The sequence below is a fragment of the Heterodontus francisci genome, chromosome 37 (genome assembly GCF_036365525.1).
Source record: "Heterodontus francisci isolate sHetFra1 chromosome 37, sHetFra1.hap1, whole genome shotgun sequence".
NCBI lineage: Eukaryota > Metazoa > Chordata > Chondrichthyes > Heterodontiformes > Heterodontidae > Heterodontus > Heterodontus francisci.
In genome coordinates this window covers 31,247,026-31,391,204 of record NC_090407.1, presented here as the reverse complement: position 1 = coordinate 31,391,204, position 144,179 = coordinate 31,247,026, and the positions used below count along the sequence as shown (strand labels likewise).

At 44.7% G+C, this 144,179-nt stretch overlaps 4 protein-coding genes across 13 annotated transcripts; 3 read left to right on the top strand and 1 right to left on the bottom strand.

Moving 5' to 3' along the window:
- The first annotated feature begins 31,706 nt into the window (after positions 1–31,706).
- On the top strand, positions 31,707–46,448 carry LOC137351922 (F-box only protein 2-like). 4 transcript variants are annotated; one of them, XM_068016801.1, is made up of 7 exons: positions 31,707–31,809; positions 34,235–34,426; positions 37,102–37,387; positions 38,834–38,960; positions 42,232–42,327; positions 44,734–44,869; positions 45,142–46,448. In XM_068016801.1, the coding sequence occupies exons 3-7, from the start codon at positions 37,138–37,140 to the stop codon at positions 45,274–45,276; spliced, it is 744 nt and encodes a 247-aa protein (XP_067872902.1). In that variant the 5' UTR covers positions 31,707–31,809; positions 34,235–34,426; positions 37,102–37,137; the 3' UTR covers positions 45,277–46,448. The 4 variants fall into 4 exon arrangements, with proteins under 4 accessions (XP_067872902.1, XP_067872901.1, XP_067872904.1 ...); XM_068016803.1 differs by having other exon boundaries at positions 31,710–31,864; XM_068016800.1 differs by lacking the exon at positions 34,235–34,426.
- A 4,158-nt stretch (positions 46,449–50,606) lies between these two features.
- Positions 50,607–72,869, bottom strand: LOC137352242 (F-box only protein 6-like). Of its 3 annotated transcripts, none has more exons than XM_068017497.1 (6): positions 72,558–72,869; positions 61,135–61,456; positions 56,102–56,228; positions 54,500–54,595; positions 53,931–54,066; positions 50,607–53,253 (listed from the first exon to the last, which is right to left on the bottom strand). In XM_068017497.1, exons 2-6 carry the CDS (start codon positions 61,391–61,393, stop codon positions 53,119–53,121), a joined length of 753 nt encoding a protein of 250 aa, XP_067873598.1. In that variant the 5' UTR covers positions 61,394–61,456; positions 72,558–72,869; the 3' UTR covers positions 50,607–53,118. The 3 variants fall into 3 exon arrangements, with proteins under 3 accessions (XP_067873598.1, XP_067873599.1, XP_067873600.1); XM_068017498.1 differs by lacking the exon at positions 72,558–72,869 and adding an exon at positions 62,987–63,073; XM_068017499.1 differs by lacking the exon at positions 72,558–72,869 and adding an exon at positions 62,331–62,352.
- LOC137352240 (proproteinase E-like) lies at positions 61,333–96,428 on the top strand. Of its 5 annotated transcripts, none has more exons than XM_068017491.1 (8): positions 61,336–61,476; positions 82,550–82,638; positions 85,483–85,580; positions 85,684–85,812; positions 89,382–89,518; positions 91,588–91,730; positions 93,579–93,731; positions 96,342–96,428. In XM_068017491.1, the coding sequence occupies exons 1-8, from the start codon at positions 61,392–61,394 to the stop codon at positions 96,357–96,359; spliced, it is 852 nt and encodes a 283-aa protein (XP_067873592.1). In that variant the 5' UTR covers positions 61,336–61,391; the 3' UTR covers positions 96,360–96,428. The 5 variants fall into 5 exon arrangements, with proteins under 5 accessions (XP_067873591.1, XP_067873592.1, XP_067873596.1 ...); XM_068017494.1 differs by lacking the exon at positions 61,336–61,476 and adding an exon at positions 80,956–81,039; XM_068017490.1 differs by lacking the exon at positions 96,342–96,428 and having other exon boundaries at positions 61,333–61,476; positions 93,579–93,752.
- A 19,003-nt stretch (positions 96,429–115,431) lies between these two features.
- Positions 115,432–137,809, top strand: LOC137352241 (proproteinase E-like). The gene is made up of 8 exons (XM_068017496.1): positions 115,432–115,470; positions 117,175–117,260; positions 118,748–118,845; positions 119,197–119,325; positions 129,031–129,167; positions 134,378–134,520; positions 136,041–136,193; positions 137,762–137,809. Exons 1-8 carry the CDS (start codon positions 115,434–115,436, stop codon positions 137,777–137,779), a joined length of 801 nt encoding a protein of 266 aa, XP_067873597.1. The 5' UTR covers positions 115,432–115,433; the 3' UTR covers positions 137,780–137,809.
- Positions 137,810–144,179: the final 6,370 nt, after the last annotated feature.

Below are 144,179 nucleotides of genomic sequence, written 5' to 3'. Positions count from 1 at the left end.
TGACACAGATTGACCTCAGTGTTGTTACAGTACAACAACCTTTCAGAGATCAATGCCCAATTACTGGCCAATCAGACCATGTAACATGCAATCTATTTATTTAACTCTGACATGAATCCACTGCTTCCACTACCTGATGTTTCACTCCCACAGGATCAATATTTCAGTCATGTGGGGGTAATGCTGAAAAACATTTCACTGCTGTCACATTGATGGTGACTGTTAATTCACAAACAGAGGTGACATGTTGATGCTGTGGGCAGTAAAATATCATCCCAGTCCATCAAATAGCAATTGCTTCAGAATTCATTTCGGATTTGCTTCAGGCCATATCAGATACTCACAAAACATATAGTCTTACAGATTTTTCAGCTCCTGGCTGCTGATAGCTCGTGTATTTATACACTAGTGTTGCCAACACTTGTTGGACATATTCCTGAAGGCTCCATAAAAAAGAAATGGGAACTGGAATAGTCCATGTGGCCCCTCGAGCCTGCTCCACCATTCAATAAGATCATGGCTGATCTTCTACCTCAACTCTTACCCTATCCCCATATCCCTTGCTTCCCTTCATGGCATGACTTCCTGCCTCTAACTGCCCTGCCCAGGAGGAGAGTTGGTAACCCCATTATTGTACACATGCATCATGGTGTCTTTTACCCTTTCTTGCCATCGGCCACAATCCCAACCAATGTGTTGCTGGAGGACTGCTCTCAGGAATGCTGTGCCATAGGACAGTGCAATTTAGTCTTGGCCCTTGGTTCTCCACAAAGGAAGCTCCTAATTTCGTGCATGGTACCAGAAGCAATTGTGTGCCTGGAGGGAAAAACAAAATGCAGGACCAATGTTTCTGTGATTCCGCAGTAGGACAGGGTTACCACCAGCATTAAATTTACACAAATTAAAAAATCTCAGCTAAGGTTCAATAGCCACCTTTCAGCCGAGCCAATTGTACAGGGCAAGCAGGAGGCCTGTGATCAGATAAGCAGGCTGTAGGCATGTGTCTCACCCAATGCGGTGCTATTCTGCAGTCAGGCCACGTTTAAGCATCGGGGCAGGAGTGAGGAGGGGGTGGGGGGGAGGTGGTGTCGGCTTTGTTAACACCCGCATTGAGAGCTTGAATATTATGTCAATGACTTATTAGCTTCATTTCCTGTTTGAGTGCCAGGAATGCACTGAGAACACTGAACTCCCATTTAATCAGCCACTGTGCTGAAGTCCCTTTGAAACCAATCCAGAGATTGCTCCCTTAATGGGGAATACAGGACTGGTCTCACTCATTTTTTTTGCATTGTTTTCTTTGCATTCATTTTCAGTTTTAGTTCTTGCCCAATTTATGTTGCCACAGCCACAATTCTGAACAACTCACCAAAGATTCCTCGACAGCTGCTCCCAAACCCCCGACCTCTACCACCTAGAAGGACAAGGGCAGCAGATGCATGGGAACATCACCACCTGCAAGTTCCCCTCCAAGTCACACACCATCCAAGTCACACTTTCTTACTGTTCCTTCACTGTCACTGAGTCAAATTCCTGGAAATCCCTACCTAACAGCACTGTGGGTATACCTACGTCACACGGACTACAGCAACTTACCACCATCTTCTCAAGGGCAATTAAGGATGGGCAATAAATGCTGGCCTTACTAGTGGCACCTGTATCTTGAGAATGAATTTTTAAAAAAACTTGTTGGACAGACTCTTTATTTCAAAAGCAAAATACTGCAGATGCTGGAAATCTGAAATAATAACAGAACATGCTAGAAATACTCAGCAGGTCTGGCAGCATCTGTGGAGATAGAAACAGAGATAATGTTTCAGGTCCGTGATCTTACATCAGAACTGACATCTCTATTTTCTGAGTTTAGATAAAGAAGTGTATCTGCCGTCGATGTCATTTATACCTGAGGCAAAATTGTTGCACCTGCCCTAATCTAAGCACCCAAGGTGTATGTGTGAGGAGATAGTCCTTTTCAACTTATGTTTCAGTAGGGAGACAATGATGATCCTTCAGCCATAACTTCAGCATGTTCTAAAATAGCTGTTTGTTGTCAAGTTGACCACAGCCTTGAACTCCTCAACTACTGAACCCTTGCAAGCCATAGCAAGGGGATACCTGCCAACTTTCACAACCAATCATGCAGAAACCAACTGGCAGGGCTAACTGCTTCGCCAACAACTGTTGCAAGATGCTTTTCTGCTCAGAGTCTTCCACTTCAATGCTTCTCCTATGTGAGAGTGTACGATGCATGTCTTCTGCCACCTAAGCCAGTGCTCTGTCTAATTAATCCCCGTGGACACCTTCAAGAGAAGAAAGCAAACAATTAAATAGAAGATGGCAGCCTGTTCAGTTCTACAACATCACCTCTAATCAGAGAACCATGACATAAGATGTAGTTTTGACTAACGATGATTAAAGATAACTATCCCTTCGTGCAGTTGCATTTTGTTTTATTCATTACAAAAGTGAATCAGCTGTAAAGCACTTTGGGCCTGAGGCCGTGGAAGGCGCTATATAAATGCAGGTTCTTATATAACTACACAGAGGCCAGGTTGGTCTCAGAACTGCCTTTATTAGGCAGTCTAAGGCACTCAATGCAGAATTGGGAAGACGCAGTATCAAACCCTCAATGATTAGCCAGCAGGCTATGTAAAGGGCTTATTCCGTTTATCTGCAATCAGATTAAGGATATTGAGCTTCAGTAATTTCATCAACAGTCCCCCTGTTGAAACCTGCATCTATTCCCCCCCACAACTCCCCCCCCCCCCCCCCCCCCCCGTCATTCTCATCTACCTCCTCACAAAACAGTCGCAGCTGAGGCTCCATTCTTTAGAGTTTGTGCAGATTTAATATTTATCTGGTTGAGACTTCACTGTTTTGTCATAGCCAAGCAACTCTGTTCTGCTGCTCGTGTGAGAATACTGGTTGGATCAGTTTGTGCAAAGAAGGCCGCTCGTTCTCTTTCAGCTTTTCACACTGCTGTCCACCTGATCAGAGGAAGGATATTATCCGCCCTTGAAAGGTTGCAGAGGCTTTGTCTTTTCCATCAGTACAAGACCATAACTTGGGTGCATCAGCACTTTCCATTTTCTGGGGATAGAAAGACTGAGAGGAGACACAGTGCAGAGCTTCAGTATAATGAAAAGCATGGATGAGATAAGCTGTTTGCTTATCTTGGACAAGGAAGCCTGAACTCAGGGGCACAGTTACAGAATATCAAGGCCCCACACAGGATTACAGATTGGATGAGTTTCCTCTCCCCCAGGGCAGTGGATGTGGAGCAAATTTAAAGAAAAACTATCTTATTCTGCTCAATGATGCCTTTAAGAAGGAACTGCGATCAATCCCAGTCAGGAAAGGAGATTGCAAGTTATATGCACATGATTGAATCTTTCGGATTCACAGGGAGGGTTAAAGTAAGGACAATAGAACTTTTGGGCAGGGGAAGGGGAGTCTTTGATTGAAGTAGGCATGATGGAGACAGGAAGCATGGGCTTAATGGACCAAATGGCTGTTACTTTCTCCCAGTGTTCTTATTTTTTTCCAGGAGATTGTCTCGTGTTGTTTTGGCACCATGCCAGCTGTAGTATAACTGCACATTATTAAGCAGTTAGTTGATGATTGGTAGTAACGGAGAGCTGAGTGTCCCATTGGCTGTCACACAACCAGCATCGTATACCAATAAGCAGAGTTCTGCTTTACATGGTCAGAGTGCAGAGTAGAGTCAACAGCATTAACTCAGACCTACTGATCCTGAGCAAGTGCCTGTCTCAAATTTGCACCTGTCGTGTGGCATTCAGTGTCTGGGATCTGCCTGAATTCGGGATCTGTATCACCACCTTCTGACACTTTGGTACTAATGCAATTCTTAATTGTCCATCACCTTACAATAACTTACATTTATATACTGCCTCTAATGTAGTAAAAGGTCCCAAGATGCTTTACAGGAGCCTTATCAAATCAACATTTGACACCAAGCCACATAAAGAGAGATTAGAACAGGTGACCAAAAGTTTGATCAAAGTTTTAAGGAGCGACTTAAAGGAGGAGAGAGAGCTAGAGAGGCAGAGAGATTTGGGGAGGGAATTCCAAATTGAAGGGCCAAGGCAGTTAAGATACGGCCATCTATGGTGGAATAATTAGAATCAAGGATGTGCAAGAGGCCAGGACTGGAGAATGGGAGAAATCTTGGAGGAATGTAGGACTGAAGGAGGATACTGTACGTTAAAATGCACAGGTTGCCTTTCCTCGGAATCTTGCCCCTTCGGCACCTGATGCTTTTCATTGTCCACTACTCTGGGATTCCTTAGTTTTGCAACAAGTCGCCTAAACTACAAATGGAAATGAAGTGAAAACATTGTTTTACACATTGGATGGATTTCCAGGGAACCAGGCAATTATGGGTGTACGAAAAGTCCCTTGTTAGTTTTAGGCTTGAAGTGGCTACTAAATTGCACCTCTCTATCGATCCTGTCTTCTCTCCTATTCTCTAACTTTATTTAATGGATGTTGACAAAAGATTATGCAAAAGATTTGAGCCCAGTGAACTGTAGGGCTGGTTCCACAAGGAGCAATAAACTGTAATGAGCACAGGCCAGGAACCTGCAGGCTTGAAGACTAATGGATCGGAGGCTGTGGGCCCACCATACCCTGTGTTCCCAAGCAGCACCGTTTTTAACTGACTGTCAAGAATCATCCAATCAGGTAATGAAGAGACTGGTCACTTTCTAATTTTGTGGGAAGATGGTGTGACACCAGGATGGATTTTTCAGACGACCAAGTATGGAAGATCAGGAAGATGGGAGGCAAGAGATTATGTGATGAAACTTCCAGGGAGCCGTTGAACCCTGAGCACAAGGGATCATTCCTTATGTTCTTTACCCCAATCCCCGTTAAGAGCTTGAGCCTGATTCTCCTGAAAATGAAGCAGAAAATTATGGGTTTATGTCCCACTCCATATATTTGAGCATATGGTTGACACTTGAGTGCACTACTGAGGGAGTGCTGCACTGCTGAAGGTGCCACCTTTTGGGTGAGACATTAAACTGAAGCTCAGTCTGCTCTCTCAGCTGGACATAAACGACATCATTTGAAGAAGGGTGGGGGCAGTTCAACATTTATCCCTCAACCAATAACACTAAAACTAATTATATGGTCACCTATTTTGTCACTGTTTGCTGGATCTTTCTGTGTGCAAATTGGTCACCACACCACTAGCAGGGCAACAGTGCCACACAAGTGCCAGGCAATGACTATCGCCAACAAGAGGGATTTTAACCATCTCCACTTGACATTCAACATCATTGCCATCACTGAATCCCCCAGTATCAATACCCTGGAGGTTACCATTGTCCAGAAATGTAACTGGACCAGGCACATAATAACTGTGGCTACAAGAGTAGGTCAGAGGCTGGGAATTCAATGACGATTAACTCACCTCCTTGCTCCCCAAAGCCTGTCCACCATCTACAAGGCACAAGTCAGCAGTGTGATGGAATACTCTCCACTTGCCTGGATGGGTGCAGCTCCAACAACACTCAAGAAGCTCGATACTATCCAGAACAAAGCAGCTCGCTTGATCGGCACCCCATCCACCACCTTAACCATTCACTCTCTCCACCACCAGCGATGCACAGTGGCAGCAGTGTGTACCATCTATAAGATGCATTTCAGCAACTCATCCAGGCTTCTTCAACAGCACCTTCCAAACCCACAAGCTGCACCACCTTGAAGAATAAGGGCAACAGACGCATGGGAACACCACCACCTGCAACTTCCCCTCCAAGTTACACACCATCCTGACTTGGAACTAGATCATCGTTCCTTTGATCCACTGTTGCTGGATCAAAATCCTGGATCTCCCTTCCTAACAGCACTGTGGGTGCACCTACACCACATGGACTGCATTGGTTCAAAAAGGCAGCTCACCACTATCTTCTCAATGGCATTTAAGGATGGGAAGTAAATGCTGGCCTTGCCAACGATGCCCACATCCTACAACCAAATAAAAAAAATTGTGACAAAACTGTCGTGGGTTTCATTGTGTTATCTTAAGCAACACAATGAGGTGTGTGGATTTCAGTTCGTTGAAGATCTCTGGAAGGTTTATGAACAGCTAAACCAGTATATACATTACAGAGTAAACTATTTACAGTACTTTTGTCCAGGGTGTTACAGTTGCAGAGTGACCTTGGCTTCTAGCTACATGCTGACATCCTCTTACTTAACTCATTAGCATACTGAGTTCTTAAAGACACACTTAAGGCAACATCCCCTTTCTTTCCAAAGATAAGTCTCATCTGCTCAAGTAAAAATTGGATAATATCAAAATTAGTTATATAGGGATAGCGATTATAAAATTTACAAGTATTAGGATAGGGATTGTGACATTTACGAGTCCAGAAGCTTAAGAATCCATATATCATTTTGGTGGTTTGACAACTCTTCCAGATCTGGTTATGGTATAACCTTCTGGGGATATGGGTATCACCCTTGGCGGTTTTGCAGACATGTTGTCAAGTGTTGGTTGTTGTCCTGTTGTTCCGTCATACCCTCATCGTCCGAGTGTGTTCTTTCAAGTCCACTGTGCGCAATTGGAGTATTGCACACTTCACTTAATTGACTTTGGTTCCTCCTCAACACTGCTCCGTTAGATGTTGTAATCTCGTAGGACCTAAGCGCACTGTATACTTTGGATACCTCTGCAGGTAGCCATGTTCTCATTGTGGGGTCTATGAGCCTGACCTTTTTGTCCTACATTTAGCTGAGGTAGTTCCACCCCTGTGTGTCGGTCATGCACTATCTTCATTCTCCCTTGTTTGTCGAGCAGTGTCTCCTGCATCTTGGAGCATTTGGACAGATGATGGCTTGGCAGAATTGTTCTCACTTGTCTGCCAAACATGATCTTTGCTGGTGACAGTAAGCCCATATCCATAGGTGTCGCTCTAAGGTATAACATGGCAACACGAAAATCTTGTTTCATTGTCCTACACTTCAGGATAAGTGATTTAACTGTGCGAACCATTCACGGCAAAACCGTTACATCTAGGGTAATGTGGTGAGGATGTCACATGAATTATGCCACATTTGGCACACATATCCCTGAAAGGTCTGCCCATATACTGTAGTCCATTGTCAGAAATAATTTCTTCAGGTGCACTGAATAGATTGAAAACGGCCTTCAATGTGTCTGCAACGACTGCGCTTGAGGTGTTTTTTACCTGTATGACTATGCGGCACAGTGGCGCAGTGGTTAGCACCACAGCCTCAGAGCTCCAGTGACCCGGGCTCAATTCTGGGTACTGCCTGTGTGGAGTTTGCAAGTTCTCCCTGTGTTTGCGTGGGTTTCCTCCGGGTGCTCCGGTTTCCTCCCACAGCCAAAGGCTTGCAGGTTGATAGGTAAATTGGCCATTAGCAATTGTCCCTAGTATAGGTAGGTGGTAGGGAAATATAGGGGGACAGGTGGGGATGTGGTAGGAATATGGAATTAGTGTAGGATTAGTATAAATGGGTGGTTGATGGTCGGCACAGACTCGGTGGGCCAAAGGGCCTGTTTCAGTGCTGTACCTCTAAACTAAACTGAAAAAACTAAACAATTGGAAATTTTCAGAAATAATTGGTGACTAAGATAAAGTCGTCTCCATTCATGGAAAATAGATCACTGGCGATTTTGAACCAATGGACTGATGGAATCTCGCGAGGGTGTCAAGGTTCTTTGTATTGTTGTGGCTGGTGGCTCTGGCATGCCTCGTATATCCTCACTAACCTTTCAATGTCACTGTTGATCCCTGGCCAATAAACAGTGTCTCGTGCCAGTTGTCTCATTCGCTCTATGCCCATATGGCCTTGGTGAAGTTGTGACAAGATGGCCTGTTGGACAGCTTTGGGCACAACCACTTTGTTTTCCTTTGAAGGTGACCCTCTCGAGATACTGGGTTCATCTCTATGAGGCCAAAAGCATCTGTGGGTTTCCGGCACCTCTTTTACTGTATCAGGCCAACCTTCTATGATAGTGCCTTCAGTTGTGGGTCATTGGCTGTTTCTGATCGTAGTTGATCACATTTCTGCTGACCAAAATGCAATAAATCGATTTTGAGCACATCTTCCACCTAGATGTCCATGCTGTATACTTGTAGATCCAGTGGAACTTCTTCATTCTTGTTCAAGTTTGGCAATCTGCTCAAAGTATCCAAGGTGACCATTTTGGTACCTGGTTTGTAGCAGCTTTCTGCTCTATATTTTACTTTGTTCAGGTCTGTGTGTGCCTTCAGCACTGGACTTATTATGACTTTTCTATTTGTGGTTTGAAACTGGTTTTAAAACTTGTTCTATTATATCTGTGCTGTTCCCTCTTTAAGAAATTCTCTTTTATTTAGACTAGCTGCTTTTGAGAGTAACAGCTTGACTGTATTCTCTGTTTATTTTGCTTTCAGCACTTCAGCTTGTATGTTTACACAGCTGTTCATTAGGCAGTTCATGGATTTTTCCCTTTGCTTTTTTTGCAAGAGTTTAAACCAGTCAAGCGTGAAGAACATAAACAATGATTTTTTTCAGCTTTGGCTGTGTGAATGGAGACTGTGTTGTGTTCGGGGGTTTATCGTGCTTTTTTTTAGGCTACGTTTGATGACGACGCAACCACTAAGTGCTGCTGTACTAGCACATGCGCAAATGCAGCCTGTTCCACTGAAACGTCACTGTCTGCGACGTTCGGGCAGCCACCAGGATTAAAGATGGTGCTGCTCAATTTATCACAGAAAAACAACTTCAACCCATGGTAGCACACAATGGACATGTTTGATACACGGAGAACATAAACGGCTGTTTAAAGTCACATCAGAAAGACAGCACCTCCAACAGTGCTGCATACCCTCTGTAATTCTGTGTAATTTCAGTGCCATCCCGCTCTCCGGCCGCTCACTCCCCTCACCCCCATCCCACTCTCCGGCCGCTCCCTCCTCGCTTCCCCCCACTCTGTCCCTCCAGACACTAGCTTTACCCCGCAGGCCGCACTGCTTCCCTCCTCTCAGCCACTCGCTCCTACATCGCCCCATTACCCCTTGCAGCTTGATTTCCTTCTTCGGGCAGAGCGAGTGGCCAAGAGGAGGGAAGCAGCCTGCGGCGTAGAACTAGCGCGGTGGGGGGGGACGCGGGGAGCGAGTGGCCGGAGGGTTGGGGGAAGCGTGGAGCGAGCGGCCGGAAGGTGGGGTGGGGGGGTAAGCAAGGAGCGGGGAGCGAGAAGCCTGGAGTGAGTGGCCGAGGGGCAGGAGCACTTCTGCACATGCACCAGTTAGTCCTGGCAAGGCAAGACATAGGCTGCACACGTGCAGCATCTCAGTGAGCAGGCAACCGTTTGCATATGTGCGCAGCTTGGAGTGCTCTGATGATGTCAGTGGGCCCCTGTGTTGTCAGGAGTCACTTTGGTTTTTTTAGACACCTCCTGTAATTGCTCCGACCTCGAACCGCCTGAGAGAGGAATTGGGTTTTCCACAGTTTGTTCTCTCTCCCACGGAGCCTTTAAAAAAGATCAATTTTTTAAGCACATCAAAGCTTTTTTTTTTAAACTGGGATTCCTCGACCGTTGGCACAATGTCTCACCTGATCACAGGAATTGATTTGTAGCCTGTCATTCAGTGCTCTGTCTCCCACAGCTGGAGGTAAGTTTTCTCTTCTTTCCACTGTTTTGGCCAGTATTTCTTCTGAACTTTCTCTCTCTTCACTGTAGGAAGTGTCACTTTCACAGCCGTTTTACCCATGGTCTTCAAGCTTAGTTCTTGTCTTTTCACCACCACTGCCACCATGTCATGGGTTACGTTGTGTTATCTTAAGCAACACAATGAGGTGCATGGATTCCAGTTCATTGAAGATCTCTAGAAGGTTTATTAACAGCTAAACTAGTATATACAATACAGAGCAAACTATTTACAGAACCTTTATCTAGGGTGTTACAGTTGCAGAGTAACCATGGCTTCTAGTCACATGACTACATCCTGGTACTTCGCTCATTAACATACTGAGACCATAAACTTCAAAAGTTCTTCATTAGCTATGATGCACTTTCAGATGTCCTGAGGACCTAAAAGATGCTATATAAATGCAAGACTTTCTTTCCTTTAAGTGCTACATCTTGATTTACCTTGGCCGTATTGTTTTCAAGCTCAGTTTGGTCCAGCACTATGTACCTTGGCCTTCATCGAGGTGTATAAAGAACAGCAGCAAGTCTGAGGAAGCAAATTAAATCTGTTTAGCCAAGATACAGACAGTGCAATAAAACACTATCTAAATTTTGCCAAATACACACATATAACAGTATAGGACATCACACAACCTGACAGGTCAATATAACAGCCATGGACGCTGCCTTGTCCTGTGGTGGATCAATAAATATTTTAACATATTCTCATTTAAAATTTTGAGCCTCCAATTAAACTATAAAACCAATTCAAAAACAAGACAGTGACTGATATAAGGCTCTACCCAATATGTCAACACTGAGTTATTAAAACAAGGGATGTCATTGGATACTTTCTAAAGAGATACAAACTGGGAGATTAGTTATCTGATAACCCCAGACTGTTCATTAAGTTGTTTTGCAGAAAAAATGAGAAGGTTAGGGTGATAGAGAGAGATTACAACATTTCACAGTTTGGAGCTCTGGGACAGAATGAGTTAGAGTAGAAGATGATGTAAAAGTTTTCATCTCTTCACAGTGAGGATGCAAGGGGGAGGAAGAATGAAGAATTTAGAGCTGAGGAAGAACAAGAGCAGGAAGATCAGAGAAGCAATAACCAATGTATTATCACCAACATGCAGAGAGACAAGAAAAGTTGCAATGGAGGGAGGTCAGAGGCTGAAGGTGAGAGGTCAGAGGCTGAAGGCGAGAGAGAGAGAGACTGCCTATTAGACAAAAAGGTTTTTTTCTATATCTTGTCCAGGGTAAAATGCTAAAAAAAACAATTGAAAAGGAGCTTCAGTAACACTGAATGTAAAAATGGATGTGACAGAACAGGGGCAACATGCCATGATCTACTCCTGTCATTTGTGTCCCTTATTGATGAAACTAAGTTGACGAACCTGTCACCAGCGTGTCAAAGCAGGCTGACAGATACCTTTTGGAGATGATGTATGATCCTGACAGCACACTGAAGGAACACCAGTGATCAACAGGGTGTCAATGACCAAGAACAGAGTGGGCCAGGAGATTGTTGGTCCTGAGAGACATGCTGATGCATCAAGAGCTGACAGCTTTCTGCTTAACAAGGAACAGGACACAACCAAGAAAACAGGTGAGAATTTGGTATTGGTTGGTGGATTCACTGGTACAGGAGGGAGAGGGTAGAAAGCTGCTGCACAGATACTTGAAAAATTCAGCCAGAATTTTACGCCACCCACCCCCCCCCCCCCCACCCCCATGGGAGTGGGCTGTAGCCGGGGGTGGGGGCGGGGGGTATAAAATTGAGTGGGAAGCGAGGGGTGCAATTCCTGTTGCCTTCCTGCCCAGGCTGCAATTTTATGAGTGGCAGGGGAGGTACCAAACGGCTCGCCCATCCCAGGCCAATTTAGGACCTTAAGTAGCTAATTAATTGCTACTTAAGGGCCTTCTCCTGCCACTTCTGGTATATTACCAGCAGCAGACGGGCACTTTGTCAGCTGTGAAGGCCGCCCAATAATACCTGGCAAACTCCTTGCGGGCCAGAGGGGGTTGCCCTCCTGATCGGGCACCCTGTGCCCCATGGAGGGCCCACCCATTAGCTGCTGCCGCCCCATTGGTGCACCTTCCCCCAACCTTCTGATCGACCTCCACCCCCTTGCCGGGGCCCTGGGAATTGTCCCCAACGAGGCCTGAAACCCCGCTTATCATTTTCAGCACCAGCAGCCATGATCCTCCTGGAGCTGGGTGCAGTCCCAACAGGGACCACTGCTCCTGGTGGCACTGCTGGGACTGAGGAACAAAAGAACAAAGAACAAAGATAATTACAGCACAGGAACAGGCCCTTCGGCCCTCCAAGCCTGCGCCGATCCAGATCCTCTCTCTAAACATGTCGCCTATTTTCTAAGGTTCTGTATCTCTTTTCTTCCTGCCCATTCATGTATCTGTCTAGATACATCTTAAAAGACTCCATCGTGCCCGCATCTACCACCTCCGCTGGCAATGCGTTCCAGGTGCCCACCACCCTCTGCGTGAAGAACTTTCCACGCATATCCCCCCTAAACTTTTCCCCTTTCACTTTGAACTCGTGTCCTCTAGTAACTGAAACCCCCACTCTGGGAAAAAGCCTCTTGCTATCCACCCTGTCTATACCTCTCATGATTTTGTACACCTCAATCAGGTCCCCCCTCAACCTCCGTCTTTCTAATGAAAATAATCCTAATCTGCTCAACCTCTCTTCATAGCTAGCGCCCTCCATACCAGGCAACATCCTGGTGAACCTCCTCTGCACCCTCTCCAAAGCATCCACATCCTTTTGATAATGTGGCGACCAGAACTGTACGCAGTATTCCAAATGTGGCCGAACCAAAGTCCTATACAACTGTAACATGACCTGCCAACTCTTGTACTCAATGCCCCGTCCGATGAAGGAAAGCATGCCGTATGCCTTCTTGACCACTCTATTTACCTGCGTTGCCACCTTCAGGGAACAGTGGACCTGAACACCCAAATCTCTCTGGACATCAATTTTCCCCAGGACTTTTCCATTTACTGTATAGTTCACTCTTGAATTGGATCTTCCAAAATGCATCACCTCGCATTTGCCCTGATTGAACTCCATCTGCCATTTCTCTGCCCAACTCTCCAATCTATCTATATTCTGCTGTATTCTCTGACAGTCCCCTTCACTATCTGCTACTCCACCAATCTTAGTGTCGTCTGCAAACTTGCTAATCAGTCCACCTATACTTTCCTCCAAATCATTAATGTATATCACAAACAACAGTGGTCCCAGCACGGATCCCTGTGGAACACCACTGGTCACACGTCTCCATTTTGAGAAACTCCCTTCTACTGCTACTCTCTGTCTCCTGTTGCCCAGCCAGTTCTTTATCCATCTAGCTAGTACACCTTGGACCCCATGCGCCTTCACTTTCTCCATCAGCCTGCCATGGGGAACCTTATCAAACGCCTTACTGAAGTCCATGTATATGACATCGACAGCCCTTCCCTCATCAATCAACTTTGTCACTTCCTCAAAGAATTCTATTAAGTTGGTAAGACATGACCTTCCCTGCACAAAACCATGTTGCCTATCACTGATGAGCCCATTTTCTTCCAAATGGGAATAGATCCTATCCCTCAGTATCTTCTCCAGCAGCTTCCCTACCACTGACGTCAGGCTCACCGGTCTATAATTACCTGGATTATCCCTGCTACCCTTCTTAAACAAGGGGACAACATTAGCAATTCTCCAGTCCTCCGGGACCTCACCCGTGTTTAAGGATGCTGCAAAGATATCTGTTAAGGCCCCAGCTATTTCCTCTCTCGCTTCCCTCAGTAACCTGGGATAGATCCTATCCGGACCTGGGGACTTGTCCACCTTAATGCCCTTTAGAATACCCAACACTTCCTCCCTCCTTATGCCGACTTGACCTAGAGTAATCAAACATCTGTTCCTAACCTCAACATCCGTCATGTCCCTCTCCTCGGTGAATACCGATGCAAAGTACTCGTTTAGAATCTCACCCATTTTCTCTGAGTCCAAGCATAACATTCCTCCTTTGTCCTTTAGTGGGCCAATCCTTTCTCTAGTTACCCTCTTTCTCCTTATACATGAATAAAAGGCTTTGGGATTTTCCTTAACCCTGTTTGCTAAAGATATTTCATGACCCCTTTTAGCCCTCTTAATTCCTCGTTTCAGATTGGTCCTACATTCCCGATATTCTTTCAAAGCTTCGTCTTTCATCAGCCGCCTGGACCTTATGTATGCTTCCTTTTTCCTCTTAGCTAGTCTCACAATTTCACCTGTCATCCATGGTTCCCTAATCTTGCCATTTCTATCCCTCATTTTCACAGGAACATGTCTCTCCTGCACGCTAATCAACCTCTCTTTAAAAGCCTCCCACATATCACATGTGGATTTACCTTCAAACAGCTGCTCCCAATCTACATTTCCCAGCTCCTGCCGAATTTTGGTATAGTTGGCCTTCCCCCAATTTAGCACTCTTCCTTTAGGACCACTCTCGTCTTTGTCCATGAGTATTTTAAAGCTTACGGAATTGTGATCACTATTCCCAAAGTAGTCCCCTACTGAAACTTCAACAACCTGGCCGGGCTCATTCCCCAACACCAGGTCCAGTATGGCCCCTTCCCGAGTTGGACTATTTACATACTGCTCTAGAAAACCCTCCTGGATGCTCCTTACAAATTCTGCTCCATCTGGACCTCTAACACTAAGCGAATCCCAGTCAATGTTGGGAAAATTAAAATCTCCTATCACCACCACCCTGCTGATTCGCCGGCAGCTCCTGGTGGCAGGACTTCTTGCCTCAGAGGGGTGAAACTCCTGCCTGAGGCCAATTAAGGGCCAGACCCACATAAAATCTCTATGTGGTTTCCAGGCCCAGCAGAGGCTTCCTCAACCTGTAAGAGGTTCCGTTCCCGTACCCACTTACTACAGTTCTTGGACTTTAGGAATTATAAGAACAAAATTGCACCCGACACAGGGTTTGGCTTAACCATGAATTGTTGTTTTACTGAATCCAACAATATCCCTAATACAGACACCTCTATGGTTAGTTGAAACAGAAATAAAACAAAACTGTCCTCAGTACAAAACCTCCTGCAGTAACTTAAAATTGACACCCCAATTCCCAGCTGAACCCTTCAGCAATTTAACCACTATCCCCAGTTACCCAAACAAAGTCACTACAACTTGGCTCTTCACTACTAATTTCAGGCAAAAGCACTACACTTTGTCCCAACCCTCAGACCAAGATCACTACGATTTGGCTGAAATACTTACAATCCCCAACATGGCTGGTCGGTCTGGAGTTGATTGTAGGTCCTGAGTCAAGATGACCAATCTTGACCCTTCTTCCTGACGTCAGTACAGTCACTCCGATGTGTCTGTTTTTTATAATAAAATGACTCAGGACTTCTAAGACATATATTCCATTGTTCATGCTGTGCAATGTCCAGCAGGTACACATCCTTTAGTTTATTTTACGCATAGCCCAGCCAAGTATGTTTAATTCATACTGGGTGCAACAATACAGTTCTTCTGTGGCAGAAATAACACAAACAAAATCTTCAAACTCTCATGTTGTTTAAACAAATTCTCCTGCTGTTTTGAGGCAATACAGTAACAGCACCAGGCTCTGAAGTTGTGGGAAGGTGTGAATGTCTCATCCCTCTCCTCGAGATGAATTCATGGCCAGATTCCATACTATTGTCTATGATGGCAGCCTTATTATCTTATCAAAGGCATGTCCCTTGTACCATTGTGCAGGGTAATCAGTCCCTTGATTGCATTAGCCTATGGCAGGTGATGGCTTTTCCTTTGGCACTATTGTTCCATTGAAAGCACTCAGTCAATATTTGAATTCCTTTTGATGAGCCACTGTCTTTTCTGAATGTCCAAATTAACCCTTTTCTGCCCAACCTGTGCTGTTGGCTGCAGCTTGGCTTTTTGTATTGTAATCCAAACATGAAATCAAAGCAAGAAATGCTGGATTCACTCAGCAGGTCTGGCAGCATCTGTGGAAAGAGAAGCACAGTTAACGTTTCGGGTCAGTGACCCTTCTTCGGAAGGGTCACTGACCCGAAACGTTAACTCTGCTTCTCTTTCCACAGATGCTGCCAGACCTGCTGAGTGAATCCAGCATTTCTTGTTTTTGTTTCAGATTTCCAGCATCCGCAGTATTTTGCTTTTATGAAATCAAAGCATGTTTGTGGGTCTGAATTTTATAGTCCATAAATTTTGCCATTTGGAGGGGATTCCGATCCAACAACCCACAACTTTTAAGCTGGTGGGCGGGGCCTCTGCCCTGCCTTAGTTTCCCAATGGACACAAAGTGGAAGCAACAACAGGAACTACTCAAAGTTCAAGGCAGAGCAGCCAGTGTCAGGAAAGAGAAGAGTCATTTCCAATATTTGCAGTTTTTCTTTCATTAGCAAAAATCAAACTATTGTGGACGTATGGGTAGTGTAGTGGCTATGTTACTTAACCAGTAATTTGGACAACAGGAGTTCAAGTTCCACAGTGGCACTTTGAAAATTTTGAATTCAGTTTTTAAAAAAATTTGGAAGTAAAGTTTGTTTCTGTAAAGGAAGCTGTTGAATTTTCGTAAAAATTATTTAGGGAAGGGCTATTTAGGGAAGGAAACCTGCCGTCCTTCGCCACACTGGCCTATATGTAACTCCAGCCCTACACTATTACCTGCCCGCTGAAGTGATCTAGCAAGCTACGGAGTTACAATAGGGCAACTTGGGATGGGCAATAAATATGGGTGAAGTATGGAATCATGGGATAATTAGCAAGCAGATTACTTTAAAAAAATACCAGCACTGCTATCTAGGCCACTGAAGTAGAAAACTGCTAACACTGCAAATAATGTCTAACCTCAACTGTGAGACATGACTGGGGGAAGGGGGCGAGAACAAAGAAGGGAACAGAGCAATCGAACTACAAAATGGTTGCCTTGGAATGGCTAGATGATTAAAACAAAGGACGATGTATGTTCTTGGCCAAGTGAATATGTGGTAAAGAGAATGTCATGTGAAGTTAATGTATAAGTATGTGAACTGAACAAAGCAGTTTTGAATCACCGCTTGGATTTCACTGAGATATTCTCGCCTGTATCCATACTATCACGGAACTGTATTTATTTTCTCCTCACATTAAAACAGTGTGTGCCTTTAAGACACTGTTTAAAAACAGCGTGCCTTAAAAAAAACTGAGAGGCACAGTGTGCCAGCAGCTGCACCTGTCCCTAGGCCACAGTAGGAGAGGTCACATGGTGTACTGTAACAATTTGACTGTGTGTAAAAATCAGTTGACGCCAGTTTTGAGAGACACCAGCGAAGCATGTTTTCTGAAGAAAGGAGCTGTCTACTTCTCTCAGCAGAATTTCTACAAGGAGCTATAGGCTGTGTTAATTGCCTAAGGAGGAAAAAACCCTTTGAAGAGACCATTTGTATTGCTGGAGGTAGCAAAATTCCTTTTCTTTACTTCCAATCTAAGAGCCTTTGCTTCAATATTGACTCTCTCTTAATTGATTGTGTTTTCTGGAATTCGCAGTAAAGTTTTTACCAAAAGACTGCCGATTTTTAAAAATTCAAGTAGACCTATTGCTGTGCTCATTGTTGAAAGAACTGCGTGATGCTTGCTACAGCCGAATTGTTTGAATGCCCCTATTGATTGAAGGACTGTTGCATCAAATCTGCTTGGAGACTTCGAGTGGCATTTGATTATTTTTACACTAGGATACCTCACCCATCAGGAACGTAACCCACAAAGACTTATAACCTAGTTATTTATTTATTCTTAAGAAACAGTTAGTTTTTTAAAGCATCTTTTTTTTTTAAAAACGGTTAACCATTAGTTTTTGAGTGTATGTGTGTGAATGGGGGAGTTAGGTTAAAATAAGAAGTTATAAGGTCTTTAGACATAAGTTTATCTTAATAGTGTTGAAGATTTAGTTTTAATAAATAATTAATTTGGTGTAGTCTAAAGATACCTGGTTTGGTCTGTTTTATTCTGGGGATTACTAGAGTGTTTAATTTGGCTGTTTTCTGGTTGGGTGGGAAAACTTTAATAATATGTTGCAACCAGTGGAGTGATGGGACTGAATTGACAGTGCATTGCTCCCGCCTCGGTCGTAACAATACTTGTATCTCTGAATAAATTTTGCTTCCTTCACCTACAGCCATCTCATGTGAAGAGTTCTCAATAGTACTCCACAATGGAGGGCTTTGTTGGCAATATTCATGATACATGAATAAATAAAAAAAGAGAGGGTGAGTGTGTATCTCTGAGGGCCTCACAACACAGCTTCTGGAGAAGAAGGTCCTTGGCCCATTTAATTTCATCTTTACGGATTACTAACTTACCAATTAAACTGCACCATCTCCCTCAGGGTGGTCCAATAAATGGCCCACAGGCCAGGATCCGGCCTGCCGATGGTTTCCATCCGGCCCGCAGATGCAAACTGTACCCAAAGCTGTTCCTCATCCTCCCCAGGGCTCCATGACTGGAGATAGGAAATTTCCATTTGTCTTCTTCTTGCAGAGTGGCCTTTTTAAAAAATATCATGCTGGCACTTTCACGGCTCAGCTGCTGATGCAGGAATGCGCCTCCCAACTTTGACAGATTCGGGGTTTTCTCACTTTTTTTAAAAGTCCGCTGAAAACCCCGCATCTGTCCGATGTTGGGAAGCGCGTTCCTGCTTCAGCAGCTGAGCCGTGAAACTCAGCGCCATGTTTTTAAACAAACTGACCAACCACAAAGCTGCTGTGCTGAGCTCTCTCGCTCAGTGCAACTGTCAGAGAGAGAGATGGGGGTGGGGAAAACAGAGAGAGAGGGGGAACTGAGAGAGAGGGGGGAACTGAGAGAGAGAGAGGGGAGGAACAGAGAGAGGGGAACAGAGAGAGAGGGGGGAACAGAGAGAGAGAAAGGGGGTGAACAGAGAGAGGGGGGAAAACAGAGAAGGGGGAACAGAGAGAGAGAGAGGGGGGAACAGAGAGAGGGGAACAGAGAGAGAGGGGGGAACAGAGAGAGAGAAAGGGGGTGAACAGAGAGAGGGTGGAAAACAGAGAGGGGGGAACAGAGAGAGACAGAGGGGGGAACAGAGAGAGGGGAACAGAGAGAGAGGGGGGTGGGGAAAACAGAGAGAGGGGGAACTGAGAGAGGGGGGAACTGAGAGAGAGAGGGGGGAACAGAGAGAGGGGAACAGAGAGAGAGAGAGAGGGGGGGACTGAGAGAGAGAGAGAGAGAGAGGCGGAAAAACAGAGAGAGGGGAAAAGAGAGAGAGAGAGAGAGAGGAAATAGAGAAAGAGAGAGAGGTGGTGTCATACAGACCCCAACCTGCCAAGAACGAGGCATATTATTTTTGTCTTATGAACATTGACTTTAAACTGCTGCTGGTTTGAAGACCACCAAACACTCAGCTGGAAGGACATTTGCATACTAAGATTTGCCGCTTGTGGAGACAAAGGATTATTCCTGCTCCAATTAACCAAATGGATTTTGATCACCAGACATTGAAGGTGTAAGGAAGCGCATTCCAGGCCCTGCTAAGATGATACAATCCACAGAGCCAGGATTGGTTAAACCAGCTGGTCACATGACTAACCGGCTGGTCCAGGTTTTTTGAACTACCCACAGGACAGTTTGAATTCAGAAGTTTAGTGTGCAACTGAAGATGGAACAAGGAAGACTCTCTCTCTCTCTCTTTCTCCCAAGCCACCGGACCCACGGAAGACACATAAACCTCAAGAGAGATGAGACTCCTACTTCGGAACAAGTTGAAGCATGAACTGAGCCTCAACAAATTGCAAGATTTACCAGCAACCAAAGACTCCACATTGAACTTAAAGGATTGTAACTACCAGATATTTCTTCAAACTTTTCCCCTTTATTCCTTCTACTATTTCTGTCTCCATCTGCGTGTGTGTTTATCGCGTATGTATGCTAGCGTGGTCGTGTCGCATATTCGTAGTCATTAACTGGATAAGAGTTTAAGATTAATAAACTTCTGCCTTTCTTAATTAATTTTATGGAAACCTGGCTGATTTCTTTGCCTTACAATTGGAGCAGTGAACAAGGATTCACTGAGGGGGAGCTAAAAACACAGTGTTTCTAAAATTAAGCCCTGTTATGGTTAAACCAGGCAAAGGCTGAGAGGGAACCTCCAGACCCCTTCTTATCTGGTCATAAAAGGGGGGAAAACAGAAAGAGAAGGGGAAAACCAAGAGAGAGAGAGAGGGGGGGGAACAGACAGAGGGGAGGAAACAGAGAGAAGGGGGGCAACAGTGAGAGGGGGAAAACAGAGAGGAAGGGGAGGGGGAAAACACAGAGAGAGAGTGGGGGGATCAGAGAGAGAAAGGGGGTGAAACAGAGAGAGAGAGTGGGAGACAGGGGGCAGAACACAGAGAGCGAGGACGACACAGAGAGGGGAGGACACAGGGAGAGAGAGAGACAGAGAGAGAGATCAAGATCATTCTTGACAGATGGATATCTATCCAGAATACTCTGCATCGCTACATCAAATCTACATCGGGCAGAGATTGATTATGTATGTAAGTAAAACAATGCCAGGTACGTCACTAAATCAGTTTTCAATATAGTGACGAGAAAGTAAGTCAATAAATTAGTCATCTCATTTAAAGCTTCTTCATAAAAATGCAAATTTGTTGTTTTTATTAGTAAGATAATTTTTTTATGATTTTATCTTTCGAAATTTGCTCATCGGCCCCCTGGGCTGAGCAAAAATCATAATGCAGCCCTCCACTCAAAAAGGGTGGACAACCCTGATCTACCTGGACAGATGGCACTTCTGGCTGTGTGTTCCACCCTGACCGCACTGGAGTGCCAGTCTAATACTTTCACTTAAGTATTGGTGTTGCAGGAGAAACATCATATCCATTCTGTTAAAACAACTGAGGAGAAAGTTCCCGTTATTGGGACTCATTTATATTCACCTAATGAGTGATAGCAAATGAACTGTTATCAATGTACGGGAGCCAACACCTCACAGCTGAGGTAAATCTCAGTGTTGTTGTGAGTGAAAAGACAATTTGACCTTTTAACAGGGAGGTCACGCTGTTCAAATTCTCTTCACTGATACTTGTTCAACAAGGGGTTGTTGCCAAGGTTTTAATCTCATCTGAAGATTTCTCCAAGGGTTCAAAGTGAAGAATTATTTTTAGTAAAAGCATTTTAAATATTTATGGTGTGAAGAAACTCATCAGTCATTCACTGAACCCTTCAAAGGCCATCCTAGCTTGTTCCCTCAACCTGTCTACTTGACAGAGTGAGATGCTAATGTCGACTACGTTTGAGAACCAACCTGAATCCCAATATGGAAGTGAATCAGTCTGGGATCATTTGGGTTAGAATGTTGTGGGTTTGAGCCACACGTCAGGAAGTTGACCTCAGTTGGAGGGGCAATGCTGAGGGAGAGCTGCACTGTCAGAGGGGCAGTGCTGAGGGAGTGCTGCACGTTTGGAGGGGCAGTACAGAGGGAGCGCTGCACTGTCAGAGGGGCAGTACTGAGGGGATGCTGCATTGTTGGAGGAGCAGTACTGAGTGAGTGCTGCACTGTCGAAGGGGCCCTACTGAGGGCCTGCTCGTCTGTCAAATGGGCAGTACTGAGGGAATGCTGCACTGTCAAAGGGGCAGGACAGTGAGAGCTCTGCGTGTCGGAGGTTCAGTACTGAGGGAGCATAAACAGCTGTGAATAGGAAAAGATACGGAAAAAGAGACAACCAAATGCATGGGGAGCGGGGAAGAGTTTTGCTGGAAAGCAGATCAGAAGTGATGGAATTGCAATAGCAACTGGACTGTGCCATGTAACAGACAAATGGTGGGAAGTGGCTTATTGCAGAATCCCCATCAGATTCAGGCACATGCCCAGCAGTGGTTTGGATGGGAATGTCTCTGGTTAATTGAGATGGTTCCTCACACTGGGCTTCCATTCTCGTGCCATGTCCTTCAGTATCTCTCTTCTGGACAGGATACAGGAAAGAATGTGTCTGGTGGGCCATTCCCTCTCTCACCTCTAACCTGTAACCTCCTTTTCCATTACAATTTTTCTTGACTCTCTCCATTCTGTTAAGACCACCCTTGGCATTGCTCCTCTGAACTTTCTTCTCCTCTTCCTCTGAAGATCCAAACACACAGTCCTGCTGGCTCTTTCTGCCTCACTGAGTTAAATCCAAACTCATCCCTCTGTCCTACTCCATCTCATTCTTCACCAATCTTCAAAAACCCCTCTCCTCCCTCCGTATTGCCTTTTTCCTAAAGTCCACAGACTTTTAAAACCCAAACTGTTTTACCATCTCTGTTCTCAACTCTAATGGTCTCCTACACTACAAAATTTCACCTAGATTTCTCTTGTGTCAGTAATAGTGATACAGTGGTGCAGAACTTATAAAGTTGGAGCTGGGCCATTTAGAGGTGATGTCCCTTCAGAATCTTGTATGTTCCTATGAGATCACCTCTCATTCTTCTAAACTCCAGAGAATATCAGCCCAATTTACTCAGCCTCTCATCATAGGAAAATCCCCTCATCCCAGGGACCGATCTAGTGAACATTCGCTGTACCACCTCCAATATATATATCCTTTCTTAAATGTGGTGACCAAACTGCACACAGTACTCCAGATGTGGTCTCACCAAAACCCTGTACAATTGTAGCAAGACTTTTTTATTCCTGTACTCCAATCCCCTTGCAAGAAAAGCCAACATGCTATTTGCCTTCCTAATTGCTTGCTGTACCTGCATGCTAACTTTTTGCATTCCTTGTAGGAACACACCCAAGTCTCTTTGAACAGCAACACTTACAAGTGTCACACCTATTAAAAATATTCTGCTTTTCTACTCTTACGACCAAAGCAAATAACTTCACACTTCCCTATATTATACTCCATGCTACTAATATCCTTTAGGGAAGGAAATCTACCATCCTTACCTGGTCTGGCCTACACATGACTCCAGATCCACAGCAATGTGGTTGACTCTTAAATGCCCTCTGAGATGGTGTAGCAAGCCACTCAGTTCAAGGGCAATTAGGGGTGGGCAATAAATGCCGGCCTAGCCAGCGACGCCCACATCACATGAACGAATAAAAGAAAATCTGCCATTTTGTTGCCCACTCACTTAACCTGTCGATATTTCTTTGCAACCTATCTGTGTCCTCCCCACAGCTTACCTTTACACCTAGCATTGTATCATCAGCAAACCTAGATACATTACGCTCTGTCTCTTCATCTAAATCATTGATATAGATTGTAAATAGCTGAGGCCATAACACTGATTCTTGCGGCACTCCCCTAGTCACTGCCTGCCAACTTGAAAATGTCCTGTTATGCCCACTCTTTGCTTCATGACTGTTAACCAATCCTCTATTCATGCTAATATATTACCCCCAACTCCATGAGCCCTTATCTTGCCTATTAACCTTTTGTGTGGCACCTATCGAAAGCCTTTTGGAAATCCAGGTATACTACATCTACTGGTTCCCCTTTATCTACCCTATTAGTTACATACTCAAAAGACTCTAATAAATTTGTCAAACAGGAGTTCCCTTTAGTAAAACAATGTTGACTTGTTCTAATCATATTATACTTCCTAATAATAGTTAAGACTTCCTTAATAACAGTTTCCAGCATTTTCCCAATGACTGATATGAGGATAACTGGCCTGTAGTTCCATGCTTCCATGAGTTCCATCTCTCACCTTGCTTGAAAAGCAGTGTAACATTTGCCAACTTCCAATCTGATGGGACCGTTCCTGAATCTAAGGAATTTTGGAAAATCATAGTAATGCATCCACTATCTCTGCAGCTATCTCCTTTAGAACCCTAGGGTGTAGGCCATCAGGTCTCGGGGATTTGTCATATTTTAGATCCTTAAGTTGCTTCAATACTTTTTCTCTGCTGATATTAATTTCCTTAATTTACTCACTCTTTTTAACCCCTAGGTTACCTTCTATTTGTGGTATGAAATGTGTGTCTTCTACTGTGAAGACAAACACAAAATATTTGTTCAATGCTTCTGCCATTTCCTCATTCCCCACGATAATTTCTCCTGTCTCTGCTTCTATGGGACCAATACTTACTTTAGCTACTCTCTTCCTTTTATAAGTACATACTTATAAAAGCTCTTACAATCTGTTTTTATATTTCTGGCTAGTTTACTCTCATTCTATTTTTCCCTTTTTATCACCTATTTGGTGGCCCTTTCCTGGTTTCTAAAAAATTCCCAATCCTCAGACTTGCTACTGTTTTTTGCAACATTGTAAGGCTCTTCTTTTACTCTAATAAATACTATCCTTAACTTCTTGAGTGAGCCACTGATGCGCCTTTATTACTGAGATTTTGTTTATCAATGGAATGCATTTTTGTTGAATATTTTGAATTGTTGTTGGAATTTAGAACAGTAAGAGGCAACTTGATTGAAACATATAAGATCCTGAGGGGTCTTGACGGGGTGGATGTGGAAAGGATCATTCCCCTTGTGGGAGAATCTAGAACTAGGGGTCACTGTTTAAAAATAAGGGGTCGCCCATTTAAGACAAAGATGAGGAGAAACATTTTCTCTCAGAGGGTCATGAGTCTTTGGAATTCTCTTCCACAAAAGGCACTGGAAGCAGAGTCTTTGAATATTTTTAAGGCAGAGATAGATAGATTCTTGATAAGCAATGGGGTGAAAGGTTATTAGGGGTAAGTGGAAATGTGGAATAATCAGTTCAGCCATGAATTTGTTGAATGCTGGAGCAGGCTCGAGGGGCCATGTGGCCTACTCCTTCTCCTAATTTGTATGTTCTTTAAACGTTTCCGACTGATCATTTACCGCCATACCTTTTAGTCTATTTAGCCAATTAACCTTAACCAGTTCTCACCTCATACCTACATAATTGGCTTTGTTTAAGTTTAAGATTTTTGTTTGCGATTGGAGTATGTCACCTTCAAACTAAATATGGAATTCAGTTGTATAATGATCACTATTTCTCAATGGATCTTTTACTCCGACATTACTAATTAACCCTGCTTCATTGCACAATACTGGATCTAAGATAACTTTATCCCTAGTCAGTTCCACAATGTATTGCTCCAAGAAACTGTCACAAAAACATTCTGGAAACTCATCTTCTAGACCACTCCTGCCAATTTCATTGTCCCAGTCTATGTGAAGATTAAAGTCCCCCACAATTATTACACTGCCTTTGTTACAAGCTCCAATAATTTCTTCTTTAATGCTCTGTCCAACAGTATAACTACTGTTAGGGGACCTAAAAACCACTCACACTAGTGTTTTCTGATTCTTGCTATTCCTAATTTCCACCCATACTGATTCTGCTTCATGATCTTCTGAGGCCAGATCCTTTCTCACTAATGTCCTTCTGTCATCCTTTACTAATACAGCTACGCCTCCCCCTTTGCCATTCTGTCTGTCTCTCCAAAATATTGTGTACCCTGGAATATTTATTTCACAACCTTGATCACCCTGGCTCTGTAATGGCGATTAGATCAAAATCATTTACCTCTATTTGTGCCATTAGATTATCTACGTTATTGCAGATTCCTCATGCATTCAGATAAAGAAGCTTTAATTTCATTTTTTTACCTCTATCCCCTGCAATGACCTTATTTGCTGATGTACAAATTTTGCTAAACTCTCTGTCCTTCCTGTTCCATTCTGCTTGTCTTTACCCACAACATTATATTGTTCCGATGCTTCGACCTTTCTCTTTGGATTTCGAAATCCCCCTTAACCCAAACCCTACCCACCCCCTCACTCTGTTAGTTTAAAGTCCTGTCCACAGCCCTATTTATACGATTGGCCAGGACACAGGTCCCAGCCCAGTTTAAGTGGAGCCCATCCCAATGAAATAGCTCACTCTTTCCTGCGTAATGGTGCCAGTGCCCCATGAATCAAAACCCCTTCTTCCCAACACCACTCTTTGAACCACATGTTTAATTCTCTAATCTGTTTGACCCTATGCCAATTGGCGCATGGCCCAGGTGACAATTCAGTGTTGATTACCTTTGATGTTCTGCATTTTAATTTGGACCTTAACTCCTCGAACTCTCTCAGCAGAGTATCATTCCTAGTTCTACCTATGTCGTTGGTTCCCACGTGGACCACGACAACTGGATCCTCCCTCTCCCACTCCAAGTTAAATTTATTTAAAATTATTCACCCCATTTATTTCAATATTATAATTGAGTTCCTGTCGCCCAGCAGCGGGGGGAACGCCATGGAGTCTCCTGGTCCTCCTGGCATCGGCTTCCATGGTGGACCACTACCGGAACCATTTTCCAGCACCATCCCCCAACCCCGGAGCCCGATGTCAGGAGCTTGGTAAAGTTCAGCCCATTGTGTTTTCAAACATCACCAATAGATTGATTGTATGTAATTCCACACACATTCAGGAGAGGGAGCTTATTCCTCTTGGTGATCATGTCCTCAGCAGAGACATGAACACATAATCTAAGCTGACACTTGCAGTGCAGTACTGAGGGGCTGCTGCACTGTCAGAGGTGTTGTGTGATTGCCTTTAAGAGTGATATCCTTTTAAGATCTTGGTGTGCTATTGACCTTAGTACCAGGATGCAGTCATGTGACTACAAGCCAGGGTCACTCTGCAACTGTAACACCCAGAGTAAGGTTCTATGAATAGTTTGTCCTGTACTGTATATAATAGTTTAGCTGTGATAAACCTGTTTGAGATCTTCAACCAACTAGATTCCACACATTTCATTTATGCTGCATCAGACGACATAAAGAACTCATTCCAAGAGGTGCCTTGCTTCAGATGAGACATTAAACTGAGGCCCTGCCTGCCCTCTCAGGTGGATGTAATAGATCCCATGATACTATTTGAAGAAGAGCAGGGAAGTTCTCCTCAGTGTCCTACCCAATATTAATCCCTCAACCAACACCTAAAAGAGATGATCTGGTTATTATCATGTTGCTGTTTGTGGGAGCTTGCTGTGCACAAATTAGCTGCTGTATTTCCTACATTACAACAGTGAGTACACATCAAAAGTATTTTTTTGGCTGTAAAGTGCTTTGGTATGTATTGAGATCATGAAAGGCTCAATATAAATCTAAGTATTTTTTTCATTAACTTGAATAGAATTATGAACATTTCCTGGTGTGCAGCTCCACCTTCTGGGCTGAATGCTTACTGCAGCTCAGAAAGCGAATCCTCAGTCTCGGGTTCTGTTTTGTTTCTGGTATCTGATTGGTCCCCCATGACTCAATGACTGTGTAAATACACAACCTGGTGTAGTACCAAAACACACACTTCTGGAAGGTCAAAGCTCAAAACTGACCTCTGTTGAACTGACTGATCCTGCTGGCCAGGTTGGGGAGGGAAGTTGGGGTAGAGTGTGTGGATGTGTGGAGGCTACTTCAGTAAACCTCAGCATCTGTGGGCTACTAGAGCAGAAGGGCCAACCAGGATTCACATTCCTAATGACGCTCCAGTGATTTGGGCTGGTAAGTTTGCTTGTTGTGAATATCAGGAGCCAATTTGCCGGTGATGCCTCCAGTGGTCAAATAGCTTGCCAACAATATAACATAAAAGCATGAGTTGTTTCCATTTGGTGATATAAAATGACATTAGGTACTGGCAAGTAAAAACAAAATTGATCCACTGCCTCCAGTATTTGCAAGCTTTTTAACTTCAGGCTCATAACCCTTAGGGTGAGACATTAAACTGAGGCACCCACTGACCAGTGCGGCCATGGGAGAATAGCCGTGAGTTCTCCTGGTGTCCCAACTCGCTCACAAAATGGATCATCTGGTCCACAACAGGCCAGGTGGAGATCCTCAACTGTAGCACATTTTATTATGAACAATGAGGGGCAGGAAAAGTCTCTCTGGTCCGTCCAGCCTGTCCCAGACAACTGTGATGCCTTGTGCCTCACAATATATACACTCCCCACCCCAGGGAAGCATCAGGAGCACAAGAGGTGGATCCAAGTTTAGCACCAGCGTGAAGCTGAGAGTGGAGAGTGAATCAGTGTTTAAGGCTCAAAGCTCTACCTCGGGGAAACCTCACTCAGTTTTCTTCCAGTGTTGGACTGAGCCCTGACTCCATATTCAGGCTGTATTTACACAATAACCGTGGCATCAGTGCAGCGTGGTTTTGCTTCATGCCAGCTCTATGATTATAGTTCGAATGCTCTCGTGTAACAGCACTTTCAACTTCACAATATGAGCCAGTGGGCAAATCACAGCCCAACGTGCATCACTGTGAAAATAAAGTCAATGTCAATGCAGTATACGCATGACAATCTATCTGTTTCTTTTCTCTCCTCTTCAACCTCTCCTTCCTTTTCCTCCCTTTACAGCTCCCCGGTAGCCTCAGGCAGAGCTGCCGCTGTAGCCTTCCTTGCTGGAAGACTATGAGCCAAAGCCAATCCCACCAGTCAGAAGATTTCCCTAGAGTATCTGAAATGGGAATTACTCCATTTACAGCCTCCCTGCTTCATGAGCACAAGATTCACACAAAAACAAAATAAAAAGCCTGGGAGAACAACTTATCTGAATACCCAATTAAACAAAGTCAAGAAAACCTTTGCAGGAGGCGGTGGCGTAGTGGTGTTATCACTGGACTAGTAACCCAAAGACCCGGGATCTAGAAACATGGGTTCGAATCCCACCACAGCAGAAGGTGGAATTTGAATTTAATTAATAAATATGGAATTAAAGCTATGAAACCATTGTCGATTGTTGTAAAAACCCATCTGGTTCAAGGAAATCTGCTGTCCTTACCTGGTCTGGCCGACATGTGACTCCAGACACACAGCAATGTGGTTAACTCTTACATGCCCTCTGAAATGGCCTAGCAAGCCACTCAGTTGTACCTAACCGCTACGAAGTCAGTAAAAAGGAATGAAACTGGACAGACCACCTGGCATCGAAGTAGGCACCGGAAACGACAACGGCAAACCCAGTCCCTGTCGACTCTACAAAGTCCTCTTTACTAACATCTGGGGAGACCTGTCCCACAGACTAGTCAAGCAACAGCCTGACATAGTCAGACAGACAGAATCATACCTTACAGACAATGTCCCAGACACTGCAATCACAATCCCTGAGTATATCCTGTCCCACCGGCAGGACAGACCCAGCAGACGTGGTGGCACAGTGGTCTACAGTAGGAGGGAGTTGCCCTGGGAGACCTCAACATCGACTCCGGACCCCATGAAGTCTCATGACATCAGGTCAAACATGGGCAAGGTAACCTCCTACTGGTTACCACCTACTGCCCTCCCTCAGCTGATGAGTCAGTACTCCTCCATGTTGAACACCACTTGGAGGAAGCACTGAGGGTGGCAAGGGCACAAAATGTACTCTGGGTGGGGGACTTCAATGTCCATCAGCAAGAGTGGCTCGGTAGCATCACTACTGACCGAGCTGGCCGAGTCCTAAAGAACATAGCTGCTAGACTGGGTCTGCGGCAGGTGGTGAGAGAACCAATAAGAGGGAAAAACATACTTGACCTTGTTCTCACCAATCTGCCTGTCGCAGATGCTTCTGTCCATGACTGTATTGGTAGGAGTGACCACCGCACAGTCCTTGTGGAGACAAAGTCCCGCCTTCACATTGAGGATACCGTCCATCGTGTTGTGTGGCACTATCACCGTGCTAAATGGGATAGATTTCAAACAGAACTAGCAATGCAGAACTGGGCATCCATGAGGTGCTGTGGGCCATCAGCAGCAGCAGAATTGTACTCAACCACAATCTGTAACCTCATGCCCCGGCATATCCCCCACTCTACCATTACCATCAAACCAGGAGACCAACCCTGGTTCAATGAAGAGTGCAGGAGGGCATGCCAGCAGCAGCACCAGGCATACCTCAAAATGAGGTGTCAACCTGGGGAAGCTACAACACAGGACTATCTGCATGCCAAACTGCGTAAGCAGCATGCGATAGACAGAGCTACACGATCCCATAACCAACAGATCAGATCTAAGCTCTGCAGCCCTGCCACATCCAGCCGTGAATGGTGGTAGACAATTAAATAACTAATTGGAGGAGGTGGCTCCACAAATATCCCCATCCTTTATGATGGGGGAGCCCAGCACATCAGTGCAAAAGATAAGGCTGAAGCATTTGCAACAATCTTCAGCCAGAAGTGCTGAGTTGATGATCCATCTCGGCCTCCTCCTGAAGTCCCCAGCATCACAGATGCCAGACTTCAGCCAATTCGATTCACTCCGCGTGATATCAAGAAACGACTGAAGGCACTGGATACTACAAAGGCTATGGGTCCTGACAATATTCTGGCAATAGTACTGAAGACCTGTGCTCCAGAACTAGCTGCACCCCGAGCCAAGCTGTTCCAGTACTGCTACAACACTGGCATCTACCCTGCAATGTGGAAAATTGCCCACATATGTCCTGTACACAAAAAGCAGGACAAGTCCAACCCGGCCAATTACTGCCCATCAGCCTGCTCTCAATCATCAGTAAAGTGATGGAAGGTGTCATCAACAGTGCCATCAAGCAGCACTTGCTTAGTAGTAACCTGCTCAGTGATACCCAGTTTGGATTCCGCCAGGGCCACTCAGCACCTGACCTCATTACAGCCTTGGTTCAAACATGGACAAAAGAGCTGAACTCAAGCGGTGAGGTGAGAGTGAGTGCCCTTGACATCAAGGCAGCATTTGACCGAGTATGGCATCTAGGAGCCCTAGCAAAACTGGAGTCAATGGGAATCAGGGGGAAAACTCTCTGCTAGTTAGAGTCATACCTAACGCAAAGGAAGTTGTGGTTGTTGGAGGTCAATCATCTGAGCTCCAGGACATCACTGCAGGAGTTCCTCAGGGTAGTGTCCTAGGCCTAACCATCTTCAGCTGCTTCATCAATGACCTTTCTTCAATCATAAGGTCAGAAGTGGGGATGTTCGCAACTCCTCAAATACTGAAGCAGTCTGTGTAGAAACGCTGCAAGACCTGGGCAATACCCAGGGTTGGGCTGATAAGTGGCAAGTAACATTTGCGCCACGCAAGTGCCAGGCAATGATTATCTCCAACAAGAGAGAATCTAACCATCTCCCCTTGACATTCAATGGCATTACCATCGCTGAATCCCCCACTATCAACATCCTAGGGGCTACCATTGACCAGAAACTGAACTGGAGTAGCCATATAAATACTGTGGCTACAAGAGCAGGTCAGAGGCTAGGAAACCTGCAGTGAGTAACTCACCTCCTGACTCCCCAAAGCCTGTCCACTATCTACAAGGCACAAGTCAGGAGTGTGATGGAATACACTCCACTTGCCTGGATGGGTGCAGCTCCAACAACAGTCAAGAAGCTCGACACCACCCAGGACAAAGCAGCCCATTTGATGACAGCCCATCCACAAACATTCACTTCCTCCACTACCGACATACAGTGGCAGCAGTGTGTACCATCTACAAGATGCACTGCAGCAACGCACCAAGGCTCCTTAGACAGCACATTCCAAACCCGCGACCTCTACCACCTTGAAGGACAAGGGCAGCAGATGCATGGGAACACCACCACCTGCAAGTTCCCGTCCAAGTCACACACCATCCTGACTTGGAACTATATCGCCGTTCCTTTACTGTCGCTGGTCAAAATCCTGGAACTCTCTTCCTAACAGCACTGTGGGTCTACCTATCCCACATGGACTGCAACGGTTCAAGAAGGCAGCTCACCACCACCTTCCCAAAGGCAATTAGGGACGGGCAATAAATGCTGGCTTAGCCAGCGACGCCCACATCCCATGAATGAATTTTTAAAAAGGAGATAAACGGAATAATCTGTAAAAGTACGAGTCTTAAAAATGACAAATTAGTGTAAACCTCACTTTCAGTGAGCTAATGTAACGAAATGTGTTAGGCTTGTGCAGTGTTGTTCCCCGATAAAAAAAAATAAGTGCAAGGGATGTGCAACAGGCACTGAAATAGACCGTCACACACCGTGCAGTTTATATGCTGCTGGCCTTTTCTTTCCATATATTACGGTCACTGACTGGGCTGAGCACCAGGTTATTGATGTTGCACAGAGCATGTGCAGCTCAGTGCTGTTGCGTGCGACAGTTGCACTGACTGAGGTTTCAGCTAACTAAGAGACCAGGTCTGAATCTCCACAGGAAGAGGCCGTAAGTAGCAGAATACAAGAGATGGTGTAATCGCAACACAAGAATGTAGTTAAAAGTAAGGGAAATCTGTCTCCTTTAAATTGAGAAGGATAGGTAAAGGCCGAGGCCTGTAGTACAGGACATCACCAAGGTTGGAAAGAATATGAGAGGAGAGGAGTGAAGATGTGATGATCTAGTGATGGTTAGCTTGGGTTTTAGTTACAGAGGTGAGGAAGCAATAGAATTGGCTCAAAAATATGCTTTGTCCAGAGATTTAAGATGAGGTACAATTTATCTTTCTGTTCAGTGCTTGTACATTTTCCAGTTAGTTATAAAAAGCTGAAGGTTTTCTACTGAAAGGTTACAACATGCTTATAGTGCCTCCAGAAATAGAAAATGTAGCAGTGATCTAATGTGAGTCACACCATGGATTTATACCATGAACTGTGTTTAAACACTGCAATGCAGATCAATCTGGAGTCCTGCCAGTGGTGTGGCACCTCAGATGACTTTACAGGCCTGACTTTTTTTCCACCTCTCTTTAAATGTTGTAACTATAATACCCTGAGCATAGCAGTTTTATACTCTTACCGTTGCAAAGTGCAGGGTTGCTTTTCACTCGCCTTAGAAGGAAGGAGGCTCATGTGGAGCATAAACACCAGCACAGACCAGTTGGGCCGAATTGCTTGTTTCCGTGCTGTAAATTCTATGTAATTCTATGACAAGGAAGACCAGTGTTTAGAGAATTATGTGTGACGAAGCTTTGAGTTTTAGGGAGCAGAGTGCGTAATACAGAGTAATATAATGTCAGACTGTAACATTATAGTGTGATATCAGTATAATACAGTAATAAATATAGTGAAATACATGAAAATATAATATAATAATATAAAGTAAGAGCGACAGGAGCAATATCATGGGAACACCATCACCTCCAATAATGGGAACAAACTGTACCTGTGTCCTGATGTATTCTCTGAGGTGTAACAGCAGCAACGACACAGAGACCCAATCTGTCCAGCACCTCTCGCCTTTCATGGTCCTATTACATTATGATATTATGATCCAACATTCTAGTTCATTACAATATGATACTCCAACGTATTATAATAATCTGTATCACAATATGATTTGAGGGTAAGTTTCCTAATCCTAAACTCCCAGCAGGGAACTGCCCTTGAAGGAACCACAGCTCAGTGATCAGATTACAGTAGTGCCAAGCCCATCAGTGAATTATCCGTTCCTTTTTTTAAATTATTTTGCTCTGGGGATGTGGGCATTGCTGGCAAGTCCTCCAGTCACCCATCATCCTGACTTGGACATATGTTGTCATTCCTTCATGCTCACCGTTCTCCATTGTCGCAGGGTAGATATTCTGGAATTTTTCGACCTAACATCACGGACTGCAGCAGTTCAAGGAGAGGGCTCACCATCACCTTCTCAGGGCTCCTAGCAACGGGCAATAAATGCCAACCTCACTAGTGACACCCACATCCCCAGAACAACATAATCTAAAAAGCAAAACGGATAAATTCATTGATCGGCCTGACAGTGCTGTAATCCCATTACTGAGCTTTAATCCCTTTGAGGGCAGCTCCCCTCTGGGAGTTTAGGAACAGGAAACATAACGTCTAATTATATTGTGATACAGATTATTATAATACGTTGCAGCATCATTGCACCGAACTAGGTTATTGGGCATAATATCATAATGTAATGGACGATGAAACTTGAGAGGTGCTGGGGTGATCAGGTCTCTGTGTCATTGCTGCTTTACAACTCAGGGGAACATCTCAGAAGACATTACAGTTTGCTCCCATTAAAATAGGCTGTTTCTCCAGGGATCTTTTTCTTCTCTCTTTCTTGGTAATAGCTGGCATGTATGCTTTTCTGGGCACTGGTTGCTCTCCAGTGCCTCACCCAGGTAGTCATTCTTCATGTGCAAGATTAGGCAGTGAGTGTCAGTGGAGAATCCAGTATGTGAGGCATCAGCACCAAGTCCTCACCTGATGTCCAGACATATCTTTCCGACAGCTGTCACTGGACAGTGTTCAGGACCAAGAACTCTGGCTGATCATCTCTTCACACTCTGAGCTAGGGGCACCAATTGTAACACCCCTACCAGAACAGCACAATAAATCTCTTTTTAAAAAGTACATGGGATCTACACACGCAAGCTTAGGGGAAAAAAACACAGGCAAATAAATGAGTGCCCTTGATTAGTCCATCTATTTGCTCCAGAATCTTTCACGTCTCTCCTCCCCTGTGGTCTAACTGAAGGTTGATAGTTGACTATTTACTAGGCCTCTCGCTGTGATACTCTTGACCAGTCACTGGGAGTAGGCTTCCCACTCATCTGGTTTAGAGCAGGCCGTCCTGTTTTTAAGCACCAGATTTTAAAATCAGTCATTTCTTTTCCATTTGCCTCTCTTTCTCATGTTTCTAGGTAAATTGAACCCTAATAAATTGACATAATCACAAACTGGAAGCCAACTCTGAAATTCAGAAGAAGGAAGATGAAAAACAATTTGTATTGAACTATCTCACATTGAGGGTGCTGGGTATATAAAACAGACTGACCAGGAGGCTGATTCAGGAGGGAAGCAGATAGATATATGGCAGAGAAAGGGATTGAGAGGTATGAGATCGACTAGTCCTTGTTATATTCAACCTTTGGAATTGGTGGATGCACCTGATCTTTTATGGTCCTGTACACCCCAATGTAACAATGATATTGAGATGTTAATTATTAAGGTTATAAGATGTTTGAAAATTCAAGTCTGACAAGTCAAAAATGGTTGAAATGTTATCCTTTTATTGTGTTTGACTGAGTCCAAACACAAGCAATTTCTTTAACCAGTAAACACACCGAGAAATTAAAGCAATTACCCCGTTTTTCCCTGGTTAAAGACGTAACCTTTGTCGATGCTGCCTCGCTCTACAAATTGGGTAGAAAAGCTCAAGATCTTTACAGGTCACTCGTCGCACAGACTGTCCGAGATGATTCATTAGATCCTGATAACAAGTATTGTGACCAAGACGCAAGAAATGACATAGTTTCCACGAAACACCAACTGTCACCTTGTTACCATCCTAGCCTATTGACCCACTTTCTATCCCAAAACTAACTTGGCTGTCTCGTTTCACAATGTGGCGGCAAAAATAAGTCAATGGGCATGAAACCCACATCCTGTATCTCTGCCGAAGCTGAGCAGTATAGTCTGCTAAACCATACCCTGACATATTAAACCCCAAAGCATCTGGGAATGAACAACTGGAACCATGGGCCAGAATTTTACATCGGGCCGAAGGCCCCGCCCATCAGCAGAAAAAGTCAGTGGTGAGCCCACCTCTGCTGGGAGTGGTGGCCACTGCTGGGACTGCACCTAGCCAGGTCCAGCACATGGACAATGTCCCGGAATACAGGCAAGTGTGTGGGGCCTTGCTGGGGACAATTGGCTGGGATGGTTAGGTGGGGGGGTGTCAATCGAAAGGGGGGGGAGGTGCTCCAGTGCGGACGGCTTGTGCCACGGAGGGGGTCCCTCTATCAGGAGGGTCCCCAACAGCCCGCAAGGAGGCTGCCAGGTTTTACTGGGCAGCCTTCTGAGCTACTGAACCACCCGTCCTCCACTGGTAATATACCAGTGCCAGCAGGAGGAGTCCCTTAAGTGGCAATTAATTGGCCATTTAAGGGCTTTAATTTGCCTGGGGTGAACAGGCTGCTTGTTACCTCTGCTGCCGCAAAATTGCATCGGTGGGGAGGTGGTAGAAGGCGACGAGAACGGCACCCACGCCTCCCACTCAATTTTACGCACCCTATCCCGCCAACCCCCGCCCCACCACCTCCAGCCCACTCCCACGGGTGGAGTAAAATTCCAGCCCATTTCATTATTTCTAGCTACAGTACAAATTCACAGGCCATTTGTAAGTCAAAAGAAAGGAAAACCTTTAATCATATGAGATTAAACCAGCTCCAATCCCTATGCATACATGCAGACAACTGGAGTATCTTCAAAGATGTTCAATTAATTTTCACAATCTACAAAGCAAACATCAGAATTCATGTCATGATCTTATCTCCCACCTACTTCTGCCAAACTCTCACTCTGAGGTATATCGTGTGGATCAACTTCCTCTTCAACTTTCCCCATCTCTCTCCCTCTCAGGTGGAACCTTGGGTTAGATTTTCAACTTGCACCTGGATGTCAAACCGCCATTGTAGAATGGACACCTGTTATAACATTCCAGGGAATACAATCCTAGTTTATGCAATGTCGCCTCATAATTTACACCTCGGAGTCCAGGTATCATTCTGGTAGATCTACACTGCGCTCCCTCCAAGGCCAATATATCCTCCGTAAGGCGTGGTGCCCAGAATTGCTCACAGTACTCCAGGTGTGGTCTAACCAGGGCTTGTATAACTGAAGCATGACTTCTACCCCCTTGTGTTCTAGTCCTCCTAGATAGACCAGCATTCCATTAGCCTTTTTGATTAGTTTCTGTAGATTTTAACAATCTATATACTAGGACCCCCAAATCTCTTTGGATCGCCATTGTTTCTAGCATTTCACAGGTTAAAATATCTGCTGTTCTGCCCTTTTTTGATCCTAAGTGAGTGACCACACACTTGCCTATATTGAAATCCATTTGCCACAGTTTTGCTCATTTACTTAATCCATTAATACCTCTTTTGTAATATTATGCTTCCAGTTCTATGCCTGGGCAGCAAGTTGAAAGAAGCTTACCCCCTTCTTATGTCCCAATATTTCTTTCAGGCTCCAACTGAAGTTTTCAAACCCTAAATTTTACAGGCCGGGTTTCTTCTCCAGAAACAATAAGGCTGAGGGGTAACCTGATAGAGATCTTTAAGATCATGCAACGGTTTGACAGGGTAGACACAGAGAAAATGTTCCTACCTGTGGGCAGGACCAAAACTGGGGGTCATAAATATATGATATTCAGTAACAAATCCAACAGGGAATTCAGGAGAAACTTCATTACCCAAAGAATGTGGAATTCACTACCACATGGAGTGGTTGAGGTGAAACTACATAAAATCATCAGGGAGCAAGGAATAGAAGGATATGCTGATAGGGGTTAAATGAAGAAGGATGGGAGGAGGCTCATGTGGACCAGGATTGTCCTGTTGAGCCAAGTATCCCATATCTGTGCGTTACATTCTATGTAATTCTATGTTCTGCTTCTACTGTTTTAAACTAACTTGTTAAGCCAAATAGTTCTGCTGATGTCATATGCCATGATGTCCACCTTTTGTCAAAATCTAAACTAATCTCTCTGAAATATTCTTTACAGCTGAAGCAGACGCTTGACCAGAAGCCATTGAATAATATGGCCGCCATAGAGTCTTTACCTGAGCAGGTTTTGCTCAAAATCCTTTCCTACATCCCTCAAAAAGAGTTGGTTTTCATCTGTAGACTCGTCTGTCAACAGTGGAAGGAGCTTGTGGATGGACTAAACCTACAATTTCAAGATGACGATTTGCCAAAACAAAAGCAGGATATAAAGACAGAAGACTGGGATGCATTTTATTTTTGTACACCTGTGAAAAAAAATCTAATCAAGAACCCATGTGGAGAAGGTTTGTCCCAGAAACTTGTGGTCATGTATGTTCGACAGAATCATGCTTGTTTTCTCTTTGCATGTGCATTGAATGGTCCCGGTAACTCCCTAGCTGGAGTGGCTTTGAAATATAAAGGGATCCACAGGAATATTAGGAACAATAATGGGCCATTCAGCCCCTCGAGCTCAATTAGATCCTGGCTGATCTGTACCTCAACTCCATTTACCCACCTTAGCTAAAGATCCTTTGATATCCTTACTCAACAAAAATCTATCGATCTCTTTATTGAAAGCTCCAATTGTCCAGGCAACCACAAGCCATTTGAGAATTGCAGATTTACATGACCCTTTGATTTCTCTCTTAAATGCCCTAGCTCTAATTTTAAGATTGTTCCTCCCATTCTTGATTCCCTTGCTAGAGGAAGTAGGTTCTCTGCATCGACTCTCTGGAATTCTTTGATCATCTTAAACACCTCGATCAGATCAACACCCAAAATTGATCGCTTATTTCTACTAAGCTATTCAATCCCATTCAGCATGGTAAAAGGGTTGTTACAGTTGGCCGTCGTAGCACCCACCCGTAGTGCAGGGAGGCAAAAGAAAGAAATTTAAAAACTTGCATTGATATAGCACCTTTCAGGACCTCAGGATGTCCCAAAGCACTTTACATGCAATTGAGTACTTTTGAAGTGTAGTTGCTATTGTAATCTAGGAAGCGTGGCAGCCAAATCGTGCACAGCAAGCTTCCATAGACATCAATGAGATACATGACCAGATAATCAGTTTTAGTGATGTTGGTTGAGGGATAAATATTGACCAGGGTGAGTTTTGCTGCTCTTCTAAACAATGCCATAGGATCTTTTACATCCACCTGAGAGGGCAGACGGGGTCTCAGTTTAACATCTCATCCAAAAGACCGTTCCTCCAGCAGTGCAGCACTCACTCAGTACTGCAGTGGAGTGTCAGCACAGATCATGTGCTCAAAATCTCTGGAGTGGACCTTGAACTCACAACCTTCTGACTGAGAGGTGAGAATGCTAACCACGGAGTCATGGCTGACAAAAATAAGAAAGATTAGGTAGGATTCCTGTCCCTGTTCGCTATTCAACATCCTGTGCTGAAACAGCTTATGTGTGGATGTTGGTTGAGGGCAAAGTGGAGCTTGGCTTTGCCACACCCATCAGCCTATCAGACCCTGGGTTTCACTGTCCTTTACTGACAGAATGGTCATTGGGTAAGGTGCCAAAGGCCTGGAAACCACATCCAGCACAAGTCACCAACCTCAGGAGAGATGGTGAATTCGAAAGATTGGATGGGAAAGAAAAACAAACAAAAAGATAATTGCATCTCCTTAAAAGGAAATAGATAAGTGTATAGGGAACACATAACATTCTCGAAATTTAAAAATGTATAAATTATCCAAGTGATGTATGGAGTAACAATTTGTCTTTTCCAATTTTCACAGAAGAATTCAACTTCTGGGTACTTACAGATAATGATGGAGATGGATGGAAAGTTGAAGATCTTCCAGGAGACAGTGGGAAGCCCTTTCCTAATCAAAACATCCAAAAATATTTTGTTACATCTTTCGAGTAAGAATTCCAAGAATATCCTACAGAGGTCGATGAGTTACTGTGTCAGCAAAGCTCCTCTTTTTTCATTTGTCCAGCTCTGTGGGTCCACCTTCACCTGGTTCCACTCTTACCTGTCCAAACATAGCCAGCACATTTTCAGCAATGGTCCAATCACCCAGTGGTGGAGCCCATGGGGAGGTGTTGGGGAGTGAGGGTGGTCATGACCTCCCAAATTATTTTGAGGTTGGCCCATGTGGCTTTGGAGGACCAACCCTGTTTCACTTCTAGAAACCTCTGTTACCTGCCTTCAGGTTGCAGGTTTGGAGTAGGTAACTCAGCCCTCGCCAGTTCCCCCTCTGCCAGCTGGCCAACTCTTGAGTTGGATCCCCTTCACAACCCAGTCATTCCAACCTAGCTCAGTCACTGCAATTGCCCAACACCCCCACCCCGTCCCTCCTCCCCCGCACCGCACACACACAGTCATGTCTAGAGTTCCCCAAAGATCCTTAGCCCACTCCTCTTCCTTATCTGTCTGCTGCCCATCAGTAACATTATCTGCTGGCATGGGATCAGCCTCCCTCACCCCCACCACCACCCCTTGTGCTGTCTGACAGACAGTTTAATGTTAAATCATGCATTAATCATTACATCCTCCAGCTGAACATTGAGAAGACAGCACCAGAAACCCTGCTGCCTTGCTATTGACTCCATCACCCTCCCCCTCCCCCTGCCAGTCGTTCAGCTGAAACCTTGGCAACCTGCTTAACCAGACCTGAGCTTCAAATTTCACATCCTATACCATGCCTCTGCAACAATGCTCAGCTCCACCCTTACCTCAGCCACAACTGCCACCATTATCCATGCTTTTGCTACGTCTAGACTTGTTTTCTCATGTGTTACAAAGTCTGACCTGCTATGCTTTCTGGAGTTCAGTGGCATCAGTCACTCCCATCAGTGATCTGAGTGTCTTACCTTGGCTCACAATGCCTTATATCAACTAGCATAGAGGCTGTAATAGTAATATCCCATTGGCATCTGGGCCATGTCATGCGTGTCATTCATTCGTCAATCTCTCCAAAGCTGGATTTGAGTGAACACTTGTTGAGATGAGGCCTGATACAAACCAATAAGCTGTAAGTGAACGTACAGGACAGTAGCCATAATTAGACCCAGTCATTTTCTTTTAATGATTCATTCTCCAGATGTGGGCATCACTGATAAGGTTGGCATTTATTGCCCATTCCTAGATGTCCTGAGAAGCTGCTAATGGACCTTCTTCTTGTACTTCTATATATTCTTGTTGTTCTTTGCAATGGTGTGATTCAACTGAGTACTTTGCTGGGCCATTCATAGGGCAGTTCAGAGGATAACCGGTTCCTTCTCGAAAGGGCATTCATGAACCAGTTGAGTTTTTATGACAATCCAATGACCACAGCTTCATAGTCATTTGTTTTCCTGCCCTATTTCAGGATTTATTTTACCTGATTTCAAATTCTAAAATTGCCACAGTGCAAATCGAGTTGATGTTTTCTGGATTACTGGTCCAGTAATATAACCACTACATGATCATACTTACAGTGTGGCCCAGGAAGACAGAAGCTTGGACACCCCTTTGGAGAGCATGGCTAAGCTTTATCCTCTCTGCAACCTGCAACGTGCCTGAACACCAACAACAGAGGAGTACCTCATCGTGGAGCATTTTGCATTGTTCATGTTGACTGAAATTACCAATTAATACTGAATTAGAGGTAGCTGTAGGTCTTCACCCTTACCTGGAATGAACTGTTTTGAAATTTTGCACATTCAATGCGCATGGGATACTTATCCTCTGTGACTGGTGGGCCGTTCAGGGAATAGCAACTCACCACACCTCATTCAACAGCATCATCCAAATCTGTGACCTCTACCACCTAGCAGACACATGGGAACACCACCACCTGCAAGTTCCTCCACACACCCATCCTAACTTGAAACTATATCACCATTCCCTCATCGTCACTGGGGCAAAATCCTGGAACTCCTTCCCTAACAGCACTGTGGGCCTGCCTATACCACATGTACTGCAATGGCGACTCACCACCACATTCTCGAGGGCAATTAGGGAGGGTTAATAAATGCTGGCCTTGTCAACAACGCTCACGTCCCAAGAACGAGTGAAAAAGAGTGCCTGGTTGGCACAGCCAACAACATTATGGTTTCGATTATAATTTTTCTTTTTATTCAAATAAGACTTTATGTTTAAAGTATTCTATTGGTCATGCCTCCTCACAAGAGGGGTGCTCAGAGAATTGTTTTCCTGTCGATGACACTGGGGCAATCCAGTATCACCCTTATTGGTCCCTCAGAAATAAGCATAGGACTTCAGAGGGTGGAGAGGAGATTTACTAGAGTGATACCAGGGATAATGGACTTCACTTACATGGGGAGATTGGAGAAACTGGGCTTGTTCTCCTTAGAGCAGACAAGGTTAAGGTGAGATTTAATTATGTGCAATATTATGGAGAGTTCTGATAAAGTAGATAGGGAGAAACTTTCCACTGACAGGAAAGTCAGTACCAAGAGGAAACAGATTTAAGGTAATTGGCAAAAGAACCACAAGGGGAGATGAGAGATTTTCTCATGATGCGAGTTGTTGTGATCTGGAATGCACTGGCTGAAAGGGTTGGGAAGCACAATCAATCGTAACGTTCAAAAGGGAATTGGATATATAGCAAAGATTTAGTCCTGTATGTCTGCTTTTCTTTCATTCTTATCACTATTAATTTAGATGCAGAGGGAAAAAGTTGTTCCACGAGATTCTAGGAAATGTTCCTTGAGAAAAGTTGTAACTTCTAGTTTTCTCAAGGACCGTTTGTGAAGCAGTTTTGCCAAAAGCACATAATGGTTGTTACCAGTTTAATTATCAAGTACTTTGGATGTATGCATGAAAAGTGAAAAGATGGAGAAAGAGTGGGATTGCATAGCTCTTTCAAAGAGCCAGCACAGGCACAATGGGCTGAATGGTCTCCTTCTGTGCTGTAGGATTTCATTATCCTTGGACTCTTATAGCCAACAGATAGGTGAGACATTTACTCAGGTGCCAGAGGTGAGGATGATGTCAAACTCGGCTAGTCCCCAGCTGTTCAGTCTCTGTTTTGTGGTTGATGAGCCTGAGACAATGTAGCAGAAGTGCATGAAGCAGTTGTTCAAACTCAGGCCTAAGCAGCTGCCCTACTAACAGCAATATACAGCATCTTTATTAACAGCTATTAAGAGCTGTCTTCAGTTGTTGCATTTTTCTCTTTATTAGATGGTGCCAAAAATCTCAACTAATTAACCTGGTCTCCGAAGGATTTGAAGCAGAGACACTGGACAACGTTCAGCCTCCTATTACTGTGAAGGACTGGTAAGCAAGCTGGAAAACACAATGTCATTCAGTCAGTTACAATGGATAATACTGCCCACATCTGAGTGGAACTTCAATGGGATGCACCTGTCTCCTTATGTACATTGCAAAATTGTACCTTAGCTTAGTGGGCAAATGCTTCATACGCAATCACGCTAATCTGTGCAGACCAAGAACGTTCCAAGTTTGGTTGTTGGGCTGCTCTGAGTTAACAGGTTTAAGACTGGATAGCTACAATTAACATGGATGAGATCAAGAGAGGATAAACAATCGACCAGGATTTCCTGAAACACTGTGTCTGCAGACACGATGTCAGGACAGGATTGGGTTCGGCTGCCATGCCTTCTATAGCTGACTAACTAGTGACACTCGCTGTCCAACCTGGTAACACTCAGCCATGTTGACAAGGACCCCTGGGTGTTGTGGGCACCTCTTGACCTGGACCCCAGTCTGACTGAGTGCCTTTAAACAAGGGAAGAAGGGAGACTTGGAAGAGAAGCAAAATTGCGTCTCCGTGTCCAATCATTTTTGTATTGTCAGTTCTGCTTAGTGTTAAATTTACAATTCATGCTCTGCCAAACACTAACATTAACCATACATTGATGACATTGTACAAATAGGGTATGGTTGCTTATCAACTCTTTACTCATCCTTATACTTATTACACAATCTGAATCCCAATTGTTCTCATTAAATGGATTAGAGTTCACTGTAGTTTAAGTACAGATCGGGGGTGGGGGGGAGGGGTGCGGAGTGGTACTGACTGGATTGCTCCATGGAGAGCCAGCATGGATTCGATGGGCCGAATGGCCTCCTTCTATGCCGTAAATGACTCTATGACTCTAGATCAGGGAACCGATCAGTCTTGCCTATGACAGCTTTTCAAAAGGTGTAGGAGGTGAGGGGAGAAGAAGGTGGGGGAGGGAGAGAGGAGGGAAGTAAAGAGGAACAGTGAGAAGAGAGGGTAAGGAGAGGAAGGGGTGAAAGGAGGGGAGGGGAGGGGAGGAGAGAGGATTAGGCGGGGAGAGGAAGGTGGGTAAGAGGTGAGGAGAGGAGGTGGAGGTGATGAGAGGATGGGAGGGAAGTGGAGGGGAAGGGGGAGAGGAGAGGAGGGGATCAGGAGGGGAGGTGAGAGGAGGGGCAGAGAGGGGAGGGATGAGAGGATGGGAGGGAAGCAGAGGGGAAGGGGGAGAGGAGAGGAGGGGAGCAGGAGGGGAGGTGAGAGGAGGGGCAGAGAGGGGAGGGATGGGAGGGAAGCAGAGGGGAAGGGGAGGGGAGAGGTGGGGTGAGAGAAGGGGAGAGGTAGGGGTGAGGAGGGAAGTGAGAGGAGGGTAGGGGAGAGGAGGGTGAGGTGTGGAGGTGGAGAGGAGGTGAGATGAGGGGTGGGGACAGGAGGGGTGAAAGGAGGGTAGGGGTGAGGAAGGTGGGGAGAGGAGAATGGGAGCAGAGGGTGAGGAGAGGAAGGTGGAGAAGAAGGAAGGGGAAAAGAGGATGCTGGAGAGGAAGGTGGAGGAGAGGAGATTGAGGAGAGGAGGTAAGAGAAGAGGACGGTGGAGAAGAGGGGAGGGAAAGGACAGAGGATGGAAAGGGATGAGGGGAGAGGTGGGCAGAGGTGAGGAGGGGAGATGGGTTGAGGGGAGAGGGGGGGAGAGGCAGGCACATTGTGAGAGCAGTGTGTGCTCCTCACATTTCAGGCATCACGCTTCAAAGTATGAAAAGTGCAGGAGTAAAAGGATAGGATAAAAGCCCCCCAGCTACTTCTGACTGCTTTTCCTCACCTTGATAACCTGCCTCCTCAAGGGCAGTAGTTGAACATTTACAGGCAACTGTCAATCTGTAGCAACGGCAAGCCTCAGGATGTATTTATTCAAACCACTTCCCCACCCTTTAAACGGCAGCCTTAAAGGGACAGATGAGAATAAAGATCATTAAAGGGGCAGGCGAGAATAAAGATAGCTCCACCTTAGCAGCATAACTCACCACTGTGCTGCAGATTCTAGCCATTCCAAGAGCAATAGAAATTAATTAGAATGCACAGCACAGAAACAGGCCATTCGGCCCAACCTTGCTTCATAGCATCCTATCAACATATCCTTCTATTCCTTTCTCCCTCATGGGTTTATCAAGCTTTCCATAAAGGCATCTACACCAGTCGCCTCAACTACTCCATGTGTAGCAAGTTCACATTCTCAACACTGTCTTAGTAAAGAAGCTTCTCCTGAGTTCCATATTTGATTTATTATCCCCTAGGTCTGAACTCCCCCATGGCTAATGTTGCTCATAACTCTTGAATTACAATGTCTAAGTTGATGAATACACCACATTATGTCTCAGTATAGCTACTGAGTTGCTTCCTGAAAGATATCTGTGATTTGCCCATGAGGTATGGTTCTTCTTCATCCCTAGGTATGCAGGGAGGCACGACTCTGGTTTTGACTATGAACTACACGTCGAACTTCTGTCTGAAGACATGAGCATGATCGAGGAGTACAAGTCTGACACAATTCATGTCCCACAGTGGAGTGACGCAGAATGGAAGGAGGTACATTAGGCAAGAATGAAAAATGAGTAAATCCCTCACTTACTTGTGAGGAATGTTGTGGTTAAAGGGGAAGGGAATTCAAAGGGGGAATACTTGTAAAAACTGCTTTTATACCTAGGATTTGCTGGAGGCTGACAGCATGAATTACAATGCCTCACTTCGGCCTGATAGTATCTTGCTATGTTAAAGGTGCTATATAAATACAAGTTGTTGTTGAATGCGACCACTCCCAATTAACCATTCAGTAATGATTGGCTTTGCTTGATTTGCAGATATCAAACACTTTCACAAACTATGGGCCTGGTGTTCGATATGTAAAGTTTACACATGGAGGAAAGGACTCACAGTTTTGGGGAGGATGGTATGGTGCCAGGATCACCAACAGCACTGTCACCGTGGAGCAATAACCTTGCCCCAAACTGATCAGCCGATGCTTTTTGCAACCGACTTTGCACTATTTTTACTTAGCGTGGCATGAGTTCTATTTTCCAGCAGGTCCCAGTATATTGGACAAAGGCATTCTATTCATACCGATTGTGCCAAAGGAAATAGATACTTAGCACAGTGCACGCAGTAGCCTGGCAGAGGTAACAGCAAACAGAGGATTTAAGCTGAGGAATACCAAACAATATACTCTCCCCACCACTCCCCACCCAACCCTCTTCCTCCCTCCCCCTCCTTCCCTCACTCTCCTGGCAATGAATTCATATTGTCCTGCATTAAATGCCAACTAGAAAAAATAGCTGGGGCAGCTAATGTGGTTGATTTTATTCCAGCTGACCACAACCCCCATGAATGCATGCACTGCACAACACTGCATTTGTGTTATTTGGTCTGCTCGGTTGGGATGAATCTGTGAGACACAATTAACAAATAACTCCGCAGCCAGAAGTTCTAACTGTGAATAATTCCTATATTTCCCCTGTGCTGTCACTTATATCTGTGCTAGTTTTAATTGAGCAGGACAACCTCATGTAGTCTGCCAATCAGAGTTCGCCAGAGACGCAACGACCTGCAATCCGAGGAAGTAGTACAATGCTTTAGTTGGATTTGAACAATTGTTATTTGGCCATACGCATCCTTTGTCTATACCAATGATCCTGTTAAATACAATTGGCAAAGAGTTATGATGTGTATAACATTTACTGCCTTAATGGCCAAGGCTCCTTTTCCTAGTTCTTTAGCTCTTCACAAAATCTGCAAAATTCATTCTCCAAAATAACACATTCCTTCCAATCTCAGAATCTATCTGAACCATAATCGCTGAACACATAATATTTTGCTGCATCAGGGAGAGCTACAAGAAACATTGAGTTTCCCGAGAAACATTGAAAGGTTAGCTTGGACGTAGAATTTTCTGAAATCCTTTTTCATGTGAAGCAGGGGCTTCTAGTGGCTGAAGAAAGTAACTGCAAGCTTTGGCAATGAACAGCAATAATGCATTTTGGGGAAAAGAGGTACTGACATGAAACCAGTGTTTCTAGGTCGAGGGGAAAATGTCATTCATGGTAAATAGGAGCTACAGCATTGAAATGTATGCACACATATGTAATGTGAATAAAATCAATGTCTAATTGATCGTCTGTCTATATGGTGATCTGTTTCTGTCAAATTCAGTCTTGTTTTGTGTAAAAGTAAAATGGAAGATTCTGCATTGACTCTTGTGATTCTGGCCACTTAGCTGCAACTATAATAGTTCAAAATTAGAAACTGTTGGGGATTAACACAGAGGGACAGTGACAATCTTGCTTTTCGTAAGCAGCATCTTTGTGACCTCACTCAGCCTTTGATTGATGGCCTCAATCTTGAGGGGGCTATCGTGTGATACCAGTTAGCACACTGCTGCCCTTGCCCTATGCCTAGCTAATGCTTTGCCCTGGCACAGCCTTCATTTCCTTCCCTGTCAGTAACTGGGTCCAGAGATGTCTGCACATCACATCAGGGACCACATCATTGTATATAGAACACCATGTGCATGCATGTCCTGATATTTGCATACCTCTCCAGGCCTCATTTTTAGTATGAAAACATGGGAAACTTCAAGGATTTTTTTTCCTTAAGTTCAGGAAAAATACTTTTTATTGATTCCCCATCCAAAAACACCTGGAAATCTATTGGTACCAATAAACAAAAAAAAATTAACCTGCCTTATTTATAATGTAATGGGGTTTTCAACAGCAACTGAGAAAGCAGCTACTGAAAACTGCTCTTCACCCTCCTCCTCCCTCCATCTTACCCTCCGATAGTCATTTTTCAACCAGGCAATAAAATGACCACGCTAACTGCAAGCAACCTGGGAGACCCAGCTCAAGGGTGACTATGGATTAATGCTCAGAGGAAGCATTCATTAATCAGAAGAGGTCACATTTCTGTTCAAAACGTCTAATGTAACGCCTTCATTGTCTTCAGCACGTTACCATCCTCCGCACATGTTTTGAGTCCCTGTTCATGCTGTCCACACAGGGAGCCACTGAAGTCAGATGTTTTCCAGGCCCTGCGAAACTGCACAAATGGGGCCTGAAAGACGTGATCAACATACACAAAGCAGATGGTTGGTAACTATGTGGCTCTGGCACTGTCGCTGTACTCCAGCTGATTGTGACCATTTCAAGCCATGTCTTGAAGGCTATAAACTAAAAGAAGTCATTCTAAACCTGGCCATGCCAAAGGAACTTTGGGAACAGGGGCAGGCCATTCAGCCCCTTGGGCCTGCTCCTACCATTGAATTAGATCATGGCTGATCTGCACCTCAACTCCATTTCCCACCTTTACTCCAAATTCTTTGATACCCTTAACCCAAAAATCTCCAATTGCCGCAGCGTCAACAGCCTTTGGGAAGACAGAACCAAATTTCCGCTGAACATCAAAACACTCTTTCCAGGACTGTCACAGGCCTCATCTCTTCCAGAGATTGTCCCTCCATGCTCTCCAATGTCATTGTTGCCTAACCCCGAACAGCCTGCTTCAGCCTCCTTCCCAAAATCCACAAACAGGACTCTCCTGATAGATCCATTGTTTCAGCCTATTCCTGCCCTACTGAACTGGTTTCTTCCCATCTCAACTCTATTTTTTCTCCCCCTCGTCCAGTCTCAACAATCTCCAACTGTAACCTCTGCTCCATTTTTTTTCCTTTTCTTTGCGTGTTTCGGCCTTACTCTTGTTTTTTGCTTACGGACGAGAGCTGTTCATCATTCTGCCATTCACACCTGCTCCGGACACATATTTTGTTTCTTTATTTCTTTACTTGTCCCATTACCACTCCCTTTGACCCTGCACCACCAACTCTTTTGTCAGTTAATCGCTCGAGTCTTCCACCCTATCACAGGCCTTCCCTTTCTTTCTTTTTTCAGACACCTCCCGCCCCGCCCCACTTTTACTAGCTCAAAACCTATTACATTTTTAACTTTTCCCACTTCTGATAAAAAGGCATTGACCTGAAACGTGAACTCTTTTTCTCTCCACAGGTGCTGCCTGACCTAAGTATTTCCAGCACTTTCTGTTTTTATTCCAAATTCCCACCACCCTTTGTGCAAAAAAGTTCTTCTCGATTTCCGCCCGAAACAACCTGGCTCTAATTTTAAGATTATGCCCCTTGTTTTTGATACCCTCGCTAGAGGAAATAGTTTTGCTGTATCGATCAAATCCTTTTGACAGTTTAAGCACCTGGATCAGATCATCACTCAATCTCCTAAACTCAAGGCAATACAAACCAAGCTTATGCAGCCTGTCCTCATAATTTAACCCTCTAAGACCCAGTGTCATTCTGGTGAATCTGCACTGCACCCCCTCCAAGGCTAATGCTTCCTGGGGTGTGGTGCCCAAAACTAAACGCAGTTCTCCTGATGGAGTCTGATCAAGGCTCAGGTGAAGTCACATATGGAAATAATGTGTACAATTCTGAAATCCCCATTCACTCATAAGATTCCATACATTTCACTCCATGTCCTAACATTAAAGAGGCTTGAAAGGAGAAACTGCTATTCACCCCACCAATTCTGCTTCCAGTGCAATCCATCATGTGCTCAACGCCACTCATTTAATCTCTGAGGGACATTCTGCATAAATAATTCCTGATTCCCAAAGCTAATCAAGCAAATATCCAAAGTATCACCCTGAAGTCCTACCCTCTCTGGGTGTCCCAGCAGTGTCCATTGTGCTCCATGAAGTATTGATCATCTCAGTCTCTAACACCCCCCCCCCCCCCCCCCACCCCCACAATCCCAACCAGATACTTAACCAGCACATTATTAAAGCCTCTCAACAATGAACTTGCTTTGTTAAACCTAATCAGTCAACAGCATCCCGTAAGTGAGCAGATCTGGAATGGTTGAGCCAACACAGTCACACTGCTTTAACAGCACATATCAGCATTTCCTCACCCACAGTCTGTCGAGTTTCCCTGATGGATCCCTAATTAATGTTAATTTTTACCTTCCCCAGGCTCTGCCTTCATTTCCACTGTTAATGTTTAATTCAGACTCAAATACACAGCACGAGCGTTTCTGAGAACAGCTTATGCAAGACCAACTGTCTTCATGTTGAGATGAGCGTCATATGGTTATTGTGTTTAATTAGTATTGGGAATGGAATACTTTCCATTTTAGATAGCCAGTATCCATATCAAACACTTTCAGATCAACTATAATACGATCAAATGCAGAGTAAATCTCCCCCTCTACCCTATCAATATGCCTGAGACTCCGCCTCAGGACAGTAGATATTTCGCAGCAGTCAGACACTTCCATCTTCCACCAGCTATTCCACGACTCTCTGAATGAGATTCCCAGTGTAATGGATGTCAGCCTTGGTTCGCTGGTAGCACTGTTGTGACTCCTTCAGAAGATTGTGGGTTCAAGACCCTCTCCAGGACTTAACCACATAATCTAGGCTGACACTTCAGTGCAATAGAGAGAGTGCTGCACTGTCGGAGGTGCTGTCTTTCAGATGAGACTTTAACCTGAAAAATGATCCCAAGTCACTATTTGGAGAGAGAGTCCTGCACACAGCCCCAGTTATAGGTGGGTGTTGTTTTTCTGCGCAGCTGAAGTGGACTTGGGAAGAGCTTTGTCTCACTTTTTGCCTCCAATGTGACAATTGGAAACCTGCATGGCCAACTAATGTTGGCTTGCAATGACATAGATACTGAATAGCCTCAGGGACATCTCGATCACAGCTGATTCCCAGACGAAACTTTTAGGAAGCTCTGAAGCTGCTCCATGTTCAGATTGCCCTGGAGGAAAGCAAGGTTTGCCAACAGGTCATAGGAACACATAATATCTGCTTATTGTGAGACTGGTGGCTAAGGCCTGGGGCCTGATGCAGGCTCCAATCAACATCATCCAGATTTCTCCTCATTGAACAAGTGAAGGTAAGTACAATCAGAAAAATAATCTCATCCTCAATTTGCTTTTTTTTTTGTTCCCCCGTGTCCTTTTCATCCAAAAGCAGCAGCAAGCGCTAATCCAGCCAAGCAGGCAGGAAGCGCGTCAGGCTGGATCCCACAGAAGGGCAAGTTCGGCCTGCAAGTTAGGGGGGCAGTTGGTGGTGCTTGGGCCTGTACAGTTCAGAACCTGGGTGGTAGTCCCAGACCAGGCCCTCCTCAAGAAGGTCAAGCTGCAGGATTCCAATGTGCTGCAGCGTCTCCAAACACTCCCTTTTTGAAAGCCTTTGCCAATTTGCTATAAAAACAAACCAGGAGAAATCTTCTCAAACTCACATACATTGTCATTGCATTCAGTAACCATTAGCAATCCTTTATTTGTGCAGATATATAAACTATATTCTTCTTTTACACCCAAAGTATGTACAATTATAGATCAGAACAGTAGTGTCCTCCTAGGGAGTATAGCATGCGGGGTAAGAGTTATTCAAACAGTGGGAAGATAAAGGTTTTAACATTTGCTACGTCTGATTGACCGAGAAGCAGGTTAATAATTTGCCGTGAAACAGAGACATTTTTGCAGGTCTGCCACATTGGATAAGTGTTTAGTCTGACCAGCTATTAAGAACACTTCCGCCTGAATTATTTTGAGTATTGCACAGTCTCTGCACTAGCAGTTTGCAGAAGGCAACTGCACAAAATAATTAGGGATAAAATAGAGACAAATGCAGATGGCGCCCATTTACAGTGCATTCAGAAGAGAAAGGACAAGCTGCGATGATACTTTGATCAATACATGCAGGTTAATAGTCATCAGCATTACCCACTGCATCTCCTCACAATAAGCACCTCTAGACAGTGAGGCCCCATCAGTGCAAAAGCTTTCACATTGGTCTTTGAAGCGGTTTATGGGGATTTTATGCTCATTATGAAAACAGGACAAATTTTACAAATTTGCGTCACTGTCCAGGAAGATCCTAAGGGACTCTGAGAATTCGCGCTCCCCAACCCAGAACATGGTGAAAATGCACTGCATGTAACGAGAAGGACATGTTAACATTTTGGTCATGGCTGAACAGTAAACATGTCTTGTCCCTAAGATACAGACCAACCTGTTGCCTGTTTCTAGCAAACTGGCTTTTATCTCAGCCAACCAGCACTGTTGTGATTTGTTCCTCCATCTAGGCCAATCCGAGCAAAGTAAGCTCAGAAATTAACGTCCTGCATGATGGTAGTAAGCATCTACTGATCTTTTACCAAATAACATTGCTCAGTTGGTTGATCTAGAATGTATCACGAACACACAAAGTTCAGCTCAAGCAGACTTATCTAGAACATTGTAAGTAAACATGGTGTAATTGCTGTCAGTGATATTTCTGATAAGTGTTACAGAAATTTATATACCATTCCCAGCTCTCCATTTTAAAGTAAACAGGTTAAAACAGCACCAAACAAGTGCACTAACACAATATATTAAAAATAGCCCTGAGAAATATCATCCCAAAAATGTCTCAAAATGAAAACAGTTAAAAAGGGGAACTGTTTACATGAAAAAAGTGTTTTTCGAAAAAAACCTTCCTTTTTATTTGGTTGTGGGGAAGAGGACAGGAAATCCATGTGCCACTTCTTTCAAAATGGCGTCACACACAAATGGCAAGTTAATGCATTTCAATGGTATTTGCATGTGTGTTGTACTGAAACTAAAGAGAGTTTGTCATGTTTGCATGAAATATTTGCCTCTTTAAACCCATTTGAGCCAAGCAGGTGAAAAGAGACACATCTCAAGGAAGTGATAAGGAACTGACACATCTAATTGAAGCTCTTTAATCAGGTATGTACTGGATTCCACACACTGGGTCCTCCATTGTGTAGTTCTGTTTGTATCTCAAGTAAAAGAATTCAGACATATTTGGAATGAAATTGTGCAGTGATATTAATTATGTGATTTCTCCATCCAGCATTTAAAATGGATTAAAATGTTGTTAAAATAATGGACAGAGATGTCAAAAAAGGTGCTGACACATTCATTTCTAATATTTAACATAATATCAATCGCATAGATTCATCAACAATCTGGCTTTAATTACAATGAACCAACTAAATGGAAATGGATTACTTCTTCAAAATACTCACTCTGTCAGTGAAAAATAGCGAATTATAAAAATAGTGATTACTGTTCTGAGAAATCGTTTCCTGCTCCAATGCAGACACCCAACCTCAAGTGTCTTGCCCTCCAGGCCCCTTTAACGAGGTTGACTGACATGACGGAGCTGTCAAGAGCCGTATAGACTCTCTTCATTTAAGGTGACTTCACACTAAAGTGGGAAACTACCCAGTGCAACTCACTCACAGGACAACACATTACTGCAACTTGGGGAGCATTTTGAATAATGTTCTCCTAACTGCACTTTTGACAATTTACCTCCTTCATATGTTCTTGGGGTCAGGTAGAGGAGAAAATAAATATCGTAAAAGCGACAACTCCCCCAGATGTTATTCACGGACAGTGAAAGAATAAAGTGACTTCAATGGTATTCTCATATCCAAGGTGCAAACATAAATCAGATTTAACCAAACCACTTAATAAATCTCTTTGATAACGCCAAAAATGTCAGAAAACATTCAGCAGGTCTGGCAGCTTCTGTGGAGAGAGAAACAGGGTTAATCTTTCAGGAGATTTCTGATGAAAAGGTCATCTTTTCCTGAAATAGTAACTTTGTTTCTCTCTCCACAGATGCTGCCCGACCTGCTGAGGTGTTTTTCGGCATTTCCTGTTTTTATTTCAGATTTCCAGCATCTGTGGCAACTTGCTTTTGTTTGACAAAATATTTGGTCTTAGTCGTTTGGTCGGACTCTGGCCCCAGCACGATTATGGCTCTATGGAAACGCTGCTATTGGTGACTCGCACTCCATACCATCCTGCCCAGAATTGTGTATCTCTCCCCTCATGTGAAAATCGAACATATCGAACACCAGGCCCATATTCTTTGAAAACGTGAGTCATCTGTAACATTAAAAATACTACCAGTTATCACACCATGTGAAAGAACAATTCTACGTGTATTCTGCACTATAGCTTTCCCGGGGTATGTAAGAATAAAGAGAACAACGCAGGGCTAAAGCATGCAGTGCAAGTAGGTCCCAGGTCCCATTTTCAGCCTGTACTAAGTGAGCTGATCACCACCAGAGTAGCAGTGGAGGCAATAAACTTAGTCCTAGTACTTCGTATCCATGAGAGAAAAACAGTCAGGACTGTCTCAAAGTACATCCGTGTGTGCATACACAATGGAGAAGGAAAGGAACCAATTCATAATGCCTTCTACAGTCAAATATCTGGTCTATGCTGACAGTAGAAAGTAATATCTGAAAAGATAGTCGCACCGGGAAGAGGAAGGGAGAGAGGGCAGGGATGAGGGAAGGGAAGATGGAGAGGGGAAGGGGGCAGATGAGGCGGAGTGAGAGAGGGAGCAGGGGAAATAGAGGAAGAGGAGAATGGAAGACAAGGAGATTGATCATAGAAGTGATCTTGGACACCACCCGCTAGCTGAACGCAGGGCAGAAACAACACTGTCAGTGACATGGTACTCAAAGGCTTCTGGTTTCCCAACGAGATACAGAGGTTGTGGTGCTAGAAAATTCTAGATCCAGAAAATGGAGTGAAACACGAATAAAATGAGATACCTCGTTCCATTTTGCATCACTCCACTGCGGGATTATGACCTGCTCCGACTCGTACCTCTGGATAGGGGTTTCATCTTTGGACAGCAGCTCTACCACCAAGTTGTACATACACCCGCAGTCGCGTCTCGCTGCGTACCTGCCACAGTGCAATACTGTATATCAGGACAAGGCACCAACTGAGCAGCTCGGACATAACCTAATCCAGAACCATTCTTTAAACTTACACAGAATTTTCAGCACAGTAACAGGCCATTCAGCCCATCAATACCAATGTTTATGTTCCACATGAGCCGCCTCCCACTCTACATGATTTAATTGTCTCTGAACATCCTTCATTCCTTCTGTGCATTCACTATTCTATGTATTAACTATTGACACACTTTCCCCAATTATTGTTCAGGCTGTAACTTACTCCCTTTTTATCCATTATTGCATATTTACAAACCAAGAATAGTATTCTCAACCCATCATGAGTTTGCTTTTAATATTTCTGCTTAGATTTGACATTTGATTTCTACCTAATGATCTCAGTCACTTTCGCACTTTGCTGAAATCCAAATATTACTTACCAATCACTCACTACAATTTTAGGCTGCCATACATCCAGCAGATTTTCCCAGAGTCCATTTGCCACCAGATCAATAGTCTGAGATTTCCGGCATAATCTGTCAGAGAGAAACAAAAGAGCACGGGGAGACTGCGTTTAAACCTAGGAAAGAAAGAACTTACATTTATATAGCACCTTTTGTGACCCCAGGACGTCCCAAAGCTCTTTACAACTAATGAAATACTTTTGAAATGCAGTGACTGCTGTCATGTAGGAAGTGCAGCTACCAATTTGCATAAAGCCAGCTCCCGCAAACAGCAATGTGATAATAATCAGATAAATATTGGCCAGGACACCAGAGAGAGCTCCCCTGCTCTTCTTCCAAGTAGCACCATGGGATCTTTTACGTCCAGCTGAGAGGGCAGATGAGGCCTCATCGCATCCAAAAGACGGCACTACCGGCATTGGGGCACTCCCTCGGTACTACACTGGAGTTTGAGCCTAGATATTGTGCTCAAATTCCCGCAGTGGGATTCAAACACATAATCTTCCGACTCAGAGGTGAGTCAGCAAAACAAGTCAAAGGGCAAGCTCCCCTGCAACTCAGTTGGGAAATGTACCCCCCAGAGTGGAGCTAAACTGCACAGAAGAGAGAGGTACCAGTATGGCCCTCAGTCCATGCTGAGTTAGCTGATGGGCCTAACCCCAACTCAGATCAGCCTAGGCTGTGAGGCTCTGCACCATACTGACTGGTGTAGTTACCCATTGAGATATCCGTACTTACTTTTGTTTACACAACCCACTAACTTTCTCATAACTGCTTCCAAGTCAGTGCCTGGGTCAACCCTGCCCTCCTTGGGCAAGTTCAAAACTAACTCCATAGCTATGCAGCATGGCAGTAAGTAGAGTACATTCAACACTTTGTTTAACCCGACAACATTTTGTTTTCAATTTAAAAAGCAAAGTGAAGGGCAAAGGCTCAAATTGCAGGGTGACACAGTGAAGCAGAAAACAAAGGAAAGGGAAATCAAGAAGTAGCAGTCAAGTGTCAACAAGCTCCAGTTTTAAACAATGAGATTGTGTGAGGGGGAAAGTTAAGGGAAGCAATGACTGGAGGAAATGTGTTAGAATGGGAGATGGTGCACTGAGTAAAATAATAGGAGACTAGAGAACATGTAGGTCAGGTTATTAATAGCTATGGAGGAACAAGAGAGGAGAGTTGATGGAGTCTTGGCCATAGTAGTACTGATAGGAAGTGGGTGGGTGGAGAAAAGAGAGAAAGCTTGTGATGGAAAGATCAAGGTTCAGAGGGTAGTCCTAGGAGAGGGATGACATATAAGATGGCAATTTTTTTATTCTATGTAGGAATGCAAGAACAGTGCGATATGGATCTAACCAGCTGTGGGAGTAATATTTAGGACTCAAACTGACTTCAGTTTCATACAGAGTTGAGAACTGTCAAGGGATGAAGAAATGTTTCACATGAGCTTCCAGAAGACAGCATGAGTAGATGTGGGAACTGCACTTCCATTTGACATAAGGGGAGATCATGAGGTTAAGACAGTCAATAGGAAGGATTTGAAGTGAGCTCTCCTTGATGGTCACTGTGCTATGGAGTTCTTACCCATAAGATGTCACAAAATAGTTTTTTACACTTTTGTTCGACAACATTTGTCCATGGGCCCCTGGTAAGGTTTCTATTTTCCATTCGTCTCCACCATTAACCTCAATTGTCCAAAACCGAAAATCTTCTAAAACGAGATAGATAAAGTACTTGCAATTATGTTGGATCATATCACATCTCTCAGCAGTACAGTGACAGCCAAAGCAAATCTACAACAGATTCAGAATTTTACACTAAAGCAAAAGGATGAAAGATTTTCCATATCAGCATCTAAAATATTTGATAGTCATTTTGCAATTGGGGTTCCTGGATTTCATGATTGGTCCTTGTGCAAGAAATGTTTGCAGAGTACATGCTCTGATGTTTGGCAGAGGGATATCTAGTTAAAAAAAATTAAGCTATGTGATACAAGTTTGGGCACTTTTGCAGGTAATAGGAAACACTGCAGCCAATTTGAGCACAGCAAGGTCCCAAAAACAGCAATGTGATCATGACTAGATAATCCATTTTTAGATGTTGCTTCAGGGAATACATCCAGTACTGGATGAGTAGAAATTTCCTCCAATTAAATTTTGGGAAAACCAAAGCCACTGTCATCAGTCATCATGACAAACTCCGTTCCCTAGCCACAAAAGTTTCTCTCTCTCCCTGACAACCGTCTGAGATGAATCAGACTGTTCACAACTTCCATGTCATATCTGACCCTGAGATGAGCTACCGACCACATATCCATGCCATCGTCAGGACTTCCACCTCCATAACAAAGCCCAACTCCGACTCTGCCTCAGCTCATCTCCTGCTGAAACCCTCATTCATGCCTTTGTTACCTCCAATGCACTCCTAGCCCACCTCCTATTTTCTGCCCTCTGTAGACTTCAGGCCATCCAGAACTCTGCTGCCCATGTCCTAGCTCACACAAAGGCCTGCTCACCCATCACCCCAGTGCTCCCTGACCTTCAATGGCTCCTTGATTTTAAAATTCTCATCCTTGTTTTCAATTCCCCCCCATGGTCTTGCTTATCTCTATCCCAACAACCCTGCAAGGTAACTGCTCTATTTCTCACCTCTTGAGCATTCCTGATTTTAATCATTGCATATTTGCAGCCATGCCTTCAGTTGCCAAGGCCCTAAAAGCTCTGGAATTCCCTGCCCACATCTCTCTTTCCTCCTTTAAGATGCTCCTTAAAACCTACTTCTTTGACCAAGCTTTTGATCAACTGCCCTAATATCTCTAAGGGTGTCAAATTTTGCTTTGTAACACTCCTGTGAAGTGCCTTGGGATGTCTTATTACATTAAAAGTGGCAAATAAACACAATTTGTTGTTACTCTATCTATCTTGGCAGGACACCAGGGAGATCATCCCAGCCCTTCTATGCATTTTTCTTCTTCCGCTGATCTTTTATGTTCACCTGGCATGGCAGACTGAGTCTTAGTTTCATGTCTCATGCGAAAGATGGCATGACTGACAGTGCAGCACTCCCTCAGTGACTCACTCATTACACTGGAGTGCGACTAGATTTTGAACCAACAACCATCTGACTCAGAGGCAATTCCTAATTTATAAATATGGCATTTTTTGCTTCCCAAACCTGCCATTCTTGTCGTCTCTGACATTGCAAAATCAGTACAAATTTAGGCCAAGGCTGCCAACATCCATTTCACACAGGAACATTACTGCTGGAACAGAAATTTGCATTGCATCACTCTGGACCAGATGAGGGCCCACATTCAAGAGATGAATGGACAATGTGCAACTACGCAATTTTAATACTGTTGTTTCCAGTCACTTTAACAGCAAATGGATGAAGCATGAGAATGAAAGGCTGGCACAGAGGAAGTAAGAGTATCAGGCACTGCAATGGATAGAGCAAGAATCCACAAGTGTTACACTAAACTGCAGACACTTGTTAATGCAAAAAGGTGCCGAGCCTGAATTTATATTCACTAGGTGGCAGCACAAGGGTCTTTCTTTATTATAAATTCAAATAAATATATACAAACATTTAAATGGTCTGATAAATATATAATTTGATTTCCCCCCCGCAACCCCCCCCCCCCCCATCCAGTAATGGCAATGCAAAGGCCAATGTTCTCTTCCAATGGTGCTCCAATCTGTCAGATAAAATGCTATGAACATTAGGCATTGTAGAGAGTGCCTCTACCCTATCATTTGTGTGCAGGAAAACCACTAGATTAATTCACAGTTTGAAGCACCTTGGTTACTAAGATAAGCTCAGGCAGCTGGGACTTGATGTTTTAGAGACGTGTAGATTTAAGAGTGATTTGATTGAGATTTAGGAGGTGATGAAGGGAATAGTTTGCGGTTGTGTCGACTGTTTGTTTCAACTGAATAGGTTATGGAGACCCAGCGGTGACAATTTTAAGTTGTGTAAGGCCAGATCAAGTTTAGATGTCAGAAGGTGAATGGTGGGCCTCTTGGATAGGCTACCGTGTCATTCAATGGAAGGTAATTCACTGAATTCCTTCAAGCGAGAGCTGGACCTGTTTCTGTCTGGGGCAAAAGATCACCTCATGCAGGAGGTTGGTGCTGTAAGGTGTTAATCCGGGCCACAGTGATCACCTTTGGGGGCGCGGGGGCAGTAAGAGGGAAATTTTTCCCTTCCCCTAAATGTCCTGAGGTTTTATCTGTTTTTTCGCCTCTCCCAGGTGATCATTTGGCTAATGGATGGGCTGGGAAGCATTTATATTGTGATGCACAAGGCATCACAGTTCTGTGGATCAGGCTGGATGGACCCCTCAAAATCATTTTTTTTTTTTTTTAATTTCCCCTCCTCTCCCTAAAGTGCTGGCTTCCACTCTCTGGATTTTGAGTCACTGGCAAGTCTTCAATGATCTCTTCAACGTCCTTCATAATATGTGAGACTAGACTTTGAGTGACGGGAGGGTATTTTTTGAATTGAAGAGCCTGGGTGAAGGGCCAAGGCCCACAGTGCACGGGGTTAAAAAGAGTAGAATAGGAGATCAGATAAATGTACTCACGGTTGCATGAACCAAGCCTAGGTTTTTAAAGCCTGCAGCTTGATTGAGGAAGGGAATACTGAAGGAGGCAGTGTGTGAGAATGGCCCCTGGGAGAATGCGGAGGAAGGCCGTAAACAGCTGAAGAACTCGGCAAGGCCAAGGGTGTGGAGTCAGACTAACCAGACAGGAGGGAACACCAGTGACAGTTGGCTGCAACTGGGGACCCTTGGGGACAGTCCCACCTTTCTTAAAAGGAAAGGCAAATCATTAAAAAACTGAAGCAAAAACCCATTTGAGGTGTTGGTGGGGGACTGAACAGAGGCTGGAGATGGGGCTCGGGGAGGCCACCATGAGGCAGAAGCACTACTCCCTTGTGGCACCAGCAGCATCCACCTCCCTTTAACAGTTAACTTCCCAATCGCATCGTGGGTGCCCAATTTAAATGTTAATAAGTATCCCGTCTCTGCATGTTGGGACACTAAGACACCCAGGTATTCACTGCCTTCCAAACCCATGACCTCTACCAACTAGAAGGACAAGGGCAGCAAATGCATGGGAAAACCACCACCTGCAAGTTCCCCTCCAAGCCACACACCATTCTGACATGGAACTATATCACTGTTCCTTCACCGTTGCTGGGCCAAAATCCTGGAACTCCCTTCCTAACAGCACTGTGGGTGTACCTACCCCACATGGACTGCAGCAGCTCAAGAAGGCAGCTCATCATAATTAGGGATGGACCATAAATGCTGGCCTAGCCAGCGACACCCACATCCTCCGAATGAATAATTTTAAAAAATGGTAGGGGCCACATTCTGTACATTTCACTTTAACTGCCAACTCTCTCCCACCCATCAGGAGGCAGTTAATCTTGAGGCCAGTGAGTTCTAACAGGAGATGGTATGATGCATCTTAAACTCAGTGAGGTTGAGGGGAGGAGGATATTTGGAGGAGCAAGAGAAGAGATTCAGAGCAGCAACGACCACAGTAGTATGACTCATCAACAGAACCATCTGAATGAATACCACCATTCCAAGGCAGCCTAATTCAAAAATAATTTTAAAGCACTTTGTGCCACTGCATAGAAATCCAGACAAGAGCGCACTAGCCCCATTTGGTGGATCCCTTTTTCTCTCTTGCCCCTTTACAGACACAAACCCATAAATGGTTACCACTCAACATAGGCATCGATCCCTTTGTAAACAATGTGCAGGATTGTCCCTGCGGGCTTCTGAATCCCACTGTCAGACTGAAATGGGGCTCAGAAGCCCTAACTGTGTAAGAAACAGACACTCATTGTGATTTTCCCCGGAGCGGTCAATTAATTTTTTTTTATTCATTCATGGGATGTGGGCGTCGCTGGCCAGGCCAGCATTTATTGCCCATTCTTAATTGCCCTAACTGAGTGGCTTGCTAGGCCATTTCAGAGGGAATGTAAGAGTCAGCCACATTGCTGTGGGTCTGGAGTCACATGTAGGCCAGACCAGGTAAGGACAGCAGATTTCTTTCCCTAAAGGACATTAGTGAACCAGAGGAGTTGTTACAACACCCGACAATGGTTTCATGGCCATCATTAGACTAGCTTTTTAATTCCAGATTTATTAATTGAATTCAAATTCCACCTTCTGCTGTGGTGGGATTCGAACCCATGTCCCCAGAGCAATACCCTGGGTCTCTGGGTTACTAGTCCAGCGACAATACCACTACGCCACCGCCTCCCCCTTTAATTAATGGTCAGAGGGCAGACTTACCGTCCAATTAAGGCAGGCAGGTGGGCCCTAGAAGCTGGAGAGCCAATCAGAGGCCTTCCAGCTTGAGAGCAGCAGCAAGGGAGAGAGCGCTTCAAAATGGAGGGTTTTTTAATTTGATTTGTAGCCAGGCCCCACTGTGGGGTGTGGGGAGCCCCTCTGTGGGGTGTGGGGAGCCCCTCTGTGGGGTGTGGGGAGCCCCTCTGCTTAAAACTCAAGCCCATTAGAGAGATGGCTTCAGAAAGAATCAATGCAGCCGGTGTGCAACATAAACACCTAGGAGAAACGTAAACTGAGCGCTCACCTTCTGCACAAGGGTTTTTAAGCAAATTCTTCTTCAATGGTGAATAGAAATAAAATTTTTTCCAGTCGTCTGGGAACATCTCCCAGTGCATTTTGAAATATCCTTCACGAATGCACTTCCTCTTCCAAACATGTATCCCATCCACCAGCTCCTTCCACATCTGGCAGACCAACCGGCATGTTAAAACCAACTCTTTAGCGGGAATATAGGATAAGATCTCCACCAGGACATCCTCGTGCAAGTGTCCGATAGTGGCCATGCTCAGAAAGGGAGATATTTTCCACAACCCCCACGCTGGCTCAAGACCAAATGTCTTTTCGGGCTGTAAACCAAACATCAGAGGTTAGTAAATTATTAAAAATATATTATAAAATTAGAAAGATTAATTTTGGCACAAATATTTTGTTCTTTTCTTTCACCAGATTGTGGGTTCAAGCCCCATTCCAAAGACTTGAGCCACACCAGAGCACATGGTTTAGGGGGTAACATATTAGCATGGAAAGAGGACTGGTTAGCTAGCAGGAAACAGAGAGCAGGGATAATTGGGTCTTTTTCAGGTTGGCAAGCTGTAACTAGTGGATTGCCACAGGGATCAGTGCTGGGGCCTCAACTATTTACAATTGATATCAATGACTTGAATGAAGGGACAGAAAGTATGGTAGCTAAATCTGCTGATGACACCAAGATCGGAAGGAAAGTAAGTTGTCAAGAGAAGGTAAAGAGTCTACAAAGGGATATAGATAGGTTCAGTGAGTGGGCAAAATTTGGCAAATGGAGTATAATGTGGGAAAATGTGAACGTGTCCACTTTGGCAGGAATAGGAAAGCAGTATAATATTTAAATGGAGAGAGACTGCCAGATAGATAGTGGTGTGTCATGCAACATTATGACCTTCACAGACCTGTGCAAAGTGGCTCAACATGGCGATCCAAAAATGAAGTAAGGTTGAGGCTATATGAAGACACCATACTAGTGCCAAGAGGACAAGTTACTCTGAGAGCCCAATGCAATGGCAAGAACGAAGATCTGGAGTTCTAGATCATAGACGGCAAGCAAAAGCCACTCATCTCAGCTGAAGCAAGTCTAAAGCTTAGACTGGTAACCCTCAACATGCAAAAAGAGATTTGCAACCTGTCGCAGTGCGCTAAATCATTGACTGTGGAACAGATCCTAGAGGAGTACAATGATGTATTTACAGGTTTAGCTTATCTTCCTGGAGAATATCATCTTGAAGTAGATGAGAGGGTAAGACCAATTCAGCATCTGCCGAGGAAAGGTCCTGCGGCCCTCAAGACCAGCCTGAAAGACAAGATGGAAGAGCTGGAAAAGAAGCAAGTAATCAAGAAAGTAACAACCCCTATGGAATGGATTAGCAGCCTGGTAGCAGTGAAACAACCTGGAAAGCTGAGGCTACGCATCGACCCAAAGGATCTAAATAAAACTCTGAAGAGATCACACTACTCCATGCCAACCATCGAAAGAATTTTGCTACAACTTGCAAAGGCAAAAATCTTCACTACCCTAGATGCGAACGATGGTTACTGCAAATGAAGCTGGATGAAAGCAGCAATTTTCTAACCACATTCTGGCCGCCGTTCGGGAGATACAGATGGTTGCGCATGCCGTTTGGCATTTCCATGGTTCCAGAGGGGCATCAACGCAGACAGCATGAGATAGTTAGTGATCTTCCCGGAGTGGAAGCTATAGAAGATAGAGGATCTGCTAGTTTATGGATGTGGAGACTCAATGGAAGAAGCCATTGCTGACCATGATCAATATCTAGTGCGACTGCTGGACGGAGCTCGCCAGATGAACCTGAAGCTGAACAAGAAAACATTGCAATTAAAGATACCTGAATTCAAGTACATAGGTCATGTACTGACAGCAAAAGGTCTTCACCAAGATCCTGAAAAGGTGACAGCAGTAGCAGCGATACGGCGACCAACAGATGAAAAAGCAGTGCAACGGTTTGTTGGATTCGTCAACTATTTAGCAAAATTCTTGCCCAATCTGCTGTCAGAGTGTGAACCATTACGCCAACTCACTGCCAAGGACATGCAGTGGTATTGGGATATGGAACAAGAAGCAGCGTTCACTAAAATCAAGGCAGTTAGTGACTGCAACGCCAGTGCTGAAATACCATGACGTAAAAGATGAAGTTACCCAGCAAGACAGGACTCGGAACAACCCTAATGCAGCAAGAACAACTGTTTGCATTTGCATCTAGGGCTCAGATCAAGAAAGAGTGCCTGGCCATTGTCTTTGCTTGTGAACATTTTCATCAATATCTACTTGCAAGAGACAAATTGACAGCTAAGTCCAACCACAAGCCACTTCAAAGCATTTTCCTCAAGCCGCTACTATCTGCTCCAAAGCATCTGCAAAGGAAGTTACTCCGGTTACAGAGATATCATCTGGATGTGACATACAAGCAAGGGAAACGGATGTACATTACGGACATGCTAGCGAGAGCAGCACTCCCTATGAAGAAAGTAGAGGATGCTACGACAGAGTGTGAAATCTTCCAGATCCAACGTGAAGCTGCAGCTCGACATGCTCTGGAAGTCATCAACCCAGCAGAGACAATGAATCTGACAGACAAGCACCTTGCCCAAATCAAGCAAACTACCCAACAAGATCAAACTCTACAAGTGTTGCAAGAAGTAGTGACGAAAGGATGGCCTGACAGCATCAAGGACACTCCTGTGGTCACAAGAACATATTGGGCTTACAGAGATAAATTGACAGCCCAAGATGGCATCTTATGCAAAGAAAATTGAGTGATTATCGCTAAAGAGTTGAGAGGAGAGATGCTAAAGTGCATCCATGTAAGCCACCAAGGAATTGAATCGAGTCTAAGGAAGGCAAGAGAAGTGCTCTACTGGCCAAACATGAGCAATGAAATCAAGGACCACTTCAGCCAGTGCAGTGCGTGTAACGAGTACCAAGCTAAGCAAGTTAAAGAGCCGCTGATGACACACGATATCCCAGACAGACATTAGATGAAGCTGGGAGAAGACCTCTTCACTCTCACAGGAACTGATTATCACCGTAGACTACTATTTTGACTACTGGGAGGTGAACCAGCTGACCTCAATGACTACCGGTGAGATTGTAGAACGCCTGAAAGCACACCAGTTGTTACGGCATTCCAGACATTGTGATGACTGACAATGGCCCTCAGTTCACGAGTGAAGAATTCAGCCGCTTCATAAAGGACTGGGAAATTCAACACCATACATCATCTCCACACTATCCCCAGTCTAATGGAAAGGCTGAGGCAGCAGTGAAAATCGCCAAAGGAATCATAAAGAAATTGAACAAATCTGGCACAAAGCAATCCCCAAATGGAGAAACACACCTACCGAAGACATGGAAAGTAGTCTGGTACAAATACTAATGTCACGCCGCACCCAAACTACTCTTCTAATAGCAAAAAAGCTACTGAAGCCAGAAGTAGTAACAGGCATGAGTGACAAAATCGAGGTGAAACAGCAGAAAGTGAAATTTCACTTTGACAAAACTGCCAACCATTGCCAGAATTGAGCATTGGAGAGCCAGTCAGGGTACAAACTTTCAACACTCTCAACAAGAATCAGACCAGGTGGCAACTTGGGACCTGTGTAGAGCAGTTGTCACCTTGATCGTATGCGGTGGAAGTGAACGACCAGATGTACCGTAACAACCGCAGATCAGGAAGATGAGAACTCACGAACTGCATAGGCCACAGAACAACCATCAGCCCCAGAAGTCCACAGCACCCCAACAAAGCAAATGGAACAACAGTTACCGCAGCAACAAGTGACAACGGAACGACACTCGCCTGAAAAGGAAAATCAACCAGATGAACAACCACTGACAACACGCACGCGCACCATTAAGATACTGGCACGATTTAATGACTGTGTGCGCAATGCATGTGCAGAGATTGATAAGAATGACAAACTACTAATGCATGAGAACAGTTGTGTGCATAGTGGGTACCTTGGGCAACTCACAGTGTAAATGATGATGCATGCATGCAAATTTTTTTTTGTATGAAAAGGGGGATGTTTGGGATAGAAATGCAATACTGTACTAATGTGCCTCCTGGCTTGCCGTAGTCATGTGACCTCTACCATGAGGCACTCTGACTGGGGGCAGCCATCAAAGTCAGTTTCATTAAAGACAGAGTCCATACCAGACTGGTGTCCTGTGAGCTCGTAATTATCTTATCGAAACATACAAGATCCTGAGGGGACTTAATAGAATGGATACTGGGAGGATGTTTTCTCTTGTGTGAGAGACTAGAACTAGTAGACACAGTTTAAGAATAAGAGGTCTCCCTTTTAAGACAGAGACGAGGAAAAAATTTTTCTCCGAGGGTTGTTAGTCTGTGGAATTCTCTTCCACAGTGGAGGCGGGGCATTGAATTAATTCAAGGCGGAGTTAGATTTTTGATAGAGAAGGGAGTCAAGGGAAATGGGGGGCAGACAGGAAAGTGGAGTTGAGATCACAACCAGAGCAGCCATGATCTTATCGAATGTTGAAGCAGGCTTGAGGGGCCGAATGGCCAACTCTTGCTCCCGAGTACTATATTCCTATTCGAGGCTGACACTCCACCACAGTACCGAGGGAGTACTGCACTATCGGAGGTACTGTCCTTCGTATGGAATGTTAAACTGAGGACCGAACTGCCCTCTCAGGTGGACGTAAAAGATCCCATTCCACTATTTCAAAGTGGATCAGGAGAGTTAGCCAAGGTGTCCTGGCCAATATTTATCCTTCAGTCAACACCTAAAAACAGATTATCTGGTCATTATCACATTGCTGTTGGTGGGAGCTTGCTGTGCACAAAATCAGCTACTGTGCTTCTACATTATAACACTGATTATAATTCAAAAGTACTTCATAGGGTCTGAAGCTCGTCAGGCTGTCCTGAGATCATGAAAGGCACTTATTAAATGCAACATCTTGTATTCATAGAACACCTTTAATAAAGTAAAACATCTGAAGGAGGTTCAGAAGTACATTATCAAACAGGTTTTAAAACCAAGCCGCATAAGGAGCTATTAGGTGACCAAAAGCTTGGTCAGAGATAGGTTTAAAGTTCATCTTAAAGGAGGAGAAGGAGGTAGAGAGGCGGAAAGGCCGAGGGAGGGAATTCCAGAAGTTAGGGCCCAGTCAGCTGAGGGCTGCCAATGGTGCAGCGTTTAAAAGCAGGTATGCTAAAGACACCAGAATTGAAGAAGCAGAGATCTTGGAGGATTGTGGGGCTGGAGGAGATTACAGATATGAGAGGCGAGGCTATAGAGGGATTTGTCAACAAGGAGGTGAATTTTAAAACTGAGGTATGCGGGGGCCAGGAGCCAATGTAGGTCAGTGAGCACAGGGGTGATCGGTGAATGGGACTTGGTGCGAGTTAGGATGCAGGCAGCAAGGTTTTGAATGAATTCAAGTTTATAGAAAGTGGAAGATGGAAGGCTGGTCAGGAGAGCACTAGACTTATCATTCTAGAGGTAACAAAGGCATGGATGTGAGTTTCATCACCACACCAGATGAGCTGAAGCAGGGCAGAGCTGGAGTGATGTTACGGAGGTGGAAATAAGCAGCCTTGGCGATAGCACGGATATATAGCCGAAAGCTCGACTCAGGGTCAAATGTGACACTGTAGTTGTGAACAGTCTGGTTCAGCCTCAGCCAGGGACAGGAATGAAGTTGATCACTACAGAATGGCATCTGGCAGGGTCTGAAAGCCATGACTTCAGTCTTTCCAATATTGAGTTGGAGGAAACTTCTTCCCATTTTGGATGTCTGACAAGCAGCATGACAAATCAGAGCCAGTGGAGGGGTCAAGAGAGGTGGTGGTGAGGTGAAGCTGAGTGTCATCAGCATACACGTGGAACCTGACATCTTTTTGGATGATGGCAGGTAAATGAGAAACAGCAGGGGGCCAAGGACAGATCCTCGGGGGACTTATGAGGTAATGGTGCAGAAAAAGGGCGGCACAGTGGCGCAGTGGTTAGCACCGCAGCCTCCCAGCTCCAGGGACCCGGATTCAATTCTGGGTACTGCCTGTGCGGAGTTTGCAAGTTCTCCCTGTGACTGCGTGGGTTTCCGCCGGGTGCTCCGGTTTCCTCCCACAGCCAAAGACTTGCGGGTTGATAGGTAAATTGGCCATTGTAAATTGCCCCTAGTGTAGGTAGGGAATATGGGATTACTGCAGGGTTAGTATAAATGGGTGGTTGTTGGTCGGCACAGACTCGGTGGGCCGAAGGGCCTGTTTCAGTGCTGTATCTCTAAATAAAATAAATAAAGCCATTGTAGGTGATTCTCTGCTACAACTGGATAGATGAGAATGGAATCAGGCAAGTGCAGTCCCACCCAGATGTCTTTCTTTTCTTGGTTAACTCCTCTCCCGAAGGAATCCTGCTCCACAAGTGCCGCTGGAGTCGAGTACCTCGCCCAAAATGGCCTTTCATCATGCATGAACCTAAACTACTGGCTGGACATTCAACCATGACAGCCATCACAGACAAAACCCAATCCTCTTCTCAATGAGGTCACCATCAAGAGCGGGAAAAACTGGACTTTTTTTTCCTCCCTCTTAAATCCATGGGACCACTGAAGCACCCTATAGCTCCCAGCCACCTGGCTGGTATCATTTTGCATCATGTTGCCTAGATTTAGAAAGCAGAAACTATCAGTGATTCACATAATCGAGAGAATACGGAGTACGACCCCGTGATCCATCCAACAATGAAATGGCACATGGCTAACAAGTAGGCCCTGAGAGTTTAAAGGGGTAGTGTCTGCATGAAAAATGTTTGACCGACTTCTTTTTTGCGTGGGTAGAGGAGATAAAAGAGACAAAGTCCACTTCTGTCACACGTAAATGATGCACTTATGCATTTCATTTATGATATTCCATTGTTTGCCTCAAATGTTTCTTCTCACAAATACAGTGGCCCTTTAAGATGAATGGCTGATCTTCCGCCTGCCCTTCTCAAGATGCTGGGGTGCATTTCCAGGAGCCTCCCCCTACCACTCCTTTGCCATTCTATGTGTGTCACCTTAGACTGCGAGGGCGGAAATTCATCTCGGGCAGTGACGGCCTGTATTTTTCACCAAACCATCAGACAAACTTACAGGCTTCAAAACTTCAACTAAATCTCGGGATTATTGCCTAATTCTCCCCCGTGGGTTTCAGATGTAGCTCAACCAAGCAACTAAACACCATGCAACAAATATTTTGGAGCAGTGGAGTTCTCCCCGGTGTCCAGGCTATAAAGTGCTTTGGGACATCTTGGCATTGTCAAAGCCTTTCTTTCTAAATTAAGTTTAAGACTATAGATCAACACACACACAATACTGGATCCAGCAAGATAATCTGCAGATAACAGTACAATCAGGTGCTCCACTCCTAACAGCTCTGGGTCAAACTCAAACTCTCTGGGAGCTGAGGCTCAGAAACTGCTGCTGGCAAACTAAATAGAAATTCAAACACACAAAGCAATGATATCAATGGTGCTGATACATGATAAACAATTGTTTTGCTGACTCTTACACCACCACAAACGCCCAAAACTTCAATAGTTCATTTATATTAACCCTGCATTTGGAAACAATGCTATCTGCAGAGGGGAAGGCCTCCCTCTCTCTCTCCTTCCCTCCTCCTGGCCTTGGGAGGGGGAAGGGCTCTCTCTCTCCTGATCCTCAGAGCTCTATGTTGGTCTTGGTCCCCCACCCTGGGACCTTTCTCTTTCTTGGCCCTGAGAGGGGGAAGGAATCTCTCTCTCCACCCTCCCACCCCAACCCACTCTTCACCCTGGGGCAGAGGGACTCTCTCTTGACCCTGGGGTGGGGAAGGGTCTCTCACCCCACACCCTGAGCTCTCTCTCTCTCTCGCTCCTGGGGGTCTCTGTGCTGCTGCTGTCCCTCTCCTTCCCCTGGGCTCCAGGCAGAGACAAGATTTGCGCTGCTGGGAGCCCGGGGCTGGAGCTGGGAGTGGGTGTCCCACTGCTCCCTTGGCCCCAGGATGGGGAAGGAGTCTCTCTCCCCGGGATGGGGAAGGGCTCTCCCCGCCTCTATCTCTCTCTCCCCCTCCCCGGGATGGGGTAGGAGTCTCTCTCTCTCCCGGGATGGGGAAGGAGTCTCTCTCTCTCCCGGGATGGGGAAGGAGTCTCTCTCTCTCCCTCCCGGGATGGGGAAGGAGTCTCTCTCTCTCTCCTGGGATGGGGAAGGAGTCTCTCTCTCTCTCCTGGGATGGGGAAGGAGTCTCTCTCTCTCTCACCCGGGATGGGGAAGGAGTCTCTCGCTCCCTCTCTCCCCGGGATGGGGAAGGAGTCTCTCGCTCCCTCTCTCTCTCCCCGGGATGGGGAAGGAGTCAGTCTCTCTCTGTCTCTCTGTCTCTCTGTCTCTCTGTCTCTCTGTCTCTCTGTCTCTCTCTCACACTCTCTCTCTCACACTCTCTCTCTCACACTCTCTCTCTCACACTCTCTCTCTCACACTCTCTCTCTCACCCGGGATGGGGAAGGAGTCTCTCTCTCTCTCTCACCCGGGATGGGGAAGGAGTCTCTCTCTCTCTCTCTCACCCGGGATGGGGAAGGAGTCTCTCTCTCTCTCTCTCACCCGGGATGGGGAAGGAGTCTCTCTCTCTCTCTCTCACCCGGGATGGGGAAGGAGTCTCTCTCTCTCTCTCTCTCTCTCACCCGGGATGGGGAAGGAGTCTCTCTCTCTCTCTCTCTCACCCGGGATGGGGAAGGAGTCTCTCTCTCTCTCTCACCCGGGATGGGGAAGGAGTCTCTCTCTCTCTCACACCCGGGATGGGGAAGGAGTCTCTCTCTCTCTCACACCCGGGATGGGGAAGGAGTCTCTCTCTCTCTCACACCCGGGATGGGGAAGGAGTCTCTCTCTCACCCGGGATGGGGAAGGAGTCTCTCTCTCTCTCTCTCTCTCACCCGGGATGGGGAAGGAGTCTCTCTCTCTCTCACCCGGGATGGGGAAGGAGAGTCTGTCTCTCTCTCACCCGGGATGGGGAAGGAGAGTCTGTCTCTCTCTGTCTCTCTCTCTCTCTCACCCGGGATGGGGAAGGAGTCTCTCTCTCTCTCTCTCTCTCTCTCTCTCTCTCTCTCTCCCGGGATGGGGAAGGAGTCTCTCTCTCTCTCTCTCTCTCACCCGGGATGGGGAAGGAGTCTCTCTCTCTCTCTCTCTCTCACCCGGGATGGGGAAGGAGTCTCTCTCTCTCTCTCTCTCTCTCTCTCTCTCACCCGGGATGGGGAAGGAGTCTCTCTCTCTCTCTCTCTCTCTCTCTCACCCGGGATGGGGAAGGAGTCTCTCTCTCTCTCTCTCTCTCTCTCTCTCACCCGGGATGGGGAAGGAGTCTCTCTCTCTCTCTCTCTCTCTCACCCGGGATGGGGAAGGAGTCTCTCTCTCTCTCTCTCTCACCCGGGATGGGGAAGGAGTCTCTCTCTCTCTCTCTCACCCGGGATGGGGAAGGAGTCTCTCTCTCTCTCTCTCTCTCTCTCTCTCACCCGGGATGGGGAAGGAGTCTCTCTCTCTCTCTCTCTCTCTCTCACCCGGGATGGGGAAGGAGTCTCTCTCTCTCTCTCTCACCCGGGATGGGGAAGGAGTCTCTCTCTCTCACCCGGGATGGGGATGGGGAAGGAGTCTCTCTCTCTCTCTCTCTCTCTCTCTCTCACCCGGGATGGGGAAGGAGTCTCTCTCTCTCTCTCTCTCACCCGGGATGGGGAAGGAGTCTCTCTCTCTCTCTCTCTCTCTCTCACCCGGGATGGGGAAGGAGTCTCTCTCTCTCTCTCTCTCTCTCACCCGGGATGGGGAAGGAGTCTCTCTCTCTCTCTCTCACCCGGGATGGGGAAGGAGTCTCTCTCTCTCTCTCTCTCTCTCACCCGGGATGGGGAAGGAGTCTCTCTCTCTCTCTCTCTCTCTCACCCGGGATGGGGAAGGAGTCTCTCTCTCTCTCTCTCTCTCTCTCTCACCCGGGATGGGGAAGGAGTCTCTCTCTCTCTCTCTCTCTCTCTCTCACCCGGGATGGGGAAGGAGTCTCTCTCTCTCTCTCTCTCTCTCTCTCTCTCTCACCCGGGATGGGGAAGGAGTCTCTCTCTCTCTCTCTCTCTCTCTCTCTCACCCGGGATGGGGAAGGAGTCTCTCTCTCTCTCTCTCTCTCTCTCTCTCTCACCCGGGATGGGGAAGGAGTCTCTCTCTCTCTCTCTCTCTCACCCGGGATGGGGAAGGAGTCTCTCTCTCTCTCTCTCACCCGGGATGGGGAAGGAGTCTCTCTCTCTCTCTCTCTCTCTCTCTCACCCGGGATGGGGAAGGAGTCTCTCTCTCTCTCTCTCTCTCTCTCTCACCCGGGATGGGGAAGGAGTCTCTCTCTCTCTCTCTCTCTCTCTCTCTCTCACCCGGGATGGGGAAGGAGTCTCTCTCTCTCTCTCTCTCTCTCTCTCTCTCACCCGGGATGGGGAAGGAGTCTCTCTCTCTCTCTCTCTCTCTCTCTCTCTCACCCGGGATGGGGAAGGAGTCTCTCTCTCTCTCTCTCTCTCTCTCTCTCTCACCCGGGATGGGGAAGGAGTCTCTCTCTCTCTCTCTCTCTCTCTCTCTCTCTCTCACCCGGGATGGGGAAGGAGTCTCTCTCTCTCTCTCTCTCTCTCTCTCACCCGGGATGGGGAAGGAGTCTCTCTCTCTCTCACCCGGGATGGGGAAGGAGTCTCTCTCTCTCTCTCTCACCCGGGATGGGGAAGGAGTCTCTCGCTCTCTCTCTCACCCGGGATGGGGAAGGAGTCTCTCGCTCTCTCTCTCACCCGGGATGGGGAAGGAGTCTCTCGCTCTCTCTCTCACCCGGGATGGGGAAGGAGTCTCTCGCTCTCTCTCTCACCCGGGATGGGGAAGGAGTCTCTCGCTCTCTCTCTCACCCGGGATGGGGAAGGAGTCTCTCGCTCTCTCTCTCACCCGGGATGGGGAAGGAGTCTCTCGCTCTCTCTCTCACCCGGGATGGGGAAGGAGTCTCTCGCTCTCTCTCACCCGGGATGGGGAAGGAGTCTCTCGCTCTCTCTCACCCGGGATGGGGAAGGAGTCTCTCGCTCTCTCTCACCAGGGATGGGGAAGGAGTCTGTCTCTCGCTCTCTCACCCGGGATAGGGAAGGAGTCTCTCTCTCTCCCCCCGGGATGGGGAAGGAGTCTCTCTCTCTCTCACCCGGGATGGGGAAGGAGTCTCTCGCTCTCTCTCACCAGGGATGGGGAAGGAGTCTCTCGCTCTCTCTCACCCGGGATGGGGAAGGAGTCTCTCGCTCTCTCTCACCCGGGATGGGGAAGGAGTCTCTCGCTCTCTCTCACCAGGGATGGGGAAGGAGTCTCTCGCTCTCTCTCACCAGGGATGGGGAAGGAGTCTCTCGCTCTCTCTCTGCTCCATTCAGTAAGGTTCTTACCCAGTGTTGCCGGCTGCACTCGCTCAGTTTCACTGCTGAATCAACTAAGCGTCAATTTCCTCTTGACCTCTCGGTGTTTTACTAATTGCAGATCACTTCTGGGTTTCACCATCTCCTTTCACTGTCGGTCTTTCGTCTTCCTGCATGCACAGCAAAAGCTTCTCTCCAGAATGCAATCATTGCAACAAGTATATAATTGTGAGGGAAGTAGTTTGCAAACCCAATGAAACGAATATTTTTTTAAAACTGTACATGGCGGAGTTCTGAGATCAGAAACAGGAAATGCGACAAATCCACAGCCTCTAGCGAGAACATGTCTGTATTTTGGGATTCAGGGTTTAACATTCGACTCAAGACTGCCCATGATGTTAATATAGCACATTATTTATAGAGATGTGGGGCCAGAATATTGTTGCCTTTTCTTTAGTGTATACTGTTTATGCCTAGTTAATAGGCATTAGACTGGCTTTATCCAGCCCATGCAAATAGGAAGAGGTTCCCTGTTCATTATCTGAACTCTACGTGGTTGTCAGCTTTCTACCATTAATGGTAATTTGAATTGCAGCCAAATCTATCCTGAGGTTTCACTCCAATCCAAAAGTCACCTGTCTGCTTTCCCAGCACAATGAGGATTAATAAACATAATATGTCCTGGGGGACGGAGGGGGATAAGAAATAGTTTATTCGAAATTAGAAAGAAATTTCTACACCACCCTTTGTATTATAATTTTCTTCCTTTTCCTCTTTTGGTCATGTAATTTATTATCTTCCACTCGAGAATGCAGGAAGCCTTGTGTGCCAATCAGCCACTAGAATGTGCCAGAGCCCATCCAAATGTGACTCTTTCCCCCTTAGTTTTTCCCCCAGTAGCAAAAGCTTCAGGCTTGAAATCCCATATCCCCCCTCTACACAATTCAAGTCAAAATGGTGTTTCGTAAGGACACCTGTTCCATGGTGTGTCTGCATGTCGAGCTGAGTCTGCCTACTGTTACCATACTCTGACTTAAAAACTACACGTGGAAAAGATTGAAGGCTTAACAATAAATTTTCTTCTGAATTTAAAACTTTTCTCCCTTCCCTTCTTCAGGAATGTTTGTCTCTCCATCCCCCCCCAAAACAAACACACGAGCAGTTGTTGACCCAATTCCAGTGGATGAAATATTGTTCCAAATATTATAAAATCATGATCTCAGGTAATTTCCAATCACCTTGATACCTACAGAGTTTCCAGGTGGTCTTTCTCTGACAAGAATGGGTCGGTTGTAAGATCATTGGCTATCTTGACAAATATATGTCAAGGAATCCTTAATCTGCTCACTTAATTTCTCAATAAGGAACCATCTGGAATTAACCACCCAGTTTAGGTCCAGGAGTGAACAGTGTCCATGTTTAGCTCACTGAACTGACCTACATCGCCCAATTTGAATGGTATTTGAGTTCACTTTCCCACCCTCAGTTAAGATACTTACAAATTACTTAGAGAATGATTTGTTTTCAAACCATCAGAGAAGTCAGGCAACAAGTCATGAGCTGAGAATGATTTGTAAACTACAAACCACAATTATTACTACTTAACTATAAACATTGCGTATACAATTAATATAGATGGGGGTTACCTAGCAATTAAGTAATAGAGTTACTTAATACAACATCTGGTTCCACATGTATGATGATTATACCCAGCTCTATCTCACCACCACCTCTCTCGATTCCTCCACTGCTCAGTCCTGAATGAGCCAAAACTTTCTCCAGTTAAACATCAGGGAGACTGAAGTCATTGTCTTCAGCCCCCACTGCAAACTCCTTTCCCGAGACACTGATTCCAGCCCAGTCCCTGGCCAATGTCTCATCTGAATCAGACTGTTCGCAACAATGGCCTATGTGACCCTGAGCTGAGGGTCTGACCTGATATTCTCTCCATTACCAAGACTACTTATCTCCACCTCTATAATGTCACCCATCTCCACCCCTCCCTCAGTCTATCTGCTGCTGAAACACACATCCATGCACCCTCCAGACTTGACCATTCCACTGCGTTCCTGGCTCATTCAAAACTCTGTTGCATGTATCCTAATTCACACCAAATTCTATTTATCCATTATCCCTATGCTCGTTAACCAGCATTAGCTCCCAGTCCCTGAATGCCTCTGTTTTAAAATTCTCTTTCTCAGTTCAAGTCCATCAAGGCTGACACTCTAGTACAGTACTGAGGGAGTACTACACTGTCATAGATGCTGTCTTTCAGATGAGACATTAAACTGAGGTCCCATCTACTTGCTTGGGTGGATGTAAAAGATACCATGGCACTGTTTTGAAGAAAAGCAGGGGAGTTCTCCCCTGTGTCCTGGCCAATATTCATCCCTCAATCAACATCACAAGAACAGATTATCTGATCATTATCGCATTGCTGTTTGTGGGTGTTTGCTGAACACATACTGGCTGCTGCTGTTCTTGCATGTCAAAGTGACTACACTTCAAAAAGTACTTTGTGGCTGTAAAGTGTTTTGAGACTTGCAGCGGCCCTGAAAGGCACTATAAAAATGCAAGTTGTTATTGCTCTTGTTGCGTAACAGAGGTTGGAAAGGAAACTCAACAGTGTCACCGTAATTCAGAATTAACGGGATAGCTGATTATTAAATTGTAACTGAGATCCTTAGATATCTGACAAGTTAATAGCATTGGTTAGCTAGTCTATTAAAAAGTGTAGAGTCTATAAGCAGGTGCTGAACAATGTTTCCAGAGCTTATACAACTCTGTGCTTACGAGTGGAGTGGTTGATTTGATCTTCTTCCCTTGGGGTGTTGGTATTTGCTTCTGGGGTGTTGAGTTGATGAGCCCTTTGGCGGCTGGGTTATCTGTTCCCTCGAATCCTCCTTTACACAAGTGACTATCTGAACTAGGTGGCTTATCTCTCAGCCATCTTAATCCCAGACAACTTGTACAATGAAGCGGCATGCTTATCTCTGTTTGTAAAATATTCCCATTGTCTTCACTAACCTTCTGTGGTAGTCCCTCCCTGGCAAACGTAGAACAATGCCTTTAGAAGTACCAAGTATATTTAAGTCAGAGAGTAAAAAAGGTTACAGAAATCAATTGCTCGGCTATACCAGTCACAACCAAAGAGAATTTAACAAAGAGGGGAAGGATTTGGACCTCACACCACCCATTTATCAGGTGTGAAATGTTCCAAATTTGCATAGTTAATACATCCAATGTCATTTTGACTCGGGAATTCCTGGAAGCTGCCTTAAACCGGTGCTAGATCCCTCATTTGCTAATGGAGAGCCCAAAGGCCTGCATAAGGACCCCTCTTGGAAACTGGTCAGCATTGAGGCCTCTTCACCAGAAAGATGCCTGGGAATGCCCATTAGGTATCTGCAGCTTGCCAGTTGATGGCACTGAGGTTCAAGGCCTAATGTTAGGCATGCCTACCGTCAAGTTGTACTCGGGCCTGTGGGACTGGGTCGGCCCGGACCTGCTGGAAGTATACGAGAGTATGCTCCTGGCCGGCAGCATGGCAGAATCCATGAGGAAAGGCATCATCACCCTCATTTACAAGCAGAAGGGGGAGAGGGCAGAAATCAGAAATTGGCGGCCCATCTCACTGCTTAATGTTGACTACAAGATTCTGTCCAAAGTCATAGCCAGTTGAGTCAAATCTGCTCTGGAGTTGGTGATTCACCCCGATCAGACCTGTACTGTACCCGGCAGGAAGATCTCTGATAGTCTCGCGCTACTCAGGGATACGATCGCCTACGTACGGGACAGGAGGGTGGACACCTGCCTCATCAGCCTGGACCAGGAGAAGGCTTTTGACAGGATATCGCACACCTACATGATGGACGTGCTTTCCAAAATGGGGTTTGGGGAGGGAATCTGCAATTGGATCCAACTGCTCTACACAAACATCAGTAGCGCAGTCTCAATCAACGGGTGGGAACCGGAAAGTTTCCCGATCAAATCTGGAGTCAGACAGGGCTGTCCTCTCTCCCCTGTCTTGTTTGTTTGCTGTATTGAACCCTTTGCTGAGTCTATTAGGAAGGATGCGAGCATAAGAGGGGTGACAATCCCAGGCAGCGGAGGCACTCAGGTTAAAACCTCCCTGTACATGGATGACGTCGCCGTCTTCTGCTCGGATCCGCTGTCCATGCGCAGACTGATGAGCATCTGCGACTAGTTCGAACTGGCCTCGGGAGCCAAAGTTAACCACGGCAAGAGCGAGGCCATGTTCTTTGGGAACTGGGCTGACCGATCCTTTGTCCCCTTCACCGTCAGGTCAGATTACCTGAAGGTGCTGGGGATATGGTTCGGAAGGGCCGGGGCGTGCACCAAAACATGGGAGGAGCAAGTAGCCAAGGTACGACAAAAGTTGGGCATGTGGGAGCAGCGATCTCACTCCATTATGGGTAAGAACCTGGTCATCAGGTGCGAGGCGCTCACGTTGTTGCTGTACGTGGCGCAGGTCTGGCCTATACCCCACTCCTGCGCAGTGGCAGTCACCCGAGCCATTTTCCGCTTCATCTGGGGATCTAAAATGGACTGGGTCCGGAGGGACACGATGTTCAAATCTCTGGACAAGGGCGGGAAAAATGTACCCAACGTGGCCCTCATCCTGATGACCACCTTCGTGTGCTGCTGCATCAAGCTGTGTGTAGACCTCCATTACGCAAACTCCAAGTGTCACTACATGCTGAGGTTCTATCTGTCCCCGGTGTTGCGAAGGATGGGCTTGGCCACATTGCCGCGGAACGCTCCATGCAGTTGGGCCGTGCCATACCATCTATCCTTCGTGGAGCAGTTTCTGCGGGAAAACACCTTTGACCACCGGTCCATCAGGCAGTGGTCTGCACGGAATGTCCTCAAGGCCCTACGGGAAAAGGAGACGGTGGATGCTGTCGGATGGTTCCCTGAGCAGACTGTCAAAGTCATTTGGCAGAATGCCTCATCACCAAAACTTTCAAACAAGCACCAAGACGTAGCTTGGCTGGTGGTGAGAAGGGCCCTTCCCGTCAGATCCTTCATGCACACTCGAAGTCTCGCCCCCTCCGCACAGTACCCCTGCGTTGGCTGTGGTGGGGAAGAGACGGTTGCCCACCCCCTCCTGGAATGTGTCTTTGCAAAGCAGGTGTGGAAAGAGATGCAGTGGTTTTTGTCGAGGTTCATCCCAAGCAGCTCTGTAACACAGGAGTCTGTGCTCTAAGGGCTGTTCCCAGGGACGCACACCGAGACAAACATCAACTGCTGCTGGAGGACTATCAATTCGGTGAAAGACGCCCTTTGGTCTGCCCGAAACTTGCTGGTCTTCCAGCGCAAAGAGTTGTCCACCACCGAATGTTGCAGATTGGCACATTCCAAGGTCCAGGACTACGTGCTGAGGGACGCACTAAAGCTTGGGGCAGCCGCAGCAAAGGCTCAATGGGGAAAGACCACAGTATAAGGACCCCCACCAAGCTGGACTGAGGGGCTGGATCCATGGGTAACCCCTCGAACTGTATCGTTGATATTTTCATTTGCTGTAAATGTAAAACTGTAATTAGCATGACAATAGTGAAATGGAAGGTTGTGAAGAAACTCATGATAGTATTGAAGGAAACTGATCTCCCTTGCAATGTTTGTATTTTTTGGTGCTGTTTGAAACTGTTTGGCAATGTAATTTTTGCAGATTTTTATGAATAAAGTATATTTTGGAAATAAAAAAAAATTCAGAGGCGGATTTGTTCACTGAGTCTCCTGCATCCGCCTCTTTGGGTCTGAATGAATATTTTCCCCATTGCATATTTAAGGTCTTCATTGATATCCCATGTGCATTTTGTACCTAAGGGTTGTAAGTATCAATTGTGTCATTCAGCCGATCAACTTTGCTCAGACTGAATTTCAAAGAAAGTGCCAGTTCTTCAAAGGAATTATTAGTAAAAGTAGAACAGGATGTTTTGTTTGTTGGGTAGTTTGGCCATTTTGCTGTGAGATGTGAAGAAATACCCCACAATTTAACTCTTACACAATCCCCTAAAGACCATATCCTGTTTATGCTGAGACAAAATTGCACACTTCTTTCTGAGAAGCACTTCATACCATGAGATATGCAAGAAGTATTACAAAGAGATTTGTTGCTCTAGTTCATTTAGTTAACCCTTTACAAACTATCTCCAGATACTCTGGTACTATAATATGTTGTTTACAATATGGACAGGGTGCTACCCAGGTAGGTAAATCTGTCCATGACCAGAAACCTGTAATCACTTATAGTAATTATTAGTAGAATGTAGAGCTTGCCTAGGGCTGGTTGGACAAGTACCATAATTTCTTTTAAGGCTGATGGCAAGATTGCAATCTGTTGCAAGGCGGTTCATGATTGTTTGCATATCATCCTTGGGAGTGGGCTACAAGCAAAAAGGAATTCACCTACAATTTCATCCAGCACCTTTGTTTTACCTTGTAATCTTCTAAGGTTGAAGAACTGTCCATCAATCCTGAATATGATCTTGACTCCTATTTCAAAATTATTGCGAACCAAGAGAAGCACAGCAACAAACAAAATGCTGAACAGCCATGGTGCAATGATGCATCCTTGTTTAACACCTGGGTAGAATCCTGTCTAAAGAATCAATATTGATACAGAAACATCCTGCAGAATCTCCAAAGCCAGCTTAGCTATTGGCAAACTCCATGAGCAATTCTGGGACAAGAGAGGCATCAGTCTGCAGACCAAGCTCACCATGTACTGATAACACTGCCTTATGCCTGTGAGACTTGCACAAATTTGTGCCACATTAAGAAGCTGAATCACTTTTGGCCTAAGCTGCCTAAGATGAATATTAAAGATCAGATGCAAGACAAGATCCCTGGCACCAAAGTTCTTAAAAAACACTGACAGAGCATGGATTCTCTATGAAGGCATGCCTACGGTGGTCAGGTCATTTGGTGTGAATGAACAATACCACAATCCTGAAGATCTTTTCTGGACCATTGACAACTGGGAAGTGATTTTGTGGTGGAGCACAAACCAGAGAAAAAGACTGCTTAAAAGCGACTCTGATACAGTGCAAAATAGATGTCTATAGGTAGGAACCACCTGCTCAGGAAAAGAAGGTGAGAAACTGTTCATGAAAGCATGCCCTGCTATGAGGTGAGTTGCATTGCTGATTCTGAATGGAAATGCCAGCTGAGGAAGTCTCGCCTGGAAAATCAAGATCTCTAAACTGGTGTATCCGGGATCCAGTGTTCAATCTGTGGACACTGATTCCCAACAAAAGTAGCTCTCATGAGTCACCAAAGAACTTAGTGCAGAAAATGGGACGATATTCTGGCTGTCTTCCTCGATATCAAAGGACACACAATGAGTCTGTTTAATCCAACATGTATATTGCTTGTCTGTGTAAGTGATTCTATATGTAATCATTTGGGCTTGCTTTAACCAGTAAAACACTTCTTCAAGCCTCTGTGTGAGGCAGTGTCCCTCAAATCTACAGAGACTCTTGAATTGAACAGATGTTCCTATGTAAACATAGGTACATATATAGGAACAAAACCAGCTGCCTCTTGAGGTTTTGCACCTGTATTCTAACTCAATATCAAGATTGTCATCATGGTTGAGAACTTATTAAATGACTGCATGACATAACTTTCTTGCACAAGCATTTTAAACTATATAGCTCAATGTTTTGTAGAAATGTGTACTCTGGTGTGTGGTGTTCATCAACCATATAGAGGGCAGTGCTGGGTTCAGTCCCCTTTCTTTGCAGAGTTTTCTGATTTGGGGGAGGACAGCAGTGCCTCTGAACCTCAAAGTGATTGCTCTTCGTGCATGAATCAGGCTATTTGGTCACGAGGGTTCAGAATGCATCACAGACGACCTTGTTCAGGAGTTCAGGAGCAAGACCCCCGGCTGATTTTTCACCCTTCCTATTGCAATGTCTTCAATTGACTTTGGGAAGGATGTAAAACAGGATGCTGATTCGCTATCCTTCATGTTACACCATTCCCCGAAGTCAAAATCTACCCCAGTGAGTATAATTACACCTTCCAAAGTGCAGTCACCAGGTTAAGTTCAGCTAACTGAGCACTAACCAGGGATCAAACCTGAAACCTTCTGGTCAGTTTGGCTCAGCCCCAACCTAAGCAATGAATTAATCAGTGGAAACATTTGGGGAGCTTTCTCTTAGCCATTAATTCCCCCTGACAGGGAGTGACCATGTGTGTGAATGCTCTTGTGACAGGTGGCGGCTGCACTTGCACACCATGGAAAGTTTTTTCGGCCATATAAACAGCGCAACCTTGACACAAAGATATTTAATTGTTTACTTTCCTACTTGGAGTGGGGATTTTAGCAGATAGCGACATTATTAAAATAGCTGCAGCATCCAAAAACTAGCAGCTGGCAAGGCATATAAAGGTCCAAATCCATTGGCGGCTGTCTCAGCTACACAGCAACACAGAGAGATGATGTACCAACTGCTCCTCATTGCACTACTTGCAGCCAGTGGTAAGTTACTAGAAAATGCCCTCCATTCAAGCAATATATCGAACTCCAGAAATGTGTATAAATAGAGGCATCAAGTACAAACACAGAGAAGATCTGCTCAACTTTTATAAAATCACTCATTAGGCCTCAGGTGGAATATTGTGCCCAATTATGGGCATCACACTTTGGGGAGGATGCCAAGGTTTTGGAAAAGGTGCAGAGGAGATTTACCAGAATGGTACCAGAAATGAGGGACTTGAGTTATATGGGGTGACTAGAAAAGCTAGGATTGTTCTCCTTAGGGCAGAGAAGGTTAATGAGAGATTTAACAGAGGTGTTCAACATCAGGAAGGCTTTTGATAGAGTAGATCAAAAATTGATAGAGGAGCCCCTACTCCTTCCATCCCTAGCCAAAAGTTGCTGTGGTTGTTTACAGCAGCCCCTTACCATTGCCTTGACTGAGATCAGCTCGAACAGCACAGACTGGAAATTGAATTTTAAGCCTTCGGGTCTGCACAGTTCATTGTGATTACCCGCTGAGTGATTGAGAAACTTTGCCATTTTGACTACTTATGTATTGTAGCAGTGTTCATGGTTGAAGATATATCTATTGAAAAACACAAAGGTCTATATTCACTGGTGAACAAATTGGTAAGTATAAAAGGGAGTTCACTGCTTTATACTCAAATCTATTTTATTGCTAAAAATAGGGATTGCAGAGAAACCTGGCCCTCAAGGATTTGTGAGGCAGATTTTCAACACATCAGGCTACAGTCGTATCTAACTTTCATTCACATGACAAGAAAAACAAAGGACCAGTCAGTGATTTAATCTTTCCATACAGTTTTTAAGATATATTTTTTCACACCTTTCCCCTTCATGCAGACGTTGGGAGGAATTTGTGCGATGGTGTATAACAATGATAGCAAATTGGCAGCCCACTTTATACCTCTCCTGATTGTCACCTACAGAGAAGTCAATCAAAATAAAAGTGAGGAAAGATATAAAACTGCCTGCCGACTCATTATCACCATTTTATACTATCGCACAAAGTCTAAATTACCCCCTGTTAATTGCTGGAAAGGTATGGTTCCACCAGTCCAAGCAACCCACTGGTATCTCACCCAAGTGACACATTCTTTTGAGAGAAAGCACTACATGGACAGTCAGAGACTGTGAGACACATTATCCTTTCCCAACACTGACATCCCTCACTGTGATAAGCACAAAAAAATGATATAATTTTTTAAACGATATTAAAATTGGAGAAAGGAATAGAAGGATAGGTTGACAGGGTGCGATGAAGTAAGGTGGGAGGAGGCTTGTTTGGAGCATAAACACCAGCATGGAAATGTTGGGCCGAATGGCCTGTTTCTGTGCTGTAAATGCTATGTAATGTAATGTGTAATGTAGTATCACTGTACTTGGAAGCAGATATTTGGAATACCTAATCTACATATGCAATTTAAAAACTATCTGCACGCTACATTGACTAGAATGAACAGTTAGCCTCTGGTTCCTGTAATTTCAGCTTATGGCTGTGGGCAGACCAGCTACCCTCCATATTCCTCAAAGGTGGTGAATGGAGTTGATGCGAGGCCTTACAGCTGGCCGTGGCAGGTAGGTCAACACAGAACTTTATCAAGTAAAGCCCAAATGCGGCGGATGCTAGAAATCGAAAACAAAAAACAGAAAATACTGAAGATGCACAGAAGGGCGGCACAGTGGCGCAGTGGTTAGCACCGCAGCCTCACAGCTCCAGCGACCCGGGTTCAATTCCGGGTACTGCCTGTGTGGAGTTTGCAAGTTCTCCCTGTGTCTGCATGGGTTTTCTCCGGGTGCTCCGGTTTCCTCCCACAAGCCAAAAGACTTGCAGGTTGGTAGGTAAATTGGCCATTATAAATTGCCCCTAGTATAGGTAGGTGGTAGGGAAATATAGGGACAGGTGGGAATGTGGTAGGAATATGGGATTAGTGTAGGATTAGTATAAATGGGTGGTTGATGGTCGGCACAGACTCGGTGGGCCGAAGGGCCTGTTTCAGTGCTGTATCTCTAAACTAAACTAAGGTCAGTCACTGTTTATGGAAAGGACAGAATTGTCTCCATAGATGCCAACTGTCCCGCTGTGGGTTTCCAGTGCTTTCTGTTTGTGTTACAAAATCTTTCAGTGTTTTCCTTTCATTGAGAAACCTAGAAGCGCACAGGCAGCCTAAGGGACACTGTTTAAAATAATGGGTCACCCATTTAGGACGGAGATGAGGAAAAATTCTTTCTCTCAGAGGGTTGAGAGTCTTTGGAACACTCTTCCACAGAGAGTGGTGGAGACAGGGTCATTGAATATTTTTAAGCCAGAGGTGGATAAATTCTTGACTAACAAGGGAGTCAAAGGGTATCGGGGGGGGGGGGGGGGGGGGTAGGCAGGAAAATGGAGTTGAGGCCACAATCAGATCAGCCATGATCTTATTAAATGGCGGAGCAGGCACGAAGCGGCTGAATGGCCTACTCCTGCTCCTAATTCGTATGTTTGTTTGAAGGTTGAACAGAGTAGGGGAGAAGGTGAGATGAATTTATCAGTAATGGTTAGATGACTGTCAAGTTTGAGTTTTAAAAGTCTGTAGGTAGTTAAAGGAAGGGGAAACTGAGAGAGACAATGAGTTCCACAAATGGGAGGTTCTGGGAAAGATTCAGTTAAGGAAGGAAATGTGTCACTAGTTTTAATTTCAACAGTGTGCATGAAGGGAGGAGGAAAAGTACAATACTGTATTTGGAGCTTAGGAAAGGCAGAAAGAACAAGCAGTTATAAAGTACATCCTCAAGATGTCTCAAAGTGCTTCACAACGAATAAATTACTTTTGTTATATGGGAAAATGCAAAAACCAATTTGCACACAGCAAGGTCACACAAATCAGTTGATTAGTTAATCGTGTTGGTGCCTGAGGAAGTTATAAGTCAGAGCATCAGGACAGCACCTTACTCTTCACGCTTACTGCCATGGGATGTTTTACAGCTAATGGAACAGGCAGACATTACCTCACATTCACCCAAAGAGCAGCATCCATGTGTGTGTCAACCAAGATTATATATTCAGGTCCTGGAATGGGGCTTGAACCCGGCACCTCTGCCTCAGAAGCAAGACTGCTACTAATTGGGCCGGCTGAAGACGCTGGGAGAAACAAGAGGAGAAAGTGCAAAGAAGCAATTACTAGAGAGGGGCAAATAACAACACCAACTTGCATTTATATAGCTCCTTTAATATAGTGAAATATCCCAAGATGATTCAAAGGAGAGTTATCAAACAAAATTTGATACCAAGCTGCTTAAGGAAATATTAGTGCGGGCGACCAAAAGCTTGGTCAAAGAGGTAGATTTTAATGAGCAGCTTAAGGAGGAAAGAGAGGTAGAATTGCTGTGAGGCTTAGACAGGGTATTCCAGAGCTTAGGGCCCTGGCAGCTGAAAGCACAACCATTAATGGTGGAGCAATTAAAATCAGGGATGCTCAAGAGGCCAGAATTGGAGGAGCGCAGAGGAAGTTACAGACATAGGGAGGGGCGAGGCTATGGAGTGATTTGAAAACAAATGAGAATTTTTAAATGGAGGCACACAGGAAACGGGAGCCAATGTAGGTCTGCGAGCACAAGAGTGATGGATGAACAGCGCTTGGTGCAAGTTAAGGTTTGGGCAACAGAGTTTTACATGAGCTCAGGATTATGGAGGGTGGAAAATGGGAGGCCATTCAGGAGAGCTTTGGACTAGTCACGTCCAGAGGTAACAAAGGCATGGAGGAGGGTTTTAGCAGCACATGAGCTGAGGCGGGGTGGAGTCAGGTGATGTTAAGGAGGTGGAAGTAAGTGGACTTGCTTAAGGCGCGGATATGTGGTCGGAAGCTCATCTGGGGATCTAATATGATACCAAGGTTATGAACTGTCTGGTTCAGACAGTTGACCGGGAGAAGGATGGAGTTGGTGACTAGGGAACAGAGTTTATGATGGGGACTGAAGCCAATGGCTTCAGCCTTCCCAATATTTAGTTGGAGGAAATTTCTGCTCATCCATTACTGGATGTCAGACAAGCAGTGCAAAAATTAAGAGGGGTCGTAAAAGGTAGTGCTGAGATTGAGCTGGGTGTCATCTGCACACATGTGGAATCTGATGTGTTTTTGGATGATGTCGTGAAGGGGCTGCATTAAGATGAGAAATAGAAGGTGGGCAAGAATAGATCCTTGAGGGACACCAGAGATAACGGTGTGGGAGCAGGAAGAGAAGCCATTGCAGGTGATTCTGCAGCTACGACTGAGATAGAGAAGAATGGAAGAAAAATAAGAAAGATTGTGACAAAGAGAGGTTAGAAGCTAGAGGTGAAGGAAGCATCACTGATACGAATCACCCATTAGGTAAGAAAAGAATGCATATGGCAATATTTTCCAGAGAAATAAAACCCTATTTTATAATTTTGTTTATTGTTAGATATCTTTGAAAGTTGGATATGGCAGTTCATTTTCTCACACTTGTGGTGGAACTCTAATTTCCACAGATTGGGTTATGACTGCAGGCCATTGTATCTCGTGAGTACGACTGCACTATCAAAGCATTTTCTTCCTTCCTCTTCCATGATTCGGTATGTCGAGGCAAATGTGATTTAAATTTGATTCTGTTCTTTGTTCATAGTGCAGGACGGTCTTACCAGGTGGTATTGGGAGAGTACGACAGGCATGTTGTTGAGGGTGGAGAGCAGGTTATAAGTGCTGCCAAAATTATCGTTCACCCAAGATGGAGTATTTCCTGTATTTCATGTGGGTAAGTCCTAACATCAATGCAAGTGTCGACTCGTTATCATTGCAACATTTTAATATATTCTTGGTTGTTTCAATACTTCAAGCACCATGCAGTCTACACAGTTTATTGGAGGCATGTTATAAGAATTGTAAATTGTTACTTAAAACAGAATTAATACTGCCACTTCAGCAAGGAACGATGATAGATTATTTGTCTTTGTCTTTCAACACACCATTAACATATTGTTTGCCTTTGCTCCGTGACCTTTTGGTCAGCTATGTGGCCTGGTCCAATCTGCACCTTCTCCTTTGTTATTTCTTGCCCCACCCCCACCTCACTTGTTTATAATCTGTGACTTTTCTAATATTTGTCAGTACTGAAGAAGGGTCACTGACCTGAAACGTTAACTCTGCTTCTCTTTCCACAGATGCTGCCAGACCTGCTGAGTGACTCCAGCATTTCTTGTTTTTGTTTCAGATTTCCAGCATCCGCAGTATTTTGCTTTTATGATGATAGATTATTTATCGGCTTTAAAGCTGTATTCCTTTTTATATTCCATAACCAGCAATTTACAATTCACAGGACAGCAGTCAAAACCTGAATGAGAAAGCAAGTCTTTGCGCCTAAGAGCTGTAGTCTGCTGTAAAAATGCCAATGTGTTGCTGCTGGCCACAGTTAGTGCTATCAACATAAAAACAGAAAATGCTGGAAATACTCAGCAGGCCAGTGGCATCTGTCGAAAGAGAAATTGAGTTAACATTTCAGGTCCATGACCTTTCATCAGAACTGGAAAAAGTCAGAGCTGCAGAAATATCGACATCCTGATCTTCTTTACGCCAGTGACACCAGAAACACATCTTGTAGTTTCTAAGAGTTGCCACCCATTCTCCTGTTCCACCTCTGCCTGATGGAGAATGATATCAGGTGTTAAATGCAATTGGGGACCACAGTGCTTGGGGGGCCCATTTACTGAAGCCAGTGTGGAAACACAAGTTGCTTTTAAAATGGAGGCTTGGATCTTGGGAGACAAGAGTCCTTGAAAACTGCTACGATTGGCATTGAGATAAGAAAGTTGGATTAAATGGATGAATAGCCAGCCCACTAATGTCCATCTACTAGTATCCAAATTAAAGTGACACTAATACAAAACAGAACTCTGAAAGATAAATTAATAATCCTCGATCAGGACTGGCTGGTTGGGTTGGTAAAGCCCCTTTGAAGGATTAGGCAAGAAAAAGAAGCAATTCAGACAATATCTGTGGGGAGAGAAACTGTTAATGTTTCAGGTCGATGACCTGTCATCAGAACTAGAAAATGTAAGAGGTAAAGTTTTAAGCAAATACAGAGGCAGGAAAAGGGAGGAGGGAGGAAAGAACAAAAGATGCAGGAAGGTGACAGGGTGGAGGACAGTTTTGTCATTTAATCTCTCCTATCATCCACCCTATCACCTTCTACCTTTTGTTCTTTCCTGCCTCTGTACTTGCATAAAACCTGTTCCATCTCTAACTTTTTCCAGTTTTGATGAAAGGTCATTGGCCTGAAATGTTGACTCTGTTTCTCTCCCCCAGATGCTGCCAGACCAGCTGAGTATGTCCAGCATTTTCTGTTTTCCTTTCCAGATGCTGCAGTATTTTGCTTTTGTACAAAGAAGCAATTTATTGGTTTAACATCCACTCACTATTAAATGAATTAGCTCCCACTTTATGAATATAAAGTATCTGTAAAAAGGATCTGCACCTCTTGTTCTCCACTACGGTCCTTTGTTTTAATCAGTTCCAACAAGATGTGTTGAACAGTAGTCAACGAGCCACATACCATCTCCAAGCTCTGGCAATCAGCCATTGTAGCTGGGGTTGTGAATTCTGCTTGGATGTAATCCAGGAAGTTACATCATATGACCTTCCACCTCCAACCTCCCCGCCCCAAGCAGTTGGTCACCTGACATGTCTATCCTCATGATGCCCCCTTCTCTCACTAATTGGAAAGAAAACAGACTCTTCACTACCTGACTGGATACTCTTAACTGTCAGGCAACCAGCCTTTTCTCACATCTCCAATATTTTTGTAACTAATAAACAAAAGTAATCCAACAGAATGAAACAAACACACTTTTTTCTAATGCCCCTATGATTTTTCATCCGATTTTCTTCAGAGTCTAATTCCTGAAGACTCCAGGACAATCCTGGACAGTTGACAACTCAATTCTAATTATGCTTATATTTCATACTGACTGGTTTGTTCTGTTTTAACAAGCAAATGAATAGGAACATGGACTTAAACTTTAAGTGTGGGTCAAGGCTCCAAGGTGCAACATTGGTTCTTGAGGTTCCTCAGGAACTTCCAGTGAAATTTGAGCTTTGATCTCACCCTCTATCCCGGGCCTTTTTGCCACTGGAAACAGTTTCTTTTTATTTACTCTATCAAAAACCTTCATGATTTTGAAAATCTGCATCAAATCTCCTCTAAACCCCCTCTGCTCTAAGAAGAACAATCCCAGCTTCTCCAGTCTCTCCACATAATTCAATCCCTGATCCCCCAGTACCATTCTAGCTTATCTAATCATTGGATAAACGTGCTGATCCATCAGGAAGTCGTGTCGATTGCTTTCTTCTGTTTGCATAATTGCTCCTCTACTGGTTGAATCCAGTTTCTGTGCAGTGTATATTTTCCAATTGGAACATACAAACGTTCATCACATGCACTAAAGGGGCAATTTTAACCTAACCCGTCATCGAGCACCTGAAGGGATCAGGTTATACATTGGTTTTACACCCAACCAATTTGATTGTCTAATGAAGTCAGTGGGCAGTGATATTGAGCCGGGAGTAAAACTGCCGTTCCACCCGATCCTGTGGGCCTCCCGTTTAGTGGGCTAGATTAAAACTACCCCCTAAATCGCTGCGCATTTTTGTTTCAACATAGGCAGTAAACTGTTAAAAATAAACAAGTTAGCAGCTGAATTCAAAAAGGGAACACAATGAATGCGAGAGATAGAACCATAGAAAAGTTACGGCACAGAAAGAGGCCATTCAGCCCATCATGTATGTGCCAACCGAAAAAAACTAGATACCCAATCTCATTCCACCTTCCAGCTCCTGGTCCGTAGCCTTGCAGGTTACAGCACTTCAGGTGCAGGTCCAGGTACTTTTTAAATGAGTTGAGGGTTTCTGCCTCCACCACAGACACAGGCAGTGAATTCCAGACACCCAGCACCCTCTGGGTGAAAATGTTGTTCCTCACGTCCCCTCTAATCCTTCTACCAATCACCTTAAATCTGTGCCCCCTGGTAATTGACCTCTCCGGCTAAGGGAAACTGGTCCTTCCTGTCTATCTAGGCCCCTCATAATTTTGCACACCTCAATTAAATCATCCCTCAGCCTCCTGTGCTCGAAGGAAGACAACCCTAGCCTATCCAATCTTTCCTCATAGCTGAAATTTTCAAGCCCTGGCAAAGACAGGTATAGAAACAGAGTGAAAAATGTACTCATTTAAATCAACAGTATTGTTTAAAATTCCAAGTAAAAGGGAAAACATGCTTTAAAGATGATTCAGTGATAAAACATTAAGCAGGAATTTCTACTGTCTTACAGGAATGATATTGCTTTGATTAAGCTTGCAAAGCCTGCACAATTGAATGATAAAGTTGCAATCGCCTGTATTCCTCCCGCGGGGTATCTTCTTCCCAATGACTTTTACTGCTACATTACTGGATGGGGACGGCTCTACAGTAAGTCAGCACAAACGTTAAAAGCATTTTTCCTCTCCACCAGTTGTTGATTGAGTGTGGAATTTCCAGCTTTTATAATAGAACAGGGTCAGAATAGGGCCGGGGAAGGGAGTGAGATCAGAGCTCAAGTTTCACTGGAAGTTCATGAGAAACCTTAACAGCCAATGTCGCCCACATGATGGGCTGGATTTTGTTCTCATCCCGATGGCAGGTTTCGCGGCACGGAGAGGGGGCCGGAGAATCGGGGCAGAATCACCTGCCACAGAACCCTACGCCAGGAATCCCGGTTCCGATTCTCCCGGGGCAGTTAAGCTGACGACAGCCTTCCCACCCAGAGCCAAATAAAGGCCTTTTCCCGCCGCTGCTGAGATCTTACCAGCGATGTGGGGGCCTCCGCCACACAGGGAGGACGCCGTAGAAAACGAGGCGCCCTCCCTGCAGGCTTGGGGGGGTGGTTCTTCCTTTGTGACCAATTTGTGGCCCACGGAGGACCCCCACGGGAACAACTGTACACCCCAGAAACCTCCTCCCCCGGACTGAACTCCCACCCCAACCCCCACTTGCCGGGGCCTTCCGGACTGGCCCCGGTGACTCCACCTCACTTACCGGGGTTCCACCGCTGGGCCTGGGTCTGAGGCCTCTGCAATGCCAGCAGTGGCCACCGCTCTCAGTGGCGCTGCCGATACTGCTGAGCTGCCGGCCCTTTGATTGGTCGGCAGCTCTTGAGGGCAGGATTCCCATCCCTATTAAGCGTTTAAAGGGATGGGGATCCCGCCTCCTTAAACTTTGACCCCAAAAGACCAGAGGATTGCTCTGGGGTCAGAAAACATGCAGAGGTGGGGTTCCCCCCAACTTTTCGGCCCAGCACTGGGAACCCCGCCTCCTGCATTAAGTCCAGCCCGATAAGTGGGGTCAAAATAGACTTCTGTTTTGGTGTCTGGTTCCTGTTTTAGCAATTTCTAGAGTAGCCACTGGAAAAAAATTGAACAGTTAGAAATACAACAACAACAAACTGCATTTATATGGCGCCTTTGATATAGAAAGATGTTTCATGGTACTTCACAGAGGAGCAATCAAAAAGAAAATGGATGCCAAGCCAAAGAAGGAGACATTAAAAACAGTGACTAAAGACTTGGTCAAAGAGTTGGGTTTTAACCAGGGTCTTAAAGGAGGAGAAGCCGAGGGGTTTGGGAAGGCATTTCCTGATGGTGGTGCCCAGGCAGCTAATCATGGGGCAAAGGGAGGAGGGGCATTGACCAACAGGCCAGAGTCTTTGGAGGGGGTTGGCAGCGCAGGGAGTCGTAGTGTGGTGGAAGTTACAGGGGCAGAGGGAGTGAAGCCATGAAAGGATTTAAACAAGAGGATAGAATCTGGGAGTCAGTATAGGTCACTGAGCACAAGGGTGATGGGTGAGCGGAGATAGGTATGGGCAGCCAGGTTATGAATGAGTTGAAGCTTACAGAGAAGGTGGAAGACTAGCCAGAGGAGCATCGGAATAGTCAGATCTGGAGGTGACAAATGCATGGATGAGGGTAGATAGACAGACAAAAGCAAAATACTGCAGATGCTGGAAATCTGAGACAAATACAGAAAATGCTGGAAATATTCAACAGGTCGGGCAGCATCTGTGGAGAGAAAAACAGAGTTAACATTTCAGGTCTGTGTGACCTTTCATCAGAAATGTTAACTGTTTCTCTCCACAGATGCTGCCTTACCTGCTGAGTATTTTGGGCATTTTTTGTAGATAGACAGACAGCCAGTTTCTAGGTTCTGCCAATGGTGTCCAGTGTCCAGCTGTCAAGCCATGTGTAGACGAGAGTGTCCATTCATTCTCCAGTAGTCTCCTTGTCCCTAAGAGAAAACACCTAACTCAGTTAATGTGGCTACGGTGAGCCCTATCCACAAAGGGAATGGTGGAAATCAACCCATTGCCACACAAAGGAATCAGACCAGCTTAGTACAGGGGCTTACTTATAATTCAGCCTTTACAGGCACATAAATATATTCTTCTTTTTGAATGTATTTGACCTCACAAATTGACCGAAAACCTTTTGTCTGGACTTTTACAGCTAATGGGCCACTTCCAGGAAAGTTACAGCAAGCTCATATACCAGTCATTGACTATGAGCACTGCAGCCAAAGTGACTGGTGGGGCAGCGTTGTGAAAACTACCATGATTTGTGCCGGAGGTGCTGAAAAGGCCGGATGTAATGTACGTAATAATTCTAGGCATTTATATGTGCCCATTGAGGTGAGAAATGAGATAGAGTCCTACCATTTAGTTGATTGTGGTCACCAGGCACCAATCCATAACTTAATACCATGTGATGGGAAAGTGCAAATAGGCCAGCTCTAATGGCCCAGTGAGTAAAGGCATTGGCTCAGAAAATCATGTTTCCCCATCCCAGCAATTACTTCTAGTGCTGACCCCGCCAAAGTTTGCAGGATCACTTGGAGGGTACTTCGCTTGCATGAAATCCATGTGGGCAGGTCTTGAGTGCCTATCAGCCTTGTGCTGCTGGAAACTCTAGTTCTGGCTGCCATGAGGGAAGGGCCAGGTCCAACCCCTCTCAAGAGCTCAAACAATTGCCCCCTTGTTCCCCTGTGTAAAAGGGCCAATTTAAAAAATATATATATTCACCATTTTCAGTAGCTGAGACCCAGACTGGCCCACTTATGCCCTTCTGGAGGTTGGTACACTTCATCTCTCTGTGAATTTTGGCTTTCAATCTCACACTAAGTCTCGATGGACTTGGGAAATGGGAATTCCCAGCAATAGGCAGATCCCGTCCCCAAGGCTGACCAGAATTTCCCAACCCAGCATATTCAGCTCCCAGCACTTCTCCAAGTGGTTCCATCGGACTCCCACCAAAGTTATGTGTTGGAATCAAGTGGAACTGATAAGGAATTTCAACTCCATTATGTAGTGTGGTTTGGACCCATCCAAACCAAGAAAGTTCCAACTTCAATCCATGTTCTTGGCTCCATTAGCTGATCAAGACTAGAGAGAAGTTCAATGAACCACTTCTGATGTCTATGCAGTGAGTTTGCTATGAGTTGACATCAGGTGAACCATAATGTCTTCTCACATTTGGGGCCTTTCTTTACAGAACATATTTTTAGCTTCTTTGTTTCTCATGGGTGAACCCTAGCTCCTTTTGACCCATAGGAAGTGTTTCCATGTGCCCAGACATCTAGGTAAATTATTGGCACCTTGGGAAACAAACAGAGAAGTCTCTTCAGTATATTTCAGCTGCTGATTTTATCACTTGATCTCATGTGATCCTCCTGGTATTCAGAAAGCAATAGAATAACATTGCGGTAGACTTGGATTCAGGCTTTAAATGGCAAGTAAATCTATTAAAAATAAAAGAAGTGAGCAGTAGTAGTGTACACATTTTTACAGTTGTTATAAAACTTATAAAACTCCTGTGTAGTACAAAACGGTAAATAATTTGCAACTGCTGCACTCAACAAGAAGTAATGGTTCCTCTTTCTGGCCCAACTATTTGAAGGATTCAAACAGACTCCCCAATTTCAACAATATATATTGATAAATAACTTTAAAAAGGAGCACGGGACCAAGCAAATTGAAATAACTCTGTAAACAATTTTTAAAGCTACAAAGCAAACACACAAATTCGACAAGATGTTTGTATTTGAATTGAATATGTTGTTCCCTTTATCAAACACCAAAGACAATCCAACTAAAATCCCCAATAGTTGCATCAAATTAAATTGGGACAAGACTTCTGTGAATGAAGCTGAGTTTTGATGATTTATGTACTATTGCACAACTAAAATGATGAAAACCATGTTAAATCTTAAACAGAAAATGTTTTTTTTTTCATCACCATCTTTGGTGAAATAATAGCCTGCCAACATTCACTGTCTATGCTCACAGCATGGAGAATGCTCAATTCGGGAAGGTATTTTGGAGATCTTCCAGCCCCTGTCGAGCTGTGCTCCAATGTGAATTGCCACCTTCTGCAGAAGAGGAAATTTGAAAAAAAAGAAATTCTGTTAAACTTTTGCAAACAATTTTACTCACTTTTTTCAGGGAGATTCTGGTGGACCTTTGAACTGCAGGGATTCTAATGGGCTGTGGTATGTACATGGTGTGACCAGCTTTGTGTCATCTTTGGGATGCAGCACCATAAAGAAACCCACTGTCTGGACTCGCGTATCTGCATTCAATGACTGGATTGCACAGGTAAGTATCCTTTCCAATTAGGCAGGAACATACATACTTCTCTCTTGTTATTGCAGAACAGAAAATCATAGAATAAAAGAAATGTCAGCATAGTAAGAGACTACTCAATCTATTGTGCCAGTGTTTGCTCCCCACCGGACCCATCTACTCTCATCTCATTTCCTTTAATATTTTTCATGTGCAGTTATTTATCTAACTCCCTCTTCAATAGCCACTTGCAATACATTTCATGTCCTCAAAATTCCCCCGATGAATAAAGTTATTTCAAACCTTCCTTTTATGTTTCTAATATTAATCCTATATTTATGCTGATTATTACCAATTATCACCAGTTGAAATAATCTTTCATTACTTATCACCTCAAACCCTTTCATGTTTCTAAATGCTTCTATTAGATCACCCTAATATTCTCTGCTCGAGAGAATACAGCTCTAGTTTTTCAAGACTCTCATTATAACATTAACCCCTGATCCCTGGTATCATCTCAAGTGTCTCTTCCTTGGGTCTACAATCCTTTCTATAATTGGGTGCCCAAAGCTGCAGACAACATTACAATTACGGCTTAACCATAGATCATGTAAACATTTTTGTCATCTGTTACTTTTGAGCAGATTGTTCTATACATTCAACACAGAAACCCATTTTGCCCCCTTTATGTTTTGAAGTATGAGAGGAGAGATCAAGGTAAGTAGGGTCCCTTTGGAGTTTACACATCTATCTGGGTTTCTGCCGATCTTCCACTGTGGCTGATTAATTAGATTAACTGATTAGTTAATTAGAGTCTCCTCTGCCTAGTGAAACACAAGACAACCCATTTCTTCCATTGCTGTTGTCCAGAGCAAGATATTTGACTCCTTCGGACAAGGGAGCAGATGCATGGGAACACCACCACCTGCAAGTTCTCCTCCAAGCCACTCACCATTCTGACTTGGAACGATATCGCCGTTCCTTCACTGTCGCTGGGTCAAATTCCTGGAGCTCCCTTCTTAATAGCACTATTGGTGTACCTACACCCCAAGCAGTTCAAGAAGGCAGCTCACCACCACCTTCTCAAGAGCAATTAGGGATGGGCAATATATGCTGGCTTAGCCAGCGATGCCCACATCCCCCAAACGAATAAAAAAAAATGGACATAGGATCAAATGGTAGATGAGGGATCCTACAAGATATCTATGTTTATTAGGGTAATTTTGCAAAGTTTTCTATCAGCATTTGACGCAGGACAGGTCGAGACAGGGTTAAAGGACCGTGGCCCCAAGTCTCCGACTCACCGTTATTGAGTCTGTGCCATCAATGAAGCCTCACTATGAGTAATTGTTGATACAATCTTGGAATCATTACCCCAATGTCCTACTGCAAACAATTTAGGTTTAGATAAGCAATTGGAAAGTCTGGATTTAATTTTTTTCATACCTGCAAAAGCCCAAGGGAGGAAGAGGCCCTCATTTATGGTACTGTTACACTGTTAGTACTGCTACCGGGCAATGAAGAATTATATTGCCACACCTACTAAGCTTAAGTCAAGGAAAGCGAGGATCTGATCTTGTACATTGAAATGAATGCCCAGAGAGAGCACAGCCCTCCATTCTCCAACTCTGGGTGTTTAAAGTTCAAAGAGAGTTGACTATTCCAGCAGTTTTCCATCAGTTATACAGTGAGCAGCAGTGTGAGATCAGCAGTTCCAGGTAATCGCATAAACTTTAAAAAAATACAATTTGAACATGACTTTGAATGTTAACATTGTTCATCTTGTAAGAGTGTTGCATGAAATCCACTTCACTTTAGCAAAAGACAGCCTGAATTTTCCACCTTTGATGCAATTTACTAAAAGGTCTATTGATGGCTATTAGACAGTCCAACATTGAATTGTGCTGTGTGCATCCAGTTTGCTAAGCTCAGCTGGTTAGAATAGTGCCAGGGCAGATTTGATTTTTTTGTAGGGTGGAGACATGTGATAGGAGCCAAGAAGGGCTTGTAAGTGAAACATAAAGGGACGGGACCAATTAAATGGAAGTGTCTTAATAGGGTGACAAAAATTCAGAAAGCCTTTGGAGAGCTGCAAAAGGCATCTCAACCCATTCGCCAAGGTTGAAGGGATAGGGGACTAAGAGGAGACGGGCAAAAATGACAAGATGATGGGCAAGCATTCGATGGCTGCTGAAGCTGGGTTGGTGCTGCAGGAGATGGTCACAAGGATGGTGGCACCCTCCCTCCCTCGACCCTGTGCCAGTCCATGGCACCATTCTCATTGCAGCATCCCTATGAGGAAATGATGCACTCATGCTGCACCAGGAATGCCAAAAGCCAGGAGCTGGAATTTCAGACATGAAATAGTGTAGTGGCAGGGGAAAGTGCATGGAGTATTTTGTGGTTTTTGAGGTCTAGAGGTAGAAAGATTTAAATGGGTATTGATTTTGTGGCAGTGAGGATGCAGGGAGAACCACAGTAATAATTGGAATTACTAACAAAATACAGAATTATAAATAACATAAATATTATAAAACAGTTACACATGATGAGGAAGTCTCATCTTCAAGACCCTGTCACACATACATATGCATTCATTTGAGAGGCGAATGTCCTAACTACTCTTTAACTCCTTTCTTCCAGACCATGGCCTACAACTAATGGAGGGAAAGATTGACATTCATCAAATTGTTGCCCCATGTTGAGCAATAAACTAATCATGAAGTGAAACATGTCTGTCATTTTTCTGAGTCACTGCTGTAAATTCTGATGAATTTTCAGTCTCTATTAGATTGGAAATGTTGCTCTGTTCTAAACTCTGCTTAAAGGCTGCTTTTCTCATTGAGAAATGTCACTGGAGGGCTCAAAGCCCACAACTGATACCCTGATACCATCAAGGCTGAAGAAAGCAGGAACGAGAGGGGGGGGGGGGGGGAAGCAAGAAGGTAAATAATAATGAAAAGAGCTCTTGAATTTCAACAGCACTATCACACTTCTCAGAACTGACTCATGGTGCTTCACTTACAAGGAGCTGTTCTGAACTACAATGATTGTAATGTGGGCATGGGCACCATTTTGTGCACAAGAGCTTGCAAACAGCAATAAGATAGTTGCTCAGGCGGTGATGGTTAGGTAACTTCAAGTTTATATTTTAAAAGTCCGTAACTCGAGAAAATTGATGGAGGTATATGTGGAGGGTTTGAGAAAGGATAAACCACATGCAAGGGGGCATCAACAGGTAATTGTCGGGAAATCAACCTCTAAAACTTGGTTGTATCTCTGCAAAGCAAACTGAAAATATTGCCAAAGTTTCAAAATATATATATTTAAGGAACAGTAACAAGCGAAAGTTTAAAATGAATACACTGGCCTAACTTACCCATTTAAAGAAACCTATTTTAACCCTGGACACACTGCAACCTTATTCACCAGTAGTATAACAAACAGGTGAAAACTTCATACTGGGCATGGATGCAAGGAAAATTATTAATTCCCTACCATCATTATCCCTCATTTCCATAAGAAACTTATTGACAAATAACTAATGATGATACAAAGTTCACCAACCAGTATCCTTTGCTTAATTTGCATCTTTATATATATTATAAAAGTTTTGAGTGGATTTTATTCTTGAGGTGAAGGCTGACAACGTTGGGTAAAAGAAACTTTCTTTCCACTTTTGTCAGCATCAAATACTCCCTCCGCTCTGCTCCAACTTATGGCTTGACCCCCAACTCTGGAACACAGGAATTGCTAGACGAGGAAAGTCCAAGGTCCATCTGGTTTTCCTTTTACCATCCTGGTAGCCACATGATAACACAATAATGGAGTTGTTGACTAATCATAGCAATCAATTAGTCTATAACAGGCACAGACAAGAGGCAGGGGCCTGAATTTCAGGCTTCAGGGCTACAGGCAACGGAAAGATTCCAAGTTTTTCAGAACGTCTCCCCTTCAGATCCATTGCAAATTATCCAATCATTTTATGGTGAGAGTCCGTCATGGAATTAAAATGTGGGACTTCCATGAAACTTGCACCTAAATTGTATACAGGCTCCCAGTGCTCCAATTGCTGCCTGTCTGTATTGGGGAATGCTGGATACTGTTGAGGCAGAGTTGGCCTGAGGCCTCCATGGCCAATAATACAGTGGGCAGAGGTCCAACATCACATTATAGGCTCCTGTGAGATTGTAGCTTCTGATTGGCCTATTTAGATTACATAATGAGGAGTAGATAAAACTCATGCTTTCCATCCAGAATCACAGAATTGTTACAGCACAGAAGGAGGCCATTTGGCCCATCATGCCTGTGCTGGATCTCCAAGAAACCAGTTTACCTAGTGCCACACCCCAGCCTTCTCCCCTTATCATTGCACATTCTTACTTTTCAGATAACAATCCAATTCCCTCTTGAATGCCTCGATTGAACCTGTCTCCACCACATTCTCAGGCAGTGCATTCCAGATCCTAACCACTTGCTGCGCGAAAATGTTTTCGTCGTGTCGCCATTACATCCTTTGCCAATTACCTTAATTCTGTGCCCTCTTATTCGTGATCTTTCTACCAATGGGAACAGTTTTTCCCTATCTACCCTGTCCAGACCCCTCATGATTTTGAATACCTTTATCAAATTTCCTCTCAACCTTCTCTTCTCCAAAGAAAACAGCCCCAACTTATCCAATCTATTCATGTAACTGAAGTTCCTCATCCCCGGAACCATTCTCGTGAACCTTTTCTGCATTCTCTCCAATGCCTTCATATCTTTCCTAATATGTAGTGCCCAATACTCCAGTTGAGGCCAAACCAGTGTTCTATACAAGTTTAACACAACTTCCTTGTTTTTGTACACTATGCCCTTGTTAATGAAGCATAGAATGCTGTATGCCCTATTAACTGCTCCATCAACCTGTCCTGCCACCTTCAATGATTTATGCATATACATCCTTGAAAAACAGGCAGCCAACCTGACTCGCTGAGCAATGGCACCCAAAACCCTGATTCCTGTTAGTCCTATACTCCCAAAACCCTGACTCCTACTGGTCCTACACTCCTGACACCTGACTCTTGCAGATTTCCTACCACCTGATCCCATTAATTTCCAACACCTCAAGCTTTCTACTGGTCCTATATTCCAAAAGCCCTGACTCCTACTGGTGGCCTATACCCAAAGCCTCAACTCCCATTGGTTCTTGCACCTGAAAACCTGACTCTCGGTAGTCTCCCCCATCCACAGTCCTGACTCCCACAGGTCCTTCGCACCCAGAGCTGTGACTCCTGCTGGTCTCCTGCATGTGAAGCCCTAACACCTGCTGTTTTTAACACCCAAAGCCCTGATTCCTACTGGTGTCCTGGACTCAAACATATGACTCCCACTGGCCTCCCAGACATGAAGCTCTGACTCCTGTTGATCTCCCAGGCCTAAAGCCCTGACTATTGGTTGCCCAAACCTGCAACCCCTACTCCTGCTGATCTCCTGGAATGAAATCTGTGACTCTCATTGTGTTCCACACCTGAAACCCTGAGTTCCAATGGTATCCTTCACTGGAAACTCTGATTCTCACTGATCTCCCAAGCCCTGTCACCTCCTAGTCTTCCACACTGAACTAAGCTGAATATTAGAGCTGCATGGACTTCCAGATAACAATTATATTCTTCGGCTGGATCCAAAACCCAGAGCCACTGAACAATTAGTTCAATCATTGTATTGCATTTTAACTGGTCTGTCCAAAACTAGGTCACGGCTCCCACAAAAATTCTTGTGGAAAGTCAAGAGTGCAGATAATGGGGGTGCAGATAATCACAGTAAATCTGACATTTCTCCCATGGGAAGGAAGGGATTGGTGCAGAATTTGGGGCAGAATTTTGGGCAGAACCCAAATCTGCTGGGTTTTCATCCTGCTCCAGATGTCCCATTCAAGGGGAAGGGTGGGTGTGTCTTTTACCCACCATTTCCCCTGTCCCAGCAGCAGATAGGGGTTTTACCTGGGGAGTTCCATCAAGCTGAGTGCTGAGAGCAGACACTGAACCTTCGAAAGGCCCCAGAGAGAATTCAATGGGTAGAGATAACGATCCCAGAATGCTGGCCTTTCCTTACCTGTGGGAAATGTTAGCCCAGTAGAATCTGTAAATCTTCAGCCTGATTAGGGCCTCAGGTGGCACCCTCACCCCCGTCATGCACCCCAGCCCCAAGCCCCCCACCCCCACCCTCGGCCAAATCAGAGTGCCTTCGATTTTCTGCTGGTAAAGCAGGGCAAGGACCTTTGATGTGCCTCTCCTGCTGCAGGCTGAATACCCTGAATATTAAGAATGACGCAGCCCCTGGTTAGGGTGAGGCTTATTTATATAATTCTGTGGAGTGCAAAGTCTGGATAATGTGCTGAGCAGAAGCCATCTGAGGGTCCAACCGTACCACCTTATTTTGTATTATCGGCAAGTTAATGATATTACTGCAGACACCCTGTCCCACAACAATCACAATCATTATGAACAGCAAATTCCCCCACAGCAGATCTCTACAACAGCAAACAGACGATTTCCACATACAGCCAGTTCTCAATCTTTTAAGACAATTTGTTATCTATTCCAGGACCTTTAACCTTCGCTAACAGTCACAGGATGAACTTTGCCTAAATCCAAGTACACTGTTGTATTAGTATTGGTGTCCATTAAGTTCCTCAACTTAGACCTGAAAATGTTTATGACTGGCAGCTGCATGCTATATATTACATACAGTTGTGACCAGGTGAGAAAGGGGTCTAAGGTTCCCTCTCAGCCTTCACCTGGTCTTACCGTAACAGGGTTTAATTTTGAACACACCGTGTTTTTAGCTCCCTCTTAGTGAATCCTTGTTCACCACTTTCCAATTATAAGGCAAAGAAACCAGCACAAACAGGTTTTCTTAGGTTTAAAGAAGAAAGGTTGAAATTTTTTAAACTTAAACTTAAACTCTAATTCGGTTAATGCCTACAGATATACGATGCACCCCACGCTAGCATCCATATGCGATACACACATGCAGACAGAAACAGAACAAAGCAGAAGAAATAAAGTGGAAAAGTTTGAGTCAATTTCTGAAGAGGGCTTTTGTTACAGATCTTCGAGCTCACTGTAGAGTCCTTGATTATATATAGATCTTGCTTTTTGTTGGGGCCCAGTATTCTTCTTAAACCTTGTTCGCTGTAGGAGACTTTTCTCTCTTGGGGTTCATGTGTCTTCAGTGGATTTGGAATTCCGTGTGAAAGAGATGGGAGCAGACAGGAGAGGCTGTGGCGAGCCAACCAGGAGAGGTCTTTTCAATCCAGGAGCAAACAGACACTCTCAGTTCAAACTGTTCGTACCATTCAGGAAAAACCAGGTTGCCAAGCAGACTAGACACATGACCAGCTGGTCTGACAATGTCTCTTTGTGTATTCTCTGGTCTTAGCTGACCCTAGAATGTTTCTTCTTACACACAATACCTGGTGCTCAAAGTCCATTGTGGGTTAAACTGGATCAGGGAAGTGACCCCTTTGTCTCCACAAGCGCTGTCTGTTAATATGCAAATGTCTTTCCAGCCAAGGGCCTGGTGATTTTTTGAACAAGTCCTTTCTTCACTTCAGCAACAGTTTTCAAATCAATGTTCATATGACAAAATTAATATGCCTCATTCTTGGCAGGTGGGGGTCTAGCATGACAATACGGACATACGAATTAGGAGTAGGAGTAGGTCAATCGGCTCCTCGAGCCTGCTCCGCCCTGGCTATTTAAATGAGCCGCCGCACTTGAGATAGCGACAGTTCTTTCGCCTGTGGCCCGTGCGGGCGGGCCGTCATGTTTTTCACCCGCCACTGAAATGGGCAGCGGGCACATAAAATTCAGCCCATTAACTTTGATTGCTTCTCAAAGAATTCCAATAGGTTTGTAACATATGACATTTGACATCTAAAACCATGCTGAGGACTCCCGACATTCTCTATGATCTTTAAATGCTTATTTATGTAATCCTGTAGAATGCCCGAAAGCATTTTCCCTCTATTAGCAAATCTCCTCTGCTGTTGCTCAGAATGAGTTGGAGGATATGCTGTTTGATAACAGATTTTATCAACAATGTACAATTAAGAGGCCACCTCTGGGAGTGCTGTCCAATTAAGGATGACGGGCAGGCCAGGCTCCCAGCTGGCCCAATGGGAGGCCTCGCAGCATTGTCTTGTCAGCAGCCCCATCGGGAGGGGTGGGTGCTGCTGCGACAGATAGGGGAACATGAGGGCACCTCAAGATGGAAGTGCTCTTGAGCACGTGTGAAGACGTGTGAAAGTTTTAAAATTATTTGTGGTCACAGCAGCCATGCCACCATTGTGAAGAGAACCCCCTCCACAGATTGGCCCATGGCCGCAGCTGTAACCCTGTGACATAAGCGGCTCTAAGGAGGGAAATAAATAAAGAACGCCTCACTGGCACCCCACTGGCCTGCCACCAGGGGGCCTGCCAGGTTTCGCCTACAATGTGTAGCCTGTCCACCGCTGGTAAGATCCCAGCAGCATCCCCAAACTAGCCCCAAGTGTCCAGTTAATTGTCACTAATTGGATACCTGCTGCTGCCGTGTGGGTAGCCGCTTCGGTGGCCCACCCGCCTGTGGCAAGGTCACCCAGAGGTGAGAACGCGTCAGGTGGCTGACCCAACACACTAACAGCAAATTCCACCCGCATCCCCACCCATGCCTGCTTCCAAAGCCACCTCTGTGAGGCTCTGTAAGATGCCACCCAGTGCTTTTTATACAATCGGCACATGGCTTTCAGCTTAACTTGTACGGAGTATCGTGTCTATCAATCATATAATAACAATTAAGAGCATGTCATATTTGTTGGATTTTCTGTTGGAATGGTTGGAATGGAAATATGAATTTGGATATGGGACAGTCCAAGAAAATGCAGGTTGAGAAATCATTGGGAAAGGAAGGTGAAGGAAAGTCAGGGATTTGCGAATATACCAAATTGACATGCAGGAAAAGTCCAGCTGGTCTATCAAGCCTGCCCCACACAATGATGGCCAGACTACACTTCCCGCCTCACTCCACAAAGATTCAGAAGATTTGATAAATGTAAGCAATGCACACATCGCACTATATCGGATTAAAAACCTGGAACTCTCTAACACCAGGTGTTGGTGCCACCTTCTTGAACTGCTGTAGTCCATGTGGTGTAGGTACATCCAAAGTGCTGTTAGGGAGTTCCAGATTTTTGATCCAGTGGCAGTGAAGAAGTGGTGATATAGTTCCAAGTCCAGATGGTGTGTGGCTTGGAGGGGGACCTGGTGGTGTTCCCATGGACTGTAACCCTTGTCCTTCTAGGTGGTTGAGGTCACGGGTTTGGAAGGCGCTGTAGAGTGAGACTTGGCAAGTTGCTGTGGTGCATCTTATAGATGGTACACACTGCTACCACCGTGCGCTGGTGGTGGAGGGAGTGAATGTTTAAGGTGGTGGACGGGATGCCAACGGCTGCTTTGTCCTGGCTGGTGTCGAGCTTCTTGACTGTTGTTGGAACTGCACCCATCCAGGCAAGGAAGACACCACAGAGCAGGAATAGCTGCCAAAAGAAGGAGATGGAAGAGGGCTTCCTTGCTGCTTCCCCTTGTTCTCCAGACCCTGAAGGAAAGCATAAGAGACCACCCATGACTGCAGCCAAACTATTTCTGGAATAAACAATAAAATCTGCCTCAGCACCAAGTGAACTTTCCAGAGCAATAGACCAAGAAACATCCAGATATTAACCACAAGCCTTTTTTTATATTCTTTCATGACATGTGGGCACCGCAGGCAAGGCCAGCATTTGTTGCCCATCCTAATTGCCATTGAGAAAGTGGTGGTGAGCCACCTTCTTGAACCGTTGCAGTCCATGTGGTACAGTGCTGTTAGGAGCCTGAAATTATAAACCAGCTACCAACCTGTAAGGACTGCATAATCCCTTTAAATAGCACTAGTGCCGGCTCCTTTCTGCCAGTTAGAGCGATGTTGTGCTGTGTGAGTTCAGCACATGGCTAATGAAGCACTGGTGCAATCGAGTATGTGAAGAAGTGCAAAACCCTAAATTTAATTAATTATTCCCCAACTGAATGATCCTGACAGATGCTCTTAATGCCAATGCTACCACCCTCACTAATATGGGCAGCACAGTGGCGCAGTGGTTAGCACCGCAGCCTCACAGCTCCAGCGACACGGGTTCAGTTCTGGGTACTGCCTGTTTGCAAGTTTGCAAGTTCTCCCTGTGTCTGTGTGGGTTTTTGCCGGGTGCTCTGGTTTCCTCCCACAGCCAAAGACTTGCAGGTTGATAGGTAAATTGGCCATTGTAAATTGCCCCTAGTATAGGTAGGAGAATGGTGGGGATGTGGTAGAGAATATGGGGTTAATGTAGGATTAGTATAAATGGGTGGTTGTTGGTCGGCACAGACTCGGTCGGCCGAAGGGCCTGTTTCAGTGCTGTATCTCCAAATAAATAAATATGGCAGATATTCACTTTTGGCCAGAAATGTGCATGCGTTTCCTGCCTGCCGATAAACGATGCTGTGCAGCTCAACATCTAGACCCTAATGTTTTCATGTCAGGACTTTAGGTGATGACATATTGGCCCCCATAATAACTTGGAGATGTATTTGGAGTTGTGGTGGGGGGAAGCCCAGAAGAACTTTCAGCACATCTGCCCGTGCCATTTTGACCACAGCCATCTAATGATAATATTATCCCGGGTTTGCTATCAAATGCGTGGCAGTGGAGATGGTGCAGACCGACATGATGTAATCTCAACTCGAATATTTAAAGGGCCAATCCAAAGATGGAATTTAAAGGAGTTGGGAGGTTTTGCACAGAGGGATGGACTTAAGCCACTCAAAGGCCATTCCCTGTTTTAACACTGACCTTTTTGATGTACTGTTGGGGGGCAGTGAGAATCCGGAGAGAGTTCTTCCCCATCAACAGGAGGAAGAAACCTGCTGCTGACAAAATGAAGGCATGGCTGGATGTGGTCCAGGAGGTCAGCAGGAGGATTGTGGTACCACTCCTATGGATTCAGTGCAGGAAGTGCTTCAATGACCTAAGCAGGTCAGGAAAGATATGTGTTGCATATTCACCTATATCCTGCCTTGTCAAGCCTACTCCATCACATCAATCCTCACATCTCTTAGCTTGCAAGCAAACCCACCCTTCTCTTTCTATGGACTGCCTCATATCCCCATCTATCTATCCACCATTGCCACTCACACTGATCTTTATGCAAGTTGATGCCTCTTATTCCTCACCAAATGCATCAGTCGAACACATGTCATTACTGTCACTCTTAGTTTGTTCTTTCTGCCATTGCAGGAAGCAGAGCACAATGCGCTAGTGAGAGGGAGAAACCAGAGGTGGTCTGCCACAGATTTTGCAGTTAACAATGGCAGAGGAGGAAGCCCTGGAGATCAGTGATCTTTCAGCATCCCTGACAGAGATGGGAAGATAGGGAGCTCCCAGTTACCTGGTGACAGCTTTAAATATCAGTGACATACATGTCATTCAATACTCAGTCATATTGGCTTGATTTCAGCAGTGAGTGATCATCTTCATTATGCTAAGTTGCAACTTTCTTATCTTGCCAATGTTCACGAGGGAGAAGGATGATGTAGGTGTAGAGATCAGGGAGGGGGGTTGTGATATACTTGAACATATTAGCATTGAAAGGGAGGAAGTATTAGCTGTTTTAGCGGGCTTAAAAGTGGATAAATCCCCAGGCCCAGATGAGATGTATCCCAGGCTGTTATGTGAGGCAAGGGAGGAGATAGCAGGGGCTCTGACACAAATTTTCAAATCCTCTCTGGCCACAGGAGAGGTACCAGAGGATTGGAGGACAGCAAATGTGGTACCATTATTTAAGAAGGGTAGCAGGGATAAACCAGGTAATTACAGGCTGGTGAGTCTAACATCAGTGGTTGGGAAACTATTGGAAAAAATTCTGGGACAGGATTAATCTCCACTTGGAGAGGTAGGGATTAATCAGGGATAGTCAGCTTGGCTTTGTCAGGGGGAGATCATGTCTAACTAACTTGATTGAATTTTTCGAGGCAGTGACTAGAAGTGTAGATGAGGGTAAAGCAGCTGATGTCGTCCACTTAGACTTCAGTAAGGCTTTTAATAAGGTCCCGCATGGGAGATTGGTTAAGAAGGTAAGAGCCCAAGAGATCCAGGGCAATTTGGCAAATTGGATCCAAAATTGGCTTAGTGGCAGGAGGCAGAGGGTGATGGTCGAGGGTTGTTTTTGCGAGTGGAAGCCTGTGACCAGTGGTGTACCACAGGGATCGGTGCTGGGACCCTTGCTGTTTGTAGTGTACATTAATGATTTTGACGTGAATATAGGAGGTATGATCAGTAAGTTCGCAGATGACACGAAAATTGGTGGTGTCGTAAATAGTTAGGAGGAAAGCCTTAGGTTACAGAATGATATAGATGGGCTGTTGAGATGGGCGGAGTAGTGGCAAATGGAATTTAATCCTGAGAAGTGTGAGGTGATGCATTTTGGGAGGACTAACAAGGCAAGGGAATATACAATGGATGGTAGGACCCTCGGAAGTACAGAAGGTGTACTTAGTGTACTTGTCCATAGATCACTGAAGGCAGCAACACAGGTAGATAAGGTGGTTAGGAAGGCATATGGGATACTTGCCTTTATTAGCCGAGGCATAGAATATAAGAGCAGGGAGGTTATGATGGAGCTGTATAAAATGCTAGTTAGTCCACAGCTGGAATACTGTGTATAGTTCTGGGCACCACACTAGCGGAAGGATGTGATTGCACCGGAGAGGGTGCAGAGGAGATTCACCAGGATGTTGCCTGGGCTGCGAGTATTTCAGCTATGAAGAGAGACTGAAAAGGCTAGGGTCGTTTTCCTTAGAACAGAGGAGGATGAGGGGGGGACATGATTGAGGTATACAAAATTATGAGGGGCATTGATAGTTTAGATAGGAAGAAACTTTTTCCCTTAGTAGAGGGGTCAACAACCAGGGGGCATAGATTTAAGGTAAGGGGCAGGAGGTTTAGAGAGGATAGGAGGAAAATGATTTTCACTCAGAGGGTGGTTGGAATCTGGAACGCACTGCCTGAAGAGGTGGTAGAGGCAGGAACCCTCACAACATTTAAGAAGTATTTAGATGAGCACTTGAAACGCCACAGCATACAAGGCTATGGGTCAAGTACTGGAAAATGGGATTAGAGTAGTTAGGTGCTTGATGGCCAGGACAGACATGATGGGCCGAAGGGCCTGTTTCTGTGCTGTATAACTTTATGACTCTATGACTCTCTATGACAGGGTGCTAATTCACATATTTTCTCTCCACCAGGGCCTTCACATGTACAGCAGCAGTTGGTGGAACTCCCATTCGAGGGGTGCACCATCACAGGACTCATGCTTACCATGCACCAGCAGATATTCCCATTTCAGTGGGTCCAGTTCGACAGATATTGGGGTTTTCACCTAGTAACTCACGGTTCACATTAATGGCAGAGACAGCTGTGGAGAGTCCCCCTGGGAGGGCACAGCCCCCTCCAAGCTCTGCTCATCCGGGCACAGACGCTGTACCCCATTAATGAAAAGGATAATTATTGAGGGGCAGCAGAGAATCTGCTACGAACTGGCAGGCAGGCCTTCCATTCACACTGTCCATGAATACAGGGAGAATGGAAGAGTCCCACATTTCGCAGGGCATTATGAGGATGTCTTCTTCCACGGATAGTTTGTCCAACTCAGTGGAACATCAATCATGCCGATCAAGTGAATCTATGCAAGCCATGACCCCAATCATGTAGACTTCAGATGTCATCATGTCTGGCAAAGTAAATAGGATGACAGACACCTTACCCATGTCAGTGGGTTAATGAACTACACGAAAGTGCTCTCAACAGAGTGGTAGCAGTGATGTGCGGCTAGGTCATGGGAGGAATGATGGTGAAAGGGGACAGGGAAGTGGAAACTCCACTCAAAGCGCTCCCACTTCTGACCTGTTGATGGTCCACCACCCCCAGTCAATAGCCAGCATGGTGTCTCGTATCCCAATGCATGAGTCGGCGCCTGCACAAGTGCAGGCGGAGGAGTCTTGAGGTCTTCGGGGGCTCCAAAACCCAGAGGCCGTTAGCCAAGAGCATCTCAGCTGACTTGAGCAGCACTGTTCAAGACATAGGGAGTGATAGGAAAAGGAAGAGTAAAGTAAAGTTTTGGAATTCACCAAGTGTATTTCACACTGGGTGTATGAGGAAATGTTATGTTGTGAAGTTTCCATTGTTTAGCACACTACATTCCTGTGTTGCCCATTCTTTGTTGCTGGGCGACAACTCGCCAGGTCAGTTGCTTGTTGATGAATGGGAAGACATGAATTGATGGGGACCAACAGGGGGATGTGCAATGGTTGGTTGGGTGATTATAAATCTGCTTTGTGCTAGTGGAATTGGGTCGGAGGTGGTGAGGGAGTGGTGCGGGGTGGTAGTGAGGGGGCGAGTGCTCATCGGATGTGATTGTTACATCAGTACCGTGGTAATAATGAACTGAACTTTACATCTATAAGGTAATCCCTGGCTTTCCAAGCAGCAAAGTGATTGGCTGTTGCTGCATTAGAATCACCATTTTCTTCCTTCGCTTCCTCCTCCTTCTCCTCTCCCTCGAATTCATCCTCAGACGATGTACGCTCAACGCCCTGTTGCTCTCGCAGCTCCAATCCTCGCTTTTGTACAATGTTGTGCTGAGCGCAGCGCACCATGATCATTCTAGAGACCCCTGGCTGGTACTTACTGAAGGGTACCCCCAGATCTGTCCAGGCACCTGAACTGCATCTTGAGCATGCCGATGGTTTGCTCAATGACACATCTGGATATCATATGGTTTTTGTTGTGTCGCTTGTGGGCTTGATTGGTTGGGTTTCTCATGGGTGTCATCGGCCAAGTTTGAAGTGGGTATCCCTTGTCTCCTAGCAGCCACGCTTTCTGTCTGCTTCCAGGTCGAAAGAGGTCAGGGAGCTCGGACTGCCGCAGGATGAAAGCATCCTGAGAACCTGCTGCATAACTGCATTCACCTTTTCTGATGGTTGCACACCAGTTGATGGATGGAATCAATTGCAGTTTACCAATACTCATGCGTGTGCACAGATTCCCATGTCTGCGCAGTCGATGATGCTCTGCACCTGTGGGAAGCCAGCCAGAGATGCAAACGCTAACAACCGCTCATTCTGACTGGTGTCAGCACAGGTAAAATTCACATTAAACAACCCATCAATGACCTGTTTTATGCATTTACGTGCAGCTGGCTGAGAGATCCTAGATATGTCTCTGGCAGATCCCTGGAAGGATCCAGAGGAAATAGTGTTGTTCACTTTAACAACCACTGGTAATGTGTTGCTGCCAGCTCCAGCAGGAACAGGTTTTCTTCACGGAGGCAGCAGGTGTCTGCCACCACCTGATACAACGATCTCAGCCTCTGGATGCACAGCTCTTCTGAGAAGTCAAGGGAGTTGAGCATCTGCCTGTGCAACCTATTACGTGCATACTGCCTCCTGCGACTTTGACCCCTCTGCTGCTTCCCTCTCTACCGCTACTGTCCTCTCTGCTCACCACCTCTCCACAGCAGGCTGTTGTTGCTACTGATGTTCACTTTGCTCCTCATCCCAAGGTCCAATTTATTGCAGTCATGGTACCATCCATCCCGATCTTGAGTATCAATATCTCCAAAATGCAGAAATTAGCCTCTCACCTCAAGTACTCTCAACAAATCTTTTCCCAGTGGGACATAAGAAAGCAGCTGTAAGCACTGAGTGGTTATTGCTGTTGTATGCCTGACTTCTAATGACATGAATTGACATTCTCGTCTTGCCTTGGTTTCAATGGTGAATTTCAGGAAGGCCGAGAAAACCATACATGTGCCATTAATTATAAATTCCAATTGAAGTATCACTGCAGTTCAGGGATTTATATATCCAAATCACTAATTTACTTCTCCAAATGGGGTTATGCACATGAAGCTGAAGATGCCCAAGTTAAAGCTGGTGCATTGGAGCTCATCTCCAGACACACTGACATTTTGACCAACAGTAAACCCCCATCATACCTAAAGCTATGCACTCCTCAATGTTAAAATTCCCCCATTATTTTCCTTCTGGTTTTAAACTTCAAACTTGTGAATTGCAAGTTTAGCATAAGACGGTTTTGAGAAAAGTCATTTGGCCTACTAAGCTCATTTGATCCACAGTCCATGCATGGCTAACCCAATCATGGAATCCTTCATAATAAAAACAAGAAATGCTGGAAATACTCAGCAGGTCTGGCAGCATCTGTGGAGAAAGAAGCAGAGTTAATGTTTCAGGTCAGTGACCCTTCTTCAGAACTGGCAAATATTAGAAATGTGAAAGGTTATAAGCAAGTAAAGCGGGGGTGGGGCAAGAGATAACAAAGGAGAAGGTGTAGATAGGATAAGGTCACAGAATAGCTGACCAGAAGGTCATGGAGTAAAGGCAAACAATATGTTAATGGTGTGTTGAAAGACAAAGCATTAGTACAGATAGGGTGTTAACGGACTGAAAATTGAACAGCCACAAGTACAAACATGAAAAAAAAACAGTGGGTAAGCAAACTGAACAAACTGAGATGAAATAAAATAAAATAAAAAATACATATATATAAAAAGGAAAAAAAAAATAACTAAAAATAAAAGTAAAATGGGTGGCCCGTCATGCTCTGAAATTATTGAACTCAATGTTCAGTCCGGCAGGCTGTAGCGTGCCTAATCGGTAAATGAGATGCTGTTCCTCAAGCTTGCGTTGATGTTCAATGGAACACTGCAGCAATCCCAGGACAGAGATGACAGCATGAGAGCAGGGGGGAGTGTTGAAATGGCAAGCAACCGGAAGCTCGGGGTTATGCTTTCGGACTGAGCGGAGGTGTTCCGCAAAGTGGTCACCCAGTCCGCGTTTGGTCTCCCCAATGTAGAGGAGACTACATTCTGAGCAGCGAATACAGTATACCACATTGAAAGAGGTACAAATAAATCGCTGCTTCACCTGAAAGGAGTGTTTGGGGCCTTAGATCATGAGGAGAGAGGAGGTAAATGGGCAGGTATCACACCTCCTGCGATTGCAGGGGAAGGTGCCATGGGAAGGGGACGAGGTGGTGGGGTAATGGAGGAGTGGACCAGGGTGCCGTGGAGGGAACGATCCCTTCAGAATGCTGACAGGAGAAGGGAGTGGAAGATGCGTTTGGTAGTGGCATCACGCTGGAGGTGGCGGAAATGGCGGAGGATGATCCTTTGGATATGGAGGCTGATGGGGTGGAAAGTGAGGACAAAGGGAACCCTGTCGCAGTTCTGGGATGGAGGGGAAGGGGTGAGGGTAGAGGTGCGGGAAATGGGCTGGACACGGTTGAGAGCCCTGTCAACCACAGTGGGGGGGAATCCTCGGTTGAGGAAAAAGGAAGACTTATCAGAAGCGCTGTCATGGAAGGTAGCATCATCAGAGCAGATGCGTCGGAGACAGAGAAACGGGGAGAATGGAATGGAGTCCTTACAGGAGGCAGGGTGTGAAGAAGTGTAGTCGAGGTGCCTGTGGGAGTCGGTGGGCTTATAATGGATATTAGTAGACAGACTATCCCCAGAGCTGGAGACAGAGAAGTCAAGGAAGGGAAGGAAAGTGTCGGAGATGGACCATATAAAGGTGAGAGAAGGGTGGAAATTAAAAGCAAAGTTGATAAAGTTTTCCAGTTCGGGGCGGGAAACAGCACCGATATAGTCATCAATTTAATGGAAAAAGCGTTAGCGGAGGGGGCCTGAGTAGGACGGGAACAAGGAATGTTCAACATATCCCACTAAAAGACAGGCATAACTAGGGCCCGTGCAGGTACCCATAGCAACACCTTTTACTTGAAGGAAGTGAGTGGAGTTGAAGGAGAAGTTGTTCAATGTGAGAACAAGTTCAGCCAGGCGGAGGAGGGTAGTGGTGGATGGGGACTGGTTGGACCTCTGCTCAAGGAAGAAGCGGAGAGCCCTCAAACCGACCTGGTGGGGGATGGAGGTGTAGAGCGATTGGACGTCCATAGTGAAGAGGCGGCGGTTGGGACCAGGAAACTGGAAATTGTCAAAATGACGTAGGGCGTCAGAAGAGTCACGGATGTAGGTGGGAAGAGACTGGACCAGCGGAAAAAAGACAGAGTCAAGATAGGAAGAAATAAGTTCAGTGGAGCAGGAGCAGGCTGACACAATGGATCTGCCGGGACAGTCCCGTTTGTGGATTTTGGGAAGGAGGTAGAAGCGGGCTGTCTGGGGTTGTGGGACTATGAGGTTGGAAGCTGTAGAGGGAAGATCTCCAGAGGAGATGAGGTCAGTAACAGTCCTGTGGACAGTAGTTTGATGTTCGGTGGTGGGGTCATGGTCCAGGGGAAGGTAGGAAGAAGTGTCTGAGAGTTGGCGCTGAGCCTCTGCAAGGTAGAGGTCGGTACGCCATACAACAACAGCACCACCCTTGTCTACAGGTTTGATGACCATGTCGGGGTTAGACCTGAGAGAACGGAGTGCCTCAAGTTCAGAGGGGGACAGGTTTGAGTGAGTGAGGGGGGAAGAGAAATTGAGATGACTAATGTCTCGCTAACAGTTTTCAATGAAAAGATCAAGAGCGGGTAAGAGGCCTGAGGGAGGGGTCCAGGTAGAGGGAGAATGCTGGAGGCGGGTGAATGGGTCTGCTGATCGGGAGGAGGACTCATGGTCAAAGAAGTGAGCCCAGAGGCGGAGGTGACAGAAGAAGAGCTCAACGTCATGCCGAGCGCAAAATTCATTGAGGTGGGGGCGTAAGGGGATAAAACTGAGACCTTTGCTGAGTACAGAATGTCAGAGAGGGGGAGCTCAGAGGATATAGTGAATACACGGTAAGGGGTCAGATCAGAAGGGGTGGGGTCAAAGGGAAGTGAAGGGGATGAAGGATCTGGAGGGGCATTAGTCCCCATCAGCTGCTGGAGCTTGTGTTCCTTAACACCTGAAAGGAAGAAAAAAAGTTTTTTGTGAATGCGTCGGATGAGACGAAAGATGAAATGAAACTGCGGAGTAGAACAGCTTTGCGATAAGGTGAGGCGGTGCTGCTGGAGAGAGAGGTCCAGTGTGTGCATATGGCGGCGCATAGCACTGAGTGTGGATCTCAGGATGCGGCGAGAGTAGCAGTCCGAGGAACGTTGTATTTCTCGGAGATACCTGTGATCCTGGGTGGATTCAAAATATGATGGGTGAAACTGCAGTTGGAATCCACGTGGAATAAGTCGGAGCCGGAGACAGTCCCTGAGGAAGTAGACGTGGCTGTGAAAACGAGTTTTGTTAGACACTTTGTCAAACACCAGGAGGGAAATAGAAAGCAATGAAGGTGAACAAGGTAAAAGAGACAAACGAAAATCCCGTCAGAGCGAAGAGCAGAACTTCTTCAAGGTAGGCATTCCTGGAAGAGAAGTGGCAGTGAATTAAACACTAAAATAAAAGCAAAATACTGCGGATGCTGGAAATCTGAAATAAAAACAAGAAATGCTGGAAATACTCAGCAGGTCTGGCAGCATCTGTGGAGAGAGAAACAGAGTTAACGTTTCGGGTCAGTGACCCTTCTTCAGAACTGGCATGGAATCCTTCAATCCATCGTCATGATCTTTTCTGAACTCCCATGTGAATTAAACAGATTAATTTACATATCTATGATTGTCAATACTCTTCTGACAGGTGTCAATCCCATTTATTTTATTCAGATAAATGGAAGTAGCTGGCACTGGTATTACTTGTTTTGGCTAAATTACTCTGACACATATGTCTCCTGTTACTTTCCATCCCACATTTTTCTCTTTCTCTGAGAACATTGAAGCCTTTCTGCACTTTTATTTGATTTCTTTGTATACTTTAGATAAGAGTCATTTTTATCCCAGTTGAGCATGACATAGCCTTGGCGAGAAGTAGAAGATTGGAGGGAACTTTCTAACAGATCACTTGCTTTTAACCTTAGAATACTTCATTCTAGAACATTTTAGCTCAGTTTGTAGCATTCATGCCTCTGAGATAGAAGGTTGTGGATTCAAATTCCACTCTAGGACTTGAGTACATAATCTAAACTAATAGTGAGGGAGCGCTGCACTGTCAGAGATGTCATCTCTTTGATTGAACATTAAATTGAGTCCTATCTACCTGCACTCGTGGAAGCAAATGTCATGATTCTCAGAAGAACAAGGAATTCTCTGCAGCCAAAAAGTTAGCCGACACTCTGTCTTGCTTCACAGTGGCGCAGTGGTTAGCACCGCAGCCTCACAGCTCCAGCGACCCGGGTTCAATTCTGGGTACTGCCTGTGTGGAGTTTGCAAGTTCTCCCTGTGTCTGCGTGGGTTTCCTCCGGGTGCTCCGGTTTCCTCCCACATGCCAAAGACTTGCAGGTTGATAGGTTAATTGGCCATTATAAATTGCCCTTAGTATAGGTAAGTGGTAGGCAAATATAGGGACAGGTGGAGATGTGGTAGAGATATGGGATTAGTGTAGGATTAGTATAAATGGGTGGTTGATGGTCGGCACAGACTCGGTGGGCCGAAGGGCCTGTTTCAGTGCTGTATCTCTAAACTAAACTAAACTAATCTAGAGAATGGCACTTAGGCCACGTACCAAAGAACAACCAGTGCCTTTGCAACTGCCTCCCTGCAAAGGGTCAATTGTCTTCGAGAAAAAAAGTTGAGAAAACAAAAGGAGAGAGGACTGGATAGAAATATAAAGAATAAATAGTATAAATTTCAACTTAGCCACGAAGTAAAAATGTCACAGAAAGTACTGGAAATACTCAGCAGGTCTGGCAGCATCTGTGGAGAGAGAAAAGGAGTTTAACATTTCAGGACAAAGTGCTTTCACCAGACTGAGAAAAGTTAGCAATGTAATAAGTTTTACGCAAGTGAAATGGGGGAAAGTGGAAAAAGAACAAAAGGGAAGGCCTGTGATAGGGTGGAAGACAGCAGAGATTAAATAACAAAAGTGTTTTGGTGCAGGACCAAAGGGAGTGGTAATGGGACAAGTAAAGAAACAAAGAAATAAAAACAAGAAATGCTGGAACCACTCAGCAGGTCTGGCAGCATCTGTGAAAAGAGAAGCAGAGTTAACGTTTCGGGTCAGTGACCCTTCTTCGGAACTGACCCGAAACATTAACTCTGCTTCTCTTTTCACAGATGCTGCCAGACCTGCTGAGTGGTTCCAGCATTTCTTGTTTTTATTTCAGATTTCCAGCATCCGCAGTATTTTGCTTTTATTAAAGAAACAAAGAAATGTGTCTAGAGCAGGTGTGAATGGCAGACTGATGAACAGCTGCCATCCGAAAGCAAAAAAAAAGATTAAGAGCGAAACATGCAATGAAAAAAGTCACAGCTGTCTTAACCCTACCATGTTTTAAACTAATCTAATACATTCATAAGATAATTTTTAAAATAATGATTGGCTATTTTGAACAGAATATGGCAGGTATTAATTTTCACTGCCAATATCAGACTCAGTGCTTAGTAGCTCAGTGAAAGAGTCAAAGTACCTTGTCCACAAGTTTTATACAGTAAACAAAAATGGTGTAACCTTGACACGTATCTGCAGGGACAGTATCAATGTTTAGTAAGAGTGTTTTAAAAGTATTTTTTAATATTCTGGAAAGGTAATGATTGACCTTCTGCTCTCTGAGTTGATATAAAATACCCGCTGTTCATTTATTTCATCGGTACCTAAGGAGAATAATGGAAGCCCTTCTCATCCTTCTGCTTGTGGCCAGTGGTAAGTCATCTGATGTTTGAGATGTTGTTGGGCCTAATCGAGCATAAATATTCTAATACTGTAGTTTAAAGAGAAATGCAGAAATTCTCCTCAGTCTCAATCCTCATCAGAGCCTGAAGCACAAAACTGACCATAATTTAGCTCCAGTTAGTATTCTCGCTCAAAGAGGCCATAGAATAACTCCTTTGGGATTGGGAAATGTCACACTGGTTGTGGGTGCTCATTTAAAGTTGTGTTTCTTTACTACACACATCATTGCAGCAGAGCAGAAGAAGATTTATTCTGCATTTTGTGCACCTGTCCTGGGAATGTTTAGTGGTGGCACTGGGTGCTCAAACATGGGAAAGTATGAAATATCACTCACATTGATGACTAGGCGAATAAATAAAAAATTTCAGAAATACATTAAGTGCTTGCTTTAGGGTTTTTTTGTTTTTATTTTAAACTACATTCTCTATGCCCTCTTATGTATCGTCTTGTGGTTTAACTTAAGCTGAGAAGGTAGAAAACCAGCCCCTTGCCAATCCAATGCCAATGCTGATTGTGGCACAGATGCCAACGTGTAGCTAATGTTTATATTTGCCATTTCCCGTAAATAGCACCCCCATGTTGGCAGCAGACATGCAAAACAGCAATAATGTTGGGCTCCTGTTGGCGCTAGAGGCATCCAACAAATTGCCCAAGCTGAAACATTTCCACCTGTCACCTGCAGACTGCACAACCCTGGCATAAGTTGCTGCAAAAAGAGGGTGCAAAGTGAAATCAGAAAGACAAACAGAAGGGTTCAGTATGATGTAAGGGGAAACATAATTTGATCTTATACTTGAATTAGAGTATACATGGAATACATTTTATATACTGCTAGCAAATGTTAAAGAGATCACAAGCTAAATACATTCAACAAAGGCTACTTGTCCGGTCTTAGCTCATTTGTTCAGAAGCTGAAACTGAAAGCTCCTCACTTATAGAGCACAATACAAAACTGGCTCTAGGAATGAGACAAGGGTTTTCGCCTCCACTGTTCTACTGAAAAGTCTGTTTCCAGTGCTGGATACACTTTGTGTAAAGAAATTGTACCCAACATCACCCTTAAATTTCCCTGTTAACAAAATTGAACCTGTACCCATTACCCTATTGCCATGCTCTACTATGAAGTAGTGCCCCAATTTTACCTCCTCTAAACTGTTTAATGGTGGTGATCTGCCCAAGGGCAGGTCCTCTGCTCATTTCTCCATACCGCACAGTCCTGCACTTTCCTCTTCAGTTGCTTGTGAGAGCCTCCCATTTTTAAACTTCCATGAGAAAGGAGCAATATAAACAAGGGAAAAACTAAATGAAGTGGTTTCCCATTGCCTTCCTTGTGTGTGCTTTAAAGGAAACACAAGTTATCTTCCTGAAGGATCCTCTGCCTGAGAGCAGCCATTGTCCCTCGAGGTTCTAGCTCTTCCACCATCCCCACCGAAAATTTGCTGGTTCTGCCATTGGCCATGGCTCAGAACGCTGGACATGGGCCCCTTACCTGGGTTTGGGCTGACTTGCAAAAGGGCAGGATCGACCAGCCCCTGAGGTCTCAAATGACCAGCTACCCTAAAACTGTTTAATATATCTTATACAATTCTTTGATTTCCAATCATCACCCTTCAGGATAAATATGCTCCATTTTACAGATACTGGTGTGAAAGGGATCAACATTTGTCTTTTCAGCCAATGCCTGTGGAAGTCCCAGCTACCCAGCCTATACAAGAGTCGTCAATGGAATCGACGCAAGACCATACAGCTGGCCCTGGCAGGTGAGTTACAGATGGAATGCCATCGCAGACAGAAGAGAATTTCTCTTAGCTTTCCCATGCCTTACTGGTAAAGATATTGCTCAGTGTGGTACTGTGCCACATAGGTCACAAGGTCTCAAATTTGATGCCCAATCTCTAATAGGTTAGCTGATCTCAGCTGGAGCAGCAACAGCAGTGCTACAATTGATATTATTAACCCTAAAGTCAGGGAGGAAATAAGAATCACCTTGGGTTGCCACTGTTATAGGAGCATAGGACTTAGGAGCAGCAGGAGGCCATTCGGCCCCTCAAGCCTGCTCTGCCATTAGATAAGATCATGGCTGATCTGGTTGTGGTCTCAACTCCACTTTCCTGTCTGTCCCCCATTACCCTTGACTCCCATCTCTCTCAAAAATCTATCGAACTCAACCTTGAATAAATTCAATGACCCAGCCTCCACTGCTTTCTGGGGATGAGAATTTCACAGATAACGACCCTCTGAGAGAAAACATTTTTCCTTATCTTCATCTTAAAAGGGAGATCTCTGATCCATAAACTGTGTCCCCTAGTTCTAGTCTCTCCCACAGGAAACATCCTCCCAGTAGTCACCCTATCAAGTTCCAGCACTGTTGATTGTTATCCATCGATCACTCCTGGAAAGTGCATTTGTTTGTTTTGGGTTAGTCAAGGTTCAAAATAAAGAATTTAAAGACTTGTATTTACAAAAGGCCTTTCACAACTTCAGGAGGGCCAAAAAGTGCCTTACAACACTGTTTAAGTTTGATTTTGGAATTCAAGATGGCTCCTGGATTGGCAGCTCCCTTTGCTGTGTCCTGTCTTCATTTACATGCTAGTTTTGCCTGCTGCTCTGGATCCAAGCCCATCGCTCCTGTTCTCCTCATGTGGCTCAGTGTCAAATTCTGCTTGACAAAGCTCTCGTGAGGCCCCTTGGGACATTTTACTATGCTAAAGGAGCTACACAAATGCAGTTGTTGTTGTTGTTGTTGATGCCCTCCACAATCAAATAGGCCTCCATCACTCACTACCTAAGCTCACCACAGAGAACGATCTTTTAGGCAAAGTAGAAAAGTGCTGCCAAAACCCACCGACCCCAGCAAGAAACAGCATCTTCAGGAAAGGGGAATGGAGAAAAGGAGATAAAATTGGATGGAAATACAAATCAAAACGCTATTTAGGTTGGAGATCACTTTTGGGACACTTACTCAGTTGAGCATCAGACCCTGGCTCAGGAGCCCCATAGTTTGAATCCTTATGGGTTTCACTCCACCTTTAATTCTTCTGTGTACCATAATAGGATATGGGGAGGAAATAGGAGACAGCAAGGACTGAACAGAACCTGCTCCACTGTTTGAGAACGTGACCCCAGATGAACCTAGCTGTTTGACAATGGAAATGGAGCCCCAGTAGACGGCTGTGTATAATTGTAAATGACTCTGTGAGTATGCTGTCTCTCTCCCCAGAATAATCTTCTCTGTTCTTGTCGGTAGATCTCCTTGGAAGTAGATCGAGGATCATATTATTCCCACACCTGTGGAGGAAGCCTGCTTGACAGTGAATGGGTAGTGACGGCGGGCCACTGCATCCAGTGAGTGCCTTTTCTGAGATATAAACTTTTGCAAAATATTGTTTCCAATATAGGCCACTGAAGGCTTACTGCTTTTGGGGGACTTTCTTCTGTCCACTATTTTACCTCAGACCTTCACCCAGGAGAATGCCTCCCTTAAAACTGCAACCATTATCAATAACATTAAGTTCTAACCTTACGAGGGTATTTTTGTCTTTCACACTCCTGGTGTATTGGAAATTTGGCCATGAGATTCCCACTACACCATATTTCCAAAGCTGTGCATCAAGAGATCTAAAGACGAAAATGTGCCCAAAGAGACTTACACCAAGCTTCTCTACACGATGTTAATATTGCATATTATCGTCAAAGGTCAGGCGGGTCCTACCGTGTGGTGCTCGGGGAGTATGACACGACTGTGGATGAAGGTTCGGAAGAAACTATTGCTGCTTCTAAGATCTTCGTTCACCCTCAGTGGAATCCTAGTTGTCTTTCCTGCGGGTAAGGTGCTCTACTTGTTCTTTCAGCCTGTCCGCACTTAACTGTCTAACAGACTTGCAGTTTTAACAATGATGAGGTGAATCCATGACTCGCTTACAAGGAGTGCGTGTTGGGAAATTGTAGGCGAACAATATTTGCTTTCCATCCATTAATTCTGCCCATTGGGTATGGTAACTTCCTGAGATGCATTCCCCAACAGTCACTGGATTATGGAGTCACCCCTTATTTCTCTAATATTTATTTATTCTAATGACACAGCACAATATTCTCCGGCAATGAGAGTACTGTGCTTTTGAGCCTCACCTGACTCACTGGGTGGGGCTAATGAGCTGTAAAGACCAAGAAGTTCCCAGATTCAGTTCCTGGACTGAGCTGTAATTGCCCCACTGATTAAAACTGTAAAAGGGACACTGCAAATTGACTCACATGCCTAGGTTACAGAGGGAGGAAACTGGCCAGATTCCCTCTCCTCGTGGCACCCCTGCTGGGAAAAGGCTTGCTACAATCAGACTTGGTTGTGATGGCCCCTCCAACATTGATTAGAGAAAACAGTTGCATTGAAGAATTGCTTGGAGAGCTGCACATGGGAGTGTGCCTCAGCACAAAACACTGCCTTCAAGAGAAGAGGGACAAGGAGCCCTCATTAATGAGTTCAAACTCATATTTTAGAAAAGGACGCTATTTTCCGAGTCTGCACCCCCACCAACAGTCCCCCCCGCCCTCAAGTTAGTGAGTCCCCACCAAGAGTGAGAACTTGGAAAATTACCTCCATAATATCCACTGGACGTTATTGAGTCACAATGGGGCCATTCCATGGGGCATTTAAATTACTGTCCGTACCCTTTACTGTGAGTTTTAGTCCCATCCTAACCAGACATCTGTACACAAGAACTTGCATTTATATAGTGCTTTTAACATAGTAAAACATCCCCAAGGCGCTTCAAACAAAATTTGACACTGAACCACACAAGGAGATGTTAGGACAGGTGACAAAAAATTCGGTCAAAGAGGTGGATTTTAAGGAATGTCTGAAAGGAGGAAAGAGAGGTAGAGAGGCTGACAGTTTTGGGGAGAGAATGCCAAAGCTTAGTGCCGTGATAGCTGTAGGCATGGCTGCCAATGGTGGAGCAATTAAAATTGGGGATGTGCAAAAGGCCAGAATTAGAAGAGTACAGAGATTCCGGAATGTTATAGAGCTGAAGGAGGTTACACAGACAGGGAGAGAGACAAATAATAGACAGCATTAACTGCTGTTGCTGGGAGTTAGTTCTGCACATTCACTATGCCCTGAGGTGTAATTTCACTTGAAGTTTGTTCATTTTATACTCACTCCATTTGGTTCCACAGTCACAGTCTAACTTAAGTAGCCTTTTTACAACTGCATCACTCATGTTTCCTGCACCATGTTGTCCATTTCTCTGTTGCAATGAAAGTAAGGACAGTTCTATGAACTTTTATAACTTAGAGCCCCACCTCAGTGCAGGACTCATCCTTGGTGCATGCCCCTGAACTCTCAATCCATCAATTTCTTTTGGAAAATAGAATGCCCAAAATTTCTCCCAGTATGAGAGCTTTGGATGGAAAATTACAGGTTAAGGTTTTCAATTTCCCACTATGTGTAGTTGAAAAATCTCCCCTAATATTCCAAGTATGATTTCCCCAGTTATAAAAAGTCTGATTAACTTGTTTTGACTTAAAGTTATACTTTTATACTTTATTTTTGACATCAAACTAGAGATATTTTTCATATGTGTCACAGACTCCCAGCAATAGCAGTTTTTTTTTAGAATATTACAGCGCAGTACAGGCCCTTCGGCCCTCGATGTTGCGCCGATCATCTGACCTACACTATTCCATTTACATCCATATGTCTATCCAATGACCACTTAAATGCCCTTAAAGTTGGCGAGTCTACTACTGTTGCAGGCAGGGCGTTCCACGCCCCTATTACTCTCTGCGTAAAGAAACTACCTCTGACATCTGTCCTATATCTTCCACCCCTCAACTTAAAGCTATGTCCCCTCGTGTTTGCCATCCTCATCCGAGGAAAAAGACTCTCACTATCCACCCTATCTAACCCTCTGATTATCTTGTATGTCTCTATTAAGTCACCTCTCCTCCTCCTTCTCTCTAACGAAAACAACCCCAAGTCCCTCAGCCTTTCCTCGTAAGACCTTCCTTCCATACCAGGCAACATCCTAGTAAATCTCCTCTGCACCCTTTCCAAAGCTTCCACATCCTTCCTATAATGCGGTGACCAGAACTGCACGCAATACTCAAGGTGCGGCCTCACCAGAGTTTTGTACAGCTGCATCATGAACTCGTGGCTCCGAAACTCGATCCCCCTACTAATAAAGGCTAACACACCATATGCCTTCTTAACAGCCCTATTAACCTGGGTAGCAACTTTCAGGGATTTATGTACCTGGATACCAAGATCTCTCTGCTCATCTACACTACCAAGAATCTTCCCATTAGCCCAGTACTCTGCATTGCTGTTACTCCTTCCAAAGTGAATCACCTCACACTTCTCCGCATTAAACTCCATTTGCCATCTCTCAGCCCAGCTCTGCAGCCTATCTATGTCCCTCTGTACCCTACAACACCCTTCGACACTATCCACAACTCCACCAACCTTCGTGTCATCCGCAAATTTACTAACCCACCCTTCTACACCCTCATCCAGGTCATTGATAAAAATGACAAACAGCAGTGGCCCCAAAACAGAACCTTGCGGTACACCACTAGTAACTAAACTCCAGGATGAACATTTGCCATCAACCACCACCCTCTGTCTTCTTTCAGCTAGCCAATTTCTGATCCAAAGCTCTAAATCACCTTCAACCCCATACTTCCGTATTTTCTGCAATAGCCTACCGTGGGGAACCTTATCAAACGCCTTACTGAAATCCATATACACCACATCCACGGCTTTACCCTCATCCACCTGTTTGGTCACCTTCTCGAAAAACTCAATAAGGTTTGTGAGGCACGACCTACCTTTCACAAAACCGTGCTGACTATCGCAAATGAACTTATTCTTTTCAAGATGATTATAAATCCTGTCTCTTATAACCTTTTCCAACATTTTACCCACAACCGAAGTAAGGCTCACAGGTCTATAATTACCAGGGCTGTCTCTACTCCCCTTCTTGAACAAGGGGACAACATTTGCTATCCTCCAGTCCTCCGGCACTACTCCTGTCGACAATGACGACATAAAGATCAACAACAACAGCTCTGCAATCTCCTCCCTGGCTTCCCAGAGAATCCTAGGATAAATCCCATCTGGCCCAGGGGACTTATCTATTTTCACTCTTTCCAAAATTGCTAACACCTCCTCCTTGTGAATCTCAATCCCATCTAGCCTAGTAGGCTGTATCTCAGTAATCTCCTCGGCAACATTTTCTTTTTCTACTGTAAATACTGACGAAAAATATTCATTTAACGCTTCCCCTATCTCCTCTGATTCCGCACACAACTTCCCACTACTATCCTTGATTGGCCCTGTTCTAACTCTTATCATTCGTTTATTCCTGATATACCTATAGAAAGCCTTAGGGTTTTCTTTGATCCTATCCGCCAATGACTTCTCGTGTCCTCTCCTTGCTCTTCTTAGCCCTCCCTTTAGATCCTTCCTGGCTAGCTTGTAACTCTCAAGCGCCCTAACTGAGCCTTCACGTCTCATCCTAACATAAGCCGCCCTCTTCCTCTTGACAAGCGCTTCAACTTCTTGAGTAAACCACGGCTCCCTCGCTCGACAACTTCCTCCCTGCCTGACAGGTACATACTTATCAAGGACACGCATTAGCTGCTCCTTGAATAAGCTCCACATTTCGTTTGTGCCCATCCCCTGCAGTTTCCTTCCCCATCCTACATATCCTAAATCTTGCCTAATCGCGTCATAATTTCCTTTCCCCCAGCTATAATTCTTGCCCTGCGGTATATACCTGTCCCTGCCCATCGCTAAGGTAAACCTAACCGAATTGTGATCACTATCGCCAAAGTGCTCACCTACATCTAAATCGAACACCTGGCCGGGTTCATTACCCAGTACCAAATCCAATGTGGCATCGCCCCTGGTTGGCCTGTCCACATACTGTGTCAGAAAACCCTCCTGCACACACTGGACAAAAACAGACCCATCTAAAGTACTCGAACTATAGTATTTCCAGTCAATATTTGGAAAGTTAAAGTCCCCCATAACCACTACCCTGTTACTCTCGCTCCTGTCGAGAATCATCTTCGCTATCCTTTCCTCTACATCTCTGGAACTATTCGGAGGTCTATAGAAAACTCCCAACAGGGTGACCTCTCCTCTCCTGTTTCTAACCTCGGCCCATACTACCTCAGTAGACGAGTCCTCAAACGTCCTTTCTGCCGCTGTAATACTTTCCTTGATTAACAATGCCACACCCCCCCCTCTTTTACCCTCTTCTCTGTTCTTACTGAAACATCTAAATCCCGGAACCTGCAACATCCATTCCTGCCCCTGCTCTACCCATGTCTCTGAAATGGCCACAACATCAGGATCCCAGGTACCAACCCATGCTGCAAGCTCACCCACCTTATTCCGGATGCTCCTGGCGTTGAAGTAGACACACTTTAAACCAAGTTCTTGCTTGCCAGTGCCCTCTTGCGTCCCTGTAACCTTATCCCCTACCTCACTACTCTCAACAGCCTGTACACTGGAACTACAATTTAGGTTCCCATTCCCCTGCTGATTTAGTTTAAACCCCCCCGAAGAGCACTAACAAATCTCCCCCCCAGGATATTGGTACCCCTCTGGTTCAGGTGAAGACCATCCTGTTTGTAGAGGTCCCACCTACCCCAGAAAGAGCCCCAATTATCCAGGAAACCAAAACCCTCCCTCCTACACCATCCCTGCAGCCACGTGTTCAACTCCTCTCTCTCCCTATTCCTCTCTTCGCTAGCACGTGGCACAGGCAACAACCCAGAGATAACAACTCTGGTTGTTCTCGCTCTAAGCTTCCACCCTAGCTCCCTGAATTTCTGCCTTAAATCCCCATCTCTCTTCCTACCTATGTCGTTGGTGCCTATGTGGACCACGACTTGGGGGTGCTCCCCCTCCCCCTTAAGGATCCCAAAAACACGATCGGAGACATCACGTACCCTGGCACCTGGGAGGCAACACACCAACCGTGAGTCTCTCTCGTTCCCACAGAACCTCCTATCTGTTCCCCTAACTATGGAGTCCCCAATGACTAATGCTCTGCTCCTCTTCCCTTTTCCCTTCTGAGCAACAGGGACAGACTCTGTGCCAGAGACCTGCACCCCATTGCTTACCCCTGGTAAGTCGTCCCCCCCAACAGTATCCAAAACGGTATACCTGTTGTTGAGGGAAACGGCCACAGGGGATCCCTGCACTGCCTGCTGGTTCCCTTTCCTTCCCCTGACGGTAACCCATCTACCTACTTCTTTTACCTGAGGTGTGACTGCCTCCCTATAACTCCTGTCAATAATCCCCTCCGCCTCCCGAATGATCCGAAGTTCATCCAGCTCCAGCTCCAGTTCCCTAACGCGGTCTGCGAGGAGCTGGAGTTGGGTGCATTTCCCGCAGATGCAGTCAGCAGGGACACTCTTGGCGACCCCTACCTCCCACATTCTGCAGGAGGAACATACAACTGCCTTTACCTCCATTCCCACTGTTCTAGATTCCCAATAAATCTACTGAAAAACCAAACGAAAAAAAAAAAGTCAAAACTTGTTCGCTTAGCAATCCGACGGACTGAACTTTTTAAATAAAAAGCTTACCTTATCAACACACCAGAGTCCTTTTTTTGGTTAGAGGAGGAGGGTGGGTGGGAGACACTACACGTGTAGTGTCTCGGGTACTGCCACTGCCCAAATAAATAGTTTTCCCCTACCCAGCAGTCCCCTGGTCCTCCGAAACAAAAGGGGATTAACTTGTAACTTACTGAAATTGACCGCTCAGCTGAAAGTCCGCTCCACACCTCGTTCTGTCAAAGCTGCTCCTCACAAAAAAGAAAGCTGACTAGGATAAGATTGAAGATTACAAGCATTGGGGATTGACAGAGATGATTAAATACTTTGTGGAACAGAGCGTAGTTGTCTTTTGACATATCTATCAATTTTTTTGTGTTTATAAGTCTGTTTGACCATAGGCTCTTGTCCAAGCTTTCTAAATTTGTTACTTTTCACAGTGGAAACACTGAAGCTGGGACCTGAATATCCAAGGGTACGTGACATTCAGGAAGGACAGGAAGCTGGGAAAAGGTGGTGGGGTAGCTCTATTTATTAAAGAAGGCATTAGTACTGTCGTGAAAGATCAAGATGTAGAATCAGTTTGGGTGGCACTAAGAAACAGCAAGGGACATAAAACATTGGTCAGAGTTGTTTATAGGCCAAACAGCAGTACTAACACAAATCACAGTATAAGTCAGGAAATTAGAGGTGCATGTAACAAGGGTAATACAGTAATCATGGGGGATTTCAATCTACATACAGACTGGGTAAACTTTATGAGTACTAATGTTGTGGAGGACGAATTCTTGGAATGTATGCAAGATGGTTTTCTAGAGCAGTATGTTGAGGAACCAACTAGGGAGCGGGCTATTTTGAAGCTAGTATTGTGCAATGAAAAAGGGCTAATTAATAATCTTGTTGTAAAGGAGCCTTTAGGAAAGAGTGAATATAATATATAGAATTTTACATTAAGTTTGAAAGTGATGTAGTTCAATCAGAAACTAGGGTCTTAAATCTAAGCGAAGGAAACTATGAAGATATGAGGGGCAAATTGGCTATGTTGGATTGGGAAACAACGTTAAAAGGTATGACGATAGACAGGCAATGGCTAACATTTAAAGAACTAATTACATAGTTTCCAACAAAAATACATTCCTTTAATGCACAAATACCCAACAAGGAAAGTGTTCCAACCATGGCTAACAAAAGAAATCAAGGATTGTTTCAGAACAAAGGAAGAGGCGTATAATGTTGCCCAAAAAAATGGTAAGTCTGAGGAGTGGGAGCATTTCAGAATTCTGCAAAGGATGACCAAAAAAAAGATTAAGAAAGGGAAAAATAGAATATGAGAGTAAACTAGCGAGAAACATAAAAACAGACTGTAAAAACTTCTATAGGTATATAAAAAGGAAAAGATTAGCAAAGATAAATGTGGGTCCATTACAAGCGGCGTCAGGAGAATCTATAGTGGGAATAAGGAAATGGCAGAGAAACTAAACAAATATTTCGTGCCAGTCTTCACAGAGGAAAATACTAAAAACCTCCCAGAAATAACGGAGAATCAAGGGACTCATGTAAATGAGGAATTGCAAGATATGAATATTAGTTAAAAAATAGTACTAGAGAAATTAATGGGACTGAAAGTAAATAAATCTGCTGGACCTGATGATCTATAGCCTATAGGCCGGTATTCAATAGAGTTTAGAAGAATGAAAGGGGATCTCATAGAAGCCTATAAATTTCTAACAGGACTAGACAGGCTAGATGCAGGGAGCATGTTCCCGATGTCTGGGGAGTCCAGAATCAGGGGTCACGGTCTCAGGATATGGGGTATGCCATTTAGAACCGAGGTGAGGAGAAATTTCTTCACTCAGAGGGTGACGAATTCTCTACCACAGAAGGTAGTGGAGGCCAAGTCATTAAATATATTCAAGAAGGAGATAGATATATTTCTTAATGCTAAAGGGCTCAAGGGATATGGGGAGAAAGCGGGAACAGGGTACCAAATTAGACGATCAGCCATGATCATTTTTGAATAGCGGAGCAGGCCCGAAGGGCCGAATGGCCTACTCCTGCTCTTATTTTCTATGTTTCTATCTACATCCCAGAGTGTTGAAAGAGGTAGCTGTAGAGATAGTAGATGCATTGGTAGTCATCTTTCAAACTTCCTACAAACTCTGGAATGTTTCCTGCATATTGGAAGGTGGCAAATGTAACCCCACTATTTAAGAAAGAGGAAGAGAGAAAACAGGGAATTGGAGTTTTTTGAGGATGGAACTAGCAGAATAAATAAAGAGAAACCAGTGGATGTGGTATATTTAGATTTTCAGAAATCTTTTGATAAGGTCCCACACAACAGGTTGGTAAACAAAATAAGAGCACATGGGATTGGGGGGAAAATACTGTCATGGATTGAGAACTGGTTAACGGACAGTAAAACAGAGAGTAGGAATAAATTGGTCATTTTCAGATTGGCAGGCTGTGACTAGAGGGATACCGCAAGGATCAGCGCTTGGGCCCCAGCTATTCACAATCTATATCAATGATTTGGATGTGGGGGTTAAATGTAATATTTCCAAGTTTGCAGATGACACAAAACTAGGTGTAAGTGTGAGTTGTGAGGAGGATGCTAAGATGTTTCAAGGGGAGTTGGAGAGGCTAAGTGAATGGGCAAAAATTTGGCAGATGGAATACAATGTAGAGAAATGTGAGGCTATCCACTTTGGTAGGAAAAACAGAAATACAGAGTATTTCTTAAATGGTGAGAGGCTGAGAATTGTTGAATTTCAAAGGGACTTGGGTGTCCTTGTTCATGAGTCATTGAAAGCTAACATGCAGATACAGCAAGCAATTAAGAATGCAAATGATATGTTGACCTTCATTACAAGCGGATTTGAGTATAGGAATAAAGATGTCTTACTGCAATTATATAGAGCTTTGGTGAGACCACACCTGGAGTATTGTGTGTAATTTTGGTCTCCTTATCTAAGGAAGGATATACTAGCCATAGAGGGGGTGCAACAAACATTCACCAAACTAGTTCCTGGGATGAAGGAATTGTCTTATGAGGAAAGATTAAATAGACTGGGCCTTTATTCTCTGGAGTTTAGAAGAATGAGAGATGATCTAATTTACACTTACAAAATACTTACAGGGCTCGACAGGGTGGATGCAGGAAGGATGTTTCCCCTGGCTGGGGAGTCCAGAACCAGGGGACACAGTCTCTTTGGAATTCTCTGCCCCAGAAGGCTGTGAAGGCTCAGTCATTGAGTATGTTCAAGACTGAGATCGATAGATTTCTACATATTATAAACATCAGGGATTACAGGGCTAGTGCAGGAAAATGGTGTTGATGTAGAAGATCAGTCATGATCTCACTGAACGGCGGAGCGGGCTCCAAGGGCTGAATGGCCTATTCCTGCTCCTATTTCTTATGTTCTCTTGTAACCAACTTAGGGACAAAAAGAAACAGTCGCCTTCCCTAATCAGATCAGAGAAGAAATGCTTCAGCTTCACTTTTAGCTGTGATTACAATTCTTTGCTTCAGTGTTCCCAGCAAGCCTGGGAAACAACAACAACTAACATTTCAATAGCACCTTTAGCAAAGTTACAGAAGAACAGATAACGAGTCCTGAAATATTTCAACAGTTGATTAAAAGTCTCTGTCCTTCACAAGCTTCCCAGCTGCTTTGCCTCTTTACACCCACAAACCCCTCAGGTGTAGCCTGCCTTTCCCAATACTTTGCTTGACTGCTGACTGCTGAGACCCCAGAGGGACCTCAGCCCTTTCCACCTGCTTGGCACCTTCTCCACACCCTCAACCCACCAGCCTGCTGACTCATAGGCCTCTGCTCCACAGCATACAAGCAACGTAGCTAAAGCTGTACTTGCTGCATTCAGCCATTATTTAAATCAAACACAGCCTTCACAAAACAAGCAAGGTTGCCTAACAACTCCCTGAAAACATTCTCATTTTAGGAATGACATTGCTTTGATCAAACTTTCCAAACCTGCAACCTTGAATGACAAGGTCAAGCCTGGCTGTGTTCCTCCATTTGGTGACATCTTTGAAAATGATTATCCCTGCTATGTGACTGGATGGGGAAGACTGTACAGTAAGTAGCCTACATTTCCATTCAAATCTTTGTGGTGTTTTTCTTAGCGTAAGGAAGAAAGTAAACAAGATCAAATTGATGTTGCTGCCGCATTTACCTGAGTTCTATTGAGTTCATAGGATCATAGGAAATAGGATCAGGAGTAGGCCATTCAGTCCATTGCATTCCTTCTTGTTTGTTGCCTTTACCCATTAATATCTTACTGCTGATTCACCCAAAGCCCTGAAATTAACTGATTTAAAGGCAGGGACCATCCATGGTGCTTAGTCATCGGAAAGAACCTTTCTGCAGAGTGGGCCCATTCCCAGTACGTTTTGCCCCCATTGAGATGCAATAACCCACTCCACAGTCAGTGCTCCCTTGACAGGCTCAACCAAGAACTCACAAAATGCAATCAGTGAAGAGAAATGTGAATGGCGGTCAAGGCTAAGATTGGTTTGACTCCACTAATTGTGAGCTCAGTCTAAAGTTTGTAGACTGGCCTCCAGAAAAGACATTCTAGAAAATTCATTTTTAAAATCTGTCATATGTTGAATCTAATGCATTATTATTGTTAAATACTATTGACAGCAGTGGAGTCTTTCTATGTACACAGGGTGATATTTTGAAGTTGGAGGAGCCTATGATTTGTGGAAAAGATGCTCTATCTATCTTGCGAGATTCCTTTCCCTTCACATTAGGAGAATCTTAACAAACTGTAATATTTGTGAGCTGCATAATGGTTTAGTAGTCACTTCCTATTGCGATATATAGACCAAGAAGACTCCAGTTTGATTCTCAGTCTGTACTGAGTTAATTTAGGTCTAATAGAGTAGCAGTAAAGATGCAACAACTGACTTCAGTGCCTTTGGGTCAGGAAGGGGGGAAATCAATCCTGGTTCACATTGTTCAGTGACCCATATCAGAAAGTATATGTATGTGGATGTAGACTAAGGTCAGGATTGAATTCAGCTATTCTTTCTTTTTCTTTTGGGCCTCCTTATCTCGAGAGACAATGGATACGCGCCTGGAGGTGGTCAGTGGTTTGTGAAGCAGCGCCTGGAGTGGCTATAAAGGCCAATTCTGGAGTGACAGGCTCTTCCACAGGTGCTGCAGAGAAATTTGTTTGTCGGGGCTGTTGCACAGTTGGCTCTCCCCTTGCGCCTCTGTCTTTTTTCCTGCCAACTACTAAGTCTCTTCGACTCGCCACAATTTAGCCCTGTCTTTATGGATGCCCGCCAGCTCTGGCGAATGCTGGCAACTGACTCCCACGACTTGTGATCAATGTCACACAATTTCATGTCACGTTTGCGACGTTTTTATAGCGGAGACATGGACGGCCGGTGGGTCTGATACCAGTGGCGAGCTCGCTGTACAGTGTGTCTTTGGGGATCCTGCCATCTTCCATGCGGCTCACATGGCCAAGCCATCTCAAGCGCCGCTGACTCAGTAGTGTGTATAAGCTGGGGGTGTTGGCCGCTTCAAGGACTTCTGTGTTGGAGATATAGTCCTGCCACCTGATGCCAAGTATTCTCCGGAGGCAGCGAAGATGGAATGAATTGAGACGTCGCTCTTGGCTGGCATACGTTGTCCAGGCCTCGCTGCCATAGAGCAAGGTACTGAGGACACAGGCCTGATACACTCGGACTTTTGTGTTCCGTGTCAGTGCGCCATTTTCCCACACTCTCTTGGCCAGTCTGGACATAGCAGTGGAAGCCTTACCCATGCGCTTGTTGATTTCTGCATCTAGAGACAGGTTACTGGTGATAGTTGAGCCTAGGTAGGTGAACTCTTGAACCACTTCCAGAGCGTGGTCGCCAATATTGATGGATGGAGCATTTCTGACGTCCTGCCCCATGATGTTCGTTTTCTTGAGGCTGATGGTTAGGCCAAATTCATTGCAGGCAGCCGCAAACCTGTCGATGAGACTCTGCAGGCACTCTTCAGTGTGAGATGTTAAAGCAGCATCGTCAGCAAAGAGGAGTTCTCTGATGAGGACTTTCCGTACTTTGGACTTCGCTCTTAGATGGGCAAGGTTGAACAACCTGCCCCCTGATCTTGTGTGGAGGAAAATTCCTTCTTCAGAGGATTTGAACGCATGTGAAAGCAGCAGGGAGAAGAAAATCCCAAAAAGTGTGGGTGCGAGAACACAGCCCTGTTTCACACCACTCAGGATAGGAAAGGGCTCTGATGAGGAGCCACCATGTTGAATTGTGCCTTTTATATTGTCATGGAATGAGTTGATGATACTTAGTAGCTTTGGTGGACATCCAATCTTTTCTAGTAGTCTGAAGAGACCACGTCTGCTGACGAGGTCAAAGGCTTTGGTGAGATCAATGAAAGCAATGTAGAGGGGCATCTGTTGTTCACGGCATTTCTCCTGTATCTGACGAAGGGAGAACAGCATGTCAATGGTCGATCTCTCTGCACGAAAGCCACACTGTGCCTCAGGGTAGACGTGCTCGGCCAGCTTCTGGAGCCTGTTCAGAGCGACTCGAGCAAAGACTTTCCCCACTATGCTGAGCAGGGAGATTCCACGGTAGTTGTTGCAGTCACCGCGGTCACCTTTGTTTTTATAGAGGGTGATGATATTGGCATCGCGCATGTCCTGGGGTACTGCTCCCTCGTCCCAGCACAGGCATAGCAGTTCATGTAGTGCTGAGAGTATAGCAGGCTTGGCACTCTTGATTATTTCAGGGGTAATGCTGTCCTTCCCAGGGGCTTTTCCGCTGGCTAGAGAATCAATGGCATCACTGAGTTCCGATTTGGTTGGCTGTATGTCCAGCTCATCCATGACTGGTAGAGGCTGGGCTGCATTGAGGGCAGTCTCAGTGACACCATTCTCCCTGGAGTACAGTTCTAGGTAGTGCTCAACCCAGCGGTCCATTTGTTTGCGTTGGTCAGTGATTATGTCCCCCGATTTAGATTTGAGGGGGGCGATCTTCTTGATGATTGGCCCAAGAGCTCTCTTCATGCCATCATACATTCCTCTGATGTTTCCGGTGTCTGAGGTCAGCTGAATATGTCTGCATAGGTGTTGCCAGTAGTCGTTTGCGCAACGCCTAGCTGTTCTTTGTGCAGTACTTCTGGCTGCTTTAAGTGCTGCGGATGTTAAATCGCTGGGGGCTTTCTTGTAGTTCAACAGTGCAATGCGCTTAGCGGCTATGACAGGTTCCAGCTCTTCATTATGAGATTGGAACCAGTCTGCATTTCTCTTCGCACTTTTGCCGTAGGTGGTCAAAGCTGACTCATAGATGGTGTCTCTGATGTGGGCCCACTTGGTCTCAGCATCCCCTGTGGGAGTGTTTTGAAGGGCTGTTACAAGTAAATTTAGAAATTTTTGTAACAGCTGTGGGTGAGAAATTCTGCTCGTGTTGATGCGCGGGTGGCCCTTCTGCTTGGAATGATGCAACTTCTTTGGTCTGAGTCTAACCTTGCTGCACACCAGGGAGTGGTCGGTGTCGCAGTCCGCACTGTGGAAGCTGCGTGTAATTTGAACACTGTTTAAGGCGGCTCGCCTTGTGACAATGAGGTCTAGCTGGTGCCAACGACGCGATCTTGGGTGCCTCCATGAAACCTGGTGACAGGGTTTAGTGTGAAAGAACGAGTTGGTGATGCAGAGGTTATGATATACTGCCCCCACAATTACCCATGTCACAATAATGAAAAGTTCAACAGTAATTCATAGAGTGTGAAGTGCTTGGGGAGGTCCCAAGGACTGATAAAGTGCTTTATAAATGAAAGATACATTTTTCTTTCTGATATGATCGCAGTTCACGTGGCCACTTGATTGAGTTACGATATGTTGCCCCAACGCTCTGACCGTGTATCCCAGAGCCAGCATCTTTAGGACTGAGGGGAGAATGAAAGAATAGGCAATAACACGCTATGGACTCGATTTAGATGTGCCCGGTAGAAAATCAGGTCTGCCATGCATGTCTTTAACAACAGGTTGACTGTAGTTAGTTGACTACAGTTAGCAATTCAAAGCCAAAGTAGCTATAGCCTGAAACTTAGAGTAATTCAGCTAAGCTGAATCCACTACACTGAGCACAAGGGACCAAGGCAAGAATGCTTGGATTTACTCTTACAACTTCTCACTTCTCCGTTTATATCAAATGTGAAAGCCGTACACCTTTTTCCCCTGTGTTCACCAGCACAAATTTAATGAATTTGTGGTCCCAGTGCAGAGCTTTGCATCCTGGGAGTACATATTGGGGAATTCAGGTGTGGGGTTCAACATGCTCTGTGGGATTATTCGTCCATTAATTTTAATGTTTGGAACATCCCACAGGCCATCCTGACTTCCAGTCCTGAGCTACATTGCCAGCCGCAAAGCTCTGTGCTCAGAATAGAAGTTTGCAAAATCTATCTTTATATGTAGCAGGATCATAAATTTGTTTATGAATGTCAGGCATCCAGTATTGCTGAGGAAATCATCCTCAAAGTAAGGAATTTCATTCCCATGGATGACCTTACATCAATTACAGAGACAGAATATAGGAACAGGAGTAGGCCATTCAGCCCCTTGAACCTGCTCTGCTATTCTATTAGATCATCACTGATCTGTATAATAATAATAGCCTTTATTCATACATGACCCTTATTGTTATCATGCAGGTACAGCAAGCAATTAAGAAAGCAAATAGTATTTTAGCCTTTATTATAAAGGGATTGGAGCATAAGTGTAAAGAAATCCTACTAAAATTATATAGCGCCTTGATGAGACCACACCTGGAGTCATTGAGTATGTTCAAGACCGAGATCGAGAGATTTCTACACATTAAAAACATAAAAGGATACTGCAGGAAAATGGTGTTGTAGTAGAAGATCAGCATGATCTCATTGAATGGTGGAGTGGGCTCGAAGGGCTGAATAGCCTATCTCTTATGTTCTTGATCATGTCAGAATATTAGAATGTTCTTACTTCTTCTTGGAACCTTCATGCTATTACCCAATTCTTACTAAAGATTTTTAATATAATCTCTGATGTGGTGTTATAGCTACTTTCATACGCAACAGCAAACACAGTCTTGTTGTAATATACTGGAATGTACATAATGGAAGTATGCAGAGCTATCAAGAGTGTGTGCAGTGTCTGTATCTCAATCTTTTCCCCATATCCAAGCTTTAAATGTTACATCATTCTGGCCACTGTGTTGTGAACATCATTATTTATTACAGATGTCATTGATCCTAATGAATGAATATTTGTATCTGGAATTCCACAGGTGGTGGTCCACTCGCAACAAAGCTGCAACAAGCTCTTCTGCCTGTCGTTGACCATCAGACCTGCAAGCAAAGTGACTGGTGGGGTAACAGTGTGAGGACCACCATGGTTTGTGCTGGAGGGTATGAGAAGTCTGGATGTAATGTACGTAATTTCTACATAATTCAGTTTAAAATGCTGTGTGTGGAATTGTGGTTCGAGAGAAGGACCAACAGTCTGAGAAACCAATCATTTTTTAAGTTGTGGGTCAGTGGGTAGCACTTTCGCCTCTAAGTTAGAAGGTTGAGGGTTCCAGTCCGACTCCGAACACTTATGCACAAAATATAGCTTAACACTCCAGTGAAGAACTGGGGGAGTGCTACATTGTCAGAAAGGTGGCGTCCTTTGGATGAGGCGTTAAACCAAGGCCCTGTTTACCCTCCCAGGTGCATGTAAAAGATCCCATGGGACTATTTCAAAGAAGTGCAGGGAGTACTCCCTGCTGTCCTGTCCAATCCTTTAACTAACATTCACTAGAACGGATTATCTGGTCATTGTCATCTTGCTGTTTGTGCGACCTTGCTGTGTGCAAATCGACTGTCGCGATTCCTACATTACAACAATGACTACACTCAAAAAGTACATCATTGGCTATAAAGCACTGTGGGGTGTCCTGAGGTCATGAAAGGTGCTTTTTAAATGCGTCTATCTTTATTCCTTCTTTAATGTAACTGCGGTGAGACAGTTAAGATCTCCTGAGACACAAGCCAGCAGCAATGAGGAGTTATACTAGCCCTGCTGATGCTCTTGTTAATCATCTAGTCATGGTTGAGTTGATGTCAAGTTTTCCATATCTGGAGAGCCCTCCTAAACAGCCTTGGTTTGGTTAAAAGAAACATTTGTTTTTTTGATAGGTAATCCATCCCTCGCCGTGAGCATCACATCATCTTTCTTTCTCTTGCACCCTTTCCTGCCTTTCTCTATTTCATCATTACTATCATAACCATTGCTCCTCTAAACTTGTCTCTCTTGTTGCCTCTAAGCCTCAGAAATCTTGTCTGACATAATTTCCCTCCTGCCTGCATCCTTAATGTTTTGAAGCTAGGACTCATCTTGTAGTCTCCTACTCTGTTTCTGCAACCATCTAGATTAGATCGGAGTGCAGGTCCAAGAGCTGAAAGGTCAACTGTACCTCCCAAACCTGCTATGAGTAAATATGTGTGTGTGTGTGTGTGCGCATACGTGCATGTGTGTTTGAGTTTGTTTGTGTGTGTGTGTGGGGGGGGGAGGTGTTTGTCTGTGGGTGTGTGTTTGTGTGTGTTTGCATGCACACACGGGTATGTGTTTGTGTGGGGGGCTGGTGGGTGTGTGCGTTTGTGTGTGCGTGCATGTGCACGGGGGGGGGGTGTTGTTTGTGTGTGGGTGTGTGTTTGTGCGTGTGCGTGCATGTGCATGGGTGTGTGTGTGTGAGAAAGAGCATAGTCTCTGAGTTAATGACATGAGGAATATTCCCCATCTTTGACATTTCAAATATGGGCCAAAAGGTAAAATGATAGGCCTGTACTGGACTTGTAGGGTCTTATTAAGTCTTGGTTGAGACTATAGTTTAGGAAGGGTTTTATAATGATATTCATTATCCCTAATATTTCTACTGCCTAACCTGTTTTATTCTTCTTTTAATTCAGGGGGACTCTGGTGGTCCTTTGAATTGCCAAGGTGCTGATGGATTGTGGTATGTTTATGGTATAGTCAGCTTTGGGTCAATTTGGGGCTGCAACACCCTAAAGAAACCCACTGTCTTCACCAGAGTATCTGCCTTCAACTCCTGGATAGATTCGGTGAGCAAAATGTTAAACATGAACAGACTGTGACAAACATGATACTTGTTTTAGCTTAGTTGAGACTCCTTTAATTCAGTCACTAATCACGAGGTGTTTGAACAAAACTAACTTCAGTCAGAATCTTGCCCCAAATTTCATTCAATACAATGTTGTGAAGTGGATTGGTTGTCTGCAAAGCTGGAGGGAGGAGACAAGCTACTTTTGAACAAACACAGCCTGTGTGCCTTTTTTAACTTATGTGTTGAATAGCCAGTTATTTTCAAGTGTGGTTGACAGTTAGTCAATCCAGAGTCCAGATAACCATGTTTCAGGATATTTATGGAACTGGGGCTATTAAAACCTTAAGTTTGGAACATGCAAGAGCTATAGTTCAGACAAGTATAGCTTCCACAGTGGTAGAAAATACAAGGAGACAAAAAATCCTATACAAGAAAAGCTATTCAAAAAGAACTGCTTAACATTAAGATTCTGAAGTTTAATTGATTTCCTTTTGAGGAGCCAGATAGATTGTAAAAATATACATTATATATCATTTATTCAATTGCTCATCTTTAGTTAAAGAAAGTCATTTAATAGTTTAAACCTAAAATGAGGTCAAAGGTGAGAGAGATCCTCTGGAGGCCTAGGATAATTCCAGTTGCTGAAATAATTAGCAGAATGGTTGTTGTGTTTACTGTGTTGGGCACAATACCAAAGCTTATCTTGATATTAATGTTAGTGAAGAAACGCTTGAAGACAACTCACCTATTGAAGTGATCAAAGATATGAGAAATGAAAAATTCAAAGTGAGAAAGATAGAAAAGATCCAAAAGGATAACAGAGGCATGGCACTTCCATCTTGTAATGCTTTCAATACAATAAGAATGTTGGGAAGTAGTCACTAATACGGGAAATTTTCAGTTTAGTTTTGGATTCACCCCAGTTTTCTCTGCTTTTCTCTCATTTATTCCTGAAGGGACAGAGTTATAGAGTCTTAGAGTTATACAGCACAGAAGCAGGCCCTTCGGCCCATCGTGTCTGTGCCAGCCATCAAGCACCTATCTATTCTAATCCCATTTTCCAGCACTTGGCACATAGCCTTGTATGCTATGGTGTTTCAAGTGGTGCTCAGTGTTCCACTGGTAATGGCAGCTCTATTCCAAGTGGTCATCCTTCATGTATGGCTCTAGCCAGTGAATGTCAGTGGACTATTCCATCATGTAGAGGATCACAATGCACAGCGTTATGAAATGGCGGAACAGAGATTGCATCATCCATTCTGTTGCATCCTCAATCTCAGCATTGCCGCTGCGGAGAGCTGCCGGGCAGAGGCCAAGGGCTTTCCCCATAGATGCCAGGAGAAATTAGAGGAAAGGCTCCCAAGGGCTGCTGGAATTTAATTCTAAGCAGCATGAGTGGGGCCCAAGCATTGGTTACATGCCTACACTCACAGCCTCAGCTGCTTTATAACTCAAACCAAGTAGAGGTAAAAGCAGAAAGTGCTGGCTGTCCAACCAGCTGTTCTGAGCATGTCTCTTCCTTTTATCATTGTTACTAATATCTCCCCCTATGCCTTTCATTTTCAGACAATGGCCAGTAATTGAAAGGTGGGACAACAGTATTTCACATATCCCAACCATTAACTTAAAACTGAATAAACTGAATTAATAGAACAAAAAAATTGATCACTGTGGTTATTTTGTTCCTGGAAAATAGCACTTCCACATCTGCATTAACCACGCTAATCATTCTGATAACTGAATCCAGTTGATTGTTTCAATAATTTCCTCACTCTGTCATTGTGCACTTCAGCACCTCCTCCTCACATCCATCCTTTTCCCAAGCTCATTTTACTGCCACCTAACACATATGTTCTCCTGAGATTCGATTCCCTCTCCCTTTGCTTCTCGTCTGTATGTACAAAGAACTGCCTCTGTCACTCATTCATTGAGATGTCAGTTTGGCTCTGAAAGAGCATTTTCACCTTGGAGTCAGAAGGTTGTGGGGATCTAACTCCCACTCCAGGATCTGAACACAAAACCTAGGCTGACGTTCTGCTGGAGTGCTGAGAGAGTGCTGCGTAGTCAGAGATGCCATCTTTTGAACAGGATGTTAATCTGAGACCCATCTGACTGTTTAACTGGACATAAAAGTTCCCATGGCATTATTTGAAGAAGAGCAGGATGTCATCAACAGTACTAAAAGAAAGAAAAAGACTTGCATTTATATAGCGCCTTCACGACCTCCTAAAACATTTTTACAGCCAATGAAGCATTTTTTGAAGTGTAGTCACTGTTGTAATGTAGTAAAAACAAATTAACTGATCATTTATCTAACTTGTTTGTGGGACCATACTGTGTGTAAATTGATTGCTGTGTTTGCCTACAAATCAACATCAGTGTCTACAGTTCAAAAGTAATTCATTGGCTGTTAAGCACTTAGGAATAGCCCAAGGTTGTGAAATATACTACATAAATCCAAGTTCTTGCTATTCTTTCCATCATTGATGTAAATATACAATGTCATGCTATCAATATGTGTTACTTGTTAAACCTAGTATAGTGTGAACAGTGTTACACACCAAGTTGGAAGCTAGCACATTCTTCTTTCATGTTTAGCTCTGAATCCAGCCCAGCCTGATGTGATGAAACTCTCCTTTCTATAATGGCTGTACAGGTTCTAATTGTAGTGAGTTTAAAGAATCTCAGCCCAGGTCCTAATGGATACAAATCCATAGCCTGAAACTGTCCATAATTCAGTGTTAATTGGCTCTAACTAGGATTTGGCACAGCACTGCTACTAAATTAGCAGTCTCATATGGAAAGAAAATGTCACATTACTGGAGTTAAACAAACTATTTTGAGGTTGGTGTTAGTTGGGTATTGGGGTGAATAGAGTTTATGGTGACAATCCCAAGTTGTATAAACTAAATGCAGAGTCTGGTTAACATCTGAAAGAGAATAATAGATTAATACTTCCGAACTGAAGATTAGTCATTAGAACAGTACTATTCTATTGCCTATATTGAACAAAAGTATATATTTGCTGCTTTCATGAAGTGCTGCCTCCTTCCTAGTCCTGTAGGGATGAGTCCCATTTATTGGGTCCTGTCAAAATAAGTATAACCATTTTACAGCCTGTCACCTGGTAGATCCATTGGCAAATAAACTGCTTCACAGATAAGAGGCCCCCAGATCACATCCTGGTGGCCTGATCGATTTCAACTGAGACAGCATTGCTACAAGTAGGCCTAGAATTCCTGGGATGGGAATGGGGACATCAGCCAGGGTTCCCATTATATAGTAAACCCCGTATCAGATAAGGGCTTGGTTGCGATATTGCACAAGTTGAATAACCTGGCAATACTCATTGTCCATGAATTACACAGGAGAAATTCTGGAGGACTGCTGGTCCATGGAACTGTACCTCAGCAAGCGTCTGCAAGAGAGACTGCGAGAAAAGGATAGTCGGACATTAAAACATTTGATGGATGTAGAGTGTTATAACCGAGGCAGGAGGAGTGCACTCTTTATTCTAATCCCACTTCTCCACAGGTCATTACATATATTTAAATTTTCCCACTTCCCGAAACAGTCAATCATATACTCTATTTTTCCTCAGAATAAAGCACGCCAACAAAGTTTCTTCAATAAACAACAAAATTATCAGATTATAAACCAGGTTTTAACCAATAATGAAGCAAAACATACACACAATTTGAAATATTATTTATCCTAGCCCTCACACACATACATACACACTGGTTAACTGGGAAAAAAATAAAAGGAATTTTTGTTTACAGCTGTTACAATGAAATAGAAGGAATAATTTAAAAAAACACTTAGGTTGAAAAGAAGGTATGAAAAGATATCCTTTGTTTTGGTTAGGCATCCCAAATGCATGTCGACAGCTGTCAATGGGATCTTCCTAGACAGTTCTTTCCAGGCACTGTTGATGATCAGTTTGGGTAGGCTTTCCAAGAGATGCAGCTACAGAGGCTCCAAAAATAGGTCTTACTGCAGGAAGGCAGCAACAAGGTTTCAATTCCCACACATTCAATGTACAAAGGTTTCTTCAAACACAGGAGAAATTAGGAATTTGAAGCACTGGAAATACAGGATTTCTTTTCAAGAGAAATGAGCTGTCTTCTCCTCAAGCAAGAAGCAACTGGCATTTTTTAACAGTGCAGATTGAAACAAAAACTTATCAGAGGTCCAGTCTCCTGGTTTCTATAAATCTTGTCCTGTCACACCTTTGTAAACATCTCTCCAAGTTAAAAACAACCCCCTCTGGGTTCTTTGAAAACAGGTGCCTTCCAGTAACTGTTTACCCTCAGTCCAAACCTTCTGGTCACTTTCCTTTAAAAAAAGACCCAAAGTTCCAGCATCCATGGACCCCTTCAGTTTTAAAAACATAAATTCTCAAACATTTAACAACAAAAAATGGAAACACTCATAACGAGTCACTGGAGAAGGTACAAATATGATTTACTAGAATGATACCAGAACTGAGAGGTTACACCTATCAGGAAAGATTGAGCAGGCTGGGGCTCTTTTCTCTAGAAAAGAGAAAATTGAGGGGTGAGCTGAGACAGGTTTTCAAGATTATGAAAGGGTTTGATAGGTAGATGTAGCAAAACGATGTTTCCACTTGTAGGCGAGATCAGAACTCAGGACCGAAATATAAGATAATCTCTAATAAATCAAGTTGAGAGTTCAAGAGAAATTTATTTACCAAGACAATGGTTAGAATGTGGAACTCACTGCCACAGTGAGTAGTTGATGCGAATAGCATAGATACTTTCAAGAGGAAGCTTGATAAGCACTGTTCATTGTATATCAATTGTGATTAATTATATACAGGTGGAGGGCATTAATTGGGGTCTTACTTGAACACATTTAAAGAGACATTTACTGAAACTGTGTGGAGGTTGAGTTCGGAGGTATATGTGTATACCGGTTCACTCTGTAAATAAATATATAAGACTGAGTAAAGACTGGCTCCAGTAACATCCTTCACCAACTGGCTTTCTGGAATATAACAAGCACATTTTGGAGAAAGGAATAGAAGGATATGTTGATGGAGTTAAATGTAGATGAGTGGAAGAGGCTGTGTGGAGCATAAACATCGCCATGGACCTGTTGGGCCGAATGGCCTGTTTCTGTGCTGTAATGGTCTGTTCGTCTTGGGCCTCCATTTTATTTCCAAGTTGGTGATTGGCAAACTAATGTGGGTAGGGTGGGGAGGTCTATTATGCCAGACAATTGGTGGTGGAAGTCTGTCCTTCCTTGTTCCCTGGAGATCTATAAAGATTCATTCCTCAGTCTTGACTTTAAAAATGTATGTTCTCTATTTTTACAAACTCTGAAGCTGAATATTGGAGAAGGCCTGGCACATGGCCAACTAATCAGAACCAGCTCTTGCGTAAAATAACAAATCACCAGGGGCTGGATTTGCAATCTGGGGTCGGGAACCTGACAACGCATCATTACCGGGTCCCAACCCCGTGCCACGCCAGCAAATATAATATGCAAAGCCTTTAATTGGGCCAGAGGTGAGCTCAGCGCCCAAGTAGTGGTTCCAGACACTGCCTGCAGGCGGGAACTGGCTCTGGAGTGCAATGCTCAAAGGCAGATGGCAGCTATGACTGGGCTTGTCGCTGCCTTGCAGATTGGAGCAGGCAGGACAGCAAAGGGCTTAATAGGCAGTTAATTGGAGGCGAGTGGGTTGCCAGCTCCCCAACCACTCCCACCCATCGCATTGAAAATTGCATCTTGAAGACTGACACACCATCCGGGAGAGCTATTTTCAAAGCGTGCCCACACCCAACCTTGCTCCCATGGGCATTTGAAAATCCAGCCCCAGATATTTACAAACTGACGAGAATGAAAAACACCAGCGTTTTTCTCTACCCTTTCACTCAAGTTTTATTTTGTTAATGGGGCACAAAATTCCTTTCAACACTCTTTGCCAAAAAACACCAGGGTAGGACTGCTGATTCCCACAGCATTGCCCTGAGTGAAAACGAACCAGACCAACAAGGTGGGTTCCAGAATTAGTTGTTTTCAGTTAGGACAACAGGACTTTGATAAAGTAAATAAGGAGGAACTGTTTCCACTGACAGGTGGGTCAGTTACCAAAGGACACAAATGTAACCTAATTTACAACAGAAACTGGGGTGGTGAGGGAGGAAAGAAGAAAATAATTTTTTTTACGCAGCGAGTTGTTATGATCTGGAATGCACTGCCAGAAAGGGTGATGGAAACAGATTCAGTAGTAATTTGCTGAAGGGAATTGGATAAATATTTGAAAAGGAAAGATTTGCAAGCTATCAGAAAGAGCAGGTGAGTGGGACCAATTTGAGAGCTCCTTCAAAGAGCCAACACAAAGAGTCAAAGAAACTCCTTCTGCACTGTAAGCTTTTATGATTCTATGAATTAGTGAAATACCAACGAGTCTCAGTGGCCTTCGGCAAGCAAGGGAAAAATCAACCAGGAATTCCGTTCATAATTGGTGTCTAGTGGGCCCTGTTGGAACTTTATAAATTTATTCATTCATGGGATGTCGATGTTGCTGGCAAGGACAGCATTTATTGTCCATTCCTAATTGCCCATGAGAAGATGGTGGTGTGCCACGTTCTTAAACCACTGCAGTCCATGTGGTGAAGGTACTGCCATGGTGCCGCTAGGTAAGGAATTCCAGGTTTATGACACAAATTTTGATAAAGGAACAGCGATATATTTCCAAGTCAGGATGGTGTGTGACTTGGAGGGGAACTTGGAGGTGATGGTGTTCCCATGCACCTGCAACTCGTCCTTCTAGGTGGTACAGGTTACAGGTCTGGAAGATGCTGTCAAAGGAGGCTTGGTGAATTGCTACAAAACATCTTGTAAATGGTACACACTGCAACCACATTGCATCAGTGATAGAGGGACTGAATGTTTAACATGGTGTATGGGGTACCAAACAAGTGGACTGCTTTGAAGTGAGTGGTGTCAAGCTCCCTGAGTGTTGGTGAAGCCACACTCAACCAGACAAGTGGGGAGTATTCCAATAACACTCCTGACTTGTACCTCATAGGTGGTGGAAAGGCTTTGGGGATTCAGGAGATGAGTCACTTGCTACAGAAAACCCAGTTTCTGACCTGCTCTTGTCCCAAAGTATTTATGTGGCTGGTCCAGCTAAGTTTCTGGTCAATGGTGACCCCCAGGATGTTGATGGTGGGGAATTCGTAATGCCATTGAATGTCAAGGGGAGGCAGTTAGACTCTCTCTTGCTGGGAATGATCATTAACTGGCACTTGTGTGGTGTAAATGTTACTTGCCATTTATCAGCTTAAGCCTGTTGTCCGAGTCTTGTTCCATGCATTATCTGAGGAATTGTGAATAGAAATGAATAATCATCAGTTAACATTCCCACTCCTGACCTTATCATGGCAAAAGATCATTGATGAAGTAGGTAAAGATGATTGGCTGTCTCAAAGAATTAATGACTACTGTCCAAGTGGATGTTTCCACTTTGTAAAGACAAGTTTTGATATAATTCATGTTTGAAATTTGATACTCATGTTCTATGTAATTTTAAATACCATAAGGAATTCCTGCAGAAATACCCAACAACTTTAACCATCTTCCTTTAAGCTAGGTATGATTCCAGCCAGTGGAGAGTTTCCCTCTGACCCCCATTGACTTCACATTTTGCTAGGGCTCCTTGATGCCACAGTCAGTCATATATAATCAGTTCTTTGAAGGAGTGACATGTGCTGTGGATAAAGGGGAGCATGTTGACATACTGTACTTGGATTTCCAGAAGGCACTTGACAAGGTTATTGCACAAAGTAGGAGCTCATGGTGTCGTGGGTAACATATTGGCATGGATAGAAGATTGGCTGGCTGGCAGAAAACGGAGTATGCATAAATGGGCCCTTTTCTGTTTGGCAGGATGTGACGAGTGGAGTCCTGCAGGGCTCTATGCCGGGGCCTCAACTTTTTACAATTATATCAA

Bases quoted from the DNA above. Each gene is read 5' to 3' on its own strand.
- LOC137352240 (XM_068017490.1), top strand. From the start codon at position 61,392: ATGCTCAGAAAGGGAGATATTTTCCACAACCCCCACGCTGGCTCAAGA. The intron at 85,581-85,683 runs GTGAGTACGACT...CTTTGTTCATAG, and splicing joins ACTGCAGGCCATTGTATCTC to TGCAGGACGGTCTTACCAGG. The intron at 91,731-93,578 runs GTACGTAATAAT...CACTTTTTTCAG, and splicing joins CTGAAAAGGCCGGATGTAAT to GGAGATTCTGGTGGACCTTT.
- LOC137352242 (XM_068017497.1), bottom strand. From the start codon at position 61,393: ATGGCCACTATCGGACACTTGCACGAGGATGTCCTGGTGGAGATCTTA. The intron at 54,596-56,101 runs GTAAGAACTCCA...TCTCTCTGACAG, and splicing joins TATTTTGTGACATCTTATGG to ATTATGCCGGAAATCTCAGA. The intron at 53,254-53,930 runs GTATCTCATTTT...TTAATGTTACAG, and splicing joins GTGATGCAAAATGGAACGAG to ATGACTCACGTTTTCAAAGA.
- LOC137352241 (XM_068017496.1), top strand. From the start codon at position 115,434: ATGGAAGCCCTTCTCATCCTTCTGCTTGTGGCCAGTG. The intron at 115,471-117,174 runs GTAAGTCATCTG...TTGTCTTTTCAG, and splicing joins CCTTCTGCTTGTGGCCAGTG to CCAATGCCTGTGGAAGTCCC. The intron at 119,326-129,030 runs GTAAGGTGCTCT...TTCTCATTTTAG, and splicing joins CCTAGTTGTCTTTCCTGCGG to GAATGACATTGCTTTGATCA.
- LOC137351922 (XM_068016800.1), top strand. From the start codon at position 37,138: ATGGCCGCCATAGAGTCTTTACCTGAGCAGGTTTTGCTCAAAATCCTT. The intron at 37,388-38,833 runs GTTTGTCCCAGA...CAATTTTCACAG, and splicing joins CAAGAACCCATGTGGAGAAG to AAGAATTCAACTTCTGGGTA. The intron at 42,328-44,733 runs GTAAGCAAGCTG...CTTCATCCCTAG, and splicing joins CCTATTACTGTGAAGGACTG to GTATGCAGGGAGGCACGACT.